At 29.3% G+C, this 130315-nt stretch overlaps 15 protein-coding genes and 3 long non-coding RNA genes across 38 annotated transcripts; 10 read left to right on the forward strand and 8 right to left on the reverse strand.

Annotated features, from left to right (window-relative positions):
- Positions 1–10129: 10129 nt before the first annotated feature.
- Positions 10130–14982, reverse strand: LOC111041372 (synaptobrevin-1-like). Of its 2 annotated transcripts, none has more exons than XM_022325645.1 (6): positions 14668–14982; positions 14159–14277; positions 13981–14059; positions 11204–11283; positions 11044–11095; positions 10130–10259 (listed from the first exon to the last, which is right to left on the reverse strand). In XM_022325645.1, the coding sequence occupies exons 2-6, from the start codon at positions 14240–14242 to the stop codon at positions 10237–10239; spliced, it is 318 nt and encodes a 105-aa protein (XP_022181337.1). In that variant the 5' UTR covers positions 14243–14277; positions 14668–14982; the 3' UTR covers positions 10130–10236. The 2 variants fall into 2 exon arrangements, with proteins under 2 accessions (XP_022181337.1, XP_022181328.1); XM_022325636.1 differs by having other exon boundaries at positions 14159–14247; positions 14668–14980.
- Positions 14198–23342, forward strand: LOC111041313 (facilitated trehalose transporter Tret1-2 homolog). Of its 13 annotated transcripts, none has more exons than XM_022325588.1 (8): positions 14198–14310; positions 18315–18394; positions 18453–18540; positions 18636–18717; positions 18792–18909; positions 20647–20838; positions 20918–21213; positions 22104–23342. In XM_022325588.1, exons 2-8 carry the CDS (start codon positions 18346–18348, stop codon positions 22842–22844), a joined length of 1566 nt encoding a protein of 521 aa, XP_022181280.1. In that variant the 5' UTR covers positions 14198–14310; positions 18315–18345; the 3' UTR covers positions 22845–23342. The 13 variants fall into 13 exon arrangements, with proteins under 13 accessions (XP_022181280.1, XP_022181247.1, XP_022181228.1 ...); XM_022325555.1 differs by having other exon boundaries at positions 18315–18390; XM_022325536.1 differs by lacking the exon at positions 14198–14310 and adding an exon at positions 15161–15466 and having other exon boundaries at positions 18315–18390.
- Positions 15672–16231, reverse strand: LOC111041384. The gene is made up of 2 exons (XR_002605324.1): positions 16119–16231; positions 15672–16037 (listed from the first exon to the last, which is right to left on the reverse strand). It is a non-coding gene; the product is annotated as an uncharacterized LOC111041384 (long non-coding RNA).
- Positions 23343–25439: 2097 nt separating the features above from the next.
- Positions 25440–32739, forward strand: LOC111042011 (sugar transporter ERD6-like 7). The gene is made up of 7 exons (XM_022326506.1): positions 25440–25853; positions 25919–26263; positions 26607–26688; positions 26853–26970; positions 27626–27817; positions 28325–28620; positions 31304–32739. The coding sequence occupies exons 2-7, from the start codon at positions 26178–26180 to the stop codon at positions 32126–32128; spliced, it is 1599 nt and encodes a 532-aa protein (XP_022182198.1). The 5' UTR covers positions 25440–25853; positions 25919–26177; the 3' UTR covers positions 32129–32739.
- Positions 32740–36696: 3957 nt separating this feature from the next.
- Positions 36697–46359, reverse strand: LOC111041614 (vesicle-associated membrane protein 2). The gene is made up of 7 exons (XM_022325926.1): positions 45948–46359; positions 45773–45859; positions 43506–43626; positions 43362–43440; positions 43199–43278; positions 40561–40612; positions 36697–37374 (listed from the first exon to the last, which is right to left on the reverse strand). Coding segments are annotated over exons 2-7 (354 nt in total). The 5' UTR covers positions 45775–45859; positions 45948–46359; the 3' UTR covers positions 36697–37354.
- A 4209-nt stretch (positions 46360–50568) lies between these two features.
- LOC111042049 lies at positions 50569–52246 on the forward strand. The gene is made up of 3 exons (XM_022326540.1): positions 50569–51129; positions 51189–51693; positions 51754–52246. The coding sequence occupies exons 1-3, from the start codon at positions 50944–50946 to the stop codon at positions 52017–52019; spliced, it is 957 nt and encodes a 318-aa protein (XP_022182232.1). The 5' UTR covers positions 50569–50943; the 3' UTR covers positions 52020–52246.
- On the reverse strand, positions 52020–52928 carry LOC111042057 (COX assembly mitochondrial protein homolog). The gene is made up of 3 exons (XM_022326552.1): positions 52610–52928; positions 52426–52530; positions 52020–52338 (listed from the first exon to the last, which is right to left on the reverse strand). The coding sequence occupies exons 1-3, from the start codon at positions 52683–52685 to the stop codon at positions 52133–52135; spliced, it is 387 nt and encodes a 128-aa protein (XP_022182244.1). The 5' UTR covers positions 52686–52928; the 3' UTR covers positions 52020–52132.
- A 4670-nt stretch (positions 52929–57598) lies between these two features.
- LOC111042068 lies at positions 57599–59035 on the forward strand. The gene is made up of 4 exons (XM_022326561.1): positions 57599–57999; positions 58059–58230; positions 58294–58419; positions 58534–59035. The coding sequence occupies exons 1-4, from the start codon at positions 57881–57883 to the stop codon at positions 58789–58791; spliced, it is 675 nt and encodes a 224-aa protein (XP_022182253.1). The 5' UTR covers positions 57599–57880; the 3' UTR covers positions 58792–59035.
- A 2137-nt stretch (positions 59036–61172) lies between these two features.
- LOC111042020 (AMME syndrome candidate gene 1 protein) lies at positions 61173–64494 on the reverse strand. The gene is made up of 4 exons (XM_022326515.1): positions 63936–64494; positions 63571–63681; positions 62321–62526; positions 61173–62209 (listed from the first exon to the last, which is right to left on the reverse strand). Exons 1-4 carry the CDS (start codon positions 64163–64165, stop codon positions 62043–62045), a joined length of 714 nt encoding a protein of 237 aa, XP_022182207.1. The 5' UTR covers positions 64166–64494; the 3' UTR covers positions 61173–62042.
- Positions 64495–67617: 3123 nt separating this feature from the next.
- On the forward strand, positions 67618–77784 carry LOC111041810 (disks large homolog 1-like). 2 transcript variants are annotated; one of them, XM_022326241.1, is made up of 19 exons: positions 67619–67865; positions 68090–68221; positions 69314–69429; positions 70337–70417; positions 70497–70571; positions 71349–71600; positions 71672–71911; positions 71990–72077; positions 72152–72245; positions 72312–72525; positions 72602–72762; positions 73123–73372; positions 73440–73545; positions 73671–73754; positions 75724–75867; positions 75933–76105; positions 76201–76310; positions 76394–76485; positions 76552–77784. In XM_022326241.1, the coding sequence occupies exons 1-19, from the start codon at positions 67844–67846 to the stop codon at positions 76659–76661; spliced, it is 2544 nt and encodes an 847-aa protein (XP_022181933.1). In that variant the 5' UTR covers positions 67619–67843; the 3' UTR covers positions 76662–77784. The 2 variants fall into 2 exon arrangements, with proteins under 2 accessions (XP_022181942.1, XP_022181933.1); XM_022326250.1 differs by lacking the exon at positions 73671–73754 and having other exon boundaries at positions 67618–67865.
- A 1738-nt stretch (positions 77785–79522) lies between these two features.
- On the reverse strand, positions 79523–82295 carry LOC111042217. 2 transcript variants are annotated; one of them, XR_002605413.1, is made up of 4 exons: positions 81601–82291; positions 81421–81539; positions 81068–81318; positions 79523–80990 (listed from the first exon to the last, which is right to left on the reverse strand). It is a non-coding gene; the product is annotated as an uncharacterized LOC111042217 (long non-coding RNA). The 2 variants fall into 2 exon arrangements; XR_002605412.1 differs by having other exon boundaries at positions 79523–81318; positions 81601–82295.
- A 1177-nt stretch (positions 82296–83472) lies between these two features.
- On the forward strand, positions 83473–89902 carry LOC111042199 (THUMP domain-containing protein 1 homolog). Its single transcript, XM_022326733.1, has 7 exons — positions 83473–83651; positions 83745–83947; positions 88437–88598; positions 88678–88788; positions 88859–88947; positions 89038–89276; positions 89550–89902. The coding sequence occupies exons 2-7, from the start codon at positions 83777–83779 to the stop codon at positions 89687–89689; spliced, it is 912 nt and encodes a 303-aa protein (XP_022182425.1). The 5' UTR covers positions 83473–83651; positions 83745–83776; the 3' UTR covers positions 89690–89902.
- On the forward strand, positions 84700–87158 carry LOC111042209 (UDP-N-acetylglucosamine transferase subunit ALG13 homolog). The gene has a single exon (XM_022326756.1). The coding sequence runs from the start codon at positions 86456–86458 to the stop codon at positions 86978–86980; it is 525 nt and encodes a 174-aa protein (XP_022182448.1). The 5' UTR covers positions 84700–86455; the 3' UTR covers positions 86981–87158.
- LOC111042202 (cilia- and flagella-associated protein 20) lies at positions 89075–91415 on the reverse strand. Its single transcript, XM_022326747.1, has 3 exons — positions 91140–91415; positions 90780–91073; positions 89075–89246 (listed from the first exon to the last, which is right to left on the reverse strand). The coding sequence occupies exons 1-3, from the start codon at positions 91413–91415 to the stop codon at positions 89220–89222; spliced, it is 597 nt and encodes a 198-aa protein (XP_022182439.1). The 3' UTR covers positions 89075–89219.
- A 486-nt stretch (positions 91416–91901) lies between these two features.
- LOC111042169 (double-stranded RNA-binding protein Staufen homolog 2) lies at positions 91902–100568 on the forward strand. 5 transcript variants are annotated; one of them, XM_022326693.1, is made up of 13 exons: positions 91902–92148; positions 92529–92691; positions 96293–96453; positions 96537–96744; positions 96821–97010; positions 97099–97168; positions 97250–97445; positions 97509–97678; positions 97875–98204; positions 98264–98407; positions 98488–98742; positions 100130–100228; positions 100412–100568. In XM_022326693.1, exons 2-13 carry the CDS (start codon positions 92568–92570, stop codon positions 100550–100552), a joined length of 2088 nt encoding a protein of 695 aa, XP_022182385.1. In that variant the 5' UTR covers positions 91902–92148; positions 92529–92567; the 3' UTR covers positions 100553–100568. The 5 variants fall into 5 exon arrangements, with proteins under 5 accessions (XP_022182385.1, XP_022182395.1, XP_022182388.1 ...); XM_022326703.1 differs by having other exon boundaries at positions 96537–96735; XM_022326696.1 differs by having other exon boundaries at positions 91902–92144.
- Positions 92814–100452, reverse strand: LOC111042227. The gene is made up of 2 exons (XR_002605414.1): positions 100374–100452; positions 92814–94827 (listed from the first exon to the last, which is right to left on the reverse strand). It is a non-coding gene; the product is annotated as an uncharacterized LOC111042227 (long non-coding RNA).
- A 2606-nt stretch (positions 100569–103174) lies between the features above and the next one.
- LOC111042121 lies at positions 103175–112357 on the forward strand. 2 transcript variants are annotated; one of them, XM_022326638.1, is made up of 8 exons: positions 103175–104578; positions 105841–105963; positions 106050–106193; positions 106753–106949; positions 107590–107755; positions 108334–108584; positions 110689–110797; positions 111761–112357. In XM_022326638.1, the coding sequence occupies exons 1-8, from the start codon at positions 103669–103671 to the stop codon at positions 112027–112029; spliced, it is 2169 nt and encodes a 722-aa protein (XP_022182330.1). In that variant the 5' UTR covers positions 103175–103668; the 3' UTR covers positions 112030–112357. The 2 variants fall into 2 exon arrangements, with proteins under 2 accessions (XP_022182330.1, XP_022182320.1); XM_022326628.1 differs by lacking the exons at positions 106753–106949; positions 107590–107755.
- Positions 112358–116191: 3834 nt separating this feature from the next.
- Positions 116192–127191, forward strand: LOC111041303 (remodeling and spacing factor 1). The gene is made up of 18 exons (XM_022325524.1): positions 116192–116495; positions 118201–118385; positions 118450–118646; positions 118710–121342; positions 121569–121688; positions 121761–121877; positions 122344–122466; positions 122562–122663; positions 122765–122964; positions 123027–123169; positions 123245–123423; positions 123516–123685; positions 123749–124063; positions 124126–124358; positions 124423–124544; positions 125105–125325; positions 125402–125503; positions 125590–127191. The coding sequence occupies exons 1-18, from the start codon at positions 116339–116341 to the stop codon at positions 126661–126663; spliced, it is 6393 nt and encodes a 2130-aa protein (XP_022181216.1). The 5' UTR covers positions 116192–116338; the 3' UTR covers positions 126664–127191.
- The last annotated feature ends 3124 nt before the right edge of the window (positions 127192–130315 follow it).

The following is a 130315-nucleotide window of genomic DNA, read 5'->3' on the forward strand; positions in this document are numbered from 1 at the left end:
ATAAATAAAATATAAGTTTACATATTTATTATCATGTGTATTGTGTATATTATATATAAATATTATAGAGAGAGAGAGAGAGATATACTATTTTATATTAATCCACTGTAGGTACATTTGATTATTTACCTATTATTATTGTCATACTTGATTACTCGCCATTTTTCCAATATACCAAAAAAAAGATGAAATTATATAATTAATTAATTTGAATTGAACATTCATCGTTTGATAATGAATGTAATATGAAAGTTGTATTTAATACGTTGCAAATGTTTGTTTGTTATTCAAATTTTACAAATGGACTTTTATACAATAATAATTCGTGCAATTTGTTAAATAAGAAAATATAATACATGGTATATTGATATGTTAATATGTTATATGTATAGTGTACATAGTATAACTATAACATCACTTATAATGTATAGCCTATAACTAATTAAAATACAGATTATTTGATAATTTTCAACCCTCCAATAAGCAAGTAACTTTTGTGTATACTAGTAGTATTTTGTATGCAAACAAATTATAAAATAATTATTGATGTTACTCTTACTTGATAGCTGATAACATATTTGACTTTAATTCAGTCAGCATTTTAATGTTTTAAATAATAATAAAAATAATTCCACTTGTTATATGGTTTCAATAATTTGACACCCGTGCTAATGCTTTATTTTAACACACAATTGCTCAATCATGACATTTTAATAGTTCAACAGTGAGAGTGGTTGCGGTTTCAATACCAACATGTATAATTAATATTTAATTTACTGTATATTCGCATCACCTACCTATAATTTTATTTTTTCGTATTTGGTATTTATTATTACGTACTTCAGTAGTAAGTACGTATTTCGATCCCGAAAACAAAACAGTTGGTAAATTATAATTATTAAAGTTAAATTCGAATATTATTTTTATATTCTACTATAATGATATATATTTAACTAATAACTAATTTCAGTAGTATATATGATGTTTATTTAACACGTCATAAGAAATAAAAATGATTTTTTCCTAAATTTCTAAGTAAGGTATATCAATTCATTTTTTAATTATTAACAAATTTAAACATACCTATTATTAAAAAATGTTTTAATATACATCTTACACATACAATATCTTACAATAAAAAAGGTTGTTTAATAACTTTATTGACTACAGAATACAAGATGACACCTATACAATTATTAATAAACTATGAATGCTTATATTATACGTTTAGCCGAGTAGGACATAGGTATGTGTAATTTCAAAAAACAGTCTTTGTTTTCACATTATAGTCAATTTAAGTTTTTTTTATAGTTGTTTAGCTTATATTATTTATGTTACACACAGGTTTTTACTATTTTATAAGAAGTCATCTAAAAATCGTAATGCTCTATATAGTCTCATATTATACACCATACTTACGTATTAATATTAAAAAAAATTGAAAGTTTCTATAAACTGTAGATAGATATAATATTTGTGGTTTATAATACTATTCTAGTACCAACTAGAAACTATATAAACCTAAATTTCTATCATCTATGCATATAATATTCATGTTTCGTTTGTTGATTAGTAAATCCTTTACATAAGGTTCAGATTGTAAGCGAACAATAGTGGAAGCTCTCCTGACATTATCTTCTTGTATAAGTTATAAATCCTACAAAATACAACTGCTATAAGTAGGTACTATAATATTGTGAATTATGGTACATGCTCATAATGGTCAATCTATTTTAAATTTTTATAATTAATAAGAACACCTGAAGACATTTAAAACAAATAATAATCATAATTATGCTTGTGTCTGTTTGTCGAAGTCATGGATCGATGATAATAAACATTAAAGATTAACATTTAATATGAGATAACGAAGAATTAGGAGAATAATTACAGGATTTAGGTGCATAGGTACAATACAAATGAATGTAACATTAAAAACAAATACACGCATTAAAATTAACATTTTTAAATATTAATTTGAACTTTTTAAGGGTTAAACCCTACCTACCTATTACCGAATCGAAAAGCATTTCTAAAACATAGGACGATAAGACATAGGTAAATTTAATTGGACTTCCATTTTTACTTTTTAGTAAACATGATAGAAAAAAAATACAGATAGATGTTATACTATTTTGGATAAATAATAAAAAATTGACTATTTTATTAATAATAAACTTTTATCTAGGAATCTTAGTCTAAAGTATTTTATTTTAAATAATTTAAATTTTTAATTAATGTTTATCTGCAATTATATATTATATTCTCATTTAAATTTTATTTTTTTTATCATCAATCTTATATGTAGGTACATAAGTATCGTATAAACATAATTATTAGCTTTCAACCTATGTAAAAATAAGTAACTTACGTAAATTGTAGTCAATGATCTATCAGCCGGAAAATAAATATTAAGTTTTGATAATTCCTTAGTTTTAACTTTTAAATAAACATATTGAGAGAAGTGTTGTAAAATAAAAAAGTAAAAACCCTAAAAAGATCATTTAGATGTTTTTTATTATTTGCTGGCGAACGCCAACCATTTACTAAATGATAATTGATAATAAACATTAATTTTATGTAGCCTATAAAATAGAATATAATGTTGCTATTTAAATTTATTTTTACTCCGATTTGCTTTTTTTATTTTTACGAACATAGCAAAAGATTACTGTGTTGGTATTTTACTTAAAACAAATTTCGTATGTTATACATGACTAACATAAGGTATATACAATAACAACAATTATAAACAAATTCTACTATTTCGAACTGCGTAGGTATAACCTAACAAATTTCTATTATACACTTTATCTTAATAAATAGGCTGACATTGAACTATATATTATAAGCTGAACTAATGTGAACCGCAATTTAATAGCTCAGATTTAATAAACACACAATAAACTAATAACGTAAGTAGGTATACCTGTATATTAATTCAAAATATATATTATCATTTGAGTATAATATTTAGTATACTAGTATCTGTGCTCAGTGATATTACCTATAATGAATATAATTTAAATCTATATATATATACTTGTATAAATAGACATACAAACACACAAATATGACATATATTATTATGAACCTATACATTATATTCACGATTTTATTGTACTACTTTTTTAGTAAATATCTTCTGTAATTTTCTTTTTTTAAAATACCTATTCTACCTCATTTATTATTTGAACCCAACTTTTGATACTATAATAAAATACCTAAATTTACTTTGTTATGTTTTTCCAAATTATTCAATATAATAAAATAAACAATGTATACAGTTAGTTGCTTACAAGTTGTATACCTAGTAGGTTCCTTTCTTAGAAGTTGTCGTCACAACATAAGTGGTAGATCTAGGATTTTATTTTTGTGAGAGGGGCAACACTTTTTTTAAATAATATTAGGTGCATTATAATGATAAAAAAATACTTGTATAGAACTAGTATTAAGATATGTAAGTTTTTTCAATTACACAACAAATATAAGAATTGTATGTGCCTGCATATCAGTATAATATCAAATTACTATTAAAAACGGCCAAGTTTATTCACCTAGGTCCTAGGTTATAACTGATGTCTGATAGGTTGTAAACGCGAGGCTGGCCCCTCTGTACATAATAGTTACATACCTACTGAAACTAACGTTTTAATAGAATTGATATTCAGTACAAATTTTAATAAGTTAATATTAGTTTATAATTCACTATTTATTGGAAAAATAATCTTGGTAATTTAATAATTCGTATTAATAAAAAAATTAAGTATTATGTTTCATAATCATGGCCTATGTAAATAACAACTAATATACCTAATATCTGCACTGTTAAGTATTACAGTTGAACAGTGCTATACTCAATTATCCAAAAGGTTATCATGATAAACCATAAATTATACATATATTTAGACTGAATTAAAGAAAGGTAGGTTTACTTATTGGCTATTATCAAAAAAATTAATAACTGATTAAATTAAATTAAATGTTTACGCTTAAAAAAAGACGTCATATCCACTGTACTAACGCATTTCCGCACAGGTAATAATATTATTACGTACAATCAATTTTATTCTGTTATTATATTATTTTCGAATGAATCGGCCTGTTATCAAATATAAGGGTAAGAAATAAGAATATTATCTAGCTATATGCTATAAATTAAAAACAACCTTCATGAGTACAAAAACAAAAGAATGGACCACTGATTTTTCGAAGTTTGTTTACTGTAAAATGGGAAATAACGGAAGCACACTTCGTATACATAATGAAGGTACATATTTGTTGACAGTTTATCTACAATTCTATAATGCTTCGTATAAATTCGTATTTTTTTTTAAGCTCAGAGGTGTTGTTATAAGTAAAGCACATTTACTTTATTTTCACCAAATTATTAATAAAATGTTCAAAAATATGATAAATACAACATGCATGAATAAAAACTTTGGGCCACTTTCAGTAAATCAAATCTTAAGATAGAAAAAAACGTTATCATTCAAAGTTGATTAAAAAATTTAAGTAGTTCAAATCCAAACTTAAAAAGTGAGGTTACGGTTAAAAAAAATTTGTGCACAAAAAATGCGGATAAATGTTTTTAAAATAGATGTAGGTGATATTAAGTCCTATATGCAGGAAATAATCCAAATAAAAGATCATTCGTTCGAAATATTTCGTGTTACCTTTATCGCTGAACACACTGTATAATTACTATGTTAGCAATTAGTAATTTTACAATCTGCATATGGATTGAAAAAATAAAATAAAATAATTAGGGGATGGTAAATATGAGTAATTATGTGTAATATATATTACAAGGGATACTTTTTAAAACTATGTTTACTGTTGTGGCATACACTTATGTAGCTGTCGTGGCATATACTTATGTAGCTATTATTATTTATTTAACATAATCTAACCAATATTCTACTAAACTTAATTTTAATATAATAACACAGCTGATATTTTATTAAATACCTTTACAACCCTTTTACATTTTACTAAGTCCTCTTCACGTTTCCATCGTGTCAAGATAGATGGCCCTTTTCGGTTACTGAGGTACTCTGATACCGTACAATACATAATATATAATATATATATACATATGCATACTTAACTGACTGCATGCCTGCGTTACAGCACTAAGTCTACTGATCTAAAATATAAATTGACATTTTGAAATAGTATATTATTATCAACTATCGACTAGGTATTGTAAGTGTCTATCAATAATTATCTTTGTGAGTTATTTTTAAAAGTATCAGTCTTATAATTATAAAAAAATCATATAAGAAACCTTATAATTTTTTAATTTTTTTAATTAGCTTTTATTAATAAATCTAGCTAAACAATTGCAATACATTAAAATATTAACAAACCAATATAAATAAACAGAGTAATGAGTAATGTTAGAAGTATATAACTGAAAATATAACATTAAGGTATATAAACAAAAAGAACTTTACAATTTAATATGTAATAGCTACACATTTTAAAGTTTTTTTTTTTAATTATCTTTTATTCATAATTATAGTTCAACAATTATATTAATTTAAAGCTTTATTTTCTATGTAAAATCATTTTATCAACATAAAATAAAAATAAACAAAAACTTCTAATGTCTATCAATAGCACAATTTTGTTTTCAAATATTAGATGCATACCTAGATAAAACTCAACTCATGATATGAAATATCAGTCTTATGTATTTACTTACTTTAACAACTAATTAACTATATAAGTCGTACTCGTTAGAAATTCGATTTTTAATTTATATACAACAAAATACTTAGAAAAATATGATACTTCAGAATACAAAATTAAAAATGTACGTTGTCATTTAAAAAAGGTAAAATACTTAAACAATGATAACGATAACAAATGTAAATTTTTCTACAAAAACATTGTTTCGCCGTTATTTCCAATTATGCACAAAATTGTTTTCAAAAACATCAAAAGTGTTTGAAATAACGATGAGTTATACGTCAAAAGTTTCATCCTAAATATACTACTTAAGTATGCGTATTTGAAGAATAAAACCAGTCTGCAGTTGACGCCTCGAGGCTTTAATTATAATAATATTATGTTGGTACCTTCTTCCTGCCACTGTCATACACGACTCCAATACGGGCTCGTTTAATCAACTACTGTAAACTGATAAAAAAAAAAATGTATTAAAATGCGCCCGAAACTAATAACGCGTAAGTATCGACTATGTAAACGTTTTGTCGTGGTTACTGATGAACCCTCCAATCCATAGAGTACACTAGCGTGAGTAAATAAGACTATAAGAGGCGTCGGAAAGAACCCGATGGAGGTGTAGAAAAAGGGTGGCCGATCCCATGTATAAGTGGGAGCGGAGACAATGAGAAAGAAGAATTATTATAGATAGGTACTCCAAGCTATCTAAGGTAACTAATAAGGTTTTAGGTTTCTCATAAGTTGTCTTCTGCAAAAGAATTTGAGGCAAAATAACAATATACTGTAAGTTCGATTGTCCCAATAACAGGGTCGGAAATCCAGCAGACCCGACTAAATGTGGGGGAGGTGCCATTGGTCGCTTGTCTGGACTCGCTACATAGGTTAGGTTAGGTTAGGTTAACCGCACACACGGTCAAACGTAGACGCCGAACATGTTTTGGTCGTACTAAAAAGTTCTATAGGTGTATGTTCTGTTGTTGTGGACACTGATAAAGAGTGTTCAAATCATCGATAAAAATTAGATAAATGTTTAGTTTACACAAAAAGTAAATTTGTTACTTACACTGAAATACTGAATTGCATTGATTACTAATAAAAAGGTATTATGTTTTGTTGCATAATTCAATAACAATTTCTATTTTATGTATTATTATCAATAAACCTCAAAACACAATTGAAAAAAAGGAGGACAAGTGACCTACCGCTCTGATGCATAGTAAATTTCTAAGGGATCACTGAAATGGGAGTGTTAAATTTTAACTCAATGATATAAAAACATTGAATACAAAAAACGATCCTGGCCGAAGACAGTCTGTCAACCTAATCCCTACATATTGTGATATCTTTGCTGTGAAAGTAATCTATTTATTATTAGACAATATACTAAGGTTGAACTAATTTTAAAAACATTGTTTTTGCTTATCATATTATTTTTGTTTTTGTATTTTGTCATAAAATTGTAACTGTGTAAATAATATATTATCGTTATTGATGAAATATATATTGTTTTTGTTTTTTTTTTTTGTAATTTTAAGTTTATAAAAATATAATAGTAGTGGTAAAAAATGTAAAAGATAACTTTTTTATAAATTCAAACCTACTAATTTTTTTTGTTTGAAAATCGGATATTGCTTGTTTTAAAAATTGGTATTTATTAATTATCCCTTTATTAATTTCATTATCTACAGAACGTAACTCACTAGAAAATGATCAAAGTTTTAACGTAATCGTATTTATTAAATCTAAAATACTAAAATAATTGATAATAACCAATAATTTCGCCTTTAAACATTTATAAGTACATTATACCTTTTTAAACGGAACGCAATTCGTAAGCAGCGCTTTTTGATACATATTTTATTGCCATTTAAATTGTCTACTTTATTTTTATTTATGTTGATAAAAATGTTATCTTGTTAAAAAAAGTTGAACATGTAATATGAACCATGTTGAACCATGTTTCCTTATGGTTTGTGCTTACAGAAATTTGAAAACTATCGAAAAACATTGTAAAGTTTGTATTAGATACTAAAGTTAAAATTTAAACAAAATCACAAAAGTTTTCTAAATAATTTAGTACCTACTCAAGAATTAATTACATTTTAAATTTGTTTAGCTTTATATTGAAGAATTTGATTAAGGTATTCAAGGTGTATAAGCTTATACAAATCTAATATAATTTAAAAACATCGACAATCCTAAACCATATTTTTTTTTTTAGACATTTGAGGTTGTTGAATTTGGATATAATATTATAAATTTATATGGTGTATACGACATTCTACATTGAATTTCAACTAAGATAATTAATCATAACTTTTAGTACATCGCATTGACTATGTATATGTATTAGACGAAAAATAGAAAAAAAAATTACAATAAAAATCATACTTTCTGTCTTTGGTGGCCAGTTTATCAATAACTTCATCAATATTTAATATTTATTACGTCTATTGTTATTCTTAAAACAAATATTGAATGCAAATACCTAACCAGTTAACACGGTAAACCACAAGTTCCAAGAACTGACTAAAATTAAAATAAATATAATAAAGTTTACACTTAAATACGTTTTAATTAAAATCAGCTAGTGTAAATAGTAAATACGTATGATACGTCAAAAAAATTACGGCAATGTAATAGAGAAATAGCCTAACTACGGCGCCGTGTGATCGTAATTTTAATATTTCAGATTTTCACTAAATTAAAAAATAAATAACGAATATAATATAATTTTTTTCATTTACATAACTTCACTATATATTTAATAATCACTTAAAGTTAGAATATTGATATGATGCATCAAAATCACGAGAATTTGCAAAATATTTTGTAGTTATAGAAATACATAAAAAATTTCTTTTTTATATTATCTAAGATTTAATAATTTTAAACAAGATTGAAAGAAAAAAGTGTAGAGGAAAGTAAAACTAATTTTTTACGAGCATTTGAAGTTCAAATTTTTTTTCTTATATTGGATATTTATCCATACTAATAAGATTTCTCACAGAACCATTAAAACTTTCAGAATATCCGCAGAAACTTGGAATTTTTAACAAATATTTATTTTAACATAAAATATTTGGACTCTTTTTGAGCCATTTACATACATCTGCAATTTTCTTTTCCTATAAATAAGTATCAATACTACATTTTTCACTGGGTCAAAGAGACTTCTTAATAAGCATTATAAGTCCAAATGTTGACAAATTTCTTCAAAGTCCCTTCTCCACTCGGAATCGTTTTTCGTACACAATGGTTTTACATTATTGAATGAAAATTGAACCCCATTACAGCGACCAACAAGGACACCTAATATATGCATAGCAAAGTAGTATCCCCTCACCAGCCCTTTTTTAAATTCTAGATAATTTTAAGGCTTAGTCATATAGATAGAAATTTATAAAAGATTTATTTTTCTTAGCATTTGAAATTTAAATGTTGATAAATGTTGTCAAAATAACAAACGTTGGCAACTATTGAGTAGTTAGGTTTTAGTATCAAAAAAACAACAACAATTTACGTATAGATTATGATGCATAATTGCACTAAATCTTGTTTTCATTCCAATCTTCTTCAGAATTTGATAAAAACCTGTGTCCATATTTTCAAAGCAGCAAATCTGCTTTTCATTGAATTAGTTATATGGTTTTATTCAAAATATCAGTCAATTGACTAACCACTAATACAATAATTACCTTAAAAAGGGGTTTAGTAACCATTACTTATTTATTTATGTAATGTACTAATATAAGTACTTTGCTGGTTACAAATAAACATTATAAAATAATTGAATACAATTAAAAGTTAAAATAAATTCTTTTAGCAATGAACTAATTTCAAGTACAGGTAATGTAATACTTTGTAATATTTTGTTTTAAAAACATACCTACATATTGGGTAGTATTTAAAAAAGTCCAAACAAATTATAAATCATAGTTTAATTATTTAAATTGATGTTTTCATAATGTATTTCCTAAAGCTTTCAACATTTTAACAATAATTAATATAAAGCTATTATTAACAAAAATAAATGTTGATGACAAGATTTACAAGAAATATAATATATTTAATATTCAATCAGCCTACATTATAAAAATAATTTGTTTGATATAAAAAAATAAAATAAAATACATAAAATAATATTTTATTACCATAGCCAATTATAACCTCAAATTAAATTAAAAGTAATAATTATCAATAATAATAAAGGAATAAATTAAAAATTATTAATGATTAAATATTAGAATTTAGTTAACTGTACAGTGTTGAATATTTATGAATAACAAAAAAAAATTCTGTTTATAATTATTTGAGTATTAAAAAATTAAATAAATTTCTTAGATTAAATAAAATATTTCTAGTAAACAGAAATTCAAATATGTATATAATGCAATATTACAATACATTAAAAATGCAATTCCGTGACACATTATTTTATTATTTATCACAATTTATATTTATAATAATAATAATGTTAAGTTAATGCTTCCAGGATGTAAAATGACAATTCCGCTTTTTTCTGTTCATAAACAGCATTACTTAATTAGAACCAAAGAATGACCCTGTAATTAAAAATATTATTTAATTCATTTTTAAAATAATAATAATAATACTAATAGGTAGTTATAACTTTATTTCTCAACAGTTATCGAGAATAATTTTTCTACATTATAAATTAATAATTTTCTTTTTCAATTGAAGGGACGTAAGCGCACAATTTTTTTCTCTCTCTAACCAATGCATAATGACAAATTTGAGTTCAGCAGAAGAATCTTAACTTTTTACCATTAATATTACAATGAACAGAATAAACAGACTCATTAAAACTTCAAGTTAACATCATTATGAGTTTTTTTTGTTTTTTTTTTACAATATTTCAATTTTTATACAAATCGAGTATGTAAAATATTAGAAATTTAAAATGATCATAAACCGAAAATAAAATATAAATATTGTAAAATAACACAGATAATGTTAAAAGCTTATAACTTGCTTAAAAGTTAAATATTTAAAAAACCTTTGATTTACCTAATGATATTTTTACTTTTAAATTTGATAATATTATGTAAATTTAGTCTAATATCAAACATAACAATTGAATGGATTATTCAAAATATCCAATTTAATAGGTATTTTGTTAGTAGGACCGTGACAATAAATGTGGGTATAGTGACCTCTTAAGCCTGAAGTAAAACGATAGGTTAATTCTCTATGATATTAAAGCCTAAAAACACAAAATTGGTTCTACTGAATACAAAGTTGCTACTTGCTATGGTAAGATAAAGAAAATGCACATAGTCAGCTGATATTCTATAATATCTAAGTCAAATTTTCAAAATAACTTACCGACAATTAGAATCAAAAGTACTGCCACAATAACTCCCAAAAGAATCATCATCTAGTAAAATAAAAATAAAATAATTATATTAAACATAGGTATATTATATCATAATGTAAATTAAGAAATATTAAGAATTAATTTTTTTTAATACTATAAAGTACTAACCTTTAAATTTTTCCACCACATCTTCCTTTTAAGTTTTGTAGCATGTTGCTCAAATTGAGATGCACCTTGTTGCAAGACATCTGTAACAAAAATATTAATGTTACACTTTCCAAAAATATAATTTTTAATACTAATTTTTCAAATACATTTTGAAACAATGGAATAGACAAGTTATACTGACACAAATAAAAGAAAAAACATCAGTCCCAAAAATGTTTCTATTCTAATGATTTATTAAAGCCTACAACATATTTACTATCGTTTTAGAGCAACCTTGTAATTTAGGTACTTTTATAATAAATTTATTACAAACTTGATAATAATATTAAATCAAATATCTTCATTTAGTAAAGAGTATGCACTACATAGTATGCAAAGAATTTTAATTTTCAGGATAGAAGAAAAAATATATTATTATCTATTATGTAATATTAGTATGAAAATTAAAGAGAAGTGGAAAATCAACATACACGGTGAATCATCAAACATGATTACCACTTCTATTTATTTAACTGCACATTTAATCCAATTTCAGTTTTGTAATCTGTAAGACTATATTTTTAAATACTTTTTATATTTTTTATACCAATTCAGGAGTATCATGTGGCGAAACCAACTTCTTTTTTTCAAATGAGCATCACCCTTTTTCCTATTAATTCTTAATCAGATGACTATTTTGAAAATGTTTATATAGGTATTTTAATCAAAGTTTGAAAGAGTGGGTGGTTTTAAGTTATTTAATTTGGTACACTAAAGATAGGTACATGATAATAAGTTTGGGGACCATGATGATTAAAAAATTATAGCAAATATAAATTACTTAATAATTTTAAATCAAATATAACAAGTATTTTATTCAAATAATGGTTCAAATTTATATATTTAATAATGGTAAGTGAAGGTAAAACCAGGCAAACTCAGTGAAATCATCCTATAGATGATGTAAGCCTCTAGGGCATTTTTAATGCTACTTACTAGGTATATGCTATACCAGTATTTCTCAAAAATTGTGTTGCCAGACGAGATAAAATACTGTCACAAAGTACTTAATATATTAAATGACACAAAACTACTAACTACACACAACTAATTAATAAATAAAAAAGAAAAATATTTAATTTTAATTCATACTAAACGTGCAAAAAATAAATAATAGGACATTTAAATAAATCTTTATTTATCTAAAAAGGCAATTGTTATACAATAATTAACAGTGGTGTCATGTCTATATTTCTATAGTAAAATTAAAATATGAACTTTGAATTTTTACATATGAGTAGCCTAATAAAAAAAATATTATGTGATACCATGATGCACGTTACAGATGCATTCCATAAATGACACCACTTATTTGCCGACATGATAAGTTTAAAAACTACAGAAAATAAAACTCTCTTATTGAAAACGCTATCTACTATTTATGGTTATTTAACCAAACTTACCTTCCTACTGAATGTTTTGTAAGCATAAACAAAAATCAATTATATTACATTTTTGTAGAAAGACATAATATGGTAGTTATTTTTGAATATTAAGCAAATTAATAATATACAATATTATTTGTTTAGTAGGTTTGTTTACTGGCTACTTTAGCAAAATATATAAGAAAGTGTAAGTGTATACTTGTGTTTTTAAGTATTATGAATGACTAAACAAATAGAACCTATTTTAAGTTAAATATCTAAAAAAGAATTATATTTGTTTACACAAAGCTGCACACTAATATACCTTTGTCCCTAATGTTTGTTTAATCAATGAAATGGTTGATTTTGTTTAGTAACTTATTAACTAGGTTTTAATTTTTGGTAACTTGAATTAGGCTTAAATGAGAACTATATTATTATCTTTAATACTATTTTATTTTTTAAAAAGTAAAGTATATTTATATTAATAATGATTATTTGTTATGGTTCTTTTAATTGGTTTTAAATATAAAATATATAGTTGTATGAGAAATATTTAATACAAATGTAACCATAATTTAACATTATATGAATATAATAGCTAAATATTTAATTATTTCTACTGTAGTAAAATATTAAGTATATTTCACAGCTAAATGTATTAAATTTTGGATTTTCTTGGACAATAATTTCTGTTTATTCTAAGTGTGGGCTTAAAAAACAATCCGTAAACTTGTTACCGACCCAGTAATGTATTCATTCTGTGAAGTTAATTATTGTGATAAACTATGCTGGTGTTGCATGAAGAAATATTAAATTATTGATTACAGAGATTACCAAACAAATTAAACCACCAATAATAATAATAACATCTATGATATTTCATCAACCTGTAAGTTACCAAACCAAAATCCAATCTGTAGTTTAATGGTCCTGTAACCGATAGTTTATAGAACCACTAACACTAACAGGCATTCAAGCAACACCTAGTTTTATTTAAACAGTTAACGGTGTGATAATGGTTTGATAAGTCGCTACAAGACATTTATGCAACCCTCCCTGAGAGAATTATTAAATTTGACAATCATTACATTATCTAGTAAAAAAAATGTTTTATAGTTTTTATTATTAAAATAAAAATAATAACTAGTTAGTATAAAAATTAGTTTTTTCATTTCTTCCCAGGAAATGAATTTTCCATTTAACCTATACATAACATATTGTCCCATTTTTAACTTTCCCAGCTAGGAAATTATAAGATAACTAATTAGTAAACAAATTTGAAATGGTAACTGTAATGGTTAAAATATATAATTTATATTCATTTGCATTTATTAAGAAATAAAGAATGATTATAAATTATACTTAATGTACCTGCACGATTGTCTAACTCTGATAGTTTTTGATCTCGTTCTAACACCTTTTCCACGTTGACTCTCATAATTCCAACGACCTTGAAATATTTATAAATGATTAGATAATTTCATTAAATACGTACGAAGCTGATAATGCACTCATACAAACATATTTATTAAATAGTTCTCATACTGACCTCATCAACCTGAGCTTGAGACTCTTGGAGTTTCTTCTGGGAGTCGGTCGGCTTTTTTGTGCTCTGTCCTTTGTTGTCTGCCATTGTGCCTGCAAGAGTTAATGGAACCAATTTCAGTGCTACGGAAATTTAGAAACTAAATGTCTTAATAGGTACGTGACGTAGAGTTATATTTAATATTATGTATGTTATCATCGGGTAAAATATGTTTTCGAGAAAATAAAAAACGTCACGATAAACATTTTGGTGGGTAAACAAAGATTAGAGGACTAATGTCGTAGGTATGTTAGTTGTGTGCGCTAATGTAGTGATTTGTACACCTGCTCAAAAACCAATATTGTAAGTTTTCTACGCGCAACGATCGCTAACTGTGTCAAAAACATTCTGGACGGCGAAACGCGGAGCAGTGTTTTGTACTCGACCTAAAGTCGTAGAAGTTTCTGACTGTCCAAAAACTCGAAAGTGAGGCACCGGAACGCGATATTATTGTATTAGATCGTAGCACTCACCGGGAATTTTAGATCTATGAGCCGGGTCGCTGATGAGGTATAATGGACGACGTAGGTATGCAACTGGTCAAGGGCGGGACGTCGACGGTCGGAATTGTTTAACTGCCTGACGACACACTGACGTTAGTGCGACGATTTTCGGTGATCTCGACAATAATTGGACGACTATCGCACAAATGTCCGCAGCTCCGGTCGATCCTCTGACTCGCGTTTCGTAATTTCGACTGTTGCAAAAGATTAGGAAATTGAAGAATTATAATTACCTATTAATCAAGACATTCGAAACGAAATACAACAGAGTCTGATGAATACTGATTGGTGGTGGTGATGCAATCATAAAGTGACGTCATAATGATTGATACGGTACCTGTGCGGTGACGTTACAAACTCCTTGTGGTTCGGAATATCTTTGGCACACGTCCTACGATTCGAGCGCGGGCTGAAATACAACAGGTTATACCAGCGCTCTCGCAGTCAACGTTTTAGATATTTTTATCGTGGAATCCAAATATTTTAAATTGTCAATTGATTAGTATTTCAAGTTTCAACCATTTATAAAAGTAATTTATTGTACTCGACGATGGGAATTTGATTGATAGTGAATAAATTACGCTGTGAATTATAATTGAGTGTTCAGGCAGTGTTTTCACTTTCGAAATATATTTTAATTTACTTTTATGATTTTTTAATTTTTTATTTTTACAAGATATTTACAGACTTTCATGATTAAAATATTAAACTGTAATTTTTCAATTTAAATTAGATGTGCTGTGTATTACTACTCAACATTGGGATTAAGGTTTTTTACATGCACTCAACTATACAAGCCTTACCTGTTATATGTTGAACACCTAAGTATACTTAGATTTAATAGAATATGTGTACATTACTATTAACTAGTTAACAAGTTATTTTTTTTTCATAAGGTACTCCACAGCCTTGGTTAAATTATTGTATTACATATTTACATATTAATATTACTAAGTATAGTAGATATATCATGATTTTTTTTTTTGGCCAACGAATAATGATGAAGTTGTGTCATATTATATTGCGTAGGTATCTAATATAGAGGCAGGTACACACAATGATGATAGGTAAATGTATTAAATTAAAAAGTTACAATATTTAGGCGCGCTTTAGGCTGATTGGCCGGAAGCGTGTAAATTAACAACCACGCAAAATGTAAATCAAATTAATCGTATATGCATTGCTGTGTCTCTTAAAAGTTCGAAGTCCTCATGGCTGTATATAACTGCCACCACTGCCCATCGCTTATTGCTAATATAGTAGCTACATACGTGATATACGCGATACGCCTTTAATGATTCTCGACTGCTACACTCGTCACTCGCTGCAGTTATAACCAGCTGTTAAATTTTTAACTTAGTTTCTTCGTTTGTTTCTCCATCACACAAATAAGGTATATTAAATAGTTAAATTTAACTTACGATGCTTTCCAAACGACTGCAGAAGATTTTCATCTAGATTGTACAGACATATGCATTATGTATGATGGTTACTACATTTATAGTTTTGTAAGAAATGTATTGAAATATCAAATAAGGTCAAGCTCAATTTTAGAAAAAAAATATGCATAAAATGCGTTATTTATCTATTATAGCAACGACATTTTTGTTGTTAATTTTTTATGCGCATTAACTATTATAGTATTATAATTTATAAACCATTATACCTACTATAAAATCTAAATCTGTAAACTAAACAATAAGTTAATAAAAAATGCAAGCGTTTATATTGTTAATGATCCATTTGCAAGTGGAGATATATATAGAGCGGTAAACATGCTCATTAATAAACGTATGCATATCAAGGTGGACTTATCCACTCTTCTCTCCATTACTTATTCACTTTGATGCTATATTGCTATTTAAATAATACATTTATTATTGGTAGTTTACCTCCAACTTTTTCTGGGAACATTCGATGAACCATGTACGTAATAACTCCTTCAACCCAATTCAATAGATTTAAAACAATGTATTATTCTTTGAAACATATAATATACCAACAATTATATTAAATATGTCTTGCAAGTTTAGTTAATTTATGAAAATATTGTAAAAATTTGTTTATTGAAGTTAAACTTGCCACTAACTATAAGCAGAAAATAAGTCCAAGAAAATAATAACGTAATTAAATATGACGTTATTCCAAGCTCTATTTGATCATCTCGGTCCACGACACTACCGCAATCTTGATAGTGAGTATAGGCAATTTAAAACTAAAAATAAAATATTAAGTTTTCTCCAAAATATGTTTAAAATAACAAATGTTTATAATAATATTCTAAGGAGTATTATTCAGTTATTAATTTTCAACGTTTGTGTTAAAATACAATTTTAAATTGTAGGTCTACAAGTTATATTTATAACTTTTTATAACTTTTAAACTTGATATTATGTAATTTAATTAATATTATACATTAGTGAAAACTAACCGTGAGTAAGAAAACTAACAGGTTATAAACTTACAACCATGTAATTCTATATTCTATGCAAACTCCTATAATAAAATATAATTATAATAGGTAAAAGCGATAACTGATAAATGGGATTTAACAGTCACTATATTGTCCACGTTATCAAGTTTTCTTATTAATATTATTATGTGATTGGGTTTTAGTAATTTCAATCCAGCTCATGTCTATTAGTAATTGTTCAAAGATAGGTATTGTTTTGTTGTAAAAAACAAGAAAATTAATTTAATCGTAATAACACACATTAAATTAACCTAAAAATAAAAAAGTCAAATAAAATATGTTATGGAACAACCAATAAGATATTTACCTACAGAATACAGATTACTGCACTTACATACCTTTCTGCTTCTGGATTAATCAACTGAATAGGTAGTCGAAAGGTCGCAAATAAATGTTTAACTCTATTCATATCTCAAATGGTTATAACTTAGAATCTTGTACATTTGTACCTAGTTAATAGTAATCTTAATTGTTTAACAATTGTACTAATCATAATGGCAATACAATTTTACAAATTTAAAATTTTTTATTTTTGCAAAATACTGCAAACCAGCATAACATTTTTATAATTGTCAAATTTCATTGGTATCTCGTTTTAAGCCCCTCGTTTGATTAACAATTATGAGGCTCGTAGAAACTGGATAAGCTATCTGTCTACATTATTACTAATTTTTTAAAATTATTTATGATTATAATGGTTCGTAGTAACAAATAAACTGTCGTAAAACTGTGGCCTAAATCAATCGATACGAATCATACATACACATTTATACATGGCAAACCTATTACATCATTGCAATATTCATCTTATTTTAGTTTATAGTGCATTATTTAATACTTAGAGATTTGTAATAATAATAATAATAATAATAATAATTTAATATCAATGCGCAGGTCCATCTCTATGACCTTAAATGATTACATTGTTGGTATAATTTGATATATATTTTCCGAATCGTATGGTAATATGATACTATAACTATTTATATGTATATATACTGTTTTTTCAAACATTTACTCATATTCTATAGATATTAAATGTTATCTCAATTTAATGCAGTTCTCTATTCGATGTTACCTATAATGTACATCAATGCTATTGGCTAGCAATATTTAATACTTATTTTAATAATTTAACTTTTAGGGTAACAGAATGAGTAATATCATAGATCAGAATGAGAAAATTACTGCGGATAAAGTCACTTCACCCGAGAATAGTAGTTCGTAATTAAATTATATTATAATATTTTAAATAAATTTAAATTTAAAACAATTATTTCAGACTGCAATATTAACACTAAAACTATTACTAGTATAGACAAATATGGAACTGATAATGATGGTCAAAATAAATTAATTGAAAACAACGGGTACGTATTAAAGCTAAAAATGTTTGATTTATTGATAAACTTATTGATTGGGTATTCCTAAAATTATCCGTTCGAGATATTTTATTTTTCCGCAGGAAAACAGAAAATATAATCATTGATGTCGAGGTTCAAAAGTATTCAGTTTCAAGTCTTTTATGGAAAGATTTATATCCTCAAGTAAGTTTTTAATTCATTCGATTAAACAAATTGATTATTTTTATGCCGTATAACTAATAAGATTATTTTTTTAGGTGTTGGCTAGTTGTATATCTTTGTTAATGGTGATTCAACCGGGAATACATTTAGCCTATTCAAACAATATGTTGCATCATATGCCATCAATAAATAAAGATCAATTTTCATGGATAAGTAATAACCATTTACATATTTAAACTTTAAAATAATAACTGTAAACATTGCCTGTGAGGTCGAAGTGGCTAAAAATAAGTGGAGGGATGCCATCCCATCGTATCACCCCTACTTCGACCGCTGTCTGTACGATATATATATATAATATTAAATGTACCGAGAATTAAAGTATCTATTTTATTATATTTATTGTGACCTTTTTTGAAAGACTACTTAGTACTTACGTTTCAATTGAGTCTATAAACTCATGATTTACCAAAAATAAACATAAATGTTTTTTTAAAAAAAAGACATTTTACAAATTAAAAATTAAAAATAATAAAAAAATTATTTTTAACCACTCTTATTACATTAATATAAATCTAAAGTATATGTATTGAATAATTATATAGAGAACGCCACACCCGCATGTGTTGTCTCCGTTTTACAAAAGTACAACATAGTAAAAACTATTTTGCGCGAAATAGAAATAAGACCACTCAAGCTGTTGTCAAAATTAAGGAACCAAATTTTCACACTATAAACAAGATAACATTTAATGTACAATATCGTTTTTATTTTTTCGATATCACAAATACAAGAAAGTTCTTATTGCTTAAAAATTCAAACTTGAATAACTTTTTTTGTTTTTGTGATACCAAAAAAATGAAAATTATTTTGCACAGTAAATGTTCTTCTCTTAATAGTATGAAAATTTGGTTCCTTAGCTTGAACTCAGCTAAGGTATTTATTTCTTATAATAATAAAAATATATTACTTATATTTTTTTTTCTCGATGTCAATAAAAAATTTATTTACGAGGACTTCTGCTAGAAAATAATTGTTTATAGCGACCCTATATTAAAAACATAAGATAATGAGACTAAAATTAAATCCAATTAATTATGTACAATTTGAATCTCAAGACAGCATGTCTTCAATTGTATAAATTGTAATTATTGTAGAAATCACGCATTGACGATTAAAAATATGATTCATTGAAATCAACATAACTATTTTGTCGATCGTGACGTTGATCGTCATCATTATCATTATCATGAAAATATTTTTTTTGGAAAGTGATAGTGGCGAACTGGCGAGTCATGGAACATCACTGATGGAAAACAATATTGGTCCCCTTGAAAAAAAAACAAATTATGCGGACAATTGATTCTGTCATAATTTTATTATTTAATAAATGAAGAACATAGATCATGGTTTGTTATATTTCAAAACAGTTTAAATTATAATTTAACATTTTAACCAATCAAAATTCGTATTTTATCTTATCGTGTTAACTGTCAAGTTCAACTGCTGATACTGAGATTGTTAGTAACACTAATTAAAATTACAGATTATATATTATGTATAATGTATATTTTATATAATCTGTGGTAATTTCTCAATTTCCATTTTTTAATTAATGTATACTATGCTGCAAATAAAAAATAATATTCAGTTAAATAAATATATCACATTGTAAAATCAATTGTTCGCTTACTATTTATAACTCCCGCACCTTATAAATAATATTTAATAGCTCTTTAAATTCTTATTTTATCATACAAATAACATAATCTTATTCTTGAGAGTTATTTTAATTTGGTTTTATGTTAACTAAATGTATGTACAAATTATAAATTGGGAATTTGCTTGTATTTTATTATTAAAAATAAAATAAAATAATATGTTTATACTTTAAGATATGTTCAAGTATACCTGGTTAAAGCGAAGTTTTGATGTTTTTCTTTATGAAAGCAAGTATTTCGGTTTTATGCACACCCGTTGGAGCGTTCCTTGTAGGTCTGGAGATGGATAAGATTGGCCGCAAAAAGGCTTGTCTCTTGACTTGCTTACCATTACTCGCGTCGTGGACAATAGTGACCGTTTCAAGTTCTGATAACATCTACACGTTTTATGCATTTAGGCTGTTGGCTGGGATCGGTGCAGGTACAAATGTAAAAAAATTGCTGGGCAAAATAATAACACACATGTTATATTATATGTTTACATTTAACAAATCGTTCAGGAATGACTACGGTGGGCATGGTGTACGTGTCAGAAATCAGCCACTCGTCGTACAAGCAGATATTGTTGTCTCTGAACAGCGTTTTCTTTTCTGGTGGCATACTGCTCTCTACCTGTTTGGCGGACCTGAATTGGAATGTCATAAATTTTTCGTTTGTCGTCTTCACGGTCGTCAACATGTTGCTCATAATAATTTACTTACCGGAGAGTCCGATCTGGATACTGAAGTTTAAGAGTTCCGATTACATCGATGAAGCCAAAATGGCGGTGAAACAGATTTATCCGAATGACGATCAGGTACCCATACAATTATATTACTCTAGCGTTAAACACGACCCTATTCTTTGACCCACCTTATACTATTAATATAATATTATTATTGTGGTGATTATTATTACATAATCCGAATTAGTTTTCAGTATCTTATGCAACAGACGTTCGGATTGGTTCCCACTGGGGTTTTTCTATAGTAAAAACATCATTATTTATATGTCTCGTAGATGACTTTAATAAAATGTACTAAATAACTATAGTCGAAATTATACATAGAAAGTAAAATAATGATATTTCCCAAAAACAAGTCCAAAACTGAGTAAAAAACGGGCAATTTAAATGAAAAAATAATATTTTCAAGTCTTGAAAAATTGAAAAAAATGTGCTCTTGTTATCATCAATTTATTTATAGGTACACTTAATATCTAATTGTACAAAATATGATTTTTTCAAAAATGTGTTTGCTGTCAACAAATTGGTAGCCGTAGAGGTTTGTAGGTACAATAAAGGTGTATGGTATATCCCAAATTTAAATGACAACCAATTTGTCAACTACAGCTGTGTTCTGATGAGTTAAAATTGTGTGTAAAAATACAATAATCTAACTTTGAACATAAGTACCAATTCGAATGACCCGTGTCTGGTGATATGCATTCAGTCAATCGGGCAAAATGAGGGGGGGTTGGGCAGATGGACTGGCCGCAAAAATTTAAAAATCGTAAAAATATGAAAATACAAAACTGAATTTGCAATTAATGAAATTAGATTTGCAATTAATTGGTGGTATTTGAAGTAGATAGGACAAAGTGGGGAAGGGGTAACTTCATGCAATTTTCTGGTGAAACTGGGGTCCACGGGAAACAATTCGTCGTCATACCCGTCCATAAATAGTAAACGATGAGCTTGTCACACAGGTGTTCGAAGCAGAGTGGAGACGTCTGAAATCTGCGTCAGATGCCACTGCCAGCACAAACGCCCAGCAACCGTCATTCATAGAGTCAGTCCGATCCAGTCCCGCGGCGTACAAGCCGATTGCCATATTGACAGTGCTGCTACTCCTCCAGCAACTGACCGGTGCCTACCCAACCATATCGTACGCGCTGCCCATTCTCAAGTCGGTTATGCCTGCAGCCTACTCACCGGCCACCGATATCCAATCACTGGCCGTGTTGGGTGCCATCAGGTTCGCGTCCGGCCTGCTGGCGTGCGTACTGTCGTTGCGCGTGGGTCGGAAACCTCTGCTGGTGTTCTCGTGCATGGCCATGGCGCTGTCTTCCACCTTGGTGGCGGTTGCCCACCGTGGCCGTGACGTGACCACCGTCCCGTGGTCCCTGTGCGGCGTCATGCTGTACGTTTTCAGCAGTTCTGTCGGCGTTCTCGTGTTCCCGTGGACGATGATATGTGAACTGCTGTCCACGCCAGTCCGGGCAGTCGGCGGCTGCATGCTGGTATCGTACGCCTACCTGATCATGTTCGCCGTGCTCAAGACGTTCCCGTACGTGTTAGCCGCCGTCTCCGTGCCACATGTGTTTCTCATGTTCGGCGCCGTGTCCTTTTCAATGGCCGTCTACGTGCACTTTGTCGTGCCTGAGACGTTGGGCAAGAGTTTCCGAGAAATAGAGGACTACTTCACAAGATCGAATAAACCATCATAAAGCTCGTTCGCCGATAACACGAAATAAACTCCCAGAGCGTGTTGTACCCCCCCCCCATTTGGCAAACATTTACAACTGCTCCACTCCTCATCAATACACAGGTGATGGCATTATGAAGGGTGAACCCACCTGTATAATCAGAAAAAGTGACTATAGAACTTTATAGTTTATACTTATATACATATAAATATTATATAATTTATAAAATTATCCCTCCAACATATATTTTTCTAATCACGCCAAGCACTCCCTCTCACATCTCCACTAATAGAATATTATGTTTACCTACCTATAGATTAAAATATTTGAGTGTGTAATCTAACGTTAATCAATACGAATAATCTTAATTCTAAGTATTAACTTGTTATTGTATACGACGTATTTTGTATGTAATAATATAAGCATAAAGTGTATGTAATATAATTGTGTGTTGTATGAATGGTAAATCCTCGTTTCAAGGTAGGTGAATGATTAATAATAAACTGTTTACATACATATTATTGTGTTCTGGTACAATTTATTCACTATATAATATAATTTATAAGTTATAACTATTCGAATTTCGAGTTCAATTTAAACGTAGATTAGATTATTGTTATTATAATAATAGGTAACTACTAACTAATAATCGCGATTTTATTTACTTGTATAGTGTTTCAACACTGTTGATTTTATAAAAAATATTAATATTTAGTGGTATTTTTGACATAAGCTACTTTGAAGTACCCGCACTCTCTAATCTCTATCATGATTCATGCTATTCAATGTATTCATTTTATATTTTATTTTGCATACGTCATGTATTATAGTAAGTTCAAGAGGTGTTTTATTTTTATATTTAAATATTACACGTGGGGAGCTTACACACTCCCCATTGTAGTCACTAGTCATCGATCTTCCAATAAATATAAAATAGAACCATTATAACACATAATATTTTGTAGAAATCTGAATCACATATTAAATTTTTCACATAAATACCGGCCATGTGGTGTGTTTCCCACTGCGTAGGTAAGGTAGAAATAGACTGATTACTGGATTAATAGTATTTGTTTACTCTAAAACGTATTATTTTAATGTATTTACCGAAATATATAATTTTTAACAAACTGAAATAAAGCACCAGATTGAGACTTTTCGGACAACCGAAATTATAAATTTCTATTAGACCTCGACAAACAATCAGCCCAATCGACAAAAATGTATTTCTTATTTTGTTTACATTTCAATCAAAGAAATCTGAAAGGATAAGTACATTGATTTTTTTTATGATTAATCTTTTAGAAGACATGCATTAATTCATAATATTACTTCTCATAAGCACATTTACAAAATTAGTATTGTTATACTTAATATTATACTTAATATACCTACTTCAGCAAAGGCAATTTTTCACTTATCTTTATATTATGCGCACAAAAAAGCTACAGAATAGAAATATTAAAAACTCAAAATATAAGTTTAGAGCCAGATGTATGCAATTTTTACCGATTTCATCTTACTCATGAGTCGTTACGAGACCTTAGTTTAAGTAGTATCAATTTTTCTAAGACCTCACATGTTTAAAATTACATTTGCTTTTAAATATAAATGTACATGCATTTACATATTATATTTTAATACACTACCTATATATTATATTATTATTTAAAAAATAGAGTTTAGCTTAATGATCAAAATTAGTTAAAATTGTATAACGCAAAACACAAATAACTATTTTTATATTCATTTTTAATAGGAACTTCTAGTTTATATCAGGTTTTGATATAAAACTGATAAATATCTTACCCAATAACAAGGTACTATGGTAATATGGTTAAAAAATAATTAGATGATTAATTATAAAATGGATCATACAATAGATCATCAAATAAATCATCAAATAAAATGATTATGGCCTATGGGAAAATATCAATTCACTATTTTACTTAATAACTTACAATTATAATGAATATGAATCAATTAGTCATATATATAATAAAATTATAATACTATAAATAATAATTACCACATTGAACATTTAAATAATTTCATTTTTATCTGAATAACCATACCTAATTTTGTTAAAGTTTTAATATTAGAACATAGTATTATTCATAAAAGCCTTAAATTTAAATCATTATTTTTTTATTTTTTTTTTTTCATTACTATTTCATTAACTTCATTAAATCTTGGCTTATTTTATCACAGTTTACAAATTAAATCAATAATATCTTCATTACAAATATTTGTAATAGCAAGTCCCTTTCAACTGGAATGACATTAAAATAAGACTCTCTTATTCTGGCTGAGAATGAAAATGTATTAAGTGGCTATGTACCAATATATTTAAGTTATAAAAAATTGGTTTCACGCCTCGTACACAGAACTGTAAATTATTAAACAGTACACGCATTAACGGACGACGGCAGCGTGTCGCGTGCATTATTTTTTGGCCATCGCCCTTGTATATGTTAGTTATCTTATTTTACTGAATTATTGTTATGTTCTATACTAAATAAGGAATTTTTTATTCCGTGAATTAATTAATAAATAAATAAATAAATAATTATCGATTGTTATGAATGGAATGCCCAATACAGTAGTATACAACTGACTCATTCCTATAGATAGTTATTACCATGGCTACAATTGATGCATCAATTTGGATTTATACTATATTATTGTTCTATATTATGCCACCATCTAAAAAGACTAGAGTACATTTTCACGAAAATAATAAAGGCCTAATTTTTTCGCTGGTCACCGGGATTTCCTCGGTAGTAGCTCTTCGGTTACATCAGGGCCAGCCATCGAGATTGAACTGGTAACCTGATAATAATTATTATGTTTTAACTTATAATATTACTAAACTCAATGCTCGAGCCTCGAATAGAACTCAGGAAATCCGAAGCGTTGTCAAACAGCCGAGTATAATAATATATACGTGATTTTCTTCAATAAATTAGTGTGTTTAATATTATTTCGTACTGCACTTAATGGATCTATTGAATTTGTAGACAATTACAGGTATTTATTTTTTATTAATTGGATAGGGTCTAATATTACTAAGACGAGATTACTTAATATTTCAGATAACGTTTTAGTTGTATTCCGTCTCTATACAATATAGGTACCTTCATAATATAGGTACTAAACTAAATCCATACATTTCACGAGGTGCAGCGTACAACAATATTAAAACAACGAGATAAGGCATTGCTGTATAATATCAAAGTACGCTAAAAAGAATCGAATTCGTACATTGGATCAATGTATCCATACAACACACGTTAGATACGTCATGATGTTACAACACATATTATTTGTTGTTCATTCATCATATTATATGCAATGGCGTATAGTACGTTTACTACACCACTTATTTCCAAGAATTCGTGTGTCTGGAAAAATCATCGAACCCTTTCGAATGGAATACAGTGAGTAAAAAACAACAAAATACAGCTAAGTAATATTAATACTGCAAGATGCTCACTTAATATTGTTTTTTATGTTGATTATATTATTTTTTTATTACCTATATATTATATTTGCTCATTATTACTCTTGCACGTTTTCGATATCATACTTGTATATGCATAATTTAAGATACAATTATAAAAAACGACCTTGATGAAGGTTAGTTAGTTGTTTTATTTTTTTATTTCATGAATTAATTTCTAATTTAGATCTTTATACATACTTACATAATAAATGATGACCTATAATTTATTATTTTCTACTTTTTAAGTATTTCTGAAATTTTTTTTTTTGTTTTCATAGATACAAATCAAATGAAATCATAACCCATGTCGAACAAAATGCCACCACAAACGAACTGTCTTGGGGCGATCTTTTCCCTCAGGTTAATATGACTATAATATTATATTATGATTACCGATTGGTTCTCGGTTTTGTATGAAAACTTCACAACACTGTCAAATCTCGTATAAATTAAAAAATATTATACACCAAAAAACCAGATTACAAAGGTTTATTTTTACACACTAATCGCGTATTTCTACTTAGATATTAGCAAGCGTAGTTGCTTTTTTGTTGGTTACTCAGCCCGGAATCAATATGGTTTACTCGAACATATTTCTGAATCACTACGAATTTACAGATGTTTCAGAATTATCTTGGTTAAGTAAGTGTATACCTATATTACCGAATCACAAATATAAATAGATATGAATTTTTTTTTTTTTTTTATTGATCTTAAGCTTCGGCAACTGAGGCCATTAGCTGTAGATATGAATTTACTCTTTGTTTAGCGACAGGTCATTAAAGATAAAAATTTAAATTTAAAAACATGAACGTCTCTAGCGTTCGGGAAATAGTGTTTATATCCTTCTGATGTATTCAAATCAGAGACACGGCAACATATATACTACTATAATAGAACTGTCTTGTGTTTCGATCGGGGCATCGGGCTGTATGCCTATACGGCTATACCTAGTACCTACCAACTGATTTGGGTGTAATTAGATTCGTGTTTAGTAAATGGTATCAATTAGGGCTAGTGGTATTTTTGGTATGCCGTGATTTGGTAATTATCGTAGTAGTTACCGAAAACACCATTGATAACAAATGTTTGTATAGTTGTATCAACATTTTAAACACCACCAGTGTCCAGTCCTATAGGCGTAGTTCTACCAATGCTTAATTACTTATTTGGGTTTATAAATCGGTAGATCTGACGCTGCGCAGGCGTACCTGCCGATTTCCGATATCCCCTCAGCCCATCATTATATTAGAATTTATAATATAACATTGTAACATGTGTGTTAATATGCTTTTAGCTAGCATTCTGGTGTTTTGCACGCCAATCGGGGCGATCGCAATCGGCGTCATAATGGACATGATCGGCAGGAAGAACGCCTTTTTACTCACGTCCGTGCCTCTCTTGATATCCTGGTCGATCGCTTCGGTTGCTCGGCCAGAAAACATGTGTTTGATCTACGCAGGCCGATTTTTCGCTGGCATCGGCGGAGGTAAGACTCGATAACTTAGATGAAATGTGGACATACTGTCGGTTTATGATCAGTGACTGTCTTTAAATTAATAACAGACAACAGTAACCATATACTTCAGCTCTCATGCAGAGTCGTTATGAACAAAACGAACTAATATTAGCGAAATCCTTGGATATCATTAGTTGTGCACATACGATTTTAATACTTGAAAGGTATATCCCTAATCAAAACCAAGCCAAATCAACAAAATCCTCAGCTTAACAATTTACAATAAAAAAAAATGGTGTATCGCCACAGCTAGAACACCCTAAATAATACTTAAATGGTACACAACATCGAAATCCATATTAATTAAAGATATTATGATTAACGCTGAACAACATGCTTGACAATTATTTAAAAATCAGAATTTGAACAAGTGCATCGTTAAAGCATAAAAAAGGGTGCAGTGCATGCTTGGTGAATACAATGAGTCTTTTAGGTAATTATATATGTTCAGATTTTTGAACCGTTTCCGATTTGCAGGCATGACGTCCATGGTCGTCGTTTACGTCTCGGAAATAGCTCATTCTTCGCACAGACAAGTATTGTTGTCGTTGAACAGCGTGTTCTTTTCGGTGGGCGTACTATTCGCCACCACCGTCGGCTCGCTGTTTCAATGGCAGGCAGTCAACGTGATATTTTTCATATTCACGGCCGTCACGACATTACTCCTGGTCATCTTCCTGCCGGAGAGTCCGGTCTGGCTAGCCAAATTCCGGACCAACCGTAACCACGACACCAGGAATTCGATGAGAAGAATATACCCGAAAAACGATCAAGTTCGTATGACAATTTTCACAGAACTCCCAAAATCCGATTTGCAAATACAACGTATTCCTATACTACAGATTTCTTATAACTTTAAAGAGAAATGCTAAAAATATGGTACCTACTATATACCTTTATGCAGAAGTGTAGAACTGATGTTTATAAAAATAAAAAAATATATGTACTACCGACATGTAGGTGAAAGGACCCTTTGGCTCTACATCATAAAATACTAGTAAAGATACATTCTTATATATTTAAATCGTATCTGTCTTAGGAATATATTTATATAATTTGCATTTATAGGAACTATTATTAAAAAAAGCGAAACATATCCACTGTGAATGTGATAAAATATATCAAAAATACTTCTATACAATTTTAACTTAATATCTTCTTAAATTTTAGTTTATTCTTACTAATTATTACTCTTTACTAATCTATTTAAAATTATAAATAAAAAAATTAAAAATTAATAAAATTTTTTATTTTTATAATTTTAAATATTATTATGTTGAACATGATTAAACAGATTTATAAAATAATAATTAATAACAAACAGTGGGAGTACAGGACTATGATATCCATATCTGCCCCACATAAGTGCATGTCATTGTCCCATTCTTATAGGCAAATAATTTTAAACCAAAGCCGTACAATTGAAAACCGTATCAATTTTGAATGCAGTTTAAAAAAACTGAACTACGAATGCAGGTACCTACCTAATGATATTAGAAAATTGATTAAATGAGAAATAGGTCAATTTTACTTTAAAATTTATTAATTTTTCTTACTAAATATTAAATAAGTAGCTATCAGACAACATTTTTTAAAAAAACGTGTTTATTATGTAGCCATGTAGGTACTTAATAGTAAAAACATCTGTCAATTACTGATTTCTTATCACAAATCATCTAATTTAAGTTTGCCATAAAATATTCCGAAGTGATTTTATTCATATTGTAACTTTGGAGACAATGGGTTATCTCATCTCATGTGTCCATATGATGTTATTGTTTATTATAATATATTGTTTAATGCAGTTCAACAATCTTAAATTCGATATTACGTATCGATGTTCAAGGTACAAAAACGTGCTGCGTGAATGGGTGATACGCTTCCGATTTGTTTTGAATTCATTTGGTTATAATTTATTTTAATAAATATTTAATAGCTAAATTCTGCATAATATACCAACCTGTTAATTTTTATTAATACAATATTATTCGATCCGTTTTATGAACATATACCTAATACCTATAATAGCCTATGGGCAATTATATAAGAATACAAAAACAATTTATTTTTTAGTTTGATATTTAAAAGTATATATTTACTTTAAGAAAGTAACATAAAAATATTATTGTACGTGTCAAGTGTTAAGTAGCATAAAAATAGTTGCGTGGCGTCAAAAATATAAATAATGATTTTCACAACACTCAACAAACGTGTTTATGTACACGTGCGTGATAAAATAACACTGGTACACATTAATGATTAGACATTTATATATACCTACTAACACTTGAGATTTGCATTAGATATAAAATAATTAACAACTGCAGCTTAAATATAAATTATGCGTAAATGCGTAATAATATACCTTCATTATGAGGATGTCAAGCTTGTCATTTGTTACCTCTCTTAATTCTATGTTCAGGTTTTATGATTTTTGGGTCATCTTACTAACTTAAAGTAAAATCACCTATTGCAAAAATTGATAGGAGTTATGTTTACGGTTAACATATTTTATGACGATTAGACTTTGTATTCGACTTACAATATAAACAAAAACAAATTCTAAATTTAAATAGATATTAAATTGTTTTGAAACAATATTTAAGCAAATCGATAAATCACAAAAATATTATTCTCTATACATTTTATGATGATGGATAATTTTGTGGGAATCTATTTTGTCGATGTTGCTTGTGGGTCAGAGAAAACAAACAGATTTCTGCTCGGTGACTGGCATAATATTTATTATTAAACAAATAATAATAATAATAAAATCCCACAATCAACATTAAATATGGTAGTTATGATAATTCAGCTAATTTTTTTAGGTGCCTACCAAAAACCAACTGAATATTAGGTAATTTTACATAATTTTTATAAAATCATAGCCTAAACCTTGTATTTATTTTTCAAAAACCCTTAATAATGCAAATGCTGATTTTCAACTCATAAACACTATAATTGCTGCATATGAAATTAATAGCCAATGGAGTAGTAATGTAGTATTGTTCACTCAGAGCCTCCTCTGATATCGGTTAATCAGGAAAAAAATGAATAACTAAGTTTATGTTTAACATGAAAGCTTTATCATTGGTGATATTGACTGCAAAAAAATCATTTAATTCATAAAATAATAAATATTACTTATTGGCTATTGCTTATAAGTTATAAGTTATTTAACATTACTAAAACAATTGCATAGTGTAATATACTATGTATTAGACTATTAGACTATTATTAATATTAATTTCTAATAATTTAATAATTTTACATTTTTTGTCAACTTTGTATCATTATTTTATGTTATAACTGTTCAATTATTTATGTTTTCAACAAAGTACTGTAATAGAACATAAGTTGGTAGGTTTATTAATAAGTGAATAGTAGGTAAAAAAATTGGTCGAATAATTGCACGTTCATGACAACAGTTTAATAGTGATTTGTTTTGTTTCACAGGTGTTCGCTGAGGAACTGGATCGTCTGTACCCCAACGCAACGACGACTACGGACGGCACGACGGTGCATCAGCCACAACACTTCCGAAGCCGGGAGCGGTGTGGCTGGTGGCGTTCACCGCAGCCGCAGACTGTGACCCGGCCGGTGCGCGTGCTGGCCACCGTGTTCCTGTTGCAGCAGCTGAGCGGCTGTTACCCGGTGATATTCTACGCGGTGCCTATCATGCGGTTGGTGGCCGGCACCACCGCCCTCGGCGGACCTTACACAGACATGGAAACCATGGTGGCGCTGGGTATTGTCCGCCTGTTGACCAGCGTGGTGGCATGCACGCTGTCCGCGCACGTCGGACGCCGGCCGTTACTGATCGCGTCTTCGTTGGCCATGGCGTGCTCAGCCGCCCTGGTGGCGCTGACTCAAGGCCCAACGGCGGCGCCTCAGTGGTCGCTGATAGGCGTTGCGGTGTTCGGGTGCAGCGGCTCGGCCGGCGTGCTCGTGTTCCCGTGGACACTGGTCGGCGAACTGTTGCCCGTTTCGGTCCGGGCTTCGGCAGGCGCTTTGCTCGTGGCATACGCATACACGCTCATGTTCATCGTGCTCAAAGCGTTCCCGTACGCTGTGGCTGACGACGGCAATGGTTCCGTGGCCGCGACATTTGCCGTATTCGCCGCCGTATCGCTGGCCATGGCCGCGTACGTACACGCCCGCCTGCCCGAGACTATGGGCAAGCGGTTCGACGAGATCGAAGCGCAGTTCTCTGACAAACACGCTGTGGCCGCAACCCACAACGCCCGATGCAAGACGAGCTATTTGATGACGCCACCTTGATATCGATACTACAGCGCCTTTTCTCATCGTAACGGATGATAATCGTTACATAACTGCAGTTACTATGTGTATAATAATATATATAATGGACGGTGTGAGCGGTTAAACGATGGGAGAATTATATCGTGTTGAGGTTTTGGCCATTTGACCGAGTATTACGTAATTTTGTGAAAAAAAGGTTTTTTTGAGTAGTAGTGCAGATTTTTGACCTACCGAAATATTTTGTTTTTGTAATTTTGCTCACCTAAAATGATGTCCGTGAAAACTGGAAAAGCTATTTATAGTCAATTTTTAGACAGTTAATGAAAGTTATGATTTTATCAGTATAATATAGTGACATATTATATTCTATCTTACTCGATGTGCCGTCCGTCTTATGCACACGGCCATACGTTGAAAACGCGTCGTAAATATTATGAGCATAATATTACGATCGCAATTAATAGTTGTTTAAGGGTGCAGTAAGGGGCGACGAGTGTTCGCTTCCACACCGCTGTAGAAGGGTCGATGAAATACTATTACTGCTGTGTATAATAGTATTATACATCGTTATTTGTTATGAAATTCGATGTTCATTTTTTTCATTTGTATATATAATCGTGTTATTTATTCGTGTGTTTTTTATTTGTTTTTATAATAAAATTATTTTTTTAATACTATATGACTTCAAAACTTCAAAATATGTAAATCAAAGACTTAAATAAATACAAATATTTTTATAGCACTGTTTTTAAGGCGGACGCCCGAAAATAATACGATATTGTGTTGTGTAAGATAAATAGAAATACCGTCATGTGATATTACAATAGATTATATTCCTCCGGCATCGTTGCGCTTAAAACTGGTGACACGATTAATCGTGGAAAATCTACCAAGTACCCAGGTAACGGGACCATGAAATAATCTCACTTGCAACTTATTATACTCGTGTTCAGTGATTCTATATTATGCCTAATATTGTTGTAGGACGTAGGTAGTATAAATATTTACTAGAGCTCACGAGTTACTCAGCGGGATAAGTGATAACGTATTAGATATACCTATTATAGGTATAGGTATTATATGAATAATACATATGTATTGATATGTATGATATATTGATATATATTATCATCGATATATCGATAGGCTTATCAGTGGCGTAGCCAATATTATGCTTCAAAAGCGGCTCCAATGACATGGTTGGGGAGGGGGGGGGGCTAAGACATAATTTTCAGCAAATTATATATTTTATTTGTTTTATTTTGTAATTTTGTTTTTAACAATGCACAATTTTTTTAAATACAGGCTCTGGAGGGGGGCGTAGCTCTTTGGTCCTTCTCTGGAGCCACGCCTGTTTTGCTTTGGGGTTGGGATAATGTGTTGTATATAAAGGAGACTCTAGAATCCCTCATAAGTTTTGTATGCTGATACGGTATGGGTATAAAACATTACAGCCATTATCGGCGAACAGCATTACCTATATATAGAAATAACAATTTTAATACATGCATTTTTAAATTTTCCTGAAATTTTGCAGAGGGCTGTGTGGCCATTTAGTTCCACAACCCACTGGCTGCACCACTGATACATAATATATATTATTCGAGGAACATTTTCATGGTAATAATTATATACATATTAATATATTATATAATATAATATATTGTATAATACCATAATATCCATATACCTATTTGATAATATACGCCCGAACACACACATCATAAGTGTATAATAATATTATATTCGATAAAAATTTAGTAGACGCCACAAAAAAGGTTTTCTACTCGATAAAATTGTACATGCTTAATATGTTATTATGACAATTTCGTCGTATAAATAATATTACATCCGGAATACGCACAACGTTTCCGTTTAACAACCCGGTTATAATATATCTATAGGTATATAAGAGCATATTATATCTTTTGTTCAATACATATTTTCGTAGACCAAATTCTTACAAACTATAATAATTAATATTATTCATTTATAAATAGGTAATGTTATCTAATATACGCGTATTGCGAAATTAAATTGGTGTTGTGTATTTCAACTTATTATTACAATAAAAATTCTATACGCATAATATGTTGGAAAATATAAGAACAAATTTCCAAATCACTAAGCTTGACATTTTGACAATATTGGTCGACGATGGAGATATATAATAATATATAGTAAAAAGTAAAAATGTTACTTTCCTAATTACACAATAAATATTATGTTTTTATAATATACTATAACACTGTGGGAGACAAAATATAATATATACCCTTATAAATCTCTATTAACTTTTCGATATCGATACAACAATTATTATTATTTATTAATTAAGAGGTGTTTATATGTTATTTATGTAATAGTCAAATAGGCACAAATTGCGTTGTCTTAAATTAAATGTATGATTATAATAAAAAACTTTTCTGACAGGATTTACCGATATGGCGATCGATACCTCATCGGCTTACAATAAATAAAATAGTAAATTACACTAAATGTTACGAGGCTTATATCGAAAAAAAAGATTGAAGTTCATAAATACTGATATTTTATATTTTTGGTTTTGAAACTTAAATTATCGAATAACGGTTAAGTAACACGAATAATTACAAAAGTTTTCAGTATAATGTTATCATGTTTAAGCAGTAACCCAAGCCCCAACTACAGTGTGTCCATACATGGGTACAACCACACCACTGCACCAGTGAACATTTGATTTTAGTATGTGGGTATAACATATGGGTATATAACAATAAGCTACCTGATTATTAGGTATTAGGTTTTTGTTTTGTTTGAATAAAATTCTTTATATTTATCATAAAAAAAAAACAAAAATATCAACTTTTATTGTTCCTTAGCGTGATTATCACATTAAAAAAAAATATTAAATTTAATAATGACACAATCTAAAAACAATTCTGAGCGAAGCTTTTTTTTTTCTTAACATTTTGTTTCTATATTGTTCTTCTAGATTTTTTTTTGATTACGTTAAAAATAATTTTATGGAAGTTTACAGTCTTAAAAACCCCAATTACCATATGGGTCTAATTTTCAATCAACGACATTATCTGTAATACCTAGGTACATAATTCATTAATGTTTCATACCTAGTGTATATAAACGCCTTATTGTCAACTTTATAGACATTTTTTTGACATTATTTAAATGTAAATTATTAAAGAATCCTACATTGATTTTCCTAAACGGTTAAGGAGACAATTGTTAACATTTGATCATTATTATTTATTTTCCACCAGTAACTGCCTAAGTCATACATCCAATTTTTTTTTTGTCGGCGGGAGATGTTTATATAAATCCACATACATATATTAAAGCATACCCTTTATAATCATTAATAACCCTTCCGATTCCCACCACCGAAAAATAAAAACCCCAATAATAAAAATAATATAGCTCCCCATAAGTCGCTATAGGTCATCATAGATAAGGCAGGCTTAGAACAGGTTCCCACGATTTTTTTTGTTAAATATACCAGTCTGCAACGGACGAAAGCGATATTCGGAATTTTCTATTTGAAGGATTATATTATTGCCTTGACCTTTGCAAGTACATTAATAATTAAAAGTTAAAGTTTAAAAGAATTATGGTCACAGAAGCGCAATGTTATTAATGAGAAACAAGAATAGTCTTAAGTATTGGATGGGCGCGTACCCACCACGCCGAAATTACTACGGCTATTACAAGTGATATAATTGTATTTATTTATTATTAGTAGTAGTAAAATATTATGCATGTATAGTTATATTGCTCTGCATTAATTCATATATCATGATTACCTAAATATATAGGCGCTATCCTGTGTATAGGTACATTTTAAAATGAAATGACAATTCTATATTATGCACAATGCACATATATCATAGGTACCTACGGCCAAACATTGAATAAACGAAGGAAAAAAAACAGTTCTGCATAATAAGCTATAGTAAAACTATAACAAATACTTCAATAAAAATGTTTGTTTGAAAATACACATATTTATTTACCTACTTTTGATTTAAAAATGCTTTTTTCTGTCTTTTGCAGACTTATTCAATTTTTGGATACAAATCATTGCATGGTATTAAAAATGGGCATGTATACATGATTATTATTTCAAATACGTAAATACGTTAAATATAAACGTACAACATAACAATTAATCATATTTTTAAGTTGTTTTATTTGCGCTGTTCTTGCTATTTTATTATTTTATTATGATATAAAGTTTTTCAAAGATGAGAGAGTTCATTTTATCTTAAATGAGTGTAAAAATTTTTTTTGGAATAAAATATATTAAATAACCCTTTAATATTAGACCCAGGGTTATGTGTTACGTGTATTATGATTTTAATTATCTGAAAACCAATTTATTTTTCCATGTTGTTTATCACAATTTAATAGATTACTATATGCTTAGCTGTTGTTTTTCCCACACATAGAATAAACTATTCAAAATTAAATAAGCGAATATAAATATTATAAGTACAAACAATACTCATATAAATATATAAGTACTCTATAAAATAACAATGAATAGGTTTTCATACATATAATAATAATAATAATAATAATAACAATAATATACGTATGAGTATAATATATTATTGTAGCGTAGGTAATGTATTGAGAATCCTACCCAATTTTTATGATTCAATAAAATATATTATATAGTGAAGGAATACAAACTCCGTTATAGTCCTATAATATGTGATGATAGACATGTACATTGTATAAAATAGTTTTAAGTGATATTTACAAAAGGATATTCTATCGTTTATAGTTTTATAGATATTTGTATTTCTTGTTTAAACTCATTAAGAATTCGTATACTTTGGTATTAAAGAAAGTATACACACACCCATACACATACATACACGTTATATATACAGATAAGTACATGAAGTTTTTTTAAATTTATTTAATTATGGAAATAGCCGTATAGGGGAGGTACGGCGTGTATGTCAAGTAAATTTGTGTGTTTGTATAACAAAAATCATTTTAAACGAGCATTACGATAGGGAGTATTTTTTTTTTTTGGGCAGGGGCAGTTTTTCAAAGCGATATTTATGTATTTTTAGTATATATATATGTATATTGTATATATATATATACCTATAAGTTTTTATTTTTATTTTAATGCACCTTCAGTTTCTTTATCATTTAAAGAGTCACGATTTTGACGGTTGTATCAGTTGTCATTGTGTGTGGTGGCCCGCATCGAAGTTTGTTACCTGTGCTTTATTCGTCCGAAAACCAAGCTGTAAAAAAAAATATATACATATTTTAAAACATTAAATAAGACGGAGTAATTATTAAAAACAATGCAATCTATTTAATAGTATAAAGGTAATAATTTAAATAAAATTGCTCTATAAAAATAAGTACATAATATATAGTAACTACAAAGTACCAACAACTGTATTGATACTCGTATTCCTATAACTAAAAGCAATATTGAAAATATATATCAAGTAAGTATTTAATAAAAAATTGTAAATTATTGTATAAATTGTATTATATAATAAATAATATTTTTGACTGTGATTAAGTAAGTGATCTACCGTATAATTCATTAAATTATTGATAAAATTGATGACCTAGTGGCTAGGACCGCATGACAGCATGTTGGTGTATTACTACGCTTTCAAATAAAAATAGTCGATGAATCCGATTTAACCAACGTGAACCAAAAATGCGCTTTCTCCCTTACTACAGTATATAGTCTCCAACGTTCTAATTTGTGTACATTTTCAAATGATTCAAAATGTTTACACTCAAAAACTAGGAAAATAATGTGTTTTTTATTTAGAAATAGCACAATATGTTTAACATGTTAAATAAATAATAATACTATAGGTACAATGAACAAATAAATGAAAATATCCAGCTTCCTATACTTCAGTTTTCACATACCTAATGGCTAATATAGTAATATTCAAGATAAAACAAATTCTGCAGTAAATATTTAGTAGTCTAGTAGATCAAATACTTTACCATACACCACATAGTCATATTTTATATTTTAAGTGGACTCTAAGTTAATGGTATTCCTATACTTTGTTGTGTATAAAAGTTATCAAAAGAAATGTAGATACACTGTATCTATAATTTAAATTTTATTATTTTTCATCGTTCTATTTATTAACTTATTTCAGTTATAAAAATCATATTTTTCACGTTGAAAGTATGCAAATGGCTGGCAATTAATACAATTTTTTAGAAGGAAATTTGTATATAATCATATATTTTCGTTGGTTGTTATGAATAATATCAGAAAAATGTCATTTTTAATTAAATAGAAATGACAAGTATACATTTTCAAAAAATGTATAAAATAAAAATGCTGCTTTTATACTAATTTTCACCAGTTAAATTTAGATGTCATATGAAAATTTCTGATATTACATTTTATAATATAGTAGAAAGTACCTACTTTCTTTATAATAGGAAGTTGTAATAATATGCATTTATTATGTCAATAATTAAATATTATGTTTAATTTTATTATTATTATTTAACTGTATTAGGTACGTTCTTTAAAATTAATTTATATACTTCATGTTATAATTATATAATTTATAAAGTATAGTTTAAGGGAATCACTTTATTTCATTGTGTGTATTGGTACTGTATAATACTGTTTATAGTGTAGGTATATTAATATATTATATTATTATTACAGTAAAATAACTATATATACGAAAATAAATTATAAGTAACTATACAGTTATGACACAGTTACAATATTTAGATCAATTATTTTAATGTGCAGAGTAAATTTTTAAAAACTACAATAGATACAAAAGTTAACTTTTTGAGCGATTCATAATATATTATTAATAACTTGATAAAAAATAATTTGTTACTATGTGAATTGATTGAACTGCAATAATAATTATTAAAATACCATGGTGCACAATTTCGTGTGAGTAAAAATAAATAATAATAAGCCATGCAAATGTACATACATTAAATGGGTATTTAAAATAATAGCTACATGTTTGATATAAACGACTGAATGAAATTACTGATGGATAATTAATGTAATAGTCAAAGAAATATTGATAATCGATTCAATCATGTAAAAATGTATAATATAATCTATATTCTGTGCATACTGTTTTAGTTCGAACGTCCACAGTCATGTATCGCTGATGACCAGCCTAATTAAATGGGTACTAAATAATTTAATAATGGGAGGACTACAATATTTAAAGGTTTTTTAAGGCATAGCATTTGTTTTCAATTCTTAGTTTCATATATATTTAGGAGTTATTAATACTGAAATTAAATTCGTGATAATATGTAGCAATACTAGTGCATAACACGGAATAAATATAAAAGTATTAAATAATGTACAATTTAAAAACAAATTACCTAATAATAGATTACATACCGAAGAGAATAGTGTGTTCGAGTTAGATTGTTTCAACAAGAATTATGTTCAAGTATTTAAGTATCAACGGTTGTCGAAACAAAATGCATATAACACATGACGTTATTGGAACGAAAAAATTATAATAATAAATAAACGGCACACAAAAATATAAAGCACACAAAACAAAGCATGATTATCCATTGTGTAAGTATAATGTATTAATGTATAATATATTATGTATGTGTTTCTCTCCTTTTTTTAAAAAAATATTCCGTTGCTTTGTTTAATGTCTTTCTCTAGTTTATTGTGTAGGTATAGAGTATAATATGTTGAGAGGGTTTAAATATGTATAATATTAGGTATATAATGTACATTATATCCCATATATAATATACATTGTCAAATACAAGACACGTCATTAATAATAGCACAATAAAATTATGTTTTATTTCATTAACTTTTTACCTAAATAAATTATTCTAAAAATGGATAATACTGTGTTATTCAAACATTATAAACGAGTAATATTTAGGAAATATTATTGATATTATATATGACCTTATATTATAGTACAACGAATGTCCTAAATTCAGCTAAACAACAATATTTTTAAGCTGAACACATCAATCATTTATATACATAATACATACATATATATTTATATATTTAAATGTATATATATATATATGTATTTATTTATAATGTATACATATATATTTGTATATATACTATTATATATTATATTGGTAATCAAATAAGTACTAAAAAAAAAAAATATATATATAATATATAGATAATACATAATTATGTTTATAGTATTATAAGGATAAATCAAAGTTGAATTTTGAATAAAAAAATAAGCTTTAAAAACAATATTTGTTAATTTTGTGTGTTTCTAACTGAAATTTTATATCATATATAATTGAAACTTGAGGAATGCTTAATTAAATTCTATTGTATATTGTATTCGTTTTTAAACAATTATTTTTGTGAATAGGTAAATTTGTATAATTTCCCGGTATGTTATACATTCTTAAGCCATCAAAGTGTTTTTATTGGAACTTACCAACTATAATGGCTAATATTACGAGACCAATAACTCCCATTATGATCATCATCTGAAACAAAAAATAAAAAAATTCTTTAATTCAAAGTTTTTTAAGAAAAACCTATATAAATCTATCAAAATTGATAATTTTAAAGAAAAATAAAATAAAATGAATTATTTTAAATTGTAACCACTAACCATACATTATGTTTATAAATAAACAGAGTCCTCATAATATAATATAGAGCTAGTAAAGTATTTACTCAAAGATCAGAATGAACAAGTATTATGATTTTCCTGTTGGCCATATTGATCAATTATTGTAGTTAACTCGAATTGTATTTATTTAAAACTATTATTTTATTTCTTTAGTATTGTAATGAAAAATAATTTAAGTATTGAACTAAATATTCTACAACGCTTCATTTTGTTTTACTTATGAAGCCTGCATATTTATTACTATATTAGTAGAAACTAGAAAGCTATAAACACATGGTACATATATTTGTTGAGGTAGGGGTTCTAATCGTTTAATATTACGATGTGTAAAAATATAAGTGATATTTAACATTAATCAAATCCACCCTAAGTATAAAACATTTTTAAATGCCTACAAAATGTAATGTTATAAATCTATTTTAATTTTGGGTTTTGAGTCATTTTTACAAAGTATATTTCTAGTAACTATAATGTTTAGCTAGTATTCTAATATAGAATTCCATAATAAATAATGTTGTGTACTTTTTAAGTGGTTAGAAATTTAGAATTATAAAAACAATAAGATAGGTAATTATTGATAAGAGTAATTATTAGGTTTGAAAAATTGTTTTACTTATTTACAAGTGGGTGTGGCCCATGGTTAAATATTCGGTTATCTCCGTACATCATAGAATTAGTTAGAACGTATTTGGTTAAATTATAAAAAAACGTTAGTTGACTTTATTCGCGTATGTTACTAACTTTTACAGTCTACAGTGGTTAGAGTAATCAAAAAGTATAAATTGTGTATTTTTCTTCCAATAAGTCTCATACAATTTGTGTTTTCTCCATCTTTAATACACAATAATTCCAAGATTAAAAAGTTATTTAAAAAAAAAATTATTTTTAAATTAAACACTATTGTGTGTTAAAAATGAATCATAATAATAATTACAAAGTTTATGAAATAGCAACTGTCTAATAAGTTATGAAGGGAGGTAATTATTTTTAAATAATCTAATATAATACGGTCTATGAATTTTTTTCACCAAAGGTTTTTTGATAATTTAAATTTATTTTAACTCTTTTGACATTTTTAATATTTAATACAATTTTTAGAAAAGTTATTAAAACCATATAACACTTCATAGATAATAGGATAAATGTATAATATATTAATGGTAATATGTTTTTTTGTAATCGTAACTTTTGTATACCAACCTGACTTTACAAAAACTAAGAATGACGTATTCAAAATTTTCAAACTTTAGAACCCAAGTTTATTATCTATGAATGAAATAGGTACTAACATAAAAACTTACAGAAATGCAATCATAAACATGTTTCTAAATATTATCGACTTGTGTTTAAAATATGGTTGCAAGTTTTTAGTAAAACTACTTCTATTTGTTTATAGGTAAAGCATTCATTAGATATTTATTTATGTATGTATGCATATAAATATATTGTGGTGGTTATCTTGCTGCATATTTCCGGTTATGCTATTATACTAACATTAGTATTATCCCAATTTTTACTATCATTTTGATATCTAACACGCAGCGTAACAAATTTACTTTTAACCATTATTAAAACTTAAGGATCTAAAATCGTTTTAAAATAAATCCGAATGTTATCAAAATATGCAAACATTAAAAAAATTAATTACCTATCTATATGTCTTACATTTGTTTTTAAATCTCAACTTTAAGTTTATTAAACAAGGTAGGAATTTAAAAAAAATAAAACCGTTTATTAGGCATAATAATACTACCATTTGATTTCAAAACTTAAATATATAACAGCAATTCGTGTAATTTTCGAATTGGTAGGTATATTTATAAGAAACTCATGTCCGTATTAGATAGGTTTAACTATAGGTACCAACTAAAATATATATTTCATATTATTTTCATTTTTCATAGATCGCCTATAGAAGAATCAGTGTATGGCGGCGCCCCCATATTTTCTCATAGACATGTCGTTTTCGGGTATTTGACATTTTGACCTATTTTTCAATATATTTTACATCAAATTGATACACAAAATGACTAATAACAGTCGTGTACCTTAAATATAATACAACATGCTGTTAGAGTCAATTTTATTCCATATATCCACAATCCTATATCGGTCTTAGGTTTAATTTCATAGACATTGTTGATTTAATCTATTAACTACTGGTCTATATAATATATTAATATGTTTAAATAAAAACTCATGAGGTTAGACATAATAATGTTGGTTTTAAAATATACTAATCTTTGTAAACAAGATTGTCAAAAATCGATTTTTTCAATCTAATAAAAAATAATTCTTTAATAATTATGAGTTCATCTTTTTTCTCTCAAACTGAGTCGTGCTATATGTTTTTGAGTAATTGATAAAAATAAATGAACGAGTATGAATTTTCATATTTTTTAAATGCTTCTCGATGTTGAATAATGTAACTAAATACCTTTAAATTTTGTAGCCAAAATTTCCTCTTCAGTTTTCCAGCTTGTTGTTCAAATTGCGATGCCCCTTGTTGTAATGCATCTGTGACAAAAAAAAAAAAATAAATACAAATAATTAACAATAAATAAAAAAAGTGATAAATAATGAGCTAAAACGGTTTAAACCTGCTCTGTCATCCAGTTCGGAGAGTTTTTGATCCCTGTCCAGTACCTTCATCACGTTCGTCTTCATAATATCCACCACCTAAAATACATCGATTAATATAGTAAGTATCAAATAAATCGCATCGTTTTTGAGCTCGTACACACCTCATCGACTTGTGCTTGTGTTTGTTGCAATCGCTTTTGCGCCGCGATTTGCTGAGGTGTCTTCGGGCCTCCGACCACTGTGTCATCTCCTGCGGTAAGTCCAGCGCCTGTTCCATCGGCCCTATTTCATACATACACAACTTACAATACACGTGTAAATGTATAATGCATATTATCATCATATTCATAATCATCATAATCATCATCGATCGTTGTACGAGTAAATGGTTTCTTTGGCGACGCGAGAAATGAAGAAGGGCGTATTATGTTTTATGCAAAAAGGTATTTCGACCCTTGTCTGTTTGCTGAATTACACGAAATACTGTTTGTTGTATTTGTCACGCGTGCTCAGCGGGGCCATGTTTGCACATCGGATTCCTGAAGGTGGGTACAGGACACGCGTTTTCACAATAGCCGTCGTAATATAGCTAGCAATACACAATATGTGTTTCTACGTAGGTATGTAGGTAGTTCACTTGACCGACTTGCGTTCCGGGCGATTTTAAGGGTGTGGAGATCGAAAAAAATCGAGTACCCAGTACAATATGAATTAATTTTGTTGAATTTTTTTCAGAATTTACTTTTTAATAATTAACTTTACTAATTTAATTACGTATTGAAATTAGGCAAACAAACATGAAAACAATTGCAATTAGAGTAATACAGAATATACTAAGCATTAAATACATTGTATATTTAGGCCTTTCGAAGTTGTTTTTTTTTTGTCAAAAAAATATAGTTTTTTGAAATTAAGAGTGTTCTATAATGCCTATCCAAAATCAAAACTTAATATTATTTAGTTTTTAAATCGAAGTAGCCAAAAAATATATATATATATTTCTAATGAATAACTTCATTCAACTGAATTCAACTAACCCATATGAATATTTTATTAAATAGTTTATTTAATATACGTTTAACATTTTTTAGTACCTATAGTGTGTAAATATTGATATTTTTTCCGACTAATTGTAGCGTTATAAATGTATGTTATAAACATTTTCGCAATATGATTATACCAAATTATTACACATAAAAAGTGTATTTTCTATTTACTGCCATTACTGTTTATCATTTAGTTATAAATACTTAATTTATGTTCTATTAGATACTACAGTAATACTTCCAAAGCAAAGTCAGAAATACGTATTATAAGTATTATGTTATGCATATAATATTTTCACCTAGTATTAGCCCCGATTAAAAAAAAAATCGTTCCGTACACTTTATGTTGTATATTATTTCAAGCTGCAGCTTTAAGTGTGAGTATACGGGCGAAGTTGTAAAAATAATTTGGACATTTTGAATGCTATATATAATAATATAAGCAGCACATTTATTTTTAAGTTGCATGTAGGTACTGAACATAATATGAATTTTCGTACTTGTGTCGTACTGAAATGCAGTGTACACTAAATAGGGGCTGTCTATATAGTGCACTGTGGGTAAATAATATAATATCGTGTGTATAAAATACGCCGACGAAAAGCTGCAGCTGAAATTGACCTATACCGGCTATACCTATATAGGTAGGAACTCTGTGTATAGCTATATATGATTATACAGCACACCATCATCGCCGCCTCCCACTGATAAATCGATGGTAAAAACGGGGGGCCGCCTACGGGATTACGTGCAGGAAAGTTCAGATGAAAACACGTACACATCATAATAATATTATAACGTATAATATACATAGATCCTGGGACGTGATATAATATGTTATACGCCTATCTGGAAAAAACGGTCTCTGTCGAAAATATCGTAAGGCGCGTAAGTTTCATTCAGAGCGGGTTGTTACGACTTTACGAGGGTAACATATATCTCGCACAAACGGGCGTGGTGGTGGCACCGGCGGTCGTTGTGGTGGAGTGGACTTCCCCGAAAGCGAATTCCTGTCGGAAACGGTCTGGAAGGGTTTGGCGGTGGGTGGGAGAGGGTGGTGGTGGGTGTCGCGCGGAGAACACTGTATATATACAGCTATATTATACTCGACCGCGTTTGGGCGTTGAGCGAAAACAGCCTATTCCACTCCCCGCTGCCGCCACCGAGGAAAGTTTGTGGGAATTCGAAAACGACGTGACCCTCGAGCTCACGCGGGGACGGTTCGATGCTCGCATACGAAACTGATGTGACAACAACAAAGCTATATTATATGGAATATATTTTACACATTATATTGTAACTATTGTTCTTAAACGAACTCCAACATAAAATAATATATGCATGCCTATACTTATAGCGGTATAAAAGTAAATTATACTCACATTTTGTCCGTAAAGCGATCGGAATGACAACGACTCGACTACGGTCGCTGCTGTACGCGAATGTGCGAGTCGTGCGACGACGACTGCCTATATAATGTATATTATATTATATAGTTTAATATGAGCGCTGTAAGTGCAGCAGTGGCGACTCAGCTGCAGCGTAGTTATGTCTTACCTGCGCTACGCGGCGAATAGATATAATATATAAAGTTCTTCTTCAGTCTTCTGTCGCAGGTTTATAATTTTCTCTGTGGCACCTGTGCGTAGGGGTATTCTGATAACGTATATAGGTACACCAGGCCGGCGGGATATGCGCGGTATAATATGTTATATTATTACAACGACGACTATGTGAGATGGTACCAGACTAAAATTCTTTTTGAAATTAAAGTTTGTTTTTGCCAGCGGCGGCGGAGTCGACGACGACTGTAGAAGGCACTGGCTGCCGTGAGCTCTCGCGCGCGCGTGTGAGTGCCCGCCAGTACTGTCTGTGTTCGTGTGCGCGCGCGCGTCGTCCCACCGTACGTTATATAGTGACATATATAGTGTCTGTGTGTAAGTTTTCGCCTCAGCGTGTGCGTAAGTTTTCGTGTGTGTGTGTGTGAATGTGTGAGTGTGTGCGTGTGTGTGTGTGGGTGAGCGGCGTCCGCTCGACGATCGATCGGGTCCCTCGGAACGGACTACTCTATAAGCGACAGTGCCGCGTCGTAAGGGAACGGAACACCGCGCGCACCCCCGTCGAGGGCGCTACACATACCAGCTACAACGCCGCCACCACCTCCACACCCACCTTCGCCACCTCCAACGACTCCACCACCGCCGTCCAACTGCACGGTCGTATTAACCCATACAGTTGTACGTGGCAGAGTCGCCCACAGCGGACCCGCTCGCCGCCGCCGTAACCGACCCGCACCGACACCACCGGCGTCCTAAACCACCCCCGCAGACGCCTCGCAACCGCCGCCCACGCACCGCGGAAACCAAGGAAAACCTTTAGCGCCCGTATACGCGTATATTTATACATATATATTGTACATACGGGATGTTCCATTTTTACGCAACACTACTTTATGATTTCTCAAGTCCATTTTCTTGGTCACCCGAGTAAAATATGTATTGTGCTGGAGAGAAGTTCCCAACACATATTTTGTTCATCATTCGATGCACCTTGACATTTTCAGAAAAGCTTTCTATTCCTGCAAGTTGTGTTAAATTAATGTGTTGGATAAAATAAACATCAAGATGAAAAAACCCTATGACACCGCAAGCAGATACAATAATGTATAGTCATAATATTATATAGATTATAAATATGATAAATTGATAACAAATACTAGCTAAACAATTACACATATTTTTGTTTGTAAAAACTTTGTGTCATAAATACTTTACACTTTGAAAAAATTATACATGCGTACAATGTACACTTATGACTTAAAATTACTGTTACCAGTTTAATGCGGATCACCCCGTATATGGTGTATATGGTACATGCGATTTCGTCGCGCGCAACGCTGATTCCTCGACCGTGGGCGTCCTCCGCCAACGATTATATATTATTATTATTCTATATTGCTCTTAGGCGGCAACGATCGAATTCGGGCGTAATATATGCACATGGCGCGTTTTTACATGCACACGCTATATTGGAGTACGCATAATACGGATATGCGTGTATTGTGGGTATAAGGTGTATCATAATATATGTATATATACCTGTTATTTATGTTTACACACACGGCATGACGTCAAAAAGACACGATAGTCGATAATTGTCCGTCGCAAGCATTTGTCCATTTTACTTATATGCATGTTGTATTGGGTGTTTAGGTACATACTACGCGGATATGTACGTCATATTACATATAATTACTCATGTACAAGATTGGTGTTTCAACATATGATTTTTGGCATTTTTCTCATATTTCTATGCTCAAATTTTCTATTTTCGTTATTATTGTAGGTATTGCGTTTGGTAATGTTAGGACATGATAGGTATACCGATGACTCGTAGTAATATTATGCAGCTCTGCATAATAGTTCGCGGTTTCCGTGACCTGATTGTACCGATATAAGATAAACAGTGGTTTTCGCTCATCGGTTCGTGTTTTGTTTTTCTCATTGTATACCTATATTATAAATAACTAGATATCGATAAAACGTTGATAAAACCAGAAAATATATATTTGTTTATTGATAAAGTTAAGGTTAATTTCTAAATTATGTAGTTCACTAGTGCAGAGAATTTAAAAACAAAGTTTTATTTTACATATTTTAAAAGTGTTTGGTATATTGGCGTTTATTCAACAATTTTTACCAATTACTATCATTATTCATTAATTATGATCATGGATTCATATTCATGGATAGTAATTAATCATATTGTGTAGGTCAGAAATATAATGTACAACAACGTGGTCAGTGATCGACGATCGAAAATATGTACCTAGTTATGCGAGTTGGTTTATGAAAATAAAATTCAAAATACGTCACCTACACGTTGGTAGTTTTTGGTATCTAATAAATTATTCTTTTTTCCATGTCCGAGTGTTATAACTTATAATATTTTGCCGGCCTTTTGTTTTCTGAAATTTAAATTAATATATTACTAAATTTCAAATATATGGAAATGTATTTAAAAATATTTTAAGTGCTTATTTTTTATTGTTTATAATTTTTAATGCATATTTTTAAGTTTTTTGGGGTATATAATATAAGCACATATTTCACTTAAAAATAAATATTCTAATTTATAAATGCTATTGAAACCTAATAATCTTATTTTGATATGGAGAGTAATTTTAATTTTAATTGTTGCTAATAAATGATTTCATCTAATCAATTCAAATTACTTATATATGTTATAAAAAATTAATTTTCTTTTATTAATCATGTATAATATGAGCATGTGTCATTGATCAAAAACAAAAGTTAAATTTGTCTTTGAGAATATTATAATATGTTTACGTACCTCCATAATGTAATTTGTTAGCTTATAGTATAGGTATTTACTTAAATATACTATATTGTCGTACTACAGTCTATAGTAGGTAATTTATAGTGTATAATCAATGATGAATGATTTATATTTGAGTTAACCATTTTTGATTTTGATAAAACTATACAGGACTTAAAAGTTTTTAATCTAATCAGTGTTTCTATACAGTTGTTTTACAAATAATTGGAGGGTAAATGTATAATCAATACATACTACGTAGGTAGTTATAGTCTATACCGTATAGATAGTCGCTGGTACACGACACACAACAGTTGCTGATTTTATTATACTCTCTGCTCTATTCTATATGCTCAGCCCTTGGGCGGTGTGGCCCAATGTCCGAACAGCCCAGTTAAATTTAATAAACAAAATATAAATCGACCCACTCACTCTCATTACCATTAAAAACTGTTATATAGCTAATCTATGTTAATTAGAGTATAATAGTGGCGTGATGACTTACTTCGTATTAACTCGAAATTATAAGTTTGAATATAGGTACCTAATATTAAGATTATTATTCCTACATGATTTTTGAATAGTCTGGATATAGGTACCAAGTGATGTATTGCTTAAAAGTTAAAATATTTGTGGATATACGCCTGTTTCGTTGTGATAATGGCAAAAACTAAAAGCCTTATCATAGAAGAAAATTCACTTCTCTCGAAATTAATATTCACTAAGGCCTATAGGTAGTTATACCAATTAAGTACAAGTATAGTTTATGTTCAAACATTTAAATTATCTTAATATCTGATGCTAAAAAATCAATACTTTGAAATGTTCACAATGTTCACATATTATTATTTGAAAGAGTATGATATCAGTAATGAACATAATACGGTTGATTTTTTTTAATGGGTAATAACTAAAAATTGGTAACTGTTGAGTTTATGGTTCTTAACTTTGGTTTGGTCATTAATTCACAAAATATCTTTTGATAATCATTTGGTATCATCTACTTATCTATCAGCTACTGTCATACCAACCGTATTATATTTTGTTTAAGTAAAGTACTAATATAGGCATAAAGACACGGAGATATTCTTCCTAAGCACCCTATAATAAATTTAGTGAGTTGATAAGCTAAAAAATAAACTAGAGAAGTGAATTGTTACGTGTGGCATCTATATATATGCCGTATACTCCCACAATAAAATCACTGGATGTACCAAGTGTACGGTGTCACTGATGTTCGTGGTCGATAAAAATGCAAAATGTTCCTATGACTGTATCACGGAGAGCAAAACTAGGGTTTCACAGCATTGCCAGCGTACATAGACTATATGAAATATAATTTTTATTATTAGTACGAATTGTCCTATTATGACATTTAAATTTAAGAATATCTAGAGCACATTAATAGACTTTTTTTTTGATATTTTAATTTTTAAGCAAATTATAGGCATTTTAAAATTTCAATTTAAAATACTGATATCTTACTTTAAAATTATGACGTCCTTCATTAAGCCAACAGTAATAAGTATATTATACTTTTATTATATAGTTAGATATAACGTGTACTTTTACATATTATCATATCGCATCTTATAGAAGTAATTAGCACTTGGTTACCGTTAATAATTCAATTTTTTTATAGCTGTTGTAGCAATCCACAATTATGTGTAAAACTGTAACAGTTATTAGTAATTAGTAATATTGTATGCCTTAGATTGTTAAACCAGTTTTCTTCCCCCACAACACGGCTATTGGCTACACTGATAAACTATCATAATTTTCACGATAAGAGAATTATAAAAAATGTGAGTTATGATAATAACGAGTGAAAACATATTATTATTTATTAACATTTATAGATAATAATGAAGACTACACTACAACTACAGCCATAGCACGGTTTATTAATGTTAGACCGAGTGGAGTATAAATTATATACTAATATTAATAATCATTTAATATTATAATATAATATGATTTATGTTAATGAATAGTAGAAATGTTGAGAATTTATTATTGATCTTCTTTATTTTAAAATAATTGTTGATATAATTTTATTTTTAATTACTTTTGATAATGATAAATTACAAGATAAAAAAGCTAAATCTAAAAACAATTTATCAAAATCTAAATTAATTATATATAAACACTCAAACTCAGTATTTTACTTACCAAATTTTTTTTATTTAAACATTTAATTGAGTCTATTGTAAAAATGTTGCCTTTGAAACCACCAGTATCAAAAAAAAATGTAAAACACATTAAACTGATTGATTTACCAATTTATGACGAAAATGGAGACATTTTAGATCAAAATTCATGGCCAAAATACCAAGGAATTTTTAATGGGAAAATTATTATCATCAACGATTTAAATGACAAATCCCGCCTTAGCAATTTGGTTTGTAAATTTTTAGTATTTAATTTTTAGGAACATGAATTAATCTTTTTTAATATCAGGGTTGTTTTGGACAATTGGGCATAATTGACAAGGACAAATTTATAGACTACAAAACCCTTCAAAATCAAGTCTTAAGGCAAAAAAAGAATTGGCAAGCAATGGAATTAGTACCGTTTGATTTTCCTCATAATAACCAGAACGTGATTGATGAGAAAAACTTGCACATCAAACTTCAAGAAGCTTATGCTGCTAATAAGCCAGTTTATAATAGTTGGAAAGAATTAAAATCTAGTTGTTCCACAGAATATGAACAGTTGTTAATTCTATCTGGTGTTCAACATGAATTATCATACTTTTTACTTTTAGAAGAAGCTTTTTTTTTATGTTATACATTAGAATGCTTGGAAATGCGAAATGAAAATGGTTCACTCATAAGTGTTATTGAATGTTGGAAGCAATTTAATGGTTTAAAAAAAAATTTTCCATATTTTTATGCAGCTTATCATTATTATAGATCAAAAGGATGGGTTGTCAAACCTGGACAACAGTATGGAGGAGATTATGGTAAGTTATAAATATTGAATTACAATAATTTTTTTTTAATTGATGTATGCATTTTTTCAGTACTGTACAAATCATCACCAACTTATTATCATTCTTCATATGTGGTCGTGATCAGTGTTAATGGTCAAAATAGTGAATTGTTACCATCATGGCCCTCATGGTATGGATGTGGTCGAGCAATAGAAGCCGCCAGTAAAGATTTACTTATATGCACAGTTCTTGGTCCTTCATATGAAGAAGGTATGCTGATCGATCTGTCACAATACACTGTCAATGACACTATAGTCAGACGGTGGGTGCCATCACAAAATAGAAAAAAACCTTAATGTTGTTAATATGAGTAAACCTTACACAAAAAAATTATATATTGTGTGACTAAAAACAAAAATATACAGATTAAAGGACTAAATAGGTCAGTTATTTCTAATCTTTAATTTTTTTAACTTTTCATCTTCTGTACTTCTGCATTTTTTTTAATTCCAGTCAGTCTGTATTGTCTCCGTTCTTGTAAATATTGATCTCGACATTCTTTAATAAAATCTTCATTAACAAACCACTTGGCCATGCAATCATTTAATCCTTTTACTTCTGATCTGCATTTATAAAACATCCAAAATCCGGTATTCAGGCAACAATCTCCAAAAACTAAACACAGTTATAAACAGTACATTTTATCAATAAATAAAATATCTAGTCCTAGTATAATTACCTTAATAAGGTAATTATCATTACCTTTATTTTCTTCAGAACATTTTTCATATTTTGCTCTTTCTCGTACAATTTTTGGTATTACAACATTTTGTTCAATTTTTCTCAATTTATAACTATCAGGATCTCCTGAAAATATAATTGAAACAATTTTTAAAGAAACAAATTGTAAATATTGAAGGAAAGTATCATTAAAAAATGTACATACCCAACCCGTGGGGTCCTCCTCCATATCGAGGTGTACGTCCCTCCTTAACATCTGACGATGCATTTGATGCAAACATGACTGCATACAAGCACCTAGTATGATTATGACAACAGTAATAAAGTGTTTTATCTATAAACTACTTTAAAAAATGTATTTTGAAATAAAATTATTATTAAAGAAAAGATTTTTGGAACTAAAAGTAACTTGAAACAATTTTATATAACTAGATATTTTATGATTTAGAATTCCAATATTATCTCTTGCAGCTATTTCTAAATAATAAATATTAACTTAGATTTCTGAGATAGATTACAAATATTTAATGTTTTTAATATTACTTTATCAATCGCGCTATCAGTAATTTTGATTTTAACCATAACCTTATACCTATAAGGTATTTGATTCTTACAGAGTTGTCTTATCAATACAACACGATAATATGAATGTGATGCTATATTCAAAATTGGTATTTGACACGATTATAAAGAATATAAATTTATGTAAGTTCTTTATAATCGTGGTATTTGAGTATTTTACGTAAAGATCATAGTTTACAACTTTACAAGTCTTCATGGTATTTTATACATCAGTTATTACCACCATGAACCTTAGAGTAATAAAACTAAGATAGTTATAACACAGATTATGTTAAAATAAATTAAATAAATTATTAACTATAAATTTAATATAATCTGTGGTTATAATAAAAGTATACTACCACTACTACTACTAAATTATATTTATTTTAATATGATCTGTGATACTACCTATATAATATATATTATATATATATATAATATATTTAGTATAAAGTCTAATCTCAGTTCATGATCACCCCAAAACATATAAAAATAAATATAGAACTTGTACTACTATTTAAAAATTTTAAGACGAAACATCACTTAAAAATCCATTGATTGATTAAATAAAATAAATATATTCAGTGATTGAGCTGGTCCAATTTCGTATTCCTGATATATTAAGCAACCCTTAGATAGATTTAAGAAATACCCAAACAATTCTGAATTAATGTATATTTTATCATAATAAGTTCTACGCAGTGTTAATTGAGCAGCGTGTTACCAATTAATCGGCAAAATGCATAAGCCCTAGCCGAATAATGTTTTATATTTATGGACAAAATAATACTTTTATTTCTAAATAACAATTATTATACCAATTCTCAATTACATTGGAAGTTTCAAATTGGAAGTTGGAACAATAATATTTTGGGAGAACTTGGTCATTCTCACTATGGATCACGATAATTGTATGATAACGGTCGTTTGAACCACGGACTGGGATAGATCTCTATAAAACACAGACTAGCCGTGCTATAAGAAGTCGATTTTAGGCTTTAGCCCGTGGTTTGCATAATGGCATTTTGCCGTCAAAAAGCATGACGCACTACAGTCAATGTTGATCTGAATTCAGATTGTGAAAACTCGAAATGCTATTCCCGATTGTACGAATCACATAGTCACAAATATATAACTAAATAAGTTACAATATGAAATAACGTTTTAAGTAAAAATCTATAAACTTAAATTAAATTTAAAAAAATCTTTTTTTCTTTGAGCCCTATGAATTCCTATTGTAAATTTACAAACATAACAATTTAAAAATTCAGTGCCTACAATATTAAAAAATTAGTACTGCACACTTAATATTTAATATACCTAAAGTTGTAGTCTCGCCCCCCCCCCTTAAAAATTAAATAAATAAGCAAATACTATTAGTATTTTGTAAACACTTAATTAATTCATACGCATATGATATTTATAAAATACAACATAAATAAAATTAAATACTGCCTAACTAAGCTATACTAAAGTTTTGTTAATAAAATGTAATAATTATATTTGATATTAGGAAAAAAAGTTCCCGGTGGAAAAGTCTCAGAAAAAAAAAATTTTAAATATGTCTTATAATATTATTTAAAAAATAAAAAAATGTATTTATTCAGATATAAAAGATCTCTTTCTTATATTTTGACCTATTTGCTTTAAAAATTAGGAATATCTGCAGATTTGTCTTCGTTAAAACGTTGACACAAAATGTTCAATCGAATTCAATTTTTTTACCAGATTTTGTTTTTTTTCGATTAATTTCTCCTACTTCAGCCAACGCCATTGTGGCCTTGTCCGTTCCGACTTCTTGACACGTTTTTGTTAGTAATTTCCAAATACTAAGATGTTTAATGCCGACGAGATGGGAAAACCTATTGTTCCAGCCTTCACAAGCATTATTAGTTCTGTGCGGATTCGTTGACTGAGTTGTTAAATTAACGTTCCATGATTCTAGTACAAACAATGGGGGTGTTCTTCTTAAAATTATATTGTTTGCTTTTTTAACTTTCCTGAAGGTACTTCCAACATAATTTTCATAAAAATACTGTAGTAGATCTTCATCTTCTGATCCAGTTAAACAATTTTTGGCATTGGTCTAGTCAGTGGCGTAGCCAGGGGGAGGCTGAGGGGGCTGCAGCCCCCCCCCGAAATGTTAATAAAATTTAAAAACTATTTTAATGGTCTATGGTATTCGATCAAAAACTAAACCACCGCTGTCTAAAAATTGATCAGCCCCCCCCCACCGAAAAAAATCCTGGCCACGCCACTGGGTCTAGTAGACCCCCGCCAAGAAAATAATCCCCCCGCCACTCAGGTTTAGTTGACGTCCGCCACTTAAATATTTCGTGTTTTCGATATTCTATTCAATAATCAATAATTTAATATTTAATTATAAAAAATATTCATATTAATATAAATTCATAAAAAAAGTAAGAAAATAATTTATCATACATTCATTCGGTATTTATAAATAAATCACAAAAAAATTATACACAACATCAGCTAATACATAAAATAATGCAGAAAATAATAAAAAATTAAGCACTCAACAGTAAACCACAAGTATAACTTTGTAGATCCTATAAGTGGAGCTCATACGCAGAATGTTGAGAGGATGAGGGGAAGTGCTAAATGGGGCAACAAGAAACGAAGAGGGACCAAGAGAAACTTTCTAGATTCTTTTTGTCACAGTTTATATGGCGAAGTAATTAAATTAAACGGCCGCGATCCATTTAATGAAATTTTGAATTTTGGCCACCTGCATAATTTTTTATTATTTTCTGCATTATTATATGTATTAGCTGATGTTGTGTACAATTTTTTTGCGATTTATTTATAAATACCAAATGAATGTATGATAAATTATTTAAATTATTTTCTTACTTTTTTTATAAATTTATATTAATATGAATATTTTTTATAATTAAATATTAAATTATTGATTATTGAATAGAATATCGAAAACACGAAATATTTAAGTGGCGGGCGTCAACTAAATCTGAGTGGCGGGGGATTATGTTCTTGGCGGGGGTCTACTAGACCAGTTCCCAATTTTCTTTTAAATAATTCATCCCCTCACAAACTTTATCTACAGTGAGAAAAGCCAATCCACCCGTTTCTAGAGTTGAGTCACTTAAAAATTATTATAATAATAAGTAATGCAAATTACTTTCAATAACAAGTTCTTGTGGACTATTTGGTTTTATCGGGTTTAGATTGCTTCTTTGGTTACGAATACTTCTTTTTATTGAATCTTCGGATGGCAATTCAATTAATATCTCTTTTGGTACATTTTGTACAGCTTGAGCGAAAATTTGTCCTGGATTGTTACAAGTCTGAACTGAACATTCCTTTATCATTTGTTTGATTTTCATGGCTCCTATTGCACCTTTATTAGCACCATGACATGTTCTTCTTCAAATCGTATGATTTTTGTAATTTTCAAATTGGTAATTAACGTTGCCGATCATTTCACTGACTTTTTTTGAAACATTTCCATTGGATTATATTTTGGCATGTAATTTTTATAGTATAAGTTTACCCGTCTAGTGCAATTTTATCATTTCCCTTGTTTGACTTAAGAAGTTCCATGGTTAAACACTTACACTACACTCGCGTACAACAGTTCTAATACGAAACTGGATACGTACGATAGGTATACCTGTGTATGGTACTGTTTGTAACTGTCAAACCATACATTATGTCAATTAGTTGTCATGTACTATCTACAGATAAGATTCGTCAACCCAATTTATTTTATAAATAAAATAACAAGGATAGTGGAAATATCGTTTGATTTAAAAACTGCAACGGGAGACTTTTTTCCGTTTACCCTTATACATATAATCATGAGTTCCATAGATCATTGTAATGACTAATATAAGTATAATATTTTTAATATTTTAAAATTAATGCACTCTTAAACCATAAGAAAATATACATTATCTTTAGGTTTTTTAGCTCAGATAGCAAGTGCACCACCACCTGAATACGTTAAAAACCACGAGCCCGTATAGTGCAACATGAAAATCGATTACCTAGGTCCGTCGTTGGTCGCTTATCACTATATGACCGAAAGCCGTGTGTACTATAGATTTATAATCATTTTATTTAAAGTTTTCCTGGCCTTCCGAATATCTAGGTTTAAATGTCCTGTTAAAAATCTTCTGGAACACGGTCGAAAAAATTAAAAATCATGCTTAGAATACTCCCTCCATGTGAAAATGGTCCCCTGGAATGGTCTTGATCTCCTTTAACTATGTTACTATTCTAGATTTATTTGAACATAAAACAGTCACATTGGTTTTTTGGGGCAAATTTTGGTGGAAATTCATGTCTTTGTGGGGGGAGAAGCTAGTACAGTTTACCTTCACATATTAAGGTACGTGTCAATTTTATGACGCTATTTTGTGATTATCAGCAATAAACATGTTGGGCGCCTGGAATCTAATGAAATGCAACCGAGCATACAAAGTTTCTTATCTTAAATCGTTGAAAAAGGTGACGTATCACCACTAATAAATTAAATGGTTTGTTCATAACATCGGCTTGACTTTGACCACGAGCGCAGCGCCAACAGCATAGATAATAAAGATCTCTGTATTATCTATGGCCAACAGCTGCTGTCCGTGTGCCATAGATTATAGAATATAGATAAGACTGTTGAGGGTCGAAAAAACGTAATTTCTTAAGTACCGGTGTAGCGGCGTGTGCGAGTCGGAAGTCGATACTTCACAATATTATTTCATGTGCTTTATGGTTGACAGTCGAGTACTCGACGGACTGTGTTTGGTTCAATAATTTTGTTCTGCCTGTTTTTAGTATTGACTTTGTTCCGTTTTTTTGTACTTACATAGTAATCATTTACAGTTGTATACATTATACAGTCTTTATTCCGTACCTTGCTCTCCCTTAAAACGCTATGTACATCGAAAGGGGGAAACCCGAAGAAATCCCTAAAGGGGCTATACGTCTCACGAGAGACGAGGTCCAGGAGTACATGACCGACCTGATACACAAATGGCCAAACACAATGGAATTGTCAGTGATGATCACGTTGCGCAAATAACACTCATTGACCACAATTTTATTGATTTTAGATGGGCACTAAAACACGGTAATCCAATTCTATCGTCAGCCGTGGTGATATCAAGTACAGTCATTTTAAATTTTTACCGCAAAAAACTACAACTAAGGAATTATGGACGTTTTACTTTGTTCTTACCAATTGTTCTCGTCCCATCAATTTTTAATCAAATCTATCAAAACTCAGTATGTAAACTCATATACCTTATAATATAACAAAGAAAATAGCTAAAACTTTATATTACATAGATGACTACTAAATCAATCATTTTACAAGAAGATTGTCCTATGTGCATCAGTACACAGTCAATGTTCATACAATTAGGTACAGGAATTGTTTATCCTCTGATGAGCACAATTGGTGGAACTTATATGGTAAATATGCTTATATGCATTATACTTCAATAATCCTCTTAACATTCCATTATGATTAACTCAATGTTATAAATAATGTTATAAATAATCTGTGATAACTATTTATACTTTCAGTTTGCCGACAAAATGAATACAATTAGTTTTAAAAGCAAAAGACCTGAGATTGTTAAAGAATTTGCTTTGCACGCCATGAAAATAAGTCGTCCTCTATACAACAGACTTACTGCATTTGTTATTGGTCATGTCTTATTAAGTTATATGATTAGTCATTATCAAATGGATAATTTTGAATTTTTAAGGATTAAAATGTTACAACAACAAAATGAAGAAATAGAAACATTACGTCTAAGTAAACAAATTAGTTATAAATAATGATCTACTATGTCACTGATAAAGTAATTTAATTGTAACTACTAATTAGAATATTAAAATATGTAGATTGTTTTAGCTTATAAAACAGTGTTTTATGCTCTTAATATAACCACAATATTACAATTAGTTTTCATTCTTATGTGGTTAATTGTTCATTATCGTGTAAGGCATGTAACTATAACATACTAAATAGTTGGTTACCGGTTAGATTATATAATATATAATATTAATTATTTGGTCTAAATGACTAATTTTTATCTAATCGCTCTCAACAAAGGTCCACGTAATAAGTTTCCAGATCTCGTTTTGGTTTATTCTCCAGCCTACAAGAAAAAGATTCTGCGCCTCGGAAAAAAACATATTGTCCCTGTTAGCACACGATGGCATGTTGGCTAGTATCAAGAATGGAGCTAGAAACATTGTAATTTGCTAAAACAAGTTACTTCTCTTGTGGGCCAAAGCATACTATTAACAGAATAATTAATGAATTTAGTATTATATATTTATACCTAAATCAAAGATAGAGTAAAAGTATTATTTTATTGCAAATGTATAATTCTTTCTTATAAAAATTAACATGTTAGGTGGTTAGTATTTCCCTATAGTCTACTAGTCACTACTTCACCCAACTATATCTACATAAATTCCTTTGTCTATTTAAAACTTAAAAATATGTATTAGCAGGATATCATCTGTTACACACATGGATACTAGTATTTACAATTGATAGTAATCCTTTCCCAACAAGAAGTGACACATAAAAACTATCCATCGGTCAGTTTTTTAGTCATGCCTGCAGTTAAATTGTATATTTTAAATTAATGATGTATTATTTTTTCTTTCAATTGATCCTTGAGCCTGGTGACTATGGCCATTAGCTTTTTGTAGGGTTTTGGTACGATTGGTTTAAGCATGTATGTGTTTAGCAGAATTTCGATTAAGCTCCCATAAATTTCTACCATGCCCGATCAGGCAGATGGCAGTCTCTCTCTCCAGACAGAAAAAAAGTGCTTCCCGTGACAGGTTCGAACCAATGACAGTGTATGTTACAACTGACGCCTTAGTTTGCTCGGCCCTTCAGTCTCTTATTTATTTATTACAATTTTGAATGAATATTAAAGTATTGGTTGCTAATTTGAAAAAAGGACACAATAAGGTCCTAGGAAAAGAAATAATTTTACATAGTTAATTGAACATAGTTTTGTGGATAGATAATTTAAAACCTTGCAAGTTGCAACCAACCATTTTTAAAGCTTTTCTACAAGTAAAATGTAATATACTTCTATAGATATTAAATTAAACAGTGCTTCTCAACCTTTTTTTTGTACACCTTAAAGTATTTCCATAAAATAGGCAACATTAAAAAAGTAACAATAATGAACTATTTTTTTGGCGATACACATTATGGTACCTAAGTGACTTAGAACCACTGATATACAGTATACACATATTTCCTGCATATAATAATTGTATGAAATATAATATCATAAGACAGCACTACACATGAATTACAATATATATATAGCGAAACAATAAATTAGTGTATAATAATACAATACTTTAAACTTAATGTAAAATTAATAATAATCATTGATTAAACTATGTATAGTCTATACTACATTCACACTGTTAAGGGACCCCAGCTGTGACCAGTTTATGTCAGGTGGTAGTCAGTGTTTGAAACTGTTTATTGCCCTAACTAAGTGAAGCATCTGCCCACCATGCCTCTGCACACAAGTCATCCACTGAAGTAACTTTTAAATATGGAGTACTTAGACAACTTATAGTTATAGATTAAAAATATATAATTAATTCAAAATTATTTGACAAAAAAGTAAAACCATGTTTATGTAAACAAACTTTCTTTGAAATTAGTGAACACATAATAAGGCTTACAACATTTGTAAGAAAATAAACCTATAATTCTTCATAAAATGTTGTCTTAAAAAATTAATATACTTGGTTACAACCAACATAATAAGATAAATTAATAATATATATTAACTCAATAAAAAAATGTGTTTATACATATTAATTATCAACTATAATATAGTTTGAAAGTTTAATATTTAAATACCTAACTTAATATGTAAAATTAAAAAGTTCTTTTTATTTTCTTGCATATTTAATGTATTTATTATTACAGAGAAGTAGAATTTTTATAAAATTAACTTAAAAATAAATAATATTTCTATAATTACTAATGGCTTTTTGTAAGTTTTAAATTATAAAATTATTCGAAGGTTTTTAAAAAATATAATGATTAAAATGTTCACTATAGGTGATTGTTTTTTCTTGAAAACAAATATTTACTATAAAAGAAAATATATTAATTATTATTATGGAATAGTTATTTATAGTAGTCATTAATTCTCGTAGTTAAAAAAAGGCATTAATTTGTATATACCTAAACAGTTATTGAATTTAAGTTAAGAGGATGTATTCACATTATTTGTTTCCTCTCATTGATTCAGACAACATACTGAATCAATGTCCGTTAAAAGCAACTGTGTGTTGTCTGGTGCAATATTTTAATAAAGGAATTGATTTATTATGAAACTTGTAGTTAAGAACATAATCTAAGTTTGTAAATTGGCTTTTCTTAATATTTCAATTTTTCTATGAAAAATATGCATTTTTATATTCTACACTCATTACTAGGATAATACTTGCAATTTTGTGATATAAACCAACATACAAACACAGATTAAGTTTTTAAATTTAATATAATTAATTGTTATCTTAAAGATAACAACAAAAGATTGGTACAGCTTAATGCAAATTCACTATTGTGTAAGGGTTAAAAAAAGAAAACAAATAGTGCTAGGACATCGTCTTAAGGAGTTTATTGTCTGTTACAAGCATAACTTAAAATAAAATAAAAAATAATTTTAAAATCATAATTAGAAATCAATAATTATTAAATATTTTGAATGTGTATCTTGGTCAACTCTAAAATCTGATTAATTATTAAATTATTTTACAAAAACCATAAAAAAATGGGAAAATAAAATAATATCTTTTACTTTAAAATCACAACAATTAGATTATTTTCATATTACTTATTATTTTTTAATTGGTCATCTCATTTTGTATTATGCTGGGTAGTTATAATAAATTGGTGATGTTTGTTTGAAATATATTGATTGTAATAAAGGATGTGTATATGTTAAATATATTTTTGGATGTTTAAAAATAGGCAGTGTTGGTATATGAGGGGCCACTGCGTCTTTTTGGCCCCAAAGATGCTGCTAGCAATGTAGAGTTTGCATATGGTTCATATAATCTTGAAAACTGACTGATACAGTTTCACTTTGATATCTAGTCAATTTTAAAGAACGGCGAGTCTCGGGTGTCACGTGACCTCGATAACCTCCTTTACGCAGGAGTGAATCAATTGTTTGTATTTTGTCCCAACCTGTGGAAAAATAAATACTCATATAACTGTTTTATAGGGACAAGAATAAAACTTTTTAGTTTAAATTAAACTAGAAAAAATAGTATGATTATACACAACTATTATTTTTACCTTGTTCTTCGGCCACTTCTGGTAAATAAGTAGCAGTTCTCTTCATTCCACGTTCGTTTTGAAATTCAATGCGTATACCGTGAACGCCGATTTCCCAATCGTTGTAATCTTTCCCTTCCTCGAAGTGTAACAATATCGATATGGTTACATGTAATCGGTTCAATTCGTCGTTTGAGATTGGTTTGAATCGGGAATCCCTCAGTGCACTGTTCAAGAAAAATAAAAAATTGAATATACATAATCATACATTGAAATTTATTTATTATTTTAAAAAAAATGCTTGTAAGTTGTAATAATTCTAAATGATCCATGTAGGTATACATTTTTATATTTTCATAAAAATGTTGTAAGTGTTATTTATAAATTTATAATATTATTTCTGCATACAACATACAATAAAAATTTTTAAAAAACTGTGCTTTTGGTTGTACAATTTAAAAATATTTGTATCTGTGAAAAAATGTACTTTGCGTTGGTCAGGATAACATTTTTCAAGTTTATACACACACATTGTTTTTTCTTTATTACCTTTTATTATATTATTCACTATTAAACATTTACAAAATATTAAAATTAGTTAACAGTGTCGGCCTGGCCACAAAAAGCCTATGAAACAGTTATTTTAAGGGGCACCATTATGAAATACAAAGGCCCAACAAAAATGTACAGACATTTTTCTTTACTCCAAAAATGTTCAGGACGGCCATGAGAATTGTAAAAAAAAAAATGTAGTATAGTTAAATATTTTGAATTGAATTCTTAATGGGATCCCCATACTTCCTATATACACCAGAAACTCGCCCAACACACAAAATATTTACAAGACCCTAAAGAAAAAAATGGAGATGCCGACACTGCTTAATTTCTTGTTAGATTGTCTGAACTTAAAAATAACAATACTAAAAACAAGAAATCCTGTTAATAAATTTATGTAGTCTGAAAGTAGTAAATATTTAAATCAGCTTATAGGCCATTTAATCAAAAAACTTGAAATATTAAAGCGGATTGCAGAGGCTTAAAATCAAAGTTATGAGCAAAATATGAATAGCTTATAAAAGCCATGGGAATATTATTTTGTAATATTATAGGTATTCAAATAACCAAACAATTACATTTGACATATATAAATCTAAGTTGTAGGTACCTCCTTACCTCTATATCTTAAAAAATAAACTTAAATAATACTTATATTTTAGTATTTTTTTTACCGTGTTTAGTTATCTTTTAAAATGCAATATATTTATATTTACCTTGTTATGGCGTATTCGCGTAAGCCACTGTGCAAAGCAATTGAATTGAATGTGCCGATGCATCCCCTGAGTTTCTTGTCTACTCCGGTCTCCCATGTTACAAACAGAGGACTACAACAAAAACAATTACATTATTTATATAAAAACCACATTGATTTCAGAACTAAGTCCCCACTATACAAAAAAGAAAAAAGCAAAGAGGAAAACTGACAGTGACTACATTATTATGACAACAGAGTATGATTTCAGGGGACAAGGTAAATAGCTTTAACTACCACAGGTGCACAAAAATGTTACCCAACGCTTTCCTATCATTCAGTATTGCGTACCTATGGTTCAATATTACCTTTTCCCATTGAACTTACAATGGGTCGTTTGTGAAATCTGGTTTCTTAGGCGGCTCCAGGCTGTTGAGATAGGAGTAAAGTGTATCAAAACAGAAATACCCCATCGCTGGGGTGGTAATTTTTTGAACGACACCATCGAGCATAGCTGTTGACGCACTACCGCTACCACCGTTGACGTCTAACGACGCCTGGTGATGGTGGTGCAGTTTCTGTTTCTTGGTGTTCGTTCCACAAGAACCGGATGACATTTTCGACGTGTGGATGTTTCTCGTAAAAAAACACCGTATTTATACTACTAGCGCACTAAACAATTTCTACGACGGTAGTATCGAAGTTTAACACTAGTTGTTAAAATTATAAAAACAACTGCTTAAAGTCGGAACTTAAAGAACTTAAAGATGGAATGAATGAAATTGGAAGAAAGAAGAGGAATAAAAATACAATGTTTTGTTACCTACTATTTAGTATTTACTAACTGGACTCAGAAGTCTGGAAAACGAGATTTTGTATTATTTTATCACAAAGGAAACAACAGCTGACTGACTGGGACACAATCAAGTAATCAAAAATCATATTCGTGCCCTGAACAGTTGTTTACGTGATTACACGAACGAAAAACGACCGACCACAGAATATTATTTGAAATTTCATCGATTCTGTGCCACGACCACGGATTAGATCCAACTATATAAATATATGCATAATGTTAAATCTGGTGTGATAATGTATGCATGTTATAACAGTAATATGTATATATTTTTAAGTATGTATTATACATTTTGTATATCATAATTCATAATGCGAATAATGTATAACTTGAAATATTAACATAATAATATGCCAAATAATACAGTCTCGGCCCATAGATTTCTAATTTCTATAATCTATTAATTTATCTATTAAAATTTACAAGTTCTATAATAGAATTTTCGTTTTGACGCACTTTTTGCACTGAGACACCGAGTGCCAAGCCAAAAACTAAAAAGTGTACCAAGTGGTTATTAGGGTCGGGGATTCTTTTCTCGAAATTCTATGTAGTATGCAGTGGCGTAATTACCGAGGGGGAAATTGGGTGTCTTATCCCACCCCCATAACTTTTTTTTTTAAACTGGCAAAACCATATTTAAGTACTTACTTAATATCTTACTAATATAGTATATTTTAACATATAATACCCGAATCCCTTATGGTATATGTACATAATTAAGATAATATTACTTTGTAATAAACACTAATCACTATTTCCATCTTGCACAAATAAATTTAAATACGGTATAACAATCGCATGTTTTGTATTTTTTTCGGAAATCTATATATTCCAATTAGTTAATAACTACAATGGTACCTACAGTCAAAAATTGTCAATCGGACTTAGTTCCAAGGTTATAAGTTAATAACATTTTAAAGTGAATTTTTACGTCTACGCAGATGATTCCAAAATCTACTGGAGAAAAAAATAAATAGCGAATTTTAAAACTTCATTAATTACTTGTTAGGTGTTGGGGGTATTTTAACGGGTATTTGGACGTTTTTCCTCCAGTCCCCCTCCAAGGATTTTAACGGCTCTAGATATTTCCTCTCCTGAATCAATCAATTTATTACATTGCTTATACACATAATAATATATTGGAAAATAGGTTCTTTGGTTTTACCCAAAATATATGATAATCTATCGACTATCATCACTCACATTATGGATTTATTACCCCCAATTAATGGGAAATGATTGATAAACCTGCGAAGTTATATAAAAGTATTATTGAATCATACTATTATACTATTAATTTAGTCATTTGAGTGAAATGTCTATTTGAGACAACAATAATTCATAGAAAATGATGTTGATTATAAAAAAATATGTGGAATTATAAATAGTTTACAGTTTTAAACTTTAAAATAATACATATTGGTGCGGTCCAAATAATAATGAATACAAGTATAAAAATTAAAAATGCAACGAAGAAATATAATAATAATTTAATAATTTGAATTTAATTAATACAGAAAATATATGGGAGCCACGGAGCCCCTAGACTACTCTCGCGGAGCCCCAGGGCTCTGCGGAACACAGTTTGAGAACCGCTGCATTAGACTGCCTTAAGTTCCCTCTAATAGTCTTCTGCCATTTATTCTATCATTACGTATTTGGATATAATATTCTATTAACTCTTCCTACATGGCATCCCCATTGGTCAATGGTTATTCTACTTGTTTTCTCCTTATAAATGCTTTTATGTTGAGTTTTTTTTTAAAAAACTGGACATCTATATACTACCGCCAGAACCGGATTTAATGCAAGTGCCACCCAGCCACCCTAAGCCTTAGCTGGTGTGCCACTCTCCACCCTCATTCTACAACCAAAAATAAAAATAAATTGTCTGGTTTGGTTAAAAAAAAAGTTCTCACTTAAGTCTCAACGGCCTAGGTCAAAATCTGGCACTGGATCGGCGTTTTTTCTTGTTTGGTAAATGGTAATAAATAATACTTATCCATTTTCAACAAAATGGCCATAGATACGATGGAGTACATTTCTTTTAATGGTCGTTATTTTATCCTGAACACCTTTTGTTATCGACCACGTTTTACATCCCTAAGATATATTGGTCATAATAGTAGCTCTAGTGTAGGTTTGTCTTCGACCTTCTAGATAGGAATTTAGGCTTACAAAATTTTTCTAATAATAAATATTTTTTTACAACTGCTGAGATTCTTAATATTATTTCGTTGTGCATATTGTTTCAACTATTTATGTATTCATAACTATGTATTTGAACTTTGAAGTCAGCTCCGTTCTGGGAAGGTGCGGATATAATGAGTAATTTCTGCAGACTACCAGGTCCGGTATATTTCCAGTTCTTCTGCTTACGGTCATAATGATCATATTTTAATGTATAATATGTTTATTATATTATTTATATTATTGTAATAGTATAGTTTTAATATTATATTACATATATGTAGGTAAGTATGTGCTATCTTGATAGATTTCAGGACTGATTGAGAAAATTGAGCCTTGATCAGGCTGTCTGTTTTTTTGCGATTAACTCAGCACGAGTTTATTACCTACTTCACGCAGTATATTATTTTTCGAAATGCAGCATTGTAACAAAGCGGTTTTTTCCGGCCAGAAATATAATACTCAGAAAGTCAGAACAGATAAAATTGCGTATATACTTAAGTGATTTATCTACATCAGTACATGGTTCACTCAGTTCACTGCACGTCGCCGTCTGTGGTAGGTTTTACGGACAGTGGCGGGCAGTGGCGATGACGTGATGACGTATGGCAGGGGCAACGTGTGTCAATAGTGTATTTTTAAACACCATCTATTTTAAGAAACTAGCATTCACCACACCCCTGACCCCGTACAGTTTTCCGCAAACAAACAAGTAAGATTTAGGATATTAATTATTAATCATTATAAAATGGTCTCCTCGAGAATCCGGATCGCTGTCGACTAATTTTAATATTATTTAAGTATTTTCATACATTTAAATCATATATTTGTATTATCATTTATCATCATCATCGCGAATGTCTTGCCCTACCCAGCTGGCCAGCTTTGACAACGAGAGAGCCTAACGTAGGACAAAAAAAAAAAAAATAAAAAAAAAAAAAAGCTACAACTGCAATAACGTTACCCTCGCCACCGTGACCCACAAACGTTGCACAGCTGACGCGATTGATTTTTCCGCGCCGTCTCACACTCTCACGCCTGACGTTAGTGCGTCGCTGTCGTCGATTCCTTTCGGTCTGTGCGTGCGTGTGCGTGCGTCCTTCGCTCTTTTTGGGTTATTGGCCATCGCTGTTAGAGTTTGTTCCGTTACCTTGTAGAACCCTATTATTCAACGGATTCGATTAAAATCTATTTCACAGGACGAAGTAACAATAACATATCTATCTATACGAGGCTTAATACTCCGAAAATGCCAGTCTGTAAACAAGACGGTAAGTAGCGAACATGTCATTGCTGTTTGCAAAACAATTTAAAAACGATTATCGACGTTTTTTTATTACTTATTGATGTCGTGAACTCGTGAAGTACAACAATAATATAATATACCTATTACCTATGTAGTATATTATTTTACTTTAAAACACGTTTGTCGACATTTTTATTATAAGTTTCTATTTTATTTATTTATTAATTCACTTTTTTTTTTTTATCACAGAAACCCTTAGGGCCTTAGCCCTCCTGGAAGACTACCACGCTAAACTCTCCACTGTACCTGACAATGATCTTCAAGTCGTCATGCAGCTAGTGATTGGCGTCTTTAAGTCCAGGCTGTTTCAGGCTCTCGTCGGTAATTAATTTTTATAATATTGTTCACCCATCAAGTACAATTAATTCTTGTAATAGATACCTATTTAATTACATTTAACTATAGATTTTAAAAAGTCAATGATTTAACTAAACATTTGTATATTGATAAATATATTTACGAATTATTTCACATTTTCATGCGTGTTCAGTCGCATGGTAAAAATATAGGTAATTATGTGAAATCACTACCCTAGTACTTAAAATGAAAATCCTATTAATCAATACATATATAGAGGGTGATTTTTTAAGAATGCCCCCCCATTTTTATGTTTAAATTAAGCATATATTCAGATTCTGATTTTTCGAATTTTTAAGTGTAGTTAAATATGATATTTATGTGTACTTAGATTTTTCACAACATTTAAGGATTACCGTTTGGCGATACCAACTTTTGTTTTTCAAATTGCAACCTATATATGTTTTTAAGCAAAATTTGTTTCTAAAAATTTTGGCGTCTTGTAATCGAAATTTGAATGAAAACTTCCTTAGTTATTCTTCTTTACATACTAAGGAATAAGGATAGTAATATATTAAATACTAAATACTTTGTGAATGGATACGAGCTCAATAATTATAATTCGGTTAGGTAGAAATTATTGACGAATATCTTATATTAAATACCGAATTATAATTATCGATCTCATATCCATTTTACAAAGCATTTTAGTATAATAGTCTATCTATTATCCTTATTCCTTAGTATGTAAATAAGAAAACTAAGGGAGTTTTAGTTCAAATTTCAATTACAATACGTCAAAATTGTCAGAAAAATTATCTGAATAACATTTTGCTTTAAAACATATATAGGTTGTCTTATATTTAAGATCTGTTATTATTTTGTGGTGTAGTCCAATTTTATATCATTCAAAATGTTTTAATTATACTTATATTATTATAAATTTTTAGGTATTTAATTTTTTTGTAAATTAGATCAAAGATATCAACTGAAATCTGTGATCTAATCCAATCCCTTTTATGTGTTAAGTGGAAATGTGGAATAATGTAACATGGCACTGTGTGCAATAATAATGCTGTATCTTGATTCTTCACTCATTATGTTTTATTGTTTTAGATATACAAGAATTTTATGAATTGGCACTCCAAGATGAAAGTCATTCTGTAACAGATGAAGATATATCAATTGCACAAAAATATATTATGGATCAATTTGATGCTAAAGTCGGTTTGGTAATTAAAATTTAATATTTTATTTTACAATAAAAAAAGTCTTCAGTCCTATTCTGAGAAATATATTCGTTGTCTTTAAATAAATACAATATAAGTGACAATGTATGTATTTATTATAGTATTATATGCGCCTATAGAAAATGTTATTAATGATAGACCTTAAGTAGTCCAAATTGGCTTAAAATGTTTATTAGGTCACATCGATATAACGGTACTTAATGTAAAATATAAATGTTAACAAATCATGTTCATTTAGGTATACATTTGAAAAATGTAAATTCCTATGAATAAAAACAATTAGAATAAACTTTACTTGCTCAACTGTAGATACCTACTGTAGGTTAATTGTTTGTATTTGTAATATCTAAGAACAGTAAATAGTTTTAATTTAATTTATTCAATTTATGTATAGCAATATTCTCGTTGATTTATTTTATTTTGAAAGATATTAATAGATTTAATAAAGTGTACTGATAATTTAGAATATGCTAAGATATTGCATGACTTATCTCATGAAAATGGTTCCTGTGCTTTTTTACATTATAGGAACATAGTGTAAAAAATATACACAAACTAATTTTCAACTATATTTTTTAGATAGTTATTTGTATATAATATTTTTAATTACCTGATTTTGAACATTATTAAAATCACAACCAATGAATTAGTTGGTATTTAATATGGCAAATGATAATATAACATTATATACAAACTTATACATACAACTTTAACCATAAAAAACAAACTAAATTACATTCAAACATATTCCTGATAATAACTAGGATTATGGTTGTTAATTTTTAACCTATAATATTTAAAACATTATTTGATTTTTTATGTACAATTGCTATCATTATGTTGAAATATGTTATTAATAATTCTAATTATTAAATATCTGTCTTAACAGAGTGATCTAAGTTTTCATCCTTTAGAAACAGAATGCCAACGAGATTACAAAAAGAAAGAACTTGTGGATATAAGTTGTCAAGTATGCGCTTTAAAAAGAAAAATATTTATATAATTTGTGTTTATATATATACTTACATATATATTTATTAATTCTATAGATTAATGGGCTAAGTGGACATACTGGTTATCAGTCATGTGGTGATGCTACTGAACAAGAATCTAATCTTGAAACTGTGAGTGTATTCTAAAATAATTCAATAATTGTTAATTATATAAACTTTAATAATTTGGAAAGTAAATCAACTGAAATGAGATCACAGGAAGTATATATATGTAGAAAAAATGTTTGGTTCCTATAACAGTGGATATTACTGATTATACATCACTGTTTTTGTTTTATGTGGTTTTGATGCTGGATATTGAAGTATTAAAAGATTATAAAAATATTATTATAAAATAAACGACTGTAAAAAACTTTATAAATAAAAAATTTAAAACTATATTATAGATAAATGTTAACAATGCATAAGGCTTTTGGTAGAATGAGTCATAATTTATTATTATTATTAAATAGATCACATGCATTTTGTGATCACTTTCTCTCGTGGTTTTGCTTATTTTCGACAGGTAGAATTCAAAATGTTAAATGTTGGACTTCTATCAAACAATATTTCTATTCCTCAGGGTAATCATTTATCCCCCCTCTATTGCATCTGCTTTTTATTAATGATGTTTCCAGTAAATTTAAATTCTCCAAATTGTTATTACTAATAGATGACTCAGGCTCAAGGTTTAGGTGATATAGGTTATGCCAGGATGGTATTTAAAAATGTTTGACATAATATTTCCATGTAAAAAGCATAAGTTTGCTTAGGTGTATTTAAACGCTTGGGGCGGGCCTGGGATGACTCAAAATTGTTTAACTTATCCAAGAATATTTAAATATTTTTCTAGATTGGTGTAATGGCTTTAATGTGTCTGTATAAAATTATTTTCTAATAACTATCTAGGATGATGAAACTGACTATTGGGAGTATGATAAAATAACAGTTGAAAGGGGCTCTGGTGGCCTAGGCTTCAGCATTGCTGGTGGTGTGGATTCAGAGTCATTAGTCCTCGTGACTCGAGTTAGTCCAGATATCGGTGCAACTGGTCTTCGTGCTAATGATATTATTTTAAAAGTGAATGATCAATCGTTGGAACATGTACCACATAGTTTTGCTGTAACTGCTCTTAAAAATGCTGGAGATGTTGTTACACTAGTATGTTTTGTTTTTAAATTATTTATTGGATGTACATATAGTACTAATTTTTAATCTTTATGAACAATTAGCATGTAAAGCGGCGCAAAAAGGATGCATTTGTTGAACCAGAAAAATCATATACAGTTACAGAAATTGAATTAGAAAAAGAAGACGGAGGTTTGGGCTTCACAATAGCTGGAGGTGTTGGTAATGTTCATCTTCCTGGAGATAGTGGAGTATACGTTACAAAAATTTTAGAAGGTGGTGCAGCTCATAAAGATAGTCGCATGGAAGTAGGTGATAAATTGATAGCCGTGAAAAACACTCTAGTAAGTATTAACTAAACTTTTTTTGTTCACACAAAAAATAATGATTCATGAATGACTATTTGTTGTACTTATTTATAGAATGGTGATGTAGACTTAGAAAATGTTACTCATGAAGAAGCAGTAGCTGCACTTAAAGAAACTGGCGATAAAGTAATACTTGTCATTGGTACGTAAATTGGTTGGTCTTTATTTAATATAAATATACTTTTGTATTTATAGTTGTATCATTATAATTTTTAGTGAAAGAATCTCTTAGCATGCGTTATATAAAACCCAAAACACCTATTAAATCCAGCATTTCTTCAAAATCAAGCAGTGAAAATATATCATTAATGTATGTATATTATTTTAATATTTTATTCTTACATAAATTATATATAAAAAATGTGTGATTTTTCAGGCTTGAAAAAGTAGCTACCATTCGAAGATCTGATGAAGGGTTAGGATTTAATATAATTGGCGGGGAAGATAAAGAAGGTATATTTATTTCTTATGTGGCACCTGGTAGTCCAGCTGATCAAAATGGCATTTTAGAGCCAGGTGATCGTATTTTAAGTGTTAATGCAATTGACATGCTAAATGCTACTCATGATGATGCTGCTATAGCTTTAAAAGTAATTATATTTGTTTTATATGCAATTTTAATAATTAGTCAATTATATGTAATATTATTTTCCAATTCTTCTCTAGGGCGATGGACCAATTGTTACTATTATAGCTCAACAACGGCCAGAAGAATATCATAGGCTTCAAATTAAATTAGCAGACATTAAAGAACAAATAATGAAAAAAGCTGTTGTGTCTTCAAGCACATTACCAAGACCTTCTCAAAAATTACAGTTATTTGTCAGGTATTTAGTTTCAAAATAGTTAGAAGATTAAAATATTAGGGTTCATTATTACATGTCATTATCAGTGTTCAACTTGTTAAATACTCAATGTGCATTCTTATGGGTTACTACTTATTGATCAAAAATTTAGCTTATTAATACTAGATAGTAGATAATATGTATAGTTATAATTTTATTAAAAATACAATATCAATAATTAATTTACATTTTAATTTTATTATACATATTATATAAAAAAACATGGAGTTTAATTAATTTGAAATCTGTGTGTTCTGCATGTATTATATAATATGTATTTTAATAAATAATAACTAATAATCATTTACAATTACAACCTTTTACCCGGTACAAAATATTTAGAGCTTTGTTTGATTACGATCCAAACCGAGATGATGGCCTCCCAAGCCGTGGTATATCATTTACATATGGTAGCATACTACACATACTTAACGCTAATGACGATGAATGGTGGCAAGCTAAAAAGTTGGTTCCAGCTGGTGAAGAGGATCGTATTGGTATTGTACCTTCAAAAAAGCGCTGGGAACGAAAACAAAAGTCAAGAGATCGTACAGTTAAATTTCAAGGACATGTTCCAGTTCTTATTGATAAAGTAAACAATTTTTACTGTGTTCTACTGTTGTATACAAGCTACAGCAAATTTATTTTATTTTATGTAGACTTCCACTTTAGAAAAGAAAAAGAAAAATTTTGCTTTAAGTCGAATGTTTCCATTCATGCGTAGTAAAGCAGATCGTTTGGAATGTACTGGAACAGACCAAGATCGTAAGTATTATTTTTCCTTTCAGTATTTTATTTAAAAATGGTTTAAGATGATTCCCCATTGAATCTGGTTGAATTATTCTTCTCTTCCCTTTATACATAATGTACAGTAAACATTGGGTTTACAGATTATATGCTTTGTTACACTCACGAAGATCCAACATCTGAAGGTATTAATTTAAGCAGCATAAGCATAATTGAACTACTTGTTGGTAAGAGATATTTCACTAGGTATATACATCCTTTCGTTCCTTTCATAACCATTTATTTATTATTTTTTATTTAATAGCATGAAATGTTTATAACTTAATAGTTAATATATTTTTTATTATCTTATGCTTTTTAAAACTAATAGTACTCCCACCTGTTTGCATGATAACAGCAGTTAGCATGTGGATTAATATTTTACCGACACAATCACTACAATTAATCCATTTTAGAAACTTTGTATTTACTAACATTAATTTTTCCTCTTTTGTATTATAATATTATTTAGATTTTTATTTGGTTTAAATTTCATATTTATATGAAATAAAATTATACGTGTAATAAATTTAAAATTCAATATTGCCAAATGTGTCATTCAATTGTGTTCCGAAATTCTATGATATTAACAACCTCAACTTGAATATTGCCTTATACTGTTATTAAGTAAAAAATACCTTAGAAATATCTCAAAAAATATATAAATAAATATTTTTAAATGGATATTGTTTTTAGGTTATTAACAATCTGCTTATTTAATATTATATAATTAAGAAACAAAATGTTTATAATTTTAAATTAAAAGTACTATTCATTAACATTTATGACGTATAACATTTATTCTCTTTTCTTTAGAATATTTTATTTCATCAGTAATCTTTTTCTTTAATTGTATTATTTTCTAGGTATCGTATACAGTGTTGTATAATTATTTGTTTAGATCAAAACACAAAATATTTCAATGGATAAAGATTTTTCTGAAATTTGAATTTTTGAGAATGATAGAGGTCAATTTAAAATTGTTTAAGAATTTTGGTGCACGCATGCTCAATATAACATATTTTTTTAATGTAACACATATTATTACCATATTCAAATAGCAATATTTTTTTTCAATCAACTTTGACGAATAAACTTTTTTTTATCTATACAATGACTGTTTCCTTAAAGCAGTTTCAAATCTTGAGCGTAATTTCAATGATAAAATTAGGGTTGCCGAAGACCCCTATTTTTTTATTCAGTCTTGTGATCATGGGTTATACAATGAGGAATTTCATTATCCTCCTCCACACACCTCTTCATTCAATAGTCACATATTAAATAATGATTGCACTAAACAAATGCAGTTTCCTTAATATCAGTGATTTAGAAAAATGGACTAATATAACTGCCTGTGTGTTTCCTTTATTTAATGCCACTTAATTTTTTTTTTTTTTTGAGGGGGGGGGGCATTTAACATTTTGCTTACCTACCCACCAATATATGTCCATCATTTAAAACAAAAATGTACAGAAACATGTAGACAACTGATTAAAGAATAAACAATTATTTATAATCATGCTTAGAACTAAGTGGATAAAATGTTGGGTAATTTCTCTGATAATTTGTATTATTTTTAATATTTGTTTGCATAATAAATAAAATAAATCAATTAATGCTAAAAATAATTTATTCAAATTTGACACCCTCTCTTCTGTGTCTTTTCTGTTGAAAGAAAGGTTTGTGTAGAGATATTTGACTTTTCTTTTAAATAAAAATAAATATTTCTAAAATTAATAAAACATGACAAATAAATTTGTTTACATCAAAACTTTAAACTGTTGTGAGTTAGTCAAGTGTTGTGAGTTAGTCAAGTGTTGTGATCAAAAAAGTGCTTGAACAACAAATTGCTTAAAAGAATTTGGTTAATCGAATCAGGTTATAATAAAGTGTTGCCATGAAAAAAAAAATATATGTTTTATTGAGTATGTACATCATTTGAAGGGTTAGAATTTGGAAAATTGTATTTTGGTATCCTTTATCTTTCTACAATATTCCCATTTCATCCTCAGGTAGTGTGGCTGAAATATTTTGTGCCACTATTTGTTAAACACTGTATACAATATAATTTTTTTTATATACATTTAATAACAATATGTCATTATATTCAAAAATATTAATTCACAAATTTAATTTGATGTTATGTATATATTTTAGAAGAACCAATTTTACCGTATGAATCTGTTATTAAGAAAACATTAAACTACAGTCGCCCGGTCATTGTAGTTGGAATTTACAAAGACAAAATAAATGATCATCTAATATCAGAATATCCAGAAGAGTTTGGATCATGTGTACCTCGTAATTACTTATAAATTATTAGATATTGATTATACACATTTTAAAATGGTTTGCACATTCCATAGACACATCAAGAGAAATTCGGCACGGAGAAGTTGATGGTGTTCATTATCACTTTATTAAATCACGTGAACAAATGGAGCGTGATATCAAAGAACATTTATTTATTGAAGCTGGTCAGTTTAATGATAATTTATATGGAACATCTTTAGCTTCAGTCCAAGAAGTTGCTGAACAAGTATAATTAATATTATATTCCATATGTACCAATTCTCTTGACTTTATAATATTGTGTTATGTTTTATTCTAATTGTTTCCTTTAAATGTGTATAGAACAAACATTGCATTCTTGATGTAAGCTCCAATGCTATTAAACGTTTACAAGCAGCTGATCTGTATCCTATTACTATATTTATTAAAGCATCTTCTTTGGACTTTATAATGTAAGTAATAAGTATTTAAATATTTAATTTATTGATTTCAAATAAATAAATATGATGAATGTTTTTTTTTTTTTAATATTCAGGAAAATAAGTGATAAAATGACTGAAGACCGTGCAAAGAAAATTTATGACCAAGAAATGAAAGTTGAACAAGATTATAATGAATATTTAACAGGTAAACAGATTTAAATAACATTGAGTTATATTTTTCTTCAATAAATATGTTTTCATACATTTACAGCTATTATAAAAGGAGATTCGTTTGAAGACATTTTTGAAAAAGTAAAAAATGTTATTGATGAACATTCAGGACCTAATGTGTGGTTACCAAATAAAGATCTCACTATCTAAAATTAACATGCTAGAGAGTAGTGATTATTTTAACTGAAAAAAAAATGCATAAGTTTCTAATTATTTTAGAAACATTTAGGTATAGATTTTCAAAATTTGATAATTTATGCTACACCATATATTTTGCAAACAAAAAAAAATACAGGTAACATTTACAGGTCTTTTTAACCATATATAAAAGAAAAAAACCAATATTTTAATCCCCACGCATATAAAAAATGTTTATCAATTCTACTACTAAGGAACAGATATTTACATACTGAACTATAAATAGTTATATATTTTAATAGTATGTAGTAAGTTAAAACTTTAGTTGAAGTACCTAACTATTGTTTACGAAAAAGAAAAAAAATGCTTTAATGTTTCCTTTTATTCAATCTAATATAATGATTATCTTCCACTAGAAACTATAAAATATGTTTAGTTCTAAGAAAGTATTTTATGATTATCATATTTGAAACAATTTTATTTATCATTTTTAAACCCCTGGAAACTAAAAGCTTCCGAGTAATACATTTGCCAATATGTATTACATTGATTTATCTACAATATTTTTGATTCAATTGTTTACTGGTGAACCTTGAAAATTATTAAATTAACTCATGAACAACAATAATTATTATTTTTAAAAACTTTTAAGGTAAATTTCATATTTTGGGGAAATGAAAGAAGAAACTAATGACTTAGCAGTTGACAATGATCGTAAATCGTAAATATTTTGTAGATTCTGAACAAATTTTGTCTTTAAGGAAATTTTGAAATATAACAAATTATGTTGAAGAAATGTAAGCTTATATTAGTTTAGATTATTTTTAGGTAAACCAAGCTATAATTAGAATCGTTTTTTGAATTCAATGATTCATCATTGTCTTTAAATTTAAAGATATCATCGTCAGTCAAGTTATTTAATTCATTTTTTTTCGATCTACTAAATGAACATTTATAATATGCCCATACTCATGATCTTACTATTTTTATACTTAAAAAGCAATATCAAATTGATTTTCTCATTACTAATTTAATCTATTATTACTTTTCTAGTCCCAGAACAACAGTTTAAGTATGTTGGATGAAACCACATTGTATAATTAAAATTAACTTGATTCACGAGCTCTTATTTTCAGAATATGTCACGGATGATAGATACATTGGTTTTATTTATATACCACTATAAGTAAGTGTTCTTAAAAAGTAACAATGACTTCCCAGAGCCTTTAGACATGTGCTAAAATAAAAATGTTAATTTAAATATTCTAAATTCTAAAGTGCATTTCACGCCTAAATACTTTAAAACAGATAATAAATAATATATTTGTTTTTTAAATAAATTAATATTAAATTATTTAACTTATAACTTATAGATTAAGCTCGTTATTGTGTTTTTTTTTTAAATCAACAGTAATATTTTCTCAATGTTTTTTATTTTATTTTTGATCATTTGAGCTAAAAACTATTTAAAAATATACTAACTTACACTGATTTACACTTTTAAATTTTAAAAAACATTGTTGTAATAACAGTTAGGATCATGTCTTACTTATGGCGTTAAAGTGGTTAAAAGAGACTTAAATTGGCAATTTGTTTGATACTTTAAAATTAATTTTTTAATAGGTATTTCTAAAAACTAATAATTTATAATTTAATTATTGAGAAGGTAATAGGCATGTATTATTATTTTATTTATTTTACTTTTAGTAAATAACAAATGTTAAACAATACCTAAGATTTATATTTAACTAGGTTTCCTATCAAGATTTATTACTATTCTAGTCATTGTTAAACTGTTGAAGTAATTTATATTTAAATTTGTTATAATGTACTAATAAAATAATGGTTTATTATACAATTTTATATTTATAAGTTTGTAGGCAATATATGTATTAACATTCAAGTATAACTTATACTTTTTTTTAAACATTAAAATTATCTATGAAGAATATGTATCTTGAGGAAGTTACCTACTGTTTTTTTGTTCACTTTTCACATTCATTTACTATATAATATATTCCTGGTAAAGTAGTAACAGATGGCATTTGGACACATACTTGAGTTTCTCTACAACCAATCTGTCATTTGGTGTTTAATCTCATCTACCCTTCCAAACACGTGTCATGTAGACATGTACTCAAATTAACCACGTAAGTATCAGTTGTGTGTTTATTGTGGTATATAGACGTTTTTCCTCCAGTCCTCTACCCAGTTTTTAAGCAGGTCCGATGTTTCCTCCCTGAATCAATATATGTATAAATTTATTACTAAAACTGGTGTAGGTAGAACAAATAATATTTTGGAAGTGTAGAATAATACATTTACAACATAAGGTATTCCGTAACAATCATCTAAGTATAAAACATTTGTCGAAGACCTGAAGCTCTACAGATAAACAAACTCAAGACTCAAGTGCATCCATTCAATTTTTATTTTTGAATTTTATAATGAGAGCTTTTCATAATAATTTAGGTAATAATATATAAAAAAGTTATGTGAAAACATTTTAAATGAAGATGTTTTGAATTTTTAAAGTTATGTGAGCAATTTTCCAGAAATAAAAAAATTTTTAGTTAGGTATTTTTGATTTTTATTATTTAATTTTTTCATTGGAACTTTGTTACTTTGCCAGGCACCATCTTTTCCAACTTTTTCTCTAACATTGGTAGTTATGTATAAGGAAAACGACGGTGAAAAAAAACTAATAATAACCTAAAATTTCATAATTTTCGTATTTAATACGCATATTAATAGCTCCACATGAGTCAAAATATTTTGATAATGTTTTGATGTATATAAAATGCTTATTTTAACATTCAGTGAAAATTGCATGTATCTGCAATAATTTTTTTTGAGTTACACATCGATTTTGATCTCCAGAATGCACCAACTAGATTCACTCTCACATATTGGAATAGATATTGAAATTGAAAAATCGAAGCATTACTTCAACTACTCATCGTGTACACAACCAAAAAAAAAATTATAGCTCTGCTCAAAATCTAAAAGCTTTTTTCTTCAGTTTTAACAAACACTAAAAGCTAATATTTTAATTGCTCCATTAAATTCAGAGTAAAAAAAAACCATATGATTAAAAAAATGCATTAGCGAATAACGGCTTGGTGAAATAGAGGGAATTATACATGAGACTAATGATAAATAAAGTGTAGTAGGTATATACTTAATGCATAAATTAAGGTTTTAACATTTTCTACTGCAGTTAGCTTTTTCCTTATTTCTTAAAGTTTCATTGTAGTTGTTAAGTTGTTTTACAATAAAATGCATACTCATTGTAATGAAAATGAGTACAATATTTTTTATTAAATATGTATAATATGCTCTTCACAATCAACAAATGAAAAAAAATATTTCAAAACTTTAAATTAGATATGAATTATTTGAACCACCTATTTGAGATACGACGCAAGTCAATAAAAGGTAATTTTGAGAAAACAAAAAAAACTGTTTATGCTACTAGACACCAGTCATACCTATATGGTTATTACCATGACTAAATAGATAGGTATGATCACATCTTTACTGATACGCACATTCCCCTTCAGACCCAGCCATAACTCAGTTCTCGGCTTCTCATTGGCTATCCATATTATCAAATATCAAAAGTTTTTATCTATTTAGTCATGGTTATTACTTATTTCTATTTCATACTAATTATTTACATAACTATTACATTATAAATCTAAATTAACTTGGTTTCAAAAAGTCATCTTATATTTTATTCATCATAGTTTTCATAAGACTTATGTGACTTATTATTTTTCGTAATTTAACATAATTGTATAGAACTGACACATGTTCAAGGTTCAAAGTTTTTATAATTTTAATTTTGAATCCACAACCTCGATAGGTAGTTACTAATAATACATTTTAAAAATACAAGACAAAAAAAAATATTTATGATAACATTTTTGTTCAAGGAATGTTGTCATAAGGATTGAATCATTTGTTGCAAAATTACAAAATATTACTTATGTTATTATTATATAATTTTTTTTATAATTAAATGATTGGCATTGGTTACAAATGTTTTATTATTATTTATTTTACATAATGCAGTTAGTAGTCACTGCATACAAGTTGGTCTAACCCCCTCAAGGAGCGCCAATAGATGTTACACATCATAAAATCAAAATAACCTTAATCCGAATATTTTTTAACTAAAAATGAAAAACATTGATATGTTTTACAAAAATTATAATAGAAAAGTAATTTACCTGTTGTCAAGGTTAGAACTTTAACGTTTTATAGTTTTAAAAGATCAAATAACTCACCATTCTCAATCAATTCTTTCACAATATCTAAACCTCCAATTAATTGATCCTTGATATAAAGCACATATTTATTATTTTGTAAGATAATATAACATTATTTAGTATAGAAAACTTCAATTAATTTACCTGTGAAATGAATATGTCGGACAGTTGGAATATGTTTTAAATTTTCTCGAACAACTTGATCTTTTATTATATCTTATGTCCAAAATTTAGCACCAATTTCTTTAAGTAAATTTATACGGGATGTACTGAACTTACATTTTGGCTCAGACTTTGTTCCTTTCATAAAAAGCAAGACGGGAGCAGAATTTACCAATGTCTTCAGTCTCGAATTTTTGTCTTCTATCTTTCGATGTTTTGTCACCTACAGTTAGCTAAACATGTAAATAAACAATAAATAAAATATTTCTACAAATTAGCTATTGATAAATTTAAAAATACTAGTGCTTGGATATTTTTATTTAGCTGTATTTTACCATCTAATACATCAACTTGAACACCATTACGAAATAATATATTTTGGTACAACAAATACATTATATTTTTATGATATTTCAGCAAAATCATCACTTAAACATTTAACAATTTCAACGTTCTGAAATAATCAAATAATATTTTACTGGTTTTATTCGTACATATATTGTCATTAATTTTACTCGGTATTTGTCTTCTTAAACTAAATCTGCAAGAATGTTGTTCATGTGCTGGCATAACTCAGACCAATAGGCTTAAAAATGAACAACAGACAACCGATTGAACTGAAAATCACAAAATACTGTGTTCATTTTATTAAGTCTTCATAAAGAATTCCATAGATTTTTAATGAATAAAAAAGATCCCATAGTAATATATAATATATTGTGGTCTTATTTCCTCCCTTCTCTACCTACACCGGGCTATACCAAATGTCTAATAATTTTTACTTAACAATTTATATTATATGTTATATTTCATCACATTCACTAAAAAGAGTGTTTACCCATTGACTTATATAAATAAATTAATAATAGAACACGAAACAATGATAAGAAAAGTGTTCTCTTCTAAGCATAGACTTAAAGAGATAGACTGAACATTTAGGCCCGAGGACTGGGAGGCGTGGTCGTGTCAAACGGATTAAGAGAGATAGCACGAGTTTTATCATAAGAGTGAGAGAAATGTCCGCTGCTCCGAGGACAGCCAATTACATGGCTTTAATAGTGCCCGATCACGAGGACAATTGCACGCGTTATCATACCTAATGTTCCGTCTATTTCCATAAGTCTATGCTTCTAAGGGCCAGTTGTACAGTCTGTGATTAAACTCCGATTATGCTTAATCAGCTGATAACAGATATTTAACCGGCCAAACCACGATTTAAGATATATCTAAACATTCTAAACACATTTGTCGATTAGATGGCATTGTGTAAGACATTCTAAGAAAAAAATGCAAATTCATAGAAATCCGAGTATCATTTTGATTAGGTATACATCATCGAAATATTATATTTATAAATAGGCAATATTTATACAATGATAAGGTTATAAATGATTCAAATTTTATTGATATTTTCAATTTTGCTTATTTAAATATAACCATTGATTAAATATACATATAATATATTTAATCAATGATATAACTATACGTCTATCCAATATACATAAAGCGAGTTACTTATACCAAATACTATAGATTATCTATAGTATTTGCTTATACTTAAAGCATATGGAAAATATTGTTTTGTACTAGGGTATGCTAACTGACTATGCTTTAGATGTTAAACATCAAAAACATGTAGTGGGTTAAAAAATAAGTTTGTTTAAAGCACTCAAAGTAAGAAAATAAAATACCTTTTGACTTTTACATTATTTATGAATAATCATTTCTTATTTAATTATTTGTGGCATGAGTTATTTAGAATACAGAGCTTCTAGCAAAGTATTGCTTTGGTCGCAATGTTGTTGGTTGTGAAGAACACAATAAACATTTGACAAAAAGTACTTATTGTACTTTTTTTTATAACAATGCGTAGGTATGCATTTTGTTGTATGACATTCTAACTACAATAAAACTACAAAAAACAGGAAAATACTAAATACAGTAGAAAAGTATAAAAACTTTAATTTTTGTATAATTTATATACCTATATACTATGTTTTATTTGTCATTATTTATGTTATACATAATTTATCATATTTTGGCGTTGGTAAAGTAAAAGTTAGTATTTTGACTCGTAATCATTAAAGAATATTTTTAACTTTTCTAATACCAAAAACCTTTTGAATTTTGATTGTGTACTTAGGTGTACTTAAACACGTCCAGGTAATAAATAATAATTCATAATTCATGTTTGATTCAATTTCAAAAAATCAAAAAGCTCTAACATCATAATATAGAAAGTGGGAAAACGTAGCCTTCCTATTGAACGACCCGCTCCTGGTGTCAGAATAGCCTTGCTACTTTTGTCGGCCCATATTTTATTAATGAGTTTGGTCTCCTTATCTCCAGTCTTCATGGTGGCTATTATCATTTTATTATCATTTATTATCAATAATACCGCAGTAAATAATTTCAGCATTTTAGTTTTTGTATTTCGTTATTCGTTATTTTAGGCTGCAGTAGTGCAGTTTTCAGTGATTAGCACGTGCTTACGTCTTGTATTTATGTACACCTATGACTTGTGTATTATAAAATTAATATTATAATATTATATTCAAGAGTGTAGGTGAGTACTTAATGTATACATTATAATTACAAAACCTAAGAAAAGAGCATAATGATATTAAAAGTTATTTAAATATTTAATTGTTTGAACTAGTCATTTAAACAAAAGCAGTATTTCTTAAAATCATGGCAGCTCGTCCAGTCAAATCATATGGTAAAAAGAAGTATAATTTTAAGGACAGTCGTTTTAAACTTCAGCCAGACCTAAAAGGATTTTTATGCACATGCAATTACGGTGAAAAAGACTGTCAGAAAGAAGCGATAAATTTGTTAAGAGAATACAGTGAAGATAAAGACGTAAGTTTGTATTATTATGTACAATTCACACTGGTATGTTCGGTAACTATCATTACAACAATTTATATAAAAATTACCAAAAGAGAAAAGTTTCATGAATTTTTTCTCACATTATAATACTTACTATTTTTTTGTATTGATAAGACATTTGGCAAAATGAGTTATTGATCTTACAAATAATTTAATTGGTTATATTTCTATATTATCAAAATTTTATAAATTGAAGGTTTTAAATTTTGGTTTAAAGTTTGGGGGCTGTGGTGAATTGGATAATGTTGGCATGATGTTTGGCTATGGACTGAGGTAGATTGTGTAGTATTTTGGCTAATGATTCAGGCAAGTTGTAATTTGTTCAGTTGTGATATGTTTGGTATTTGGTGAGAATGTAATTTATTGTGACTTGGACACTTCAGGCGGTGCATTTGAGGTTCTTCATTGACCAACTGAGGGAGACTTGAGTGTATCTGATTCTCAGTCTTGTTAAGATAACTTCAAATATTATTTATTTCTTCATTCATGGACTGCTATTTGTATACCTTTTTTATCGTGTTATCGAAAACTGGGGGGGAAGAACTGATGTTGACATTGCTTCTAACCCAGTTCACATAGTTTATTGTGTAAAATTCATGGTACATACAAATACTGAAATACCTAATAATTTAGTTCATAGTTGTATATTTCTAGAAATTTTTCATTTTCAAATGTATTATAGAATTCTATTTTTATTCACTTATTACTAATTTATCTAATGTTATGTACCTATTAATTACTGTTACGTCTCAACTGTCGTCTATATATATATATCAACTTGGGAATGAATACTTATTGTATTTAGATATAATGTTTGTTTATTTCTCAATTTATTTAGTGCAAAATTCTTGCCCCCAAGTGTTGCATATCTCTAACCGTCTGACTGTCTCTTGTCGTCATCTCCCTTGTATATGATTTTGTCCTCAAGAGTGGTGATGGCGACTTTCCTGTTACATGTCGAATTTGGGTTGTGGCTAATTTAATAATCTGGTAGATTCATATCCTTTCCTCTTGGGTTTTGAATCTTTTCTGCGAGGAGATGGGCGACAACACTTTTATAGTTTGATTAAGTTAATACATTATTTGCTACGCTTCTATCACTGTCCAATGACCATGCTTTTAATACTAATAGCTTAATTAGTTTAGTTGTTACACCATTCGTAAATGTGTGATATCTTATTCATATTTTATAGGTACTTAACATTACCAATTAGTAAAAATAAAATAAATTAATAATGAGATAATAAGACAGTTGATTAATAGTATAGGAACTACTTAGGTGACTTAGTAGGTTGTATTTTGATTCTGAATCAAGTTTTGAAGTTAAGTGCAGTATGTTAGTTGGTAATTATCAGTGCTTGGAAAATCCTTTAAAAAAGAAATAAGTTAACATTCAGCATAGGCGGACATTTGGTTGAATTTGTAGGGAGGCTAGAATAATTGTTTCTAATTATCTAAATAATTAAAATTACCAACCTTCAAATGATCGATTTTGGAGTTTAAAATACTAAGAATTTATATTTTTGGATTTTTTTTTAAGATATGTTACAACGTAAAACCTACAGTTAAGTTTTATGTGGTTTATTAAATATAAAAAATAAGTAAAGAAGATAGGTAAATTAAGATTTTGCCAACGCGTTAAGCATGAAAATATCATCGTTATTAATTTCTAAAACAAAATTCCTTGGGAAGCAAACTAAATTCGTTCCCAAAGTTTAAATGCGTTATGCTTATACCGCTACTTTATTTTTCAAAAATCGGCCTTTTAAGCGCTCCAGGCGGACAATGCCTGCCCTAAATCCCGTCAAATAACGATCCACTTTCAGACGCCGAGCGTCCTGTGTGTGTACCATGTACAAGTGGTCCGTAATTATCGCATCCGCCAGAATGCGTGGCAGACAATAGTGAATCACTATCACGATTTAAAATATACATGTTACTTACGAAGTTACAAAGCGGCATTATTTATGAAGCCCATGTTTATCCTCGATTACGGCCTGTCTGCGAGACGCACAACTAGCGGCTAGCGCCCAAGTGGAAATTAGTGTAGTTGAGCAATGTATATTTTCATAATATATATATAATTGTGCAGACTGATGGCGCTAGTTGTACTTCTTCCTATGGCCAACAGCTGATTTTTGGTGATAAACCGCGAGCATCATTCTGAAAACCAATTTCTATGCGGCGTTGAGTAACCTATGTATGGTTATGCTCGATTAAATTAAATAATTATACTATTATCTTATCACTTTTGAGTTTTGGTTGATAGTGAATACTAAGTTGCATATTAGCATGATTAATTCAATTTACAGAATAATTTGCAATATTAAATTAGTCTTTGTTTTTAAACTAATGAAGTATCATCACTAAACCTTACTCGTATAGAATAATTCATTATATAAAACTGAAACATTCATGTGTATGTTATTTTAAATATGCAACCAGTCATTTTTTTCTATTAAATTGATTACTTGCTTTATGGCATTTTATTTACCATTTGAAAATAACAAGATGTCTACTAAATCAGTATTTGTTACTGTCGGTACCACTAAATTTAATGAACTAATTGATTCTGTCACTGACCATCGTACACTCAAAGCTCTGAAATGTAATGGCTATACATCAATGATACTTCAAATAGGAAACGGTACATTTAGCCCTGAACCTTCTGATGTAATGGAAATCTCAAGTTATACATTTAAACCAGACATTGGGGCTGATATGATTAATAGTGATCTAGTAATAAGTCACGGAGGAGCTGGTTCCATAATGCAAGCATTGGACTATGGTAAACCTTTGTTAGTGGTAGTCAATGAAAAGTTGATGGACAACCATCAATACGAATTGGCAGAAAAATTATGCGAAGAAAAACGATTATACTATACAACTTGTGAAAACTTATGTAACTGTATTGAAAATTTAGATTTCAGCTTATTAAATTCAGTAAAAATTGATAATTCAAAAAAAATATGTAAACAAATTGAATGTTTTTTAAAAATATAAATACTTGTCTGCAAATTGTGTTATATTTTGTTGATATGTCCATAGATAAACTCCCAATTTCAAAATAGAAACAATATTAACCATATTATAATTTTTTCAGATCAGTGCTAGTTTTATGAATAACAACTAACGGGATAATTAATTTGTCTTCCTTTGGTTTTAGTTCCTCAAATATATATTAAACTTGGCCTTGCTTATTCATATATAAATTATTTTTTTATAATAAGTTATAATACATTTATATATTAAATATTATTGATTCTTATTAAAAAATTATCCAATTTTAATTTATAATTTGTTGAATTATTGATATTTTAGTTTGTTATTAAAAATAGTGTATGTATTCTTTACCAACATTTAAAATTAAACTCTTTGTTTTAAGAACGATGGTGCAATCAGAATTTGTTGCTAGGACTTCCAGAAATATCATACTTAAATCTAAAAGTTAATGTTTAAAAAAAAAATATTTTCATTAATTACACTTTTTATGAATTAAATGATGGTACAATCAGAATTCATATATCATGATTATTTTAGAAGTCATAGGTAAAATAACTGAGAATAATTACAAATTAAACAATATCCTATGATTATTGTTAATTGTTATGTATTATACATACCGGCTTCGGTCAGAAAACTCGAGAACCTTTGGGCCTCTGGCTAACATATTAGGTGGGAAAGTAAGGGTATAAAATAGGTAATAACTCCTTATATCTACTGGCTCCGAGGATAGAAATAGATCACCTATGAGGGGAGAAACCCATCCGGGATTTGGGGGGAAGGGTTGGGTAAGTGTAAACCTTAACTTACATAACAGGTAACCTAATGGTGACCTAACCCATAGTTTGACAAATATAGTCACTCACTACAACTATTGGCTTCTGTAAGGATTCAGTTAACACTACAAATACCAATTGTTAAAATTAGTTTAATAATAATTAAAAAAAATTTGGTTAATCCAATACTTAAAAATATTAAGTAATATATTTATTTCATCAATCATTTTTAGTTATTCTCACTGCAACATTATTGTAGTGTCATAAAAAAATTAATAATTTAAAATCATATTTATTTATGGTTGCCCGCCGTCATGTGACGTATTAGTACTGACAACTATGGGCGCCGGCAGTCACAAAAGTAATATACAATTTGAAAACTAAAGATGATCGTCAGTGGTCATATGGCAGTCAATGTGTATCAACTTAATATTTATAAGAATAACCTCATTAATGTATATTAATGAAGGTATAAACAATTTTGAAACCTCATAATCTTTAAGCGTGTAAAAGTCGAATTGAACTTCATCAATATTTCTTAAAAGACTGGCCTAATTATTTTTGAGTTTTATTTTTATTGTATATCTTACCAATAAAGTCTGCATATGCCTATGTTAGTTACCACTAATCATGGATTATATTTCATAAAAATCATGACTCTTAAATTGACTTTAATTTAGAAATCATCCGAAGGTACTAGTAGTACCGTAGAGGAATCAGCAGATATTATGGATTCATTAGATACTGAATTGGAAAACTTGTCCAAAAAAGATAATGCTGATTGGAAAAAGTTCACTCCGTCAGTTACAGGTGTTGGAAACTGTCTTTTCATCAGCACCACAGTAAGTCATTTATATTGTTGTGTTAAATTAAACGAGCATATTAATAATATATTTTAATAAATTGCAAATTTAATGTTAGGTTGAAGATCCGTGTGACCTTATGTATAAAATACTTGAAGATATAGAAAAAACCAAAGTGCAGAAGACAAAATTTCTTTTGCGTATGCTTCCAATTTTGGTCACTTGTAAAGTAATGTAAAAACAAGCTTGTTTTGTTAAAGTATACTACAACATTGCTGTTTCTACGCATGTGTTTATAGGCAAACATTACATCTATAACATCAGCCTGTGCCATTATATTACCTAAATATTTTTCAACAGAACCAACAACATTTGCAATTATGTTCAAGTAAAAAAAAATATTTATATTTAAATCAAATTTTCCCACAAAACTTAAAATAATAATTAATTACATAAAATTAAATGGTGTATATTATAGTCACAGATATAACAATTCAGTGCCACGTGATAAAGTAATTGAAGAATTGGCCACTCAAGTAGTTAGTCTTGGACAGCATACTGTGGATTTATCTGGTGGAGCTAAAATGACTATCATTGTTGAGGTGGTGAAGTCTGTTTGCTGTCTGTCAGTAGTTAGAGATTATGGTCGCTTCTGCAAGTTCAATCTACTCTCTGTCTGTGGTCGACCTGAAAAAAGAACAGCAGAAGGTGAAAATGGTAAATATTATCCATAGAAATGTTCTATAAAAAATAATTTCTCCTGAAGAGGAATATTATAAAAAAACTAATTTTTATAGGAAATGTGTTATTATATTGGAACATTCAATAAATTAATAATATAAATTTAGGAGGTTTGAATGTTCGTTTTTGCAACATAATATTGAATATAACATGTTGATTAAATAAATATGAAATATTGTATCTACTATTATATATAATCAAACATTATTAAGAAATAAATTAATGAAATATTAATGTATTGTTTTTAAGGTGGCATTGAAGGCATTGAAAAAAGTTCTTCGCCTAAAGTTAAAAAACAAGAAGAAAATGATCAAGTAAAAGAAAATAGCAAAGCGGAAAATACTGAGAGTGAAACTAAAGAAGAAATTACCGAAATGTCTGAAAATTAAATAACTTCATTATCTATGTTAATTTACTTATTGAAAGGTATCAATAAGCTAATTTTGTTTATTAATGTCAAATCTAAATTTTTTTCTACAGTTACTATTTATTTTGTATGGTTAAATAGTATTTTCAGAAATTAAGAAGTATATAATATAAGTAAAACATTATTATTATTTCACAGTAAATATATTCACTATATTCTAGTGTATTGGGCTTTACTTTATTGTGTTGTTTTGTTCTGTGTATGTTACCTTCAACTAATTTTCTGACATTTTAAAATGTTAGTTTTTTAGGTTATGAAGTTCAATAATGAGTGAAATATCTGTATCACAAGTATATAGTGAAGTTGAATTAGTATTCATACTTTTTAAGCTTAGAACAAAAATTGTTGGCTAGATTATTAATCTATAATTATCATAGTTGTTGATTTAATTATTTTTTCAAATATGCCAATACTTATTATTCTATATTATCAGTATTTTAACTGTAAGATATTATTAAATAAAACTTTAAAAATATTTTAAATAAATTGAATACATAAATTATTTCTCATTGGTATTTAAGATAAATCTTGAACTAAAATTATTTCTAGACAAAGTAATGATCAAATTAATTATGGATGCTATGCAAAATGTATCATGTATTATAATAATGAATAATATAATTTATACTTTTAATTAGGATTGATTGTCAAGTAAATACTGAATAGTATATAAACGCTTTATTAGTACTCAACTATTTATAATAAATTATGCTTCAGAGTCAATGGTATGTAATATGGGGTTAAAGTGTAGCTTGAATAAACCGTCAAACTCTGAACACTTGGTATTAATTGCAATAGTTATTGGTAGTAGTGAAAAACTTTGACCAGCAGGAAATATCTACATAATCAGTTGAGTATTAATTATAAGAAAATAAACCTTTCGGTTTCATTTTAATTTACAAAAAGAAGTCATGAATTTTTTTAATTAATCTATCTATTTTTAATTTTTATTTTTGAATGCAAATTATTCATTTTGAAAACTTTATTTAAACATTTTTAATCCAGGCTTAGTCTTTATATATATATTATTAATGTTAAAGTCAATAACTTACTTTACTTTGAACTGGTAAAAATAATTTAAATTCTGCAGGTAATTCGTCTTCAGAATATAACCTATCGCTAAAATAAACACGTCTGACTCTGCAATTGGCATGCAACTGTACCCTCAAGGTTTCTACATATCCGGTTCCGTATGCACGTCTTGTGAAATCTGCTAGATTAAATTGTATCTGGTTCCAACCTTCATCCAGACGCATGGGCATTGTACAAATAAATGGTTTAACTCTAGTTGTTGATTGATAATTACTGGCACGAAATCTGCGTCTGATGTTCTTATCATCAAGAATCTGTAAGATTAAAATATTATAAACGTATAAATGAAATACTATTTGAATTTTAACTTTCTATCCCACCTGCACTTCAAAAGTGAAATATTTCTTCATGTTTTTGACAATCATAATAAGATATGGCAATTTGATACCTAGGGTTTTGGTTTTTTCGGCCGGACATGTAATGTATGTTGTACTGATATTTGTGCCAACAATGTCTAATACTAAAGATTGGATATCATTGTCAGTAATGCGTTTGATATGTCCATTTCTGACAGTCTTATCCCAGAGCTGTAAGGGCTTGCTTCCAATGCTGTAGAGTATAGACAGAAAACCACTTTGAAATGTATTTTTGAACATTTTACTGGGTATAAAGAACACGATTTTATCACTTGAGGAAGAGAAGTAAAGAAAGAGTAAATAGTTTGATCAATGTTTAGGCAAATAGGACTTAACTGTTGCTAAGGCAACATTTCGATAATATTCAGATGCGCTTCGTGCCTAGAATAAAAGAAAATAAACAGTGACTTTATACACGGTCACGAAATAGTATTGTAAAAATTGGACAAGAGATTGATTCTAAATGCCACTTAACGGTTTTTGATTTTCCTATACCTACAATAGTATTATTGTGTTACATTGGATTCGATACTCGTGTTAACGGATTATTGCATAGCCTAATCTACAGGAAGGTAATGTTTTGTTTTTTTCGAAGTGAAGCGGACTGTGATAAGTTATAACTGATAAATATAATTGTATTGCCTGTTGTGTTATGTACCAAGGTCGTGGTAACCCATCCGGTGCTGATATTTCGTTCTTATCTATCGTTAACGAACGCCTACGCGGTTTTGCTGCTGCAGAATCGAGTACACAGACTCACGACTATTCAGTTAGTCACTACTCAGTAACCGCCACTTAACGCACGACTCTCGTCAGACGCACACAGGCATACAGCTGCTGCTGTCGTCGCCTATCGTCCGTTGCGGGTTTGTCGTTCAGTTAAATTTCGTCCGGACGTCGACCGTGCGCGTTTGAGCCTGCCGCGACCCTTTGCGATCGACACCAATCCGTTCGTCATCGACGTCTGTGGTAGGTAAGTGTGAAAACCGTTATTGGGCACACCTCGCCAATACACGAAGTCGCGTTGCAGGATATGCGCGGACACGAAGTAGGGCAGTGCCTCGCCGTGTGCTACTTACCGCGCGTAACAGGTCCGAGCCATACGGAGTGCTGATAGCAAATGAGACGAAGATTTTCCTTTTGTTTTCACTGTCGCCCACCAAACGAGACCTTTAATTATTGTAACCAGTGACGTACGCTCAATGAGGGTTTAGGATGTTCAAACCCTTGGCTTTTTTCACCCTATAAATGTTTTATAGAACCTAATATATACTACGTCCATCGCATCCATTTGATATTTCTGTGTATACTGCTGACTGTAATGACAAGTATTATGCGTTTTTCTCTGTGTAGGCTGAGCAGATTACGTGCCACCGTTTTAGTGACAAGACAATGAAACGGTTAATAGTGATTATTCATGTCCTACTGGTTACTAGCTCTAGCGGTTTGGTGTACAAAGACTTTATTGATTTAGAAGAGCTTACAGATATTTTTGGTTTGTCACACTGCGTCGAAGGTAATTGTCTATGACCATTATTGGTTCTTCTGTATGTGTCTGCTGAGCTAAACGGCATTTGAAATTGTGGGAAATTATTCAATTTAACAATTGTGTGTTCAATGTTGCTTGTGTATCATCTCTTTTTTTTTTAATGAACCATTCTTTTGGTAATATTTTACAGTATTTATAACATTTTAAGTCTTGGTTTACAAATTTTACACTTGTTCATATTATCTTCATAATTTTTAATTTTACCCCATGTAAACCAAAAATCTGTTTATATTTTTGCTATAAATCATTAAATATTAGAAATAATGAATGGTTCAATATCAAAAAAATTGACTTGTATTTTGCGGTTTAAAATACACTGCAGGGAAATATATTTGATTTTATTATAAATTTTTTTTCAAATAATTTACATCTTAAATGTTGTGCACAAATTTACAAAATGTACCTGAATGTTGTTTAAGTATCTATTTACACTGTTCAGAAAGAGAATTATCCATGTGCCGACCAATAGTAGTTCTTTTGCGCATCTTCAAGTGACACCGTGCCATAGGGAAACCGGTTTTGGTATAAAGTTGACGCGGGGGTTGCACATAATCAGTATGTTCTCTTGCTAAACAGAGTATACCTATTTTGTTTTTCATGATCTGATCAGTACAACAAGCATATATTTTATAAACTTCTCAATTCACATCATCATTCAAATATTATTTGAAAGATAATTGTTTTGTATTGATTCTATTCCATCCAAAAAATTAGGGTGCTACTATGCTTATGCTTGATTTATTCTAAACATATGAGAGTTTAACAATTGTAAGCAAATATGTATAAAAGCCAATTAAGTATAAGGTTTAAAAGAATCATTTAATAATTGAAAATTAGATTTTAATTTGTGAAATTTTGAAGTTAAAAATTAAAAATTAAACGTGTATTATTACATAGTTTATTTAAGTACCTACCGTAATCTATTTATTTTAAACAGTCATAATTTAGGGAAGATAGGTTAAGTGCCTAATTAGCTTGATTTAATTTATAAGATACAACAATTAATGTAAACATGTAACGTGTACCTACTGTATATATATTGTATAAACTACGATCTAAATACATTGAATGTATTCTATGGTTTAATATTTTAAAACATTGTTTTATATTATTTATCATTGAAAAAATTATAAGCTATTATTTCATTAAATTGTATTGTAAAATTGTTGGTATTTTGTCATTAGCTTGTTTTTAACCAAATAGATACAATATTTCTCTATTCTTCTCAAATGTCAAATGTTTTCGAATTAATTATCCGATAATATTTGAATAATAATTATTCATATTAGAGTTGATTAATTTGAACTATCCCATTGATTTGTTTAAATATTGATAACTATAGATACTTTTGTATGTATTTATGTAGTAAATATTTAGTATTCATGCAATTCATTGTGTCCTTATATTATATTGTTTGACTTTGTTATAATAATTTTCTAAAATCTTAGGGATTGGATTAATCATTACAATGTTAAGTCCAATAATGAATTTTCTATCGTTCATTTTCAGTTTTGATATTAAACTTTGACTAATATGCAAAATTTGTCTATCTTATTTTAGAGACTAACTTATTGACCTCTTTATAGACATTTTGAATACAATTTGACTCTATTCTAGTTTAATGCTATTAGATTTATACCCTATGTATTAGTGCTAGGTATTTTGTATTACTGCTACTGTTAGATTTTGAGAAATATGACCTGATTTGTAATTAGAACTGTTGATCTAGATCTGTGAATGGTCTGAACAGACTGAAATTTGTTAGTTTAGTCAGAACGGATGGTTTTTAATCCAGTTTTATTCCGTCTTAAATATTTGTTTCTGTTCAACCTAGATTGAGTGAATAATTAGAGGTACATAGAGTATAATGTTTTTGTCTTTGTACCTTGTTTTGTACATTTAATATTTATTTGCAATATAATTCAGATATTGTTAGTTGTGTAATAAATACGTTTAGAGCAGTATTATGCTTTTGAGGTTAACATTTAATTAGGTATATTAATAAATGTTGTATTGATTAGGATACTGTACCAATAATTAAAATGTATTGTATCAACATATTGTTCTCTCCTTTAAGACCCTTATTCCGTATCTCCATCATACCTAAAATATAGAGAAAAATTACCAATTATCAAGTTCAAATAATAAAACTTATTAAGCTATAACTCATTTAAAGCAATAGTTAATACTAAAAAAATTCTTTCTATGATTGTAAACCTTGCTTTAAAATTAAAATATTTTTAAAAAAAAAAGTGGTATAGGTATTAGATCATAATACCAAACTTGGTATTATCAAAACAAACACACATAAGTTCTCCCTTATAAATTTGATTGTTAATTATTTTAATCTGAAGTAAGCAAACGGAGCTGTCATCGAAATGTAGAGAAAAATGTTTTCTTTATTGTAGTTAAAGAAGATAGATACAGTCGATACAGACAAACATAATAACTTTGTGTACATATAATATCTGTTGCTTTTCTGCTTAAAATATATTTATTGATATAACAACACTAACAATTAATTATTTATTATTGAGATATTTGTATTTTATTGCTTTTTTTAATCCAATTTAATGATATACCTAATAGCTAGACCCATTGTTAAGTATTATAGATTACTAATATTTTATTTTCAAATAGTATTGGTGAAAAAGTAAAACCATTTTTTATAATGTGGAATCTCGAACTCCAATAACTCTAAGTTTTAATATGTCCAATTTTATTTTGGTTCTTTGAGACCTATAGTTCACTTTATATAAAATTATTAAACATTTATAATGCTAAAAATAAGATATTGGGATTATAAAGTAAAAGTAGTATTACAGGTATGTGGAAAAAAAAACAGTTCAAAAATAAATTGAAGAGAATTGTTTTATTAAAAATAATTATTTATATTAATCACTAATGTTGAACTTACTTGTAGTAAGTATGTGGACAAAATAGTAAAGAAGTACAAATAAAGGGGGTAAAAGTAAATAAGATATTTTTTCTATCAGTGTCTATGTATAAACTGCGTTTAAGAACAGTTTAGACCAGAGGTATTCAAACTTTTTCATCCCACAGCTCCTTTAAGTTTTCACAAAATGTTGACGGCTCCCAAATTATAAATGACAAAAAAATCAATGTTTATATGATTGTAATTTATATTTTATAATTTATTTACCATATTACATATGTAAAATAAATTAAAGCTATATTTAGCGAATGATTGTTGTAGACAATTCAAAGTTTCCTAACCGGTGTGCCTCAATGATATTAGTAAACGTTTTTCGTAAAAATATTTATTGGTTTTCAATTATACTACGCGGCTCCCTTTGACTCCCGCAATGCCCCTGGGAGTCGTGACGCACAGTTTGAATACCTCTGGTTTAGACAGTTAAATCTATTATTAAGCATATATGTTGAAATTGTTTTACTAACATGTTTTATTTAAAAAAATCTATTTAATAGTATAAATAATAATAATGTATATATGTATATATTAAAAATGTAATCTTGAGTTTTTAAATGCTATTTTATGCATCCATATTAATTGTGTATGTTATATAACCATATTATAATGTTACAGGCTATCTGATGGCTGGTGCAATAGTATTAAATTCAGATAGAAATTCATATTCACAATTGAATGCATTGTTACAAAATGATTATTCAGCAGAAAACAGTACATCTATTGATAAAGACAAGACCCCTATGTGCCTTGTAAATGAGTTAGCAAGATTTAATAAGGTATCAATTATATATTTTAAAAGCCTCTTTATTTTTTGAGTGGTAGTATAAATGACTAATATATTTATTTGAATTCCAAACAGATCAAACATCAATACAAGCTAACTAATGAACAAGGACCGCCACACAAAAAAAAATTTACTGTTACTTTGCAGTTAGGAAATGAAGAGTACAATGCAGATGCAATGAGTATTAAAAAAGCTCAACATGCTGCGGCTGCTCTTGCTTTATCCAAAACTAGTTACAACCAACCACAAACTAAAATGAAATTAAAAGCTTCTGGTCATTATAGTAATACAATTTACACTGTTAAAAATAGTGTTTATAAAATAACTTATCATTTACTTTTACATTTTTTTATTTATAGATAATATTACTCCAACTGTGGAGCTTAATGCATTGGCTATGAAACGGGGAGAACAAACTGTTTATACAGTGGTTGAAACACCTCAATATTTACCAACACCACAACCTTCCAACCAGTTTAATAATTTCAGACCAGAAATGTATTCACACACAAGAACGACAGGAACTTATAATAACTTTAATAATATGGTGTAAGAACCGATTTTGATTTGACACAATATTTATAATATTTAGTAAATTAACATAATAATGATTTTAAATGCATCTGATTTCTTACAGTACTAGAGGCGGACCACGATGTATGCCATACGTACCAAATTTTTACAACACACGTTTCAATGTTCCACAGGTTACTTTTGTTACTAAAAATAAAACTGTCTTTAATATGAATACATTTAATCTATTTTTTATTTTTATAATATTATTTTAGGTTCCTCCTCCAAATAACTATATTAAGCCTGAAATCAAACCTGTAGGCATTTATAAGGTTAAACTCCAAATTGGTAAACATGAGTTTATTGGACACGGTAATACAAATCAAGCTGCAAGACATGATGCTGCATTAAAAGCATTAACACAAATTAAAAATGAAGAAAAAAATGAAAACATCAAAGAAGTTTTAAAATGTATATTTAAAATGTAATTAATACTTTTATGTTAATTAAACATTTTTATTATTATTTTAATAGCGGGTGATTCAAAATCAGTGATTTCACAAGTTTATGAAGTTGCTCTAAAAATGAAGTTACCTATCAAATTCGAAGTTTTAAAAGAAGATGGACTACCACATATGAAAACTTATATCACTAAATGTACAGTTGGCACTTACAATGCAACTGGTGAAGGAAACGGAAAAAAAGTAATATTTTTGTTCTTAAGTTTATTTTATTTACCTCAACTGACAATTTATGTTAGCAAATTTCTTATAAAACATAAATATTAATAAAGAAATTAGTATAAATATTTGATGTAGATATATATTAAATATTACTGCTAAATAATTTAATTTATTATGCATATATATTTAGATAAATTATAGTTGTATTATATTATAGATTTCAAAACGTCGTGCAGCAGAAAAAATGCTACAAACATTGAAAGAAGCAAATGAATCTCTTTTAGAAGATGATAATAGTTCTCCAACACTACCATTGCCAACAAAGAATCGTTATAAAATGCCTAGGAAAAAAAATAAGAATCTAATCAAAGAAACAAAACCAAACTCTGAAAATATTGAACCCGTGGATGTCAGTTTTAAAACGGAGGATACTGATCCAGTCGCTAAACTTTTTAAAATACAGGCAACAAAAAAAGAAAAAGAACCACTCTATGTTCTTAAGGAAGACATCATACACACAAATCGCAAAAAAGAATTTATTTTTGAAGTAAGTACATTCTTAGAAAAAACTTTTAGTTCATAATTGAAATGTTATGTCGATTTTAGGTTTCTGTTGGGCAGAGTTCTGCATTGGGCAAAGGACCTAATAAAAAAGATGCTAAACGTAATGCAGCTGAAAATCTATTAGTGGAAATGGGTTACGAGAGTGAACTTAAAAGACGTTCTATTAAAAATAATGATTTACCATTGGTAAATTTTAACGTTATGATGACTTATGTTTTATAGGATGACTACTAAGTAGTAACTAATTTTAAATTGGTTCATTTTAGGCAAGTCATGAAAACAAAGCAAATATTGACAGTCCACGAAAGAATGGACGGCAAATTGCTCCTGGAGTTTTACTTGTGTCACCTGACACATCAATAGCCAATAAACCTAGTCAAGGAAATGATGGAGTTCCTTTGGTGTCGGTTGCTAGTAACATGGCCAATGATTTCTCAGTCATTAATTTCCAGCCAACTAAACAGTTGGATTACTTTTCACAAATGTTAGGTTTTAAAGTGCAGTATTCTGAGTTTCCAAAGGTTAGTATTTCATTAAAATGTGTTTACTTTTTTTCTTAAAAATAAAGGTAGCCAGAAGTGGCATTGATTATAATTTTTAAAATAAATTCACTCATTAAAATTGGTTGATAATTATTAAATTACAATAAAGAGTTTTTCAGCCTATTGTATCATATTTATTCATATTGTTAACATACATATAGTATAATTACACAGTTGCCAAATTGTATCAGTCAACATAGGTATTTTATATTGACTAAATTATACTAAAGATCAAAACTATACAAAAATAAAGTTCTTACTATACCCTTTACATTTCTTAGAGTAGGATGTATTAAATTGTATAGTTAAAAATGTATAATAAATAAATCATTCTTGAATCTTTCATCGAATCGTTGGGAACTTAATTTAGATTTATAATCATGCTACATAAGTAATTTTTATCCTGCTTTCTATGGGTATTCCAGCCCAAAAAATGATCCCAGATTAAGATAATAAAAATTTAAAAAAAACTATCATTGTAAAACTGATACATTCCTTATTTTGTTCTGAATCTGAAATAAGTGTGAACGATTAATGTCCAATATTGAATAGCTAATAACTTTTATAATCATTCATAATGTAGATTAGTTGATTAGAAACTGGACAAAGTCTTATGACAGCATAAAAAAAAAGTTAATGACATACTGACAAAAACATATAATTATTACCATTTAATAAGTTGCATTCAGACTTGGGTAAAACATTTTATAAAGTATTTGGAATAAATACTCTAATACTTGTGAAAAATAGTATTCCGAATAAAATATTTTTTTAATACTTCAAAAGTTTTTAAAATACTATTAAGTTTTTGTTTTAAACATTAAACCAATGGAAAATTTAAAATTAGCAAAAACATTTAATTTAATTAATCTAAATTTAATATGATTCAAGTTGATAATACAAGTTGAATATTGCAAACACTCCTGTAAATTAAAAGTATTCAGAATACTTTGGAAAAAAACTATTTTGAACATATTCAAATACTACTCAAGACTGGTTGCATTTATAAAATTATTAATTATTAATTAATAGTTGTAACTTAAAAAAAAAATTTAAGGTTTTTAACAATTTAAACTGTTAAATATGTTACTTAATTTTAATTTTAAAATATCACCTTTGGAACAATTAATATTTTTATCTATATTATACCATAACCTAGTACTTTTATAAAACTATTTTATTAAACAATTATTGACTGATAATTTATTAGATCTATAAAAGTGTGCATTAAATATTAACACTATTGGCTATTGCAGTGATAAATTATGCCTGGCTATTAAATGTGCGATATTGAATCTATTTTCTTGTAACTTATAAAAATGGTAAATTTTTTATTTTTATTCTTATAATATTAATGTAATTTTAGGGGAACCACAAAGATTATCTGACATTAGTATCCCTTTCAACAATGCCCCCACAGATCTGCAAAGGATCTGGTTCTACTTTGGAAAATTCTCGGAACGCTGTGAGTATATCCTGGTTAATAGATAAATATAACAGATAGTTTTATTAAGAAATTGAATGGTAAACAATGACAAATATATTTCTGTTAGTTATTAATAATAGTAAAATGGTAATAGTCATAAATCTAATTCCAACAAAAAAATTACTTGAATATTAATTTATGATTTTGATTCATGTTTCTTAGGCCGCTCTGAATGCCATCAGTTCCTTGGTAAATCTTAATATTCAAACAAATCAGCAAACAGAACCAACACAAGGACCTGTAAATGGATTTTCTATTCAGCAAAATCATTACAATAGTAATCCTATAACTAGGCTTAGTTAATCATTTTCCTCCCTTGGATACATATTAGTTACGTGTATTTGTTTAGTTAACTGGTAAAAACGTAGTTCAATGATATTTGTTAAATTTATTATTTTAAAAAATATCGGTTTTGGTTGATTTTTTTATTTAAAAGTGAGTACTTTCAAAAATAAGTTTTTAATCATATTATTTAAAAAAAATTTAAACTACGTTTTGGCCACTTAAGTAAAAATAATTTAAATTGACTCGGACTTGAAAATTAAGCCTTTTTGTGTATTATTATAACACAATTACTTATCTGAGTATTCAATTTCTAAAATGTTCATAACTTATTTTCACATTATTAATTTTTTATTTATATTAATAATAAGAATTTTTAATTTTTAACTTTTTTTCATGCTTATTTTTGTTACAATTCTTATTTTTAGTTTTAACTTGAATCATATTGATTTATATAAGTATTTTCATTATACTTTACTTTTTTAATTTTCTAGTAGGTGTAATGTTCCAAGTATATTTTAAAATGCAAATTTGAATTGTTATCACTACGGTTATTACTTATTATGTATTTGTCTTTGAGTACTATATTTACTTAAGATAAGTACAGTAATATTACATTTTGTGTTTATTTTATTATGCATTATGGTCATTATGCTTGTATAATGTTTGTAAATCCTTTTTATTTTTTTAGTTTTGCTTTTAGTGAAAAATCATTAAAACATTTTTACAATTCAATGTATTTTATTTTTTATTGACATTCAAAATTAGTATTCACTTAGTATCTCCTATAGTGACTAAATGATGGACTGTGGTTTTTTATCTTTCTTTAAAAACAGCTCACTCAATATCATCATAAATTCTCATACCACACAATATTTTAAACTGAAGAAGTTGCATTGTTGTATAGTACGCTTTGAATATGCCTCTTCATTGAGTAGAGGTTATTTTAATGGATGTATGACATTCAATTTCAATGATAAAAAATCATTGCATTCAAAAAATGATTACGAGTGGAAACATTGTGTCTGCATTTATTTTTATATTATTTAGTACATGTTTATCACATTTTTCAGAAATGTTCACATGTTTCTATGATATAATATTACATTATTATTGTATATTAACTAATAAGTAGATAACTTATGTACTTGAGCACAAATAGGATCGTTGTGTAAATAACTTAAAATTAGTTCAAACATTTTTTTGTGTTAAGGTTATGACAATTTAAGTAATAATGGAATAGATTCTACAATTAATATTTTTTGAATTAGATACAAAAATCATGTAAAGCCAAATTGTTGATTTTTGGCCAATTTAAATGTATATTACATTACAGCATTACGGGCAGCGACAAATCATCTCATAGTGATGTAGTTAGGCTGTCTTGACGACAAAATACAACAATCTGTATATCTTTATATTTTACCATACTACTCTTCACTACTATTCCTACATATGTGTAAATCAGTAACTGAAAAGCGTCCTCCACCTTTGGCCACTTTCCATAAGTACACTATTTTCTTGTCTAGTTGTCTAGTAGTATAAGAGTTACACCTACTGAAAAGCCCCGCTGTGCCAATCTATCTAACAACAACTGTGCAAACTGCAAGCTACAGGGGTGCAATGTGTGGGGGATCTCGTCTTGGCGTTTATTTTTTTCCTGCTGTCGGAATAATGATATTTAGAAAACTTAAACAGATTGAAACATTAATGTTCTTAATGACTACATAAAAAAACATTACAATCATTTTTCCAGTTCTACCCTAGTAGGTACTCCATGGTACCAAATTTGAATAGGAAGATTACCTATCAATTTATTCATTTTGTCCAACTATGTTTACAAAAATGGAAAAACTACTGAAAAACAGTCTAAAAGAATTGTTAATACCTAAAAATTGGGGATCCATCCCCTATGCCCCAATTTGGACCTTATTTTACTTGTATTAGCTCCCCCGGTAATTTTTGAATTTTTTTTTCGGGAAACCCATGTATATTTCTACGAGTTAAGAACCAAGTTTCGAGGCTATAGCCGAATGAGGTTTTTGATTTTGGGATTCTCACGTAGCTCTTTTTGAGCTATAATAACTATTTTCGTATTTATTTTAGGGTAATGCGTGTAGGTACAACGTACAACGCAGGTCAGGTCGCGAAACTCGAGGTTCTGCGGACCTGTGGTAACCTTACCAGTTAAACATTTGAGTGTGAAAAGTAGTGGCTACGTGACTAGTATATTTCTTAAATAAATCAATTACATTTTTTTTTTATAGCAATTGAATTTGTTTTTACTTTATGACCTATTCCTGAAGTGGGTAATATACATAATATGATTTTTAAATAGTATAAAAAAATTCAAATTGTATGCGCTGTAAACTAGAGTGAAAAATAACGATTCCGGAAATTTATTTTTACACCATCATTTTTAAAACTTTAATTTATCAAGGTTTAAAAAAAAAATTGTTTAAATGTACATGGGTCATGGACGCTAAACTAGCTTTATTCCATTTTTGTACAGAAAAAAATTCAAAGATTGCAAAACTCATGTGAGTTATGGAGAGGGTGATAAATAATGGACAATACCGTTTGGGCTGTGGAGCAGGGGTAAGAGGCAAGAAACCTACATAATATAATGAATGGCGATAGCCGATAGGTAGGTAGCTAATAATAATAATAATTTTTTATATAAATTATCTTTATTGAAGTAGAGGAACCTGTAGCAAGAATTTGCAATAAAATACATCACTTTATATTATGTTGAAGTTGTGTGAGGCCCACCTACCTCCCATGGTACTGAGCGAATGACATAATGTTATGTTGCCATGTTGGTGCTTCAACTTAAATGTACTGGTCTTATTGTCTTAATAGCATAAAAGACCGTTTGTGTCTAACCTACTCGTAATGTGTTCACAACACAATGAAAGCATTTTTACATTTCCTGAAATCTCACAGAGGACTACGCCTCCTCAGCCCCCCCTCAACCGAGAAACGACAATGTCTAGTTTAGGTATAACTTCAGTAGTGCAGTGTAAGATGTAACTGCAGTAAGGTGACGGCGATAAATTACAGCTACATTATTGATAAAATAACAACCGTTTTAGTTATTATGGATACAACGAAATAGATGTTTTTCGTCGGATAAAATGATAGTCAACCGCAGCATCCGTTTGCCCAAAATGTTTTGGTTGAACCTATCCATATTTATCGTGACTACTGGTCAGTGGTGGATTTACCGGGACACGGTGTCGGCAGCGGAGACGGAGGTGGTTGCCGGACAAGATGAGTCGTTGTTTGACTTAGGCAGCGCAGCCAACGACCGATCGGATTTAAGGTACTTCCAACAACAAGTGAACAGTTTAATGACGGTCTCGTCCGTCGGTCAACCGATCGTCAGACACACGCTTGGCGTGGTGCCGAAACCTACCCCGTGGCGGTCCCGGCTGTCCGGCGGCTTTTTCAAACAGCCCCATCTGAATGCCATCGATAAAAAGGCCGCCGCTCGCCGTCGCGTCACGCACCGTCCAAAAGACGCCGCCACTGGCCGCGACGGTGTGGATGGCGTTACCGGCGACGACTTCACCGACGGCGGTGGTCCGAAGACTACGACGGCCGCCACTGCAGCCCGAATGCTGTTCGGCACCGAAAACGAATGCGTGTCGACCAATCCCGGGCGGGCTTGCGTGTGTTACATGACCGACTTTTTGGATCTGATCTGCCAACGTTTGAATGAGGCGGCGACTGCTGGCGACGTTGACAATGATGACGAGACGGTCGCGTTACCGTGTCCGTCGTTCAAGCCAGTGCCTGTGGCGTTTGTCATTTATCCCTCTACCGCGACAGACGGCGGTGGGACGAATACGGCTTCGACCGATGCCGCTGTCGTGCGCGTGGAACACTCGGCTGATGTGATAATTGAGCGAAGAAACGGCAGTAAAAGAAGAGGACGGGGCCGAGGTGGTGGCGGCGACGAAAAGGCTGTGGCACCGGCCCCCGTGTGGAAAGAAATAGATTTTGATAATGTTGTAAACTACCGACTGGAGAAGTCCTCGGATGGTAAGCACGGACGTAATCCCTGTGTATGTGTGTGGTAGTGGGTAGTGGGAGAGGTGTGGACGGTGGAAGTGTGGTTACCCCTTTACATTTTGTAATGGGGCAAAGATATTGTTTTCCTCCCCGTCTTAATCGCTAATCCAATGAATGTAACAACACATTTTTTTTTTAAAGCATTATCCTATGTATACAGTATACCTAATTTTATTAAGCTTGAACATTGTTTTTCTGTGCTTGTTGTTTGTTATGTGTAGAGGTCGGATTTATATTCTCTTAAAATCCTTAAAATATGATGTTTTTATGTCACATGAAATAGGCAATAGATTCTCTTCATATTCCTTTAAAATACCAAATATATGATGCTTTACGTCCTTAAATATGCAAAATATTCTTTTAATATTAAAAAAAAAATGCAGGTTAAATTTTTTTTTTTATTAAATTGGTTTTAAATACATTTGATTACATTAATTTTACAATAACAATTAATAACTATATATTGTTCGATGGATAGTCGTGAAGGCTAACGAAATAACCGATGTGCTAACGCAATCGATAAAGAAACCTGGAGATTAATTTTTATTAAAACCCAGAAATAAATCATTTAGTGAACATTGTATTTATCAGAGTGTTAATATACGGGAAATATGTTCATTATATGCCAGATATTACAAAAGTATTCTCAAACATTCTCTAACGTATTAAATATTTTCTAACCTCTAAAATATGTTTTTTTATGCAAAGTAAATTTTTTCCTGTGAATTCTGTGTTTCATGACTCGTTAAGATTTCTCACTCCCATTTAACTGCATAATAGACTAGAAACAAGTATGTAAAATCATAAAAATCCGACCTCTAGTTATGAGGTACTAATTAGTAATTACCTACTGATTTTCCATTAAATTATTTATAATGTAATTGGTAGGTAAGTGAAGTTCAGATATTATATTTTTAAATTTTTTTCTGAATTAAATAAGGCTGAAGGTTGATCTGAGTATCTGTCGATACCTCACCTTTTATGCACCACTGGCTAAATATGGTGATCAGCATTGTTAAATCATTGTGTAAGGTAAAAAAATACAGTAAATAATCTACTAAATATATACTTAATCATACAGTTAAACCTATACCTATACAGGAATAGGTACCATAGTTTATCTTTATTCCTTCCTCGTCATTTTCACAACTAATATTTAAATTTTGTAGACCCAATAATAGGGCTTATCTTGTATCCATGTATAATGTATATACCAAACATATCTTGTTTAGATCACTACGCAGTGCAATACAGTCTTGTCGGAGGCGACGCCAAAGTCCCATGTTTGATCAACGGCAACGGAACAAGAATGAATTCATTCAAATGGGATTTTAAAAAGAGCAAACATAAAACGAGTAAATATGTATAAGACTATCGGCACAATTTGTATTGGTTAAACAATTGTTTCATATATTCTTACAATCGTATCTTTTGTGTTCAGATTCTACGATAACCGGCAACGACACGAATATTCTATTGATATTGGGCTTGGAACCAGGAGACAGCAATAATTACACTTGCATACCAACAACGGATGGGGTAGAAAACTCTAAAAATGTCACTTCTTACAAGCATTACGTTGTAGGTACAGAGTACATCATATTATTAATATTAATTTGACTAAAAAATATATTTATTTATTTATTAGTATTTTCAGTTTTATAAATTATAAATAATGTGAACGGGTGTAACAAACATATCTAACATAAGATATTACACTATTAGTTATTTACATCTGTCAGATCTTTCTGTTACACCCTGCGGCTTGCATATTATATTATGTATCTACTCATTCTACTCTGTACTTGTGATTTGTATAGACCCTAACAATTGTTATGCCTAAACTCAGATTTGGCTGGTGAGGTGGGTAGGTTAGAGATTATTATTTTCAATACCATCTAGAAAAATATACTATGTGGCACTGCTAACAACAGTGAACAAGTAAAGAACTGTGATTAGAATCCTAATTGCTTATAATGAGTATGTAAGTAATGTTATAGTCATTAATCATTACAAATTACTAACTTATAAAGTCGTACATCCGGGGTGATATAAAAACATTCTAAAAACGTTCCTCATCATCAGTACTAATAAATATCGTTTATAATAACTGCACTTGCATGTACCTATCAAAATTTGTAAAGCCGTCGAAAATGCCATTTACGAGATCCGAGGCTTAGCAATTTACAAGACCCGCGGTGGCGGTGGCTGTACGCATGAAATAATCGTTTCTGTGCAAAAACAGTTGCCCAGTTCCATACGTACCGAACTATGTCCCGAGGGATCGTCGCAGTACGCGTGCAACGTTGTCCTTGATCAACCAAAGTGTACCGAAGACAAAGTAATGCACTAAGTTTTATTGTATATATAAGTATACCACTATATCATGGTCGTCAGGTGAGTCCGTTAAATATATTTCTGTGACCGGGAGGGTTAATTGCCCTTGTCTACGTAACTGAGAGGAATATATTCTACCTTATTCTTTTAATCCAAATATTCAATATAAAAATATAACTAAAGAATAATAAACAATATTATTATTTTTAATTCATCATCACTTTTTATATTATCGAATATGTATCGATATTATTTTATATTTTTATCTGTCATCACCTCACGTTTATAATAAAATTTATGATTTATAAGATAATGGGATTTATTCATACCTACTCTTCTAAATTTAAGATACTCTCAAAGAACAATCACTATTTAGTATTTACTGCGTATTATAATACCATAAATACATGCATAAATATAAATTATAATAAATTGTAATAGGTATATAATGCAGAGGTGTTTCAAGGAATTTCCAAGAGGGGCAAGGAGTTGAGAGGGTCTTAAAATTGTTACTACAATGGTACTATGTCTACAACACAACCTCCCTACAATTGAGAATCTGGATGCTAATAAAATATGCACATAGATATTATTAAATATTATACTGCATGTGTATTGAATACGTTTTTGTAATTTAAAAATAGAGAACAATGGAAATAAAATATTTGGTAACGTTAAACGACAAGGCCAATTATTTGGCTCGGATCAGAACTAGCAAAAAAGGCCGAATTGCTCTGCGCTATCAAAAACTACTGGCGAGAATATCCAATGTTCTAGCTTCAAACCTTAACAAAATGTTGACAGTTCAAAGTGAATATACACACACACACACACACACTCCCGGACAGAAGTGGAATATTATTCGGAGTACTTATTGGCTATTTACGTCTATGAAAATCGAATTTGGGACAAGTAGTTAATTTGTTATAACTTAATAAGTACCTATTTGAAGTTCAGATAGGTGGGATAGTGGACAGGTACCCCTGTACAACTATATTCCTCTCGCATCAAACCTATAAATACTTTAAATAGCTTAAATATATCATAACTCATCAACACTACTTGTCGATTTTCATATAGTAATAGAAGTACTTCAAAAAATATTTTGCTTTAGAATAAACAATTAAAAATGCATATTGTTATTAAAAAGTGTAGCGATAAAAAATAGTAAAACTCAATTTTTAACATCTTAAAATTATCTAAAAAAATATTTTCAAAAATGTTAAAACTTATTGAAATAATGAATTTACGTTAAACGAATCACTCGGTATATAAAAATGACATACGATTTTGAAGTCTCCTAAGTCCTAATGCTGTGTTCTATCGTCTATACATTTTTAATTATCTATTTACTTGTTGTATGCACTCATATATTCACTGTTTTTCAGTAATGTCCAAGTTGTCATTGATTGACACACATTTTGAACCAGACAACAGCCGAATGAATATGAGAAATTTTGTTTCCTGTGCAGCAGGTTTCGGCATTCGGGAGGTGTTTTGCGCTGCTTGTCCGCCACACCATTACAGTCCGGATAAGTCTATTGAATGTTTGAAATGCGTCAAGGGTTTCCATCAGCCGGTTGCCGGATCGGAGAAGTGCGTAAGGTGTCGAAATATTTTTGCCAGTGGCTGTTATATGGTAGGTACCTATAATTATATAGCACTAGGTATACCTACTGAATATCCACCTCTCAATAATTATGTCCTCACGAAAATCTTTATTTTGATGCACTTGATCATCAAGAACATAATATTTAACTAATAAAACACAATTTTGTATTAATTCATTTATAATTTAAAATATAATCTTAGGTAAGTTACTATTAATGTTAATGATGGTTACAAAATAAAGGTAGAACATAATAAGTATATTATTAATTATTATTATATAGGTATTGAAAAAATGGTTTTTGGTAGGATATCCCATTTTGCCACCTCTAAAGGCTATTGTGCAATAAGAATTTGGAATACTAGGATTTATTTTTAACATAATACTTTGTTATTATTTAAATTATTTAAAAGTTATGTGTTCTTAATGCAAAGTTAATTTTTCCATTAACTTCCCCACTAGCCGCCTTCGACCTGTACAGTATGCATATTATAATAGGCTATAGGCTACAGCTATTTGTATTCAGGGGCGATCATAATGTTAATTTTTAGGGGATTTAGAATACATTTTTCAGACTTCCATAAACAAAATTTAAGGATTACCTAGCATTTTATAGTCTTCGGTCGTCGCCACTTAATGTAATCATTTTGATACTGTAAAAAACGGATAACATGATAACATAAGCCGACTGATAAGTGATAATATTAAAAGATAGTTAAAGCATTTAGGTACCTACATTAATTTTATAAGAGGCTAATTTATTATTTTTAAATCAATGAACAAAATATAATATGTACCTATATAATACACTTATATAGTAATATGACTATACCTACAATTGTTTGATAACAATACAATCGAAAACATTAACCGTGTTATGATTTATGTAATAATAAATAGTGACTAAAATTGGCAAAATTGCTATCTAAAAACTATTGAAGTATTTATATGTTAATCCTGGATGATAGTATTATAAATTATAATAGTATAAAATAAACTATGTATTTTATAATAATTGAATATTTTCATATTTTAAGGCATACTTTATAACACATTACAAATTAAAAATGTATTTATAAATAATCAAAATATTACAATATAGGTATTTTGAATTTAAGATACAATTTATGTATTAATTAAAACTTTTACATTTTCATCCTTCTTTGTTTGGCCACTTTGAAAGAATAGAATTTATGTCGATGAAATCAACAGTATCTTTTTTACACCTTAATATGCATCAATGAATTAAGGGGATGTCAACTTATTTTTCTTCTCTCTGATCATTTTACGTTCACAATAATGAATGTAGTGTATAATCATAAATATTTTCGAGGGTCAGAGGAATAAAAAGAATGCGCTGACATTCTCTTAAGTCGGTCCGAAACTCTGAAATCATTGTAGATCTTACGCTATGTTTAATAAATTTCAGCTTACTAACAATTACAATTCGTTCACTGGTAGCTTCGTAACAGATGACGTAAATCGTAAATCGTAAATGGGAGACGCAAAAACCACTTTTATTTTAAAATTCATAAAACGTTAATTCGTAAACCACGAAGAACGCCGGGGAATCAAACGAGCAGAATGACAAATACCGGAATAATATGTTTTATAAATATATAGCCAATAGCCATATATGTGTAATATACATGATACAAGCACGCAGGTGTACTGAGCGGACGGCTGGTACCAGTATATTCTATATATTTTAGAAATTATTATTTTTGGAAAACAAATGATACTTTTAATACATAATTGGCCTTATAATAAATGATAATGATTGTTAATGGTTGTATAGCAACATTTTAATTCATGTTTTTTAAATTAATATTATAACGATTACGAAAATCGTTATTTCAAGGGGGAAAAAATTTAAATTTTAGATATTATACGTCTATAAATGGCCTTCTGGAACTTGGAAGGGACAATTTCCGACACTCTGGGGGGTTTCACACACCTCCCTTACCACTCCTCCTCTAGGACCACCCTGTTTGTATTTAGATTTTAGACTATATAAGTTAGTGCATTCGTATTAAATATTAATATATATATATATTATGTATATTAGGTATAAATATATCTATACCTTCATACGAATACGATGTCATACTATAACATCAATATATGTTTTCAGAAAGAAGTTTCACCAGCAGTATATTGGTTTGTGGGTTTCTTGATTGTATTGATCTGTTCAGTCCTCGTGATTTCTTGTGCATGTTGTTGCCGTGAAGAGAACGAAAAAAGTAAATTTATATAACTACATTATTGTTTGTATGTATACATCGATAAATGGTAATACAATTGTATATAATTATTCATGTACCATCGGTATAGGCCATAGCACCATTCATATGCCTCAACTTACAATACTTGTATCAAGAAGGAAGTATACTCCAATATTCTTATAGGTATCATAATTCAACCGTCAATATTGTAGTGGTCTAGTTTTTATAAATATACATATCTTATCTATGTATATTCTTATAAAACATTCAGATTATAAAGTCGTACCAAGTGTATAGGTAGGTACTATTGAGGACCACAAAACAAATACAAATATAAAATATACAATAAGATCACATAATTAGATACAAATAGACAAAAGTAGTAACAATAATGGTGATATTTGTATATCGATATAAGTGACATATATTAAATCAATTACAGAATTCTTCAATAGTTTTTGAAATTCTACAGAGAAGTAAATCCTCACTTTACCCTTTCCCTCCACAAAGCTACAAATTGTGCCTATAGTTGTGGCCTGGTAATGATTATAATGGCCTACAAAAATATTGGAACCAACAATAAAAAATTTTTTAATTATGTCCCTATAGCAGTTAGTATAACTTTAGTAGCCAGTTATAGGTACAGTATTATTCGAGCATGTGGCAAAAACAAATAGCTTTTATATATATAATAAAGATGTATAACAATAGCAGTATATACTATACTATACTTTTTTCCCTGATGTGCATATACTATCATAATTTTTGGTGCATATATATAGGTATATAATTTATATATGGTGAGGCTTAAAAAGATTATAAGGCTAAGTAGCCTAAGTCCACCACTAATTTTTGGTTTAAACACGGCACTCATATTCATTATATCTTATAATTCCACGAATAATAGAAATTCATATATTTTTAGTCAAATATAATTATTATGTGATTGATCACCATTCGAATATGTATTACATATTTCAGGCATTAAGATAATACCAAGGAAAATTAGGAACAAATTCAAAAAAACTAAAAGGTTGAGTATGCCGTCTTCCACCCAAATGGAAGATACATCAGGCAATAGTAGTGTTATAAGCCAGAGCTATGGAAAATTTAAAAACCTATTAAAGTTTAAAAAAAAATCTAAATCTAAAATAATCGATTCAAAAATATCATTCAATAACGTACACGAAAAATATGGTCAACTGATACAGGATGATCATGTTACCAAAGAAGATAATAAGACTAATTAACTTCTTATTTTTGTAAAAACTGTGTATACTTGATATCTTTCTTCTACTACCTATATTGTAATACATAAATCTTTTTTTGTCTTTATATTGAATAATTATTTCAACTACCCATCCCATCTAGTATTTACACTTATGTAAATATGTTCTTACAGAAGTATTTACACAGCTGCAAGTATCATCCGTCGATTATTTCAAAGATATAATTGGATAGGTCTAGGCAGACTAACTTGGATACAAAGAAAAAGAATTCCAATCTTTTTACTTCCCATATGGGGAATTGCAATGAAACAAAACAATTAATAAGCAAAAAATAATAAATCTATTAAAATTTGAAACATACATTTTTAATTTTTTTTTTTTGGCATTTTAACAATAAATAGTATAACATTATTTACAAAAATGTATAATTAGTAATGCCGTAATGGTACAATAGAAATAATTACAATTATAACTTTATTAATATAATTGTATGTACTACTAATATTATTATACTTATAAATATAATATACATACTATAGTAATTTTTTTTGTCACTAAACCAAAATCAGTGTCAGCATAAGCGATTGGGATTCAAATAGTTTGTAAATACTGTGTACATTTTACTAAGTATATCTAGCTTTTCTTACTACAGTTGCACACAAAAGCTGGCAACAAAAACTTGTAAAGCGAGTATTTTTGAGAGACCTTTAAAACATGTTAATTAAGCCCTTTAAATCCTAGGCTGACACTAGTGACACTGTTTGAAGTTCATATTTAATCAACATTTTATTTTGTACGGTAAGTACCTAATATAGTATATTATATCTACATTAAGAGGACGCTACAAGGCTACAAACGCATTTGTTGTCTCCGTGCTCCGTCTTACAAGTGCAGCATATAACATAACAAATTTACGACCAGCAGAGTCGCAAAGATTATGTTTAGCTTTAATACTTCGTTAGGCTAAAAATTAGAGTGAATTTAGTATTTCCCTATAATGAAACTTACTGTTAAGACGGAGACAACAAATGCTTACGACTATACAGTCCTCTTAAAAATTTCTTCTTTTTTATTGATCGTGATTACAACTTCAACTTTAGTATCTATGTGACCATTAGTTACACTTACATATTATCTTTTAATTTTTAAATAGAAGGGGTACTCTCAAAAAAAAAAGAAAGAACTCCCCCTCCCAAAAAAAATATTCAAATACTGTGATTTCAAACATTTAAATAAAAACTATAAAATGTATGTATTATTTAAATGTTATATTTGAACATAAATACAAAGAAAAATTGAACCTTAGTTTATATTATATCTATATATTCAATGACCGAGTGTTCGTTTTGAATTTCCAAAGATGAATAAAAAAGAATGGTAATGTACGTATATGCTCGGCTTTTACACATTTAAACATTTTTGTAAAAACACTTAATACAAGTCTTTCATATTATTTTAGAGCGATTCTTACAATCGTACTTGTCAACGCTATAGAAAAGAACTACAGCGATGTCCAGCGGTAGTGATACTCACAGGTTTTCCATGAACCAGTGCGGTTATAATGATTGGGCCTTCAATTTATTTAGTCTACATTTCATTCAACTATCTAAAGATCCGGATTAATATTCAATAGTTATACATTTATATTTTATAGTATTTGCCCTAGAGATCAGAGTGGACCTGGAACCCACGAGAAACCAATGCAATTGCACTACATGGTACGTTATGTGCTCGCCACTGCAAAAATAATACATTTTAATACATATTATAATTTATGTTTCTGATAATAATATGCACTATTTTCTTTTGAGAAATGATCGAACTCCATTACTCCAACAATTTTTATTATAATATTATATTACTATAACGTCTATAACTCTCATTAGTAAAACTCAAAAGTCATATCATTATGCCGAAATTCAGAATACCACGGCCAGCTATGTGTGGTAATGCAAATTAAATGATTGACCAACATTATTAGTAGTTTAATTTTATTTTAATTTTCCTCTTATTTGAATGTGACCATCCTCACATTCCACAATGTATAGTATTTAATTAATAAGTACGTCATATTATATATTATTATAATTATTATTATTTATTTTTGTTTTAATACGGTTTGTGAAAAACATAAAAAAATAATGGAACGTCGAGTCAGGTAAACAAGAAAAGTGTGAACTCTGTAGAAACTATAAATAACTAAAAAAGCTAATAGCTGTACAACTCGACGTTGTTGGGAAAAAATTAACAAACATAAAATAAGGAGCTAAATCGGTGTTATTCGCTTTCTTAACTAATTTGACCGATAGATGAGCAAGTTTGGCCTGGGGTAGGTATGATTATGGATATAGATATAGATATAGCACTTGGTTTATTTTCGAACTTACAGGTTCAACTACTCTCTAAACTTCCCCTTTATCTCATTAATTCCTGAAACTTTCGTCAGAATTGGTCGAAATATCTTGAGTCGAAAAGTAACAAACATCTCCTTAGACACTCTCCTGAATTTCAGCCTTCAGGGAATCTATCAATTTAAATTTTATTTGTTATTGAGATTAGCACGTCGAACAAACAAACTCTTCAGTTTTATTTTTAGTAGTAGGTACCTAATTTGTTTTTTCTCTATGACAATTGACAACGTGGAGCGGACATCGGGTTCGGGACATTACTTTTTCAATTTTTATTCTATTACAGAATAATAATTACATTACCCAATTTTTAATTAAAGGCAAATTTCGATTTTGCCATATCAAAATCGTAGTGTCTAAGCACATCTTTAAAATTTGTATTTTTTAAGAATCAGAGTCTAGAGATGAACCACAATCCCATTTTAAACTTCATACGTTTTGTTATTTTGTGGAATTTTATTTTATTTTGCTAGACAGATGGCGCCACTATTGTACCTTCTCCATCCAGATTTCTGACTGTCCTCATGCATTTTTCTAAAATTTTTTTTCAAACAAACTTTGTCCTGAAAATATTATAAACAATTTTACAGTGTCGTACTTCGGTCGAGTCGTTCTTATTCCTTGAGGTCACATACAATATGTGACGTTTAATTTGTATTTACATAGATTATGTATTGTATGAATTTGAATCCGCACCATATTCATAGACAATAAAATAAATATTATTATTTATTATGTATACAAATACAAAATACTCAAATACCCAATACTTTCTCAGTCACCAGTACCCAAGGTATATCTCGTAGTCTCGTACACACCCCCGCATTTTGTTTGTGGGATAATAGCCACAAAATAACATAACACGCCGTTACTGGGCTAAATTCAAAAAATTATTTAAAAAGAATATCACGTGAGGGTATTTACATAGAGGTACCCAGTACCATTGATTAAGTATACTTAATCAATGCCTGTACCCACAACCCTCCCTAACTCCTAAGTAAACCACTGTATATATGTGTACGCAGGCCGTGTACCCAAAGAAAATAATTGATCCCTAAGCATTTTGAAATAATATTTATGTAAAAAAAAATCATTAATTATATAAAATAGCCAGCAGCCATATAGACAAGACAAATAATGGTGACTGGTACTATATAGTAGGTAACCTACTCACTGGGCGTCTCCTCTTCTCCTCCTCCTGAAGAGTGCTAAACTTTTTTCAAACTTAATATCTTGAATCAAGTGATTTATATTAATAAATTATATTTAAAAGTACAAAATTAATTGACAAGGATTATTATAGGTACCAATAATCCTCCCCCTCCCCAAAGCAGTTTGCGCAACGCCTACAGTAATTGATGTGATCACTGGTCGTGACTCGTGAGAGGATGATCGTTCGGGATGTGTTATTTGTATGGTCACAGCGTGGCTGTATAAGTTTAATATTTGGTGTATTTCGAAATGATTTAAAGTTGCCCCTCCCTCAATAGAGCTTCAGGTACGCCACTATTTAGTTTTACAAGGTGCAGTACCGCACTAGATTACTCGGTACGGCTACGCACGGATTGACGTGATTGTTGAAAATTGAAATTAAACTTATATTCACTATACCCATCATAATAACAACTACAAACATAAACAAAATATAATCATATTATTATTATTATTATTTCTAATTATTTAATAAGTATCGTACGTAGTATTTATACGGATCTGGTGTACAAATGGTGGTTGTGGCAATGGCAACACTGTTTTTTTCCGGTTCAAAAAGTGGGATATCAAAATGGTGGCGGACGTATTCGTGATAGGTATTTTGTTTGTTTTTTATTTATGTTTTGATTTTGGTTCGCGAAAATTCAAATTCTTCATTCACAGTCCGAAACAATGTAACTTCGTCACTCGTTGGATTGCCGAATCCTAAAATGACCGCTCCACTAGTGGCCGAGGCACAGGATATGTGCTCATCGGATCCTAACTTTGCGGTTATATTTGCTTTCTGTGAACGGTTTGGAGACAGTTGTGGTGTTACTATTCCTACGTTCCAAGAGCTACAAGAAATGCTAGAGAAAACTACTGAAGGTAAACTACATAATCTATTAAGTATTAAGACTATCTTGTGCACTTTATTGTGCATTAGACAGTCTTACATAATATATCCATATGCACAAACATATTTTCTCAATGCTCTCAACGTGTTTCCTACGCTTGTTGTCGATTCATCAAACACCAAACTACTCAATCAGGGGCTTTATTCTGTTAATTTAATCAAATACTTGTATCAACATTGTATCAATGTTTTTCCATAACCTTTCAATTATCAACATTAAATAATGTAAATGTAAATGTATCTATAAAATAATTCAATGTGTGTTATTTTTTACTAATGTTAACTGTAGGTACTTATTACTTTTTTCTATTGAATTAAACTAAGTTAGTGTAAAAAACAAATGTAGTATTAGGTATATTCAATTTATCTTTAACACTTAGTGACAAAAATATTACTGGCTTTTATTGTTAGCTATAACACAATTTTTATTATCTAGCTATATAGAAATATTTTACATATAAAACAGTGGCATAGCCAGGAATTTTGTATGAGGGGGCTACAGGGTTTTTTTAAAATCATTTTTTTAGTACAATGTAGGATAAAATAAATGGTGTCAATGGTGGGGGGTGGTTATGGCCCCCTCAGCCACGCTAAGCCCCCCCGGTTATGCCTCTGACTCTATACACTCATAGATTATATCATATAATTTGTATGTATACATATTGATGTTTAAACTTTAAATTTGAACTTTAAGGTGGTTATCTCCAATATAGTTTTATTGATTTTTTAAGTAAATTTATTTATCTATTTGTTGGTTCATTCAATTTATCAATATTAATGTTTAGTATTAATATTATTAATTTATCAAGTTTAAGAAAATTTTCCCATGTTTACCTATACGTTTCCAAAACAAATTAATGTATACAAAATCACAGGTTGGTTAGTATGATAAGATAATTTGTTATCAGTTATAATTTTAAAATTTATAATTTATAAATTATAACATTTTTGGACTGTAGACAGGGACGCCCCCAGAAAATCAGCTCAGTGGGTGCAAAGTTAAATTTTTGTGATACATACATAGGAAATCACATATTTGCATTACTACACACTGATTTTTTGGTTCATTTAAAAAATCCCAGTGGGTGCAATGGCACCCACTGGTCCCTCTCTGCAGGCGCCCCTGATCATAGATATTTGTTGTTTGGAAATAAAATGTATCACTTGGGGCCAGTTGTACCGTCTACGGTTACACTTCGATTACGCTTAATCAGCTGATAATAGATTTTATAACCGGCAAAATTCGGCCGATTAAACTTCAGTTAACTTAAATCGGAGATGGTACAACTGGCCTTAAGTGTATAAGACGATTAGATTTAGTTCTTGTCTAAATGCAGTTTTAGCTGTTATTTTAATTTTATTTTTAGACTCATCATAGGCACCACTAACAGAATTATAGTTTTAACAAAAAGAAATCATAACTGTACAAATTATATAAATATGGACAATGAAGTTACTAGAAAAAAAAATATTCAGATACAAATATTACATCAATAATTTAAGTTACTGTAGAAGCTCTGGTCAAATAAAAATTATTTCCTTTTAATTAAGTTTCAATTTATATAACTAATTGATATTGAATTCTATTAATTTGAGTTGAATGATAAATGTGGTTAATAGATTTTAATATACTGTTTTAATATTAAATAACTTAACAGCGTATTATATTATTTTTAGTTCCAGATGCATTAGTTGATTTACATATAAAGTTATTGCGCCGAGTCAAAAAAAGTGTACATGCAGATAAATGGGAAAGAGCAGTTTTAAAATTCTGTCAAGAATATTCTGTTCCAGAATTTTGGGAATTAGAACACTATGGATACAAAGGCATTTCTGTAAAACTAAAATTAAGAATTTTAAAAGTAATTTAGTAGCTAATCTTTGTACAGTGATATAATATTAACATAATTTTTCTTTTTTCACAAGACTCTTTTTGAAGCACAATTTGACAGTAATGTTAAATTTAAGTCTGAAGTTAATAAATTAGAGAGCTCCACACTTCATTCTCAACCACTAGGTTGGGATAGATCAGGCGTAGCTTATTGGGTTCAATTTGACAGAGCATGTAATCTTCGAGTTTACAAAGAAGACATTGATGAAGATACTTGGGAAATCGTGGCAAAGTAAATTTTGTAGTAAATTTTTGATTTATGTTTTATTTAAATTATATTTCTTATATTTTTCAGAGATCGAAGCACGTTAGTTAATCTTATAAATGAATTGTCCGGAGCAAAAGATAGCACTCTTGATGATATTGAAGATAGTAATAGTATTGAAACTGGTTCAGATGGTTCAGATGAATTATCCTCGAATCGAAATTCAGAAAAACAATCCCCCGTGTTAACAATTAAAACTCCCATTATTGAAGATAGCAAAAAAGAAATTTGTATTACAGAATCAACTAATGTTGAACTAGAAACAAATGAATTTGATCCAGAAAAAAATCCTCTCGAATCTATTAATTTTAAAAGAAAATTGAATGAGGATGATGACAATTCATCTAATAAAAGTAATATTCCTATTGTTGGAGAGGAGATTGAAGAATCTGTGATGATCGTAAAAGGTGAAGGTTCTGGGCAGGAATGTGATACTGGTAATCCTGATGAAACAAATACTCAAAATGACACATCAAAAAATGAAGAAGTAAAAAAACCAAAATTATGGAGTATTGAAGCTATTTGTAGTTCATCTAAAGAAGTCAAAGAAGAAATTGTTTCTGTTCCCAAAACAGGATTTTTTTTTGGTGATGATTCTGTACCATGTTTTAATAATGTTTCTAATGGAGAAAGTTCCAGTATTGATGACAACAAATTAGAAGTTGTCTCATCAAACAAAAATATTGAAGAATTTAAAAAAAATCAAAAACCGATTGAAGAACTAAATAAAAATAAAAAAACTGATGAAGAATCAAAAAATCAAAAAACTGATGAAGAATCAATTAAAAGTAAAATTCTGGATGAAGTTGATACCACTACAACACATAGCATCAAATCTTTAAATTTAGATGAATTTACTTGTAAAAACACTTCAAAACAATCAGTTTTTAATATAAAAGTCCACGAAGAAGAAGTTCAGATCACAGAACGAAAAGCTAATGAAGTTTTTACAAAATCTGAATCCAGTATACAACATAATTCAACAAATGTTTATAGTTCAACATCATTTGACAGCTATAGTAAACCTCAAGAGTCTCAAATAAATAAGGTAACAGAAAATGTTGCATGTAATAAAGATAATCAAACAAAAATCAGTTGCATAACTAATAAATGTGATACAGATCATATGGTTGAATATAACAAAATTGATGTTGATCAGACTAATGACCAACCAACAGATCTTACTAGTTCTGATATTCACATGGGTAAAATAATAAAAGAACAAGAAAATCTGAGTGTGAAATTAGAAGAAAACAAAAAATGCAATATTGATCAACAGTTAGAAGAAAAGGATCAACAATCAAAACCTAAAACAGTTAGTGAACCTATTAAAATTGATAAACGAACACTTGACTATGAAATACAATTAAATGAACAATTGACAAATAAAAACAATCAAAGTGATGATGGAGAAATAGTAGATAACAGTTGTGAAAAAATCATATTAAATGAATCATTTGCAAACACAGTTGGCCAATATGCTGACATTAATGATCAACCAAGTATTGATGTAGTTGAGCAAAATGCATGCACGTTAGATACATCATCAAATGTAGTTGACCAAAGTATTACAACAGATAATCAAATATTGGATAACAAATGCACCATTATTGATAATGATGAACCAGTAGTTAATTTAGCTGAAGATAACAAATCAGAAAAATTATCTGAACATATTCAAAATACTGATGATTTGGAAACTAATGCTACTTATTCTAATAATGACAAATCAATAATAAATGCAATTGCAAGTAGTAGTAAAGCGTGTGATCAAACTTTAACAGACAGTGTTGATCAATGTCCCCAAACCCCTAACCAAGTTGTTGGTAATCAAAATATTTATAAATCTAAGAAAAAACCACATAATATAAGTAATATTATTGACACTGATGTGATTGTTAATGACAGTGTTCAAGTAAATGAACAATCAATTAATTCTGGTGATATTGATATTAAACAGCTAGAACATTTTCAAAATGCAAATGAGAAAAATGATCTCCAAGAAAAAAAACCGTCTGTTGCAAATGAAGATTGCCCTAAAGTTTTTAATAATAAACATAGTTTAAATAAAATATTACAAAAATTGGATAATATTAAAGAAATGACGGAATGTTCCAACTCTGAATCTTCTAATGTTGATTTAGAAGTAGACAAAATTGGTATAATGAAATCTGAGGTTGAAATAAACGTGGAAGAATCAAATTTAAAGAACAAGGATGTTTTGAAGAATTTGACTGTAATAAAAGATGATAAATTAATAGAAAATGAAAGTAATATTTCACTTATAAATTCAAGTGTACTAGAAAATCAAAAGGTCATTGATGCGATCAATAAAGTAACCAAAAGTGATAATGATTGTGAACCATCAACAATTCCTATGGATCAATGTAAGACAGAAGAAATAAAACAGGACAATTTAAAAGTGAATCATGCCGAAATGAAACAAAATAAGGCTATAAAAGAAAAGCACAAATTATTTAATGTCGTAAATGATACTCATATTGATGTTTGTAATGAGGAAAAATTGAATTTGGAAGAATTTAAAAGTGCTTCGTGTAAAACAGACAACACTGTGTGTGATTTATCTGTTAAAGAAAGTACATTGAAAATGGAATCTCCAATAGAGATTGATGAAGATAGTGCTATTAGCCTTTTACATAGTGGTAAGATACAACAGCATATATATATATCATTCAAAATTGTATGAATCTATTTTAATTTTATTTTCCTGGGAGCTAATCTTGTTTATATGGTTATTTACATTCTTTTCAATGAAACTTATTTAAATGTATGTTGCTGGTTGTATTTAAATCATAATTTACCATTTTCTTTTTGTTACACTATTTACTTTACTATGTTTTTACTTTTTACTTTAATGTCTTTTATTAGATGAAAATGTTATCAACAAATCAATCAAAATTCACAAAAATCTAGAAAACAAAGAAAAACGAACAAATTCTGATAAAGATATAATACAAGAAAATCTCAAAATAGAAACAAACCCTAAGGGTAAGTTAATTATAAAAATTAAATTATTTTAAAAACAATCTAACATCAACAATAAAATAATGTATATTTAAGATCTGGACGAGAAATATATATTAAAACCTTCTGAAGAACAAATTGCTATTTCTCCAATTTGTGAGGATATACATGAAAATGCCGATGAAATTAACGAAGAAACATTTCAGAAAAGTCGTAAGTTTTAATATAACTGTTAATTTATTATAATTTTTAGATTCTGAAGAAAATAGGGATATACTAATATTACAATAGTATTCTTATTTTTTATTTTTCTGTAAACTTTTAAACAACAAAAAAGTTCCATAGAGTCATCAATTGTAATTGATTCTTTGATAAGTCTTTTTTCAGTAATTTCCAAACTGTAAAGAAAAACTACTGGAAATTATCAGATCTCAGAAAGTAACTTCTTCCCAAAACCAATTTCCAAATGCAATGATTTATTGTTTCTTTCAAATTTGTAATAGATCATTCATCACTAGTATATATAAGTGCTCTAGTTACAACTTGGTCTTAAGTCTCCAGCGTTTTTGTTTATTGTTTTGAAATGGTTGTCTATGATTTAAGCTATACAACTAATTCAAATTATTTTATTTCCATAAATTTATTAAATACAATGTAAATCTTGTGTTTGACATTTCAGCTAAAGAAGAGTTTGATGACAGCGTAGATATATCCCATAATTTTGAAGAAGATAATAAGAGTGAAGAAGAGGAAGTTGCTGAAGAAACACCAAAAAAAAAAGGAAGACCTGGGCGAAAAAAGGGTAGATATTTATAAGATAAATGTACTCACGTTTTAAAGTTATATATGGTTATTTGCACATGTATTTAAAACTACAATTGTAATTTTTTGTATCAGGAAAAAAAGGAAAGGCTAAAAAAGTTACTACAGTTAAGCAAGAAAGTAAAAGTAGTACAGAAGATAAAGTAAAACGACCATACAAACCTCGTCAAAAGAAAGGTAAAGTTTAATTTTTATTTCACAAAAAAATAATCTATTATGTGTTATAACAATCATAACATTTTTTAATCGTATTGAATTTTAAATGTATGTCTTAACAGTTGTCACCATATCAGAAGAGGTGACTGTGTTTCCAGAGCCAGCTGGCGATGACAATGTGCGTAGATCACGGCGTATTGCTGAGATAAAAATAAAAGAACAATTTATTCCTACACCCCAGTATGATGACATTGATTTACCATTAAAGAGTCCAAAAAAAAAAGATAAAGGTGGAAAGAAAGGGTCAACACCCTCCAAAAAGGTACATTCATTCATATGAGTGTATGCCAAAAATGTTGTGCTAATATAATATTTGTCACTTAGTTTGAAAATGCTGAAGAAACTGATGACGATGACGAAGAAGATGCTATTTCTAAAAAGTTCAAAAAAAAGAAGAGGAAAGGAAAATCTGATTCCTTGAAAAAAATCAACATGATAAATCCTTGGAATGTAGATTCTGAATCTAGGTATGCGCACTTTTTTTTATATTAAATTATTTTACCAATATTTTTTGTTAATTAAATTGTCAACAATATTTACAGCTCTTCCGAAAATAATATAGGATTATTTGAAGACTACGATCATGAAGAGGAGGAGGAAATTCCTAGACCTGGAATTGAGCCTAATATTTCAGACCATGAGTTTTCCCCTGAATCAGATATTAACGACGAAGATGAAGAGTATTTGCCTGAAAAAAGAGCGCGAACTGCTCATAAGAAAGGTTTTTTAAGAATATTATGTGTTAAAAATTTTGATGTAGACTTGTTTCTTTTATAACAGAAATGTATTAAGTTTTTTTTTATCTTTATCCAGATGAAGGTGAACAGTTGAAAGACGACATGTGTCAAAAATGTAACAAAAGCGATCAACCTGAATGGATTTTGCTATGTGATACTTGTAATCAAGGATGGCATGCGTCTTGTCTCCGTCCCCCACTTATGGTGATTCCTGACGGTGACTGGTACTGTCCACCATGTCGTCATGTAAGTGCAATTATATACATATTCCACTCAGGACAATTTTTCCAACTTTAAGTTCTTTTATAGCAAGCTCTGTTGAATGCATTAAAAGAAACTTTAAAAAAATATGATGGTGAATCAAAAAAAAGAGAAAATGAAGAATTGAGACGTAAACGGTTGGCATATGTAGGTATAAGTCTTCAAAACGTTATATCATCAAAAACGGAAGAAGTGAAATCTGAAAAACTGCCTGAAGTACATCAATCTTCTGAAGATGATGAAGACGAATCAGAATCTGAAGAATATGATTCAGAACCGTTGTACACTTTAAGAGCTCGGCGACAAGCTAATGTCAGTTACCGTTTTAACGATTATGATGACATGATCAATGAGGCAATTTTAGTAAGAACTAGTTAAATAAAAATAAAAGTATTATGCTGTACTTATTATTTTGATTTTTTCAGGAAGAGACTGGTGTTGATGAATCTACGGCAAAAAAATCGCCTGAAGTGAAAACTGACAAAAATGATAATGATGAAAATAATGATTCTGATGACGATGAAAATGACAAGGATAGAGAGGATTCGCCTATAGCGCCAGCTCTGTTACATTTGAGGGGGCGAAAAAAATCAAAAAAGCTCACAAATCTAGATATTAGTTCAGACGATGGATCAGATGAAGATTTCAAAGGGCCTTCGTATGTTCAATATTATAATTTAATTTGTATCTGTGTATAAATAAAAGATGTTTGTTAATTTCAGAGATGGGGACGACGATTACGATGAAGATTTGAGCGAGTATAGCGACGATTCTGTCAAAAGACGGCCACAACCAACACGGCGGTCTGTGCGGAACCGAAAAAACGTGGTCGATCCTGACTTTAGTAAGAATTGAATAAGTCACTATTTTAAAGTACTGGTAAATGATTGATATTAGGGAAGACGGTCATACCGGAATACTGATTTGAGATCGATGTACCGGTGTACCATCTTTTTTTTTTTTTAAACCATACACCGAAAATATCGATAATACCAATAGGTAATACCGAAATGTACAAAAAATCGAAAATACCGAAACATTAGTATGTCACGACATAGTACATCAACTATCTACCGAAATTAGTTGTCTTATTGTTTAATATTTTAGCCTTTTTTTAAAATTGTCAATAGTGTATAGTAATATATACCCCCCCCCCCCAGTTGTGCCTTGTGTATTGCCATCTTTTTATAACAATTAACCGAAAATATCGAATTTACCGATTATATTCCGAAGTACCGAAATATCAAGTATACCGAAATAACCATACCAAAATATCGGTTTAACGAAATTTTCGGTTTACTGACTCATACCGGTATAAAATATCATACCGAAATATCTATGTAAAAAAAGGACCGTCACCCCAAATTGTTATGCAGTTGTTAATCGTGTAAACTGTAAATTTAGTCAATGATGATTCGAGTGAAGACAGTGATCAACGTTCCAAAAAAAAGAGATCGAGACCTTGGTCAGATTCGTCCAATAGCGAAGACGAAGATTTAACGTGGGGAAAAAAGAAAAAGAAACGTACAAACGCGTTCTCCTCTTCGTCATTATCGTCCAAACCGGCCAAAGGAACTAAAAGGAAACGCGAAAACGATGGTGCCCGAAACATTAAAAAATCTAAGGTTGTATAATTATATTATGTAAATAATAAATGTACAATTTGTTTGTGCGGGTTTTTTAGAACTTTTTTGTACTTAGATCAAGTTTGGTATGAATTCGGATTCAGATTCAGACGGCCAACCTAAGAGAAGGACCAGAGGACGCCAAATAACTTACGCCGAATCCGACGATTCCGAAGAAGTAAAATTATACCATATATAATTATTAGTTTATTATTGATGGCTAAACCACAGTAGATATACTAATGTAAAATATTTTTTTTTTAGGAAGTCATAACGAAAAAGCGTAAGGTAGCAGTTGATGAAGAAGACGAATACGTGTTGAATGACGAGGAATTAGAAGTCGAGAACGAAGACCATACTTTAGAAGTGGATGAAGACGATGCTATAGCCAGTAACGACGAGAAGGACGAAGACGACGACGTCTACGAAGAAGAAGCAGTTGACGAGGAAGAGGAGGACGAGGACGAAGAGGAAGAGGTCGACACAAAACTGGCAATAAGCTCATCAGCACCAGCTGAAAGTCACGTCGCACATCGGGCTGTCGTGAAACCGCCGCCGCCGCCCGCCGTTGTCCAATCAGTTATCAGGGAACCGGTGTCTTCATCGTCATCCGATCCAGTGACTGTCGAACCTCATACCAGCGCTCACCCTCGACTTTTTCCACAGGCCGTCGTACAGCGATCGGACAAACAAGTTTTGTCACCGGTTGTCGACCCTGAGCAAGGGTCGCCGGATAAGCGTAAGCGTTCACAGCACCAGCCGAAAAAGTGTCCATCGCCCAACCCTGTGGTTGACTACGGGGGAAGTGCCGGCTATCCGTATGCGCCGGACGCCACCAAAGTGGCAGTGTCCCCCGTCCCGCCATTGCCCGCGCACGTCGCGTACATCAGACCGCCTGCAGTAGTGTCTGCTGCTGCAGGAGTGTTCAAGACAATGGTGCCACGAACTGCTGGTGATGTGGGCTTTCCTGTCGCGCCAGTCCCGTACCGGACGGGAGCCAATAAAATGACCGGACCGGCCTCCTACCTGCCTCCGCCGCCCCCACCTCAGGTGCAACAAGTGTACCAGGCGCCGACACCGCAGCCGCAGCCTCAGCCGTCGTCAACCAGTTATTCGCCGTATCCAATTGATTACGCCGTCACTGGAGCTCCACTACCACCTCCACCTCCCACGATTGCGTTCCGAAACGTGGTCGTAGCACCGCCGTCGCACGAGCACGCTCCTCTGCTGCCCAGTACAACACAGCAGCAGCAATCGGCCACGGGGGCCGGAGACAGTGAATTTGGCGGGCTAGTTTCTTATTTTTCCAGTCAACAGGAAGACGATTTTGACACATGATGATCTCGTCCATCTCCGCCACATTATTATTATTATTGTAATTATTTTTACCCTTTTTTTTTCGTTTGTTCCCTCTATCCCTTCGACAATTCATCGTATTCTTCTGTTCTATTATAGTATTGAAAACTTGGCTGCTTGTATGTTGTTATTATTATTAATATGGAATTCTTTTATTCTTTTACTTTTATTTTACCATGACGTAGAATTTTGTTTTTGAGTACAAAATGTAGACTCTTGTTCAATTAATGTGGTCGTGTGTAGTAAATAGTAGAGTAAGCTTACAACGCACACGGAGTCATCAAAAAACTACTACTGACTATAATATCATCATTCATCACAATCAAATTTGATCGCCATCTGTTGTTAATCCACATTGTAAAATCATATTCAATAAGAAATGCAACGAATTTTCTCCATAAACTGTCAACTAGACTGCCTCTTTCTGTTGTTTTATAACTTAAAAGGACACCACACCCGCATGTGTTATCACTGTCTTAAAATCGTACAATATAGCAAATTTTACATTAATCCATTTTACCCGTTATTTTTAAAATTAGAATAATTCACTCTAATTTTGATCTATGATAAAATTTAAAAGAAAGATTATTATCTAGGGTATCTTGGAAGATTTTAAGTAAGTTTTGACCATTTTAAAATGTACAATTCCAAAAAGGTCATAACTTGCTTCTTAATAAAAATAAGAGCCTTCAAGATGCCCTAGATAATAATCTTACCTTTAAATTTTATAACAGGTATATTCATTTTAATTTTTTTGAATGTACAGGGTAAAATAAACTATTGTGAATTTAAAATTTGCATGTTGTTTGTAAGACCAAGATATGGCTTTGGTGTCCTTTAAATATAATTTTGTTTTGTATTTTTAATTTTAATTGAAAACACAAATTATTTCCTTATTTGTTTAATAAAGCCATAATGTTAAAAACAAAGATCTGAGAGTATATTATAAATGCATAACGAACAATTTATTTTCCAACAATTTTGTTTGTGTTAAGTACTAGATAAAAATGTTTTTTTACATACCTATATATTTATGGTTACCTACTTCAATTACAAAAATTCAATTTATTAATACCTTGCCATCATTCTCATTTTTTGAAACAATTTATTTATGTATCTTCCTAGCTTACAGCAAATATTCATTTTATTTGCCTATTTCTTTTTCAACTGACCCACCATAAAACAACCATGTTTTAGAAAAATCACAGAAAAGAACTTGTGTGTAATATTTAATGTACATATATACATTTTCTAAATATATTTGAAATAACTATTAAAGTTTGTTTACATTTTAAGTTGTAGTGAAAATATTTTGATTAATTTTTTTATGTTTGTCAATACGCTGAATGTTATTTGTACGTAAATTGTACAATTTTACTTTCATAATTTTAATATATTATAGATTTTTATTTAATTGGTACATATTGATGTAAGACACATTAACACAAATGTTTAATTTTATATTTGTTTTGAATGAACAAAAAATAATTTATAAGTTCTAGTGTTGTATAAAATCATATTATTAATTATTAAGATTTGAGAGTTATACTTTTAGACATAAATATTTTATTTGTAAGTAGGAGGTATATAGATATATATATATAATTTATTTCAAACTTTTGTTGGTCTTTATTTTCATATGAATGTGATCATTTCCAGACTTAAACTTTCAGGTATTAACATGAAAAGTTGTGAAGTGTACAAAAAACTTAAATTAATGACCCTGTGAACTCATTCATTTTTTCAAAGAAAGTAAACATGAACGCGTTAGTTTGAAAAAATACACAGTACGTCGGACCAAGTGTATACTGTCAAGACTGTATGATATTATTATAATTTATAACATAAAATCAATGATAAAAGTTTAAGAGGATTCTACACAACCATATTTTGTTGTCTGCGTCTTACAAGTGTGCGAAATGTATTAACATGGCAAATTCTACTCTCAGCAGATCACGTTTAGCGAATAATTAAAATTATTTTGTGAATTGACTTATACAATTTAAAGGTAAGATTATTTATTAGATCGTCTCAAATTGAGATTTTCAATAATAAAGGCTATTTATTATATTTTAATTTTAATGAGAGTTATGAGTATTGTAAAATTGTAAATTGTTTCTAAACATTAAAATAGTTACTCATAACTCGCTTTAAAATTAAAATATAATAAAAACTGCTATAACCTCTATATTTTTTTTAAAGAAGTCAATTCACTTTAAGCTTGAAACTAACTCGAGCCGAACGTGATCTGCTGATGTGCCATGTTACGCAATTGTAAGACGGAGATGTGTAACGTCTTCTTAAAAAAATAATAGAACAATAAATTACAGAGGCTCAGTAATTGCCAGTAAGTACATAGTAATAAACTGATATTGTATGCTCGGCGGCTATTATAATATATCAATAAATAATATTGTGTCGATATATGTTGTGATAATATTAAATTCCACTATTATTTTAGATATTTCAACAAGCGCCATCGTTAATTCGCAAACTTCAATAATCAATACATATTATACTAAATATTCTATATTTATTATAATAAATTGCGATATGATTATCATTTATCGTTCAAATATCAATTATCATTAAAGTTATTGTGCACAAGTATAATGTATATAAGCTCCATTTGTTTTCTTATTCACTAACTTACCAAATTTTTTTTTAAAAATTGGTCTATTGATCCAGCTTTTTTTTGTTTTTATACGTTGACATGATTTTTAAATCGACAAGATAAGGTGTATCTTTAAGTAGTGAAATATGTGCTCGACAGAATTGGATGTTCCTTGGTCATGTGCGTGTTGCCTCTGTATAGTCGACCAAATATAACATTTTCCCTTCTAGTCATCGTATGGTTGGGGCCACGCTAATATATATATAATATACCTTCATATTACACACGTATACAGTATACTACACTAGCAAAAGGTGCTTATACTATTTTATAATTAGGTATATTGGTTTATAACAAAACATAATGATGATATATATTGATATGTATCATGTGTCCGCTTGTTCAGTTGCTCATCATAGTAGGTGTATTTTCAATTATAATATGTAAAATAATTGAAAAAAACAACTTTTTTTTTGTTTTGAAAAACGCGTGTCCATATAAAATAGTAGACAGTACAATAATATTAGATATATTAAAAGAAAGACCACCTAAAAGTATAGGACGGGTACTGCAGAAGAATACTAATCGAAAACCCTCGTTTAAATATTACGACGTATCAATAATAATCATAATATTAATATGTTTGGAAAAATAAACGCTCCTGAAATCCTAGTTAATGATGCTAAAAGCTGCGGAAAAAACGAAAACGACGAACGTATTCGCTGGATAGTAATAATCTAGATAATCTGTGGACAACCGTGGTAATAACTAATAATCGTATCCGTCGCCTGGGCCATTTTCGAATTGATCGGTTTCCGTGCCGCGAAAGGTACGCGATCTTAGTTCATCAACACTTGAAATTTTCATCAAAAATTTACAATACCATTTTTCGTACATGGTAACATTTTCGAAATAATTTGACCTATTCAGTCTCGAAACATTTTTCGTTTTTATCTAATTTTTGTTGTAAACGAATAGGTACCTTGAAATGTTTATTTTATCATTTCGTACGCATGAACA

The sequence above is a fragment of the Myzus persicae genome, unplaced genomic scaffold, assembly GCF_001856785.1.
Source record: "Myzus persicae strain clone G006 unplaced genomic scaffold, MPER_G0061.0, whole genome shotgun sequence".
Taxonomy (NCBI): Eukaryota; Metazoa; Arthropoda; class Insecta; order Hemiptera; family Aphididae; genus Myzus; species Myzus persicae.

Excerpts from the sequence above, each read along its gene's own strand:
- LOC111041313 (XM_022325536.1), top strand. The coding sequence starts at position 15,431 with ATGTGCTGTGTATTACTACTCAACATTGGGATTAAG. Across the intron at positions 15,467-18,314 it reads TACTCAACATTGGGATTAAG|GGTAACAGAATGAGTAATAT; the intron begins GTTTTTTACATG and ends TTTAACTTTTAG. Across the intron at positions 18,910-20,646 it reads AGATCAATTTTCATGGATAA|CAAGTATTTCGGTTTTATGC; the intron begins GTAATAACCATT and ends TCTTTATGAAAG.
- LOC111041372 (XM_022325645.1), bottom strand. The coding sequence starts at position 14,242 with ATGGCAGACAACAAAGGACAGAGCACAAAAAAGCCGACCGACTCCCAG. Across the intron at positions 14,060-14,158 it reads CTCAAGCTCAGGTTGATGAG|GTCGTTGGAATTATGAGAGT; the intron begins GTCAGTATGAGA and ends AAATATTTCAAG. Across the intron at positions 10,260-11,043 it reads ACTTTTGATTCTAATTGTCG|GGTCATTCTTTGGTTCTAAT; the intron begins GTAAGTTATTTT and ends TTTTAATTACAG.
- LOC111042202 (XM_022326747.1), bottom strand. The coding sequence starts at position 91,415 with ATGTTCAAAAATACATTTCAAAGTGGTTTTCTGTCTATACTCTACAGC. Across the intron at positions 91,074-91,139 it reads ATTTCACTTTTGAAGTGCAG|ATTCTTGATGATAAGAACAT; the intron begins GTGGGATAGAAA and ends TTAATCTTACAG. Across the intron at positions 89,247-90,779 it reads TTTTACCAGTTCAAAGTAAA|GTCGACCACAGACAGAGAGT; the intron begins GTAAGTTATTGA and ends TTCTTTTTTCAG.
- LOC111042049 (XM_022326540.1), top strand. The coding sequence starts at position 50,944 with ATGTTGCCTTTGAAACCACCAGTATCAAAAAAAAATGTAAAACACATT. Across the intron at positions 51,130-51,188 it reads AATCCCGCCTTAGCAATTTG|GGTTGTTTTGGACAATTGGG; the intron begins GTTTGTAAATTT and ends TTTTAATATCAG. Across the intron at positions 51,694-51,753 it reads ACAGTATGGAGGAGATTATG|TACTGTACAAATCATCACCA; the intron begins GTAAGTTATAAA and ends GCATTTTTTCAG.
- LOC111042121 (XM_022326638.1), top strand. The coding sequence starts at position 103,669 with ATGATAGTCAACCGCAGCATCCGTTTGCCCAAAATGTTTTGGTTGAAC. Across the intron at positions 106,194-106,752 it reads TTACAAGCATTACGTTGTAG|CCGTCGAAAATGCCATTTAC; the intron begins GTACAGAGTACA and ends AAATTTGTAAAG. Across the intron at positions 108,585-110,688 it reads TTGCCAGTGGCTGTTATATG|AAAGAAGTTTCACCAGCAGT; the intron begins GTAGGTACCTAT and ends ATATGTTTTCAG.
- LOC111042020 (XM_022326515.1), bottom strand. The coding sequence starts at position 64,165 with ATGTCATCCGGTTCTTGTGGAACGAACACCAAGAAACAGAAACTGCAC. Across the intron at positions 62,527-63,570 it reads CGCGAATACGCCATAACAAG|TGCACTGAGGGATTCCCGAT; the intron begins GTAAATATAAAT and ends TTTCTTGAACAG. Across the intron at positions 62,210-62,320 it reads AGAAGTGGCCGAAGAACAAG|GTTGGGACAAAATACAAACA; the intron begins GTAAAAATAATA and ends ATTTTTCCACAG.
- LOC111042209 (XM_022326756.1), top strand. The coding sequence starts at position 86,456 with ATGGCATTTTATTTACCATTTGAAAATAACAAGATGTCTACTAAATCA.
- LOC111042199 (XM_022326733.1), top strand. The coding sequence starts at position 83,777 with ATGGCAGCTCGTCCAGTCAAATCATATGGTAAAAAGAAGTATAATTTT. Across the intron at positions 88,599-88,677 it reads GTCTTTTCATCAGCACCACA|GTTGAAGATCCGTGTGACCT; the intron begins GTAAGTCATTTA and ends ATTTAATGTTAG. Across the intron at positions 89,277-89,549 it reads AACAGCAGAAGGTGAAAATG|GTGGCATTGAAGGCATTGAA; the intron begins GTAAATATTATC and ends ATTGTTTTTAAG.
- LOC111042057 (XM_022326552.1), bottom strand. The coding sequence starts at position 52,685 with ATGTTTGCATCAAATGCATCGTCAGATGTTAAGGAGGGACGTACACCT. Across the intron at positions 52,531-52,609 it reads AGGAGGACCCCACGGGTTGG|GAGATCCTGATAGTTATAAA; the intron begins GTATGTACATTT and ends TTATATTTTCAG. Across the intron at positions 52,339-52,425 it reads ATGTTCTGAAGAAAATAAAG|TTTTTGGAGATTGTTGCCTG; the intron begins GTAATGATAATT and ends AACTGTGTTTAG.
- LOC111042169 (XM_022326693.1), top strand. The coding sequence starts at position 92,568 with ATGAAACGGTTAATAGTGATTATTCATGTCCTACTGGTTACTAGCTCT. Across the intron at positions 98,205-98,263 it reads AAAAAGAATTTATTTTTGAA|GTTTCTGTTGGGCAGAGTTC; the intron begins GTAAGTACATTC and ends TGTCGATTTTAG. Across the intron at positions 98,408-98,487 it reads AAAATAATGATTTACCATTG|GCAAGTCATGAAAACAAAGC; the intron begins GTAAATTTTAAC and ends GGTTCATTTTAG.
- LOC111041810 (XM_022326241.1), top strand. The coding sequence starts at position 67,844 with ATGCCAGTCTGTAAACAAGACG. Across the intron at positions 69,430-70,336 it reads TTGATGCTAAAGTCGGTTTG|AGTGATCTAAGTTTTCATCC; the intron begins GTAATTAAAATT and ends CTGTCTTAACAG. Across the intron at positions 73,373-73,439 it reads TTCCAGTTCTTATTGATAAA|ACTTCCACTTTAGAAAAGAA; the intron begins GTAAACAATTTT and ends TATTTTATGTAG.
- LOC111042068 (XM_022326561.1), top strand. The coding sequence starts at position 57,881 with ATGTACATCGAAAGGGGGAAACCCGAAGAAATCCCTAAAGGGGCTATA. Across the intron at positions 58,000-58,058 it reads TGGCCAAACACAATGGAATT|ATGGGCACTAAAACACGGTA; the intron begins GTCAGTGATGAT and ends TATTGATTTTAG. Across the intron at positions 58,420-58,533 it reads CAATTGGTGGAACTTATATG|TTTGCCGACAAAATGAATAC; the intron begins GTAAATATGCTT and ends TTATACTTTCAG.
- LOC111042011 (XM_022326506.1), top strand. The coding sequence starts at position 26,178 with ATGGCGTATAGTACGTTTACTACACCACTTATTTCCAAGAATTCGTGT. Across the intron at positions 26,264-26,606 it reads ACCCTTTCGAATGGAATACA|ATACAAATCAAATGAAATCA; the intron begins GTGAGTAAAAAA and ends TTGTTTTCATAG. Across the intron at positions 28,621-31,303 it reads TATACCCGAAAAACGATCAA|GTGTTCGCTGAGGAACTGGA; the intron begins GTTCGTATGACA and ends TTTGTTTCACAG.
- LOC111041303 (XM_022325524.1), top strand. The coding sequence starts at position 116,339 with ATGACCGCTCCACTAGTGGCCGAGGCACAGGATATGTGCTCATCGGAT. Across the intron at positions 121,689-121,760 it reads AATAGAAACAAACCCTAAGG|ATCTGGACGAGAAATATATA; the intron begins GTAAGTTAATTA and ends TGTATATTTAAG. Across the intron at positions 124,545-125,104 it reads CGTGGTCGATCCTGACTTTA|TCAATGATGATTCGAGTGAA; the intron begins GTAAGAATTGAA and ends CTGTAAATTTAG.
- LOC111041614 (XM_022325926.1), bottom strand. Across the intron at positions 43,279-43,361 it reads CGAACTGGATGACAGAGCAG|ATGCATTACAACAAGGGGCA; the intron begins GTTTAAACCGTT and ends TTTTTGTCACAG. Across the intron at positions 40,613-43,198 it reads TTTGGCTACAAAATTTAAAG|ATGATGATCATAATGGGAGT; the intron begins GTATTTAGTTAC and ends TTTTTGTTTCAG.